General features: G+C 32.0%; 3 protein-coding genes and 1 long non-coding RNA gene across 4 annotated transcripts; 2 read left to right on the top strand and 2 right to left on the bottom strand.

The window, feature by feature from the left end:
* Nucleotides 1-3560: 3560 nt before the first annotated feature.
* LOC126845428 (radial spoke head protein 3 homolog B-like) lies at nt 3561-16879 on the bottom strand. The gene is made up of 9 exons (XM_050584082.1): nt 16758-16879; nt 14481-14562; nt 12530-12700; nt 8901-9029; nt 8400-8603; nt 7990-8164; nt 7845-7925; nt 3916-4137; nt 3561-3754 (listed from the first exon to the last, which is right to left on the bottom strand). The coding sequence occupies exons 1-9, from the start codon at nt 16877-16879 to the stop codon at nt 3561-3563; spliced, it is 1380 nt and encodes a 459-aa protein (XP_050440039.1).
* A 21402-nt stretch (nt 16880-38281) lies between these two features.
* On the top strand, nt 38282-65692 carry LOC126845429 (pyruvate kinase-like). Its single transcript, XM_050584083.1, has 10 exons — nt 38282-38384; nt 56415-56539; nt 57575-57710; nt 57783-58012; nt 62827-63021; nt 63105-63300; nt 63990-64174; nt 64242-64484; nt 64571-64793; nt 65505-65692. The coding sequence occupies exons 1-10, from the start codon at nt 38282-38284 to the stop codon at nt 65690-65692; spliced, it is 1824 nt and encodes a 607-aa protein (XP_050440040.1).
* LOC126845362 (uncharacterized) lies at nt 60822-62158 on the bottom strand. Its single transcript, XR_007686769.1, has 3 exons — nt 61830-62158; nt 61575-61763; nt 60822-61508 (listed from the first exon to the last, which is right to left on the bottom strand). It is a non-coding gene; the product is annotated as an uncharacterized LOC126845362 (long non-coding RNA).
* Nucleotides 65693-72699: 7007 nt separating the features above from the next.
* On the top strand, nt 72700-78215 carry LOC126845430 (cAMP-dependent protein kinase catalytic subunit alpha-like). Its single transcript, XM_050584084.1, has 4 exons — nt 72700-72912; nt 74291-74568; nt 75709-76098; nt 78044-78215. Exons 1-4 carry the CDS (start codon nt 72700-72702, stop codon nt 78213-78215), a joined length of 1053 nt encoding a protein of 350 aa, XP_050440041.1.
* Nucleotides 78216-144179: the final 65964 nt, after the last annotated feature.

A 144179-nucleotide genomic window follows, 5' to 3' on the forward strand; every position in this document is an offset into this window, starting at 1 on the left:
CAAAATGGCTACTCCGACAGAATGTAGCAGAAATTTGTTATTAAACAAAATTAAAGGGATTGACGCCAACCAAGACTACTCGTTTGATTCCAATAACGAAACAGAAAACATTGTTTTTGACTTTGAAGAAAATCCATTAGAAGAGACTTGCAGTAATTTAAAAGAGTATCTACAGGATATTAAAAATATTGCTGTCGTAAATTCAAAGGTGAAAGGTGACCGCGATTCTGCTTATTATTTACCTGAATTAAGTAAAACTATTTTACGTTTATGCAAACATTTTCCAATGTGGACTGGAGTTATGGTTCAACTATTTCAATCTCCATACACAATTGCTTCTTAATCTCCTGTGGAAAGTGACTTTGGTAATTTAAAACACGTATTCTGCGTTTTGAAACGAGACCAACGACTGCCGATCGGTTTGTGGCAAAATATTTAAAATCAATTGAAGGCAATGCCATACTATTTCGAAGTCAACAACTTAGACATGATTTTGATGATCATCTACCGTTTAGCGTTTCAGTCATTGATACAGACTGTGAAGACAAGGAAGAATCAATTCCAGGTACTTGTTCAAGCGTTGAAGACTGTAAAGACAAATCAGATAATACCATTAATGAAATTAACGAATTAGAACCTTTGTAGTGATACAAGTTCTACTTCATATAATTCATTAGATGCCTATGAAAATTGGCGGGGGCTAGGTAATCCAGAAATTCCTTCATTCCCTGGAAACAAAATTGGTAAAAAAAAACGTATAACCACTTACATGGACCCAGCTCCCGAAATCGATCGGTATTTGCAAAAGGCAAATACAAGGTCGAACCTAAATTCTCTTCTCCTTAATGGTAATATTGCAACACCCGTTAGTTATGCGAAAAAAACATTTTTATTGATGAACACGTGTCCATTTGATGCACTTGCATGCATTATCACAATGGCTTATACTGACATAGTATCATACAAATTGTTTATGGATAACAATAACAACCAAATGCTAAAGTTTTGTAAAAATCTGGCTCTTAACGGACCTTCTAAGACAACCTATATTGATAGATTAGAGGATTAGAGCTATTAAAACCTATATTTAAAGGTAGTGATAATATTGCAAAAACACATGTCATTGATAGCCGTTGCAATGTTGCATTTGTTATAACAAAATTGTTGCAAAGCGCACCTTCGGCCATACAAGAAATGCGTTGCTCGAATAAGATGTGTAAAAATTATAAAAAAGACCGTCGAAAGTCCTACTTTAATTATAAGATCAAAAACGAAAGGATTTACCGAATTGCAACAATCTATTGAAGATTATATTTAAGGAAAAACGTATGACTGCGGTATCTGTGAGAGTGAAATACGTTCATCGAGAAAATTAATGCCTCATCTGTTTATTGAAACGGACATATTTAAAGAAAACGGACATTTTCAATTAAATTAATTCCCCACGTAACTACGAATAAATGATGACACGTAAGTGTTATAATGAAAATGTTATAACTATTAACTAAGATAAAAACAAAATATTACGAAATATAAAATAAAATAAATAAAAAACACTAATACAGTAAATTAATAAGACAACTGTCATTTTTTTAAATCAAAAAATTAAAATTATTTATTTACAGATACATATTTTATGGTTTAGTCGCATACCATTCAGACCAATACGTTGCACACATTAAACGGTCCAAAAATGTATAGGAAATACATAACGACTTGGAAAAAAAAATTAAAAAAACAACCGCAACTTCAACTAAGATCCAACCTCATATTATTACATATATAAAAAATCAAATTATTTAGAACTGTATTATTTGAATGTTTCATTTATTACAATACACTTTTTTTTTAATTTGCAGCATAACTATGTATTATGTATTTAAATCATGTTTAATTTGTTTTTTGTTATACCTAGTTATTTTTTTGGTTAAGTTAGATTGCTTATGAATCATTTTATTTTTATTTACAGCATTGTTAGTTATTTTTATTGGATTTAATACTATTTTTCAAGTACAATGCCCTTATACAAGACCAAATTGTATAATTTCAATTTGAAAAAAGTAAAAATTAGTGATAATAATAATTATTTTTTATTTTTTATTTATTGAGATTTTTTTAAATAAAACATTATACCTCGATAATTACAACATTATAACAATTGTTTAGCTATAAAATATTAAAAATCCATAGTATATTTATATTACATACAAATTATTGTATGTTGTAACAAGTAATAATAAAAGAAAGCTACAGTTTATTATTTATAATAATAGGTGAGTAGTCATGGTGAGGACAAGGGACTTTGAACACGTAGGAGGCAAACCACAGAAATTTTCTCTGGATTTGCTCAATCATTGACTCAACAGTAGTGTGAGGGTCCTAAATAACAGATCCATATTCAAGTATAAGTCTGACGAGAGCACAATAAAGAGCTTTCAGCGAGCCAGATAGTTTAAAATCGCGTGCAATCCTCTGGATAAAACCGAGAAGTTAAAGTGCTTTACAGCAAATATCTTCAACGTGTAAACGAGTTCTCGATAAATGGAAGCCGAGATCACGAACCAAATTACCAGCATGCACGACAGAATAGCCCATGAATTTTATAATTAAGGTCAGTGAGTCATTTATACGTATAATATTATATAATGAGAACGAAGAAAAAATTACAGTCTACTAAAAGCCTAAAAGTATAAAACATGGAATAAGCTTTAGCCTGCTTGTTCATAAATAGTGATTTTTTGTGATTTATATTTTTTTGTGATTTATGATGATAGTATAGTCTTTATTATATGTTCTGGCCAAATAAACAATAATCTTGTTGCTTAGCTATTGCGCTACTTTAATGTTGTTTTCGGGCTGGGGAGGCCAAGGCTAAAGCATGTTCCATGCTAAAAAAAAGAAACTTCTTAGAAATCGAGTGATTTAAGGTTTTGTAGACTGGCATTTAGTACCTTTAAAGTATATGTTAGAATGGAACCTAATGAATTATTGATAAACGCTCTTAACTCGTCCAGAAACTCTGAGAGGGGACCAGAATAATGATAATATAATGGACATTACCAATTAGGCCAGACTCAGTATACATTTAATGATATTTACGTGATATTTAAAAAAACTAGATTGACTGGCCGGTACCACAAAGTACCGATATGACACAGTACAAAATATATCAGGCTTAATGTTACAAATTGTTTTATAATGTATGGGTTGTATACATTTTGTACAATATTAATTATATCATTAATAATTATATCTACTGTGTCTCTTATACAAAGAAATTATAGCACATGCATAAGTCGGTGAACCCCGTGTATCTTGTGTGGAACTAGGTCGCAAATGTTTTCAAGTCGGTTGCATTAGTTGCAAATAGGTTGCTAAATATTGTCGAAGATCCGGAGTTGATCGGACAAAGTGGGGGGGGGGGGGCAACTTCACGTACGTACTCTATTTTCATTTTCGACCACTAACAGTTTACCTTTTTAAAGAACATTACTATAATTTAGTTCTACACTAATCTCACCACAAGGTTTCACTATAGATCCATCATAAGTTCTTAATTTTTAATTTTTCTGTTCTAATTTGACATAAGGCAATGTCCTATCATACACATCTTTAGGTAAAATCGAAACACCAGCACCTGAATCTACCTTCATTTCAATCTCTTTTTCTTCAATTAGCACTTTCACCATAATTGGTTTACTATCATGCATCACTTTTTCCACTTTAAACATATTTATAACTTCTTCATTCTCTACTACACTTGTAAAATGATTTTTTTTTGTTACAAATTTTTGGCAAATGACCAACGGACTTACCTACACAACTTACAACGATAATTTTTGTACTTACAGTCTATAAACACGTGGTTAGATAATCCACATGCAAAACATTTTCTTGTTGACTTCCCTGTCCTACCATAACTTGTCGATACTTTACTGCTTCCTTCCTTGAATGACCATTGCTTGTTGAATCCTTTATTTCCTTTCTCTGTCGTCAGCTTGTTACCGTTGACTGCTTTTCCCATTCTATGTACTTCTGTACCGCCACTGAATGATGCTTTGACAGTTGACTCCCTTTTTACCGCCAACTCTACCAATGTGTTGAGTTCCACTTCCGGTTCTTCTTCACATAATCTATCTTTAATTAAAACGTCTCTAAGTCCATTAAAACGTCTCATAAGTATGCTCTGCTGGTTTTATCGGATCACACAAATCCTTTAAGATTTTATACATGTGTTCACCAATTCAAGTAATCAATAACGGAACCTTCCTTTCTTCTGGAATCATATTTGCTAAAAAATACTGCTCTATCCTTTCTTTGTATATAGTCCAATCGCCGTCTCTTCTGAATTCCGCCAACGTGCCCATAGCATCGTACACCTAAACTGCGGCCCCATTTTCATCTTCTTTCATCACTTTTTGGACAACCTTTGGTGGCATAATCGTTTTTTTGATAACACTTTTGTCTTCGTCGCCAATTTATTGTAATGTGGCCTTCACATTACAGGTATATTAATGAGCATAAGATTAATTAACTAAATATTTAAAACAATGCATACTCATGGACGCGACGCCTTGTCGACTCTGTATGTTTATACTTTATTAGTTTAGATACTGTAATCAAAAGTGTGTCTTACAAACAGTGTGACCACTGTACATAATATATCACAATAATTTTTGTTTAGATAATTTGTTTTTATAAAGTTTATTAGTTTGTTATAAAAATAATAAGTTAATTTTTTGTTTATACTGCTTGTACATACAGTGCCGGATCTAGGGGGGGGGGCAAGTGGGTACCCTTGACCCGGGCGCTGTTGGTATAAGGGCGCTCTTAAGTATATGAAAAATAAAAAAAAAGCCATAATAAATAAATAAAATATGTATAAATTATAAAATATTTCCAAACATCTATCAAGAAAAAGTAATATTATTACTATTCATACTATAATATTATTATTATTCGTATATATTTATCTTTTGTTTATATTTTTGTCCGGTGTTGACGTCTTTTATAGTTGTCCAGTCTTTATCAGTCTATTTGTTTTCGGAGAAAACCCAACCTGACGATCGACGATAAATGTTTATTGTATATTCTTTGTTAAAAAAAAGCCAACTGATGGCCATCTTCAAAGCCTCCTTAAAATATTAGAAAACTTTCGAGAGCAAGGTATAAATGAGGCTTTATCCGATTCAAAGAATAAAGCTAAAGCATTAGGCATAGAAACTGAATTTCCAAAAGTCAGATTACGAAAAAAGAAACTTTTACCCGGAGAAATTGCAGAAGATGATTTTTATAACATAAGTGAAGAAAAAAAATTTTTAATAATGATCAAAAATGTTATTGACAATATTTTAACAGGACTACGTCAAAGATTTAAATCAATGGAAAATATCGCTCAAGATTTTTCATTTTTAGATCCAACAATAAATTATTCATGGCCTATGAAAGACTTAAAAAGATCCGGAGTAGATTTATGCAATAAATATGAAAATGACCTTAACAAATTTGAATTCATTTCAGAATTAGAGAGCTTCAAAGAGCATGTTTACAACATAAGTGAAGTTTTAAAAAAAGCAACCTTTTTTGAAATGTTGAATTTTATTTATAAAAATAAACTTCAAGATGCATATCCCAATATATCCGTTGCTTACCAAATATATCTAACAATGCCAGTTACTTCAGCTTCGTGTGAACGAAGCTTTAGCAAATTAAAATTAATAAAAACATATTTACGATCCACTACAGAGCAAGCAAGACTAAATAACCTATCGATTATATCTATAGAAAATAAAATAGCAAGGCAAATTAATTATGAAGATATAATAAATGATTTCGCAGCAAAAAAAGCTAGAAAAGTTAATTTTTAAATTTTCACAAATACAATTATTTTACTTAATCAAAATAACCAATTAAAAATTAATTTTTGTTTATGTGTTTATATTTTTTAATCGTTTTTAAGTATAATATTGACTAGTATATGGTTTCAATAACATTTTTAATATAAAATTATACTTTATTATTTGTACCTATTTAAATATTCTATTTTGTGTTGACAACACCTGACACTCCGACCCCTGTAGCTCGTACTATATAAGGGCGCTAATTTTTTATTAGCCCCGGGCGTCAAATATCCTAGATCCGGCACTGTGTACATAATATGTTTTATAAATTATACTCAATTTTAATAACCTATGTATATTAATATACATGGTTTTTAATGCCTGGTCCACAGTAATGTCATTAATGTGTCACGCCAGTACTGCGCCATTATTATACCGGCATAAAATCTGTACCGATTATCAGTAATCATTTGGGAGTTACGCCAGTACAGGCGCAGTACAGAATGCCAGTACTGCGCCCTTGGTAAATTTCTGCTTGGGTGATTACCCTATGTCTATGTATCACGCTTCTTGTTTGACGCGGCTCCGTACCTCGCACACACAGATCGGGCACAGGGATTTTTTACACTAAAAATTGCCACTACGAACAACGCGATTTTATGATTTAATGAAATTTTAAACGCGCGTAGAAAATTCAATTTTGTCTTAGCGACTAGCGGACCCCACGTTCGGTGCCGAGCTGGATTTTCATCCAAGCTGGGGGGTGCTACAGAGCGTGGATGCGCTCTTCGGAAAAAAGATTTCTAACGCATTTGACACGTTCTGTATGCGCGGCCTAGCTCCGCGACCTACTAACAATTTCGCCGCCAGAAATTCCGCGGCCGACGGTTAAAATGTAATTTGACACCGCGGCGGTGAGTACCAGCTCAGAGCCAAGTTAAAAGCCCCGTAATAACAAAAGCTTTACCACTTACGGTTTACCGGCTTAACTTTTCGCATTCCCAGAGAGGGGCGTTGTACGTGGTTTTTTTGATCGTGGTTCTACGACCATCCAAAGCCGAGATATTGGCGTTTGAATATGGGCCCGTTATCGGTATATGTCGCACTACACTAAGACTAACGCAAATAATAATACACGGGTAATTTAAAATTGAATTTAAACTCCTTTAAAACGACCGCCGTGGGTTCATTTTTGGACTTGGCTACCTGCGAGACCCGTGTTCGAACCGTTTTAGGCCAAGACGATTTTTTTGGCACGCAAAACGAAAAATGGACAAAAAGTGTTCACAGGAACGCGCTTTGTCGCGGAGCGGCCAAGAGCATGTACTCACACAACGGCTGCTACTACGCGACTATGGTCAAACTAGTTAACCGCCGGCTTTTCCTCAAAAAAAATAATTGGCATACTACGTGTTGTATAATATACGGGTCTAATTTTTGTTTGTATGCTGATAAATTGTAGTAAGTGGGAAAAATCCCAAGTATACACAAATTTATATATATATATATATATTTTTTTTTTTCTCCGGCGAAGTTGACTGTGGTAATAAGTTTCAATTTTCTCCGCTAATCGTTGACCGCCTAACGGTTTAACGATCCAGCGCCAGTCGGTTTTTGACGACATGCCGAATCATATCTGTAAAAAGTTACACAAACGTTTAGCTCTAAATGCATCTTTAATATTCGACTATAATGGTACAAAAACAGAAAAAATGTATAGGTCATAATGTCTTCTGCCCAAATGTTGTTTTATGAGCTACGCTTTTGTTTAATAATAAATATTATATTATACTTATAATGTAACACGTGTGTTATTTTATGAACATGGTTAAGCATTAGTTTAGTCATCTTATTAGTGATATTGTGATTTTGAATGTAAATTTAAATAATCGGTTAACCAACTAAATTTGAGTTTATGATATATGGTTGGATAGGTTTTATCAAGAACATTACTATACATTGTTGCTCTAATTGCGTTGGTATTTACATAGATTTTGTTTTTACCTTTCAAAATATCGGCATTTTCGACGCGCTTTGTATGGTCCGCTTGTAGTTGTTCCATTAACCACGGTACGAATTCGGGTCCTAGTATGAAAATGTTAGTTTAAAATATAATACCAAGACAGTAATATAAATAAAACGGTCTCACTTTCTAATGTCGTAGCGGCTGCGTCGGCATCGAAGACAACCCCGTCCCTGTTGAGATCGTCTAGTACCTCGGGAAGTAGATTGGACACACTTTTGGATGACAACACGGACGACAAATCTTTTCGATCCGTCGCATCCTTTTTCACGCACTCGTCAAACCAACGAGTGTGGTCGGCCTAAAAAAAATCACCAACGCTTATTCAATAATAATTATAGACTTATGGAAAAACACGGCCTTTAGGGATATTCACAAGTAAAGCTTGAAATACAAAATAATTGTGAAATACGCAGGTTTTCAACGTTGACTTTTTAAAAACCTTTACAGCTGTGACATCTGAACTCAATAACCCAAACCTAGATTGTCACTGTACGTATTAGTAGGTTTGTGGGATGCAGCTACTGAAAACTTACAGTGATTTTGGTCAACCTTTCGTCTGCGCGATCCAGTCTTTGCGATTCAATTCGTTCAACGGTGTGCAATAGGTGTAACGCTCTCTGGTGCCGAGCCTGCGCGTCCAACTCGTCTTCGTACAACACTTCCTTCATAGCTTGCTTGTAGGTGCTTATTAAGAGCGACTCGGCTATAGGCTTTACCATAGTCTCGAAATCGTATAACTGTCGAACATATTATTATTATCAAATATCATCAAGTATATGGGTCATTCACCGACAATAGTATATTTGTGTCCGTCAGAGAATCATATGTTATTATCATTAATTTTGAATGTCTCAGAAACTGTCTATTTAAGGTGTGTTTATTTCAAAAAGCCAGAGAGGTAGCAAGGGAACTAAAAAAACCGTCACCGATACTGATTTTTAAGTAAATTGATATTAGCAATTCAACACAACACCCAAGAAGATGTAAATTGTTCTTTTAAGGAATAATTATTAAATAACACAACTAGTACGCACGTCGTTATCGTTCACTTGAGTGGATGCGTCCGTCCCCGTCGTAATACCTATAGCCGCATCGGTTGGTGGTTCGCAACCTATTTCATCAGTTTGAGCTCCGAAGGATTGCGATGTCGGATTCTCGTACAGCTGTAAAATTACAACGATAATAATTTGTAATAGATCGTCAATGAAAAAAGGAAAATAACTTAAAAGCACCTTAAGTAATACATATAACCGTGTCAAAAATCAAGAAATTTAGTCTCCAAAGAAACATAATACCAAGTAATTAGCACGAGCTACTGTAAAAGTATAAACGTAGTCTTAAAAAAAACCATATGTATAAATTCATATTCTTAGAAAATGTTATGTCTTTGTCTCTGTTATTATGTCTTAATTGAATATGTAGAAAAAGTATAGGTCATATCAATAAACGGTCCTCAATTTGATATTTGTTTAGTTAAATTGTGAATGGTTTCAGAGAATGTTCCAAATTCCGATTCATACGTTAAAATTGCACCCAATATAACCTACGCCCACGGAAGAAATGGAATTATCTATTCAAAAAGAATGTAATTTTCGAAGACCGGTATTAGATCGGGTTATCAATGTCACATTAACATTAGCTACATCCAAGTTGTCTTATAGAGGTCACCGAGAAGCAGAAGATAGTAAAAATAATGCCAATTATTTTCATCAATAATAACTCTTATTTCAAAATATGATCCTATATTAGAAAAACTATGAAGTATGCACAGAGAATTAATATTTATAACTCCGTTAATAAATTGGTAGAATATTATGATTTTGATTTATCTAAAGCTCTTGCTGGTCAAATTTTATCGTTCAAAACTTGTTTTAGAGAATAAATTGTAAAACAAACATCTATTAAAGCAATTACTGAATTATTTGTCATAGAGAACCCTTACATTGACAACATTTTCTGAAATATGTACAGCGTGTATGCTATTTTTGACACTCCTGTAACTTTGAACTTATGAGTCTATATTTATAATATTTAAAATTAAAAAAAAGAAGGGGCCCCTTTTTTACCTGGGGATGAACTGCCACTAAATAAAGACCAACAGTAAGCAGAGTGCCTGAATTATCAGTAGCAGAAATAAACAAATTTAAAAGTAATTTATGTTAAATAACTGATTAAGTAGAACAAGCCAAATATTTACTCTCTATGATAACTGCACTGATGCTAAAAAAATAGATCGGAATAAAATAAACAGGCCACATCGTATAGTTGCAAATTATGTTATGCCTATTATTAGGGGTAATATGTTAAACGTTTCTGTTGAAGCTTTTTGATCAATTACCTCTATTTCTAGAAGAAGATAGAATTTAATAAATAAAGAGTATATGTTAACCCATTCTAGTCCAGTGGAGAAAAGAGGTTGTATCGGCCAAATATGATTTAAGAGGAAATATCTCATTCAATAGAAGAACATATAAGAGACTTTAAATGTAGGAAGAGCCATCACATTCGCCGTGATTCTGAAAGAAATTATTTACATCCTGACTTGTCAATAAAATATGTTGACACACTGGCTAAAAAAAAAATATTGACAATAATAAACCAATTGCTAGCTTGACCAAGTATCAAATAATCTTTACTATAAATTACATTTATACTTCAGTCATCCTCGACAAGGTACTTGTAGTTTTTGCTCAGAGCAAAAGTTCAAAATTCAACTCGAGCCTAAGCAAGATTTAAAAAATTAACTCATATTACAATCAATTAAATGTCCAAAAAGAGCCAAAAGATTTTACGAACTATTAAAAGAATAAAGGTTTGATAGTATTAATTGCTCATTTGATATGATGTAGACCCAACCAATCCCCTAACTGTCGGTAACAGATGTATTTTACTGTCGTCCGGTTTAGAATTATAATTTAACCTTTGTAATATCTGACTTAAACCAAGGGCCAAATAATTGTACTTTGTACACTTGAAAAGAGACTGATAATAGGAAGGGACCAAATGAGGTTTGCTCTGTCCTAGTTTTTTTTAAACTAACTGTACTTTTCTGTTCTTCGATTCTTGTTCAGGTCAAAACAGAAATCAGTTTACGATGTATACTTTTATTCAACATAAGTAGTGTATTATTGTGTAAGGATCATCCTCTCTTATCAGTGATTCTCAAAGATGATCCTCCCTTATCAAAAAAAGGATTGCTATCAGTAATAAGAATTTTTTTTTGCATCAAAAAAATAGTTGATTGTGAGTATCCATGTGGTATGACAGATTGTTATCAGTAATAAGAAAAACGGCTTTAAAAAAATTGGGCTGTGAAGGTATCCACGGTGTATAATAATTAACGAATAAGAAAAGCGCGCTATTGTGTGTAGTTGAATAATAATAATTAGCAGCTGACAACAAAATATATATAAGAAACCGTTAAATGCAATTGGCCGGAACGAATTCAACACAAACTGCAATATCATTGGCCGTCGGGCAAACGCTTAGATGCATAAAAAGGGGCTTTTTAATGGGACCACCAGTAGTGCGTCGTGAAGAGTTCTGTTAGAACGGTTATCTAGTTGTGAAGTGATATCGCGTGTGTGTACTATGAGTGGCTACTGGAAAAAAGAAATAAGAATTTAGCCGAGAAGACATATCAACACGGTGGATACTTAGCTTATATCGGCTGCGGTGTTTACAGTTAACCTGAGCGAGAGAAAATGTATTCACATCAGATGCGAATGGTCAAAAATTAACAGTGAATACAAACAAGCACTATGGACAATCTTATTAAAATTATGTCTGACGATGTTTTTCTTATCACTGATAACAATCTTTCATACCACATGGATACTCACAATCATCCATTTTTTTCATGTCGTTTATCTTATCATTGATAACAATCCTTTTTTTGATAAGGAAGGATCATCCTCGAGGATCCCTGGCAAGAAAGGATGATTCTTACTCAACAATACACTACTAACATAAATTGTGAAGTAACCATTTTTACCAATATTAATCATTAATTTCCAGTTAGGAGGCATAGCTATATGCCTCCTAATCGTGTTTTTGGGCGTATAGAATAGGTTCTGCAGAAAAAAGAAAATATAGATTCGCCCCAACAGTTCATAGACATTTTTTAACAATTTAGTACTGTTAAAGAGTACAGGTCTGTCAGTCTATCGTTAACGCTTAAGATGACAACATTGTTGCCGAAATACGTCGTATACGAGGAGAGAATATAACTTTTATGATTAAGGGTTTTTATTATTATTTTGTTATATACAACCATAAGTCGCTTAAGTTTTTTCTAGAATGGAGGATAGTACGTTTTGAAATGTGACCTCTCAATTAACAATTCAATTCTATTCTCGTAACATTATGTTGATCAGATTATTGTATCCATAAGTTTTGCGATGCGGTGTAATATAAAAGGAAGGACAGAATCTAGCGTATAAATGTAGGACGTTGAGTGGAATAAGATCAAGGCGTGGGGAACAAGAAATAAAGCCATTAATGAGTTTGTAGACAAAAGAGATATCAGCAAATTTCCTACGAGTTGCAAGAGAACTTAGTAGGAGATAATTTTGGATATAGGTAACAGAAAAATTGGTAGTTACCCCAAAACCATTTTTTTATAAATTAATGTAAATGAAAAATCTAGGGGATTTTTTCTTACTTCTTCTAAATGACTTTCAGCGTGGTTGTCGACGTTCTGTCTATATTTTGACAACTTGGATCCTCCCAAATGCAAACGCATTGCACGGGTCTGGTTGTCCAAAGCTTTTTTCCTGGCCATTGCTCGTCGTCGGGCTTCGGCTTCGCGAATTGCGGAACATTCTTTGTTTAGCTGGGAATAATTAAAGAGAGCAATGGGATTTTTTCTTATTATTGTAATAACATTTTGGGAACAAATGCACTACGCAAGGCTCCTTTTTTTTTACCATATTTAAGTTTTTTTACGTTGATTACGAATCTGTAATCTCTTCAAAAAAACCTGTAGCTTAACAACTGCCACCGAAAAAAAGAGAATTTATTATCCTGGAAAACAGTGACCTTGGACGAAAGTATGATTTTTTGTTTTGGGTTTAAAGAATACATGGTATCCCACAAAGACCTGACAAATGAAATAATTTTTATTCTAGTAAATATTTTTAAAACTTTTTTTGTAAATTAATTTATACTCATTTGTGCTATAAACACCACTTTTTGTATTACATTTCACTGTTTTTAATTATTTTATTATTATTTAATAACCTAAAAATTAATTATCCAAATTTAGTTATCGACGAGTCAAAATTCTCAGCAAATTTTACTTAATAAAATGTCTTTTGAATTTTTTTAGAAAAAATTAAAACAGTTAAGATTAATATAAACTGTGTTGATTATAGCAAAAAATGAGTATAAATTAATTTTAAAAAAAAATCTTGAAAATATTTACTTGAACAAAAGTAATTTCATTTGTCAGGTCTTTGTAAAACAACCAATATGTCTGAAATTGATCGATAAGGCCATCTTCTGATCAACAATCACTGCGAAAGAAAGACCATAAGGTGGTACAAGAAGCTTTTCATCCATACTATTAAAATCTTTCTCTTGAATTTACCCAACAAACAAAACAATAACAATGTATGGTTTTAGATTGTCATTAGTAAACGGCCTGTTTCCAATAAAACCACCACCTGAAATTCAGCCAAGGAATATGAGGAATAAACATACAATCTACAAAATTACAGAAAATGTCTTATAAAGAAAACACTGAAGGACTAAAAAGAAAGATGTGTCGATTTTGCAGTCAAAATGGATTAGGCAGAAAACAAACCACCTACGAATGAAAATCTTGTTCAATTAAACCGGAATTGTGCGTTTCTCATATAAAATTATTATTGCTCTTGTCACTTATCGAAGCCGCTTGCTCTCGATATGAATTTCTCTTGTTAGTGCAGGTGGATCATATCGGAGCCACTTATTTTTGTACACGGTTTTAAACATTCAATACAACTCTCCATTTCCGTTTAAAAGCACTTATTTTCAACATTCGTGTTGTTTACACCAAAAATGACCAAACTAACCGAAAAGCTCACCTAAAGGAAATAAATAAAGCTAACCAGTTACTTCTCTGGAAGCGGTCAGCGACCTAGTGAGACCAAACCTAGCGTTTCTGCCAACCCTAATCATTTGTTAATAACGTATTTGAAAACAACTACCGTGTTTTTTAATCGTGATTCGCGTAGTCCACTGCTGCAACTGGACGACACCTCACGGCGGGCGACTCGCCCAACTTTATTCTCCAAGTTCAAGTCGCTGTAACGTTTAAAAAATTCCGCCAATTTCCTATTTGAGATTCGTAATCGTCGTAAAAAAAATACTATAATTAAAAAAAAAAAAGGGTGCCAACAAGAGCTACTCGCACACACACACACACATAATCGGCACCGTTGAGTTGTAAACAATAGGTTGATGCCGAGATGATCAACGCCGTCTTGTAAGGTGCTGCGAGTGCTTGCGGTCCTCCAGCGACGGCAATTCACCGTACGGACGCAAAGGCGCGCCATGGTAAATAATCTCAACCAAACAGTTGACTAAGTTTAACATTCATTAAAACTGCATGATATAAAGACGGGAATTACGTATGGTTTTTTGACAAAATTGCTGCCTCTGATCACTCGCTTATCGTGCATGATGTTCAGGAAAGGCAACTGCTTGCACATGCTATAAACAAAACACAATTATTATTATCGATTAATTCAATAGACAATAATCAACGGTATTCTTGGAAAACCTTTTTATAGTTGGACATCAAACCCTCATTAACTATGGAACAAACGAGTTAGTTATTCCTAATGCATCTAGTTTACAATAATCAACGGTATTCTTGGAAAAGCTTTAAAAGTTGGACATCAAACCCTCATTAACTATGGTACAAACGAGTTAATTATTCCTAATGCATCTAGTATTATTTTATCCCTTCGATCAGAAACTCTTGTTATCATACCTGCTTCAAACGTCTCAGAAGGAACTATGTCGTAAGTCAACTTCATGGTAACCGAGTGTTGCTTTTTATTCTAAATTCTACAGAAACTCCTGAGCATCTTCGAATACCTAGTCTCGACAATCTCATGTATAATGAATATCTAGAGTTTTCCATCAATGTCAATCATATCCAAGTTATGGAAACTTAGGTTAGGTTGTAATTCAAGTTACGACCTATGCAGTGCAAATTTCTAAAAAAAAAAAAGAAACCCAATACTTATGTCATGTGTTCAGGGACCAAGGCGTGAAGCCTAACCCACGCAAGATCAAATGAGATCAGAACTTTCCCATACCTAGAAATGTTAAAGAAATCAAATTTTTTCTATACAGAACACAGATAACACAGTTTGTAAAATTACTCTAAGCTCTTTATTATCGATGCCCGTAATTTTCTAGGAAATCTAAATTACGGAAAAAGCATCTTGCTGTTTTTCCTACGTTGATATATCCAAAAAACTGATTTTATTGACATAAAGCGCTCTAGTGGAGCTAGTCGGCATACAATCTTAAGGGACTTTTAGTATGTTACTAATGTTGTATTATAGCACTAGGAATCGGGTTGAATATTCTTTTATTTGTTTTATTGTATATGCATTATTTTTTTTACGCGTTGTTGCGTGAGAACGGACGTGTAGACGCTGTGTCAGCCCTTTGGGTCTGCCACTTCGCCTGCATGCCCGGCAGCTCTGGGCTAAGCCATAGGCTATGGCGACATAGCAGTCAGTCATTGTTTGATAGAACCTCTTAGAAGGTTCTCGTACAGGAACCTCGTCAGACCCTCGACACAGTACCTCAATTTTGCTATATTTATGTAAATCTCTAATTTTCTTAATTCGCATTGCAAAAGTGGTTAAAAAGTATTAAAAAGCTTAAGAAAAATCGTAACTGTGTTTACGATGTTGGTAAGAAAGTTAAAAAACACCCTTGTGTTAATTCAAAATGTCTTAACAAGTGACGAGTTCACCGAAGAAGATAGGAAAATTATTTTATTTTTGGGCACTGGAAAGTTATAAAACAACCTGATTGTTTAATATCTCTCACCACAGTTGTAGAAATTAGTCGTCATAATAAAACAAAAGAATTTGTGAATAGTGCAATAGTGAACCAAAAAGGGTCTCTCAACAGTTTTTATTAAAAACTTTAGCCATGACATTCAAATCTATAATGCATAAACTTTCAAAGCAATCTCCTACAAGAACTGTGAAAAAACAACGTGGTACAGGACGTTAAAAAATTCAAAAATCTGATGAAATGATTTCTATATTGATAACTTTATACAACAGCTATCGGCAGTACCGGCATACATCGCAGAGCTTCTACGACTAAGAAGTATTTACCATAAGAATTAGGCAATCGTTTTAGATTATATATCAACTAGGTATACATTGATTTTTGTATACAAATACAACTGTTATGTATGTGGCAGCTCTGCTGCATATCATTGTATGATTCATGATAGTCTTTTTTATAATGCTTTTGTTGTAATAAAAATACATGCCTGCTGTCTTAGTTAAATACTAAAAATGTCTATCCGTTTTGTATTCTAACGCATCCACAAATATATAGCAACAACTTGAAATATAAAGGTGTGGATTTAATTGTCAAATTTTGTTGTGGATTTAGGAATATGCGAGTGTGACAAAGCGACACACTCGTTCCACAGGTAATATAATATCGTTACTATGTTTGTATCTATGTATGTATGCATACATCTATACTGTGTTAGTATAATTGTCATTATGATTAGTTTTTCTATATAGTTCTAACAATATTATTACTTTAAGTGTTTATATTATTTCTTTCGTGTTCCCTTCCAACTATTTCAACAAAAATTAAAGAGACCGGCATAACTCCTGTAATATTATTACACCCACTTTTCTCGATCGAGTTGAGTCCTTATCGACAATGTTTGAGGTTTGCTTCCAAACGGCTTCCTAATGTTGGCGCCACGTAAATTTGAGAAGTAGCTGTCTCCTCGTTCTCCTCTGGAACTCATCTTTCGTGACGAGTTGATTGTCTGGGTATAAGCAAACGAAGAGGAACTAGCGATTTCGCCTAGTAATATTTATTTGAACATTATTACAATTAGAAATGATCCTTAAATGGTGACGTACATATTATTTTTGTCATAAAAATTAGTTATTATTGAACGGTAAACAGTTTCAACAGTCGCCCATGACGACATTGCGGACAAACCTGAAATTTGAGTTGTAATATAAAACTAAAATCAAGCCGAATAGCCAGTTCTTCATAATATAAATTCGTTTCTTTTTATCTACTCGGAGCCATATCACATATAACGGGTTCATCAGCGGTCGTTTTACATTTCTATTTCGATGTTGAGCCAGCAATTTCTCAGCGACATATAAATATACATTTTTTAAAGCAGATGTAATATACCACAAACATACTGCGTTTTCCATTATCACTTGTTATTGTGTACTTATAAATAAATAAACATGTGATATTGACAAATGACAATATTGTGTCTATCATATTTTTTCAGTAGGGGAAACTAGGGTAAGATGAAGTATTGAGGTAAGATGGGACATTCTCATAATTCCGAACCCGTTGACTTTTTTTTTCCAACGCAAAAATAGTTGTTGCTGGTCACACTGGTATTGTGTTGTTTATCATCAATGATATAATTCTGTGATAGTAAAAGAAAAAAAACGACTTTACGGTTTTCGGCCATGTGAATGTAAAATATCAAGAAACCGTTCCGTCTGTAATGTAAGTAAACAATTTCTTATTTTTTATTATTTTATGTTATTATTGCTGCAAAATAAGTATAAATTACGTCCGTATTGTTTATTTTGACTTTTTTGCTAACTATACAAGTGTAGACCGCTTTTTTTAAGTCGTATTGATTGAGTCAAGATGGGATATTCACTTTGGGGTGAGACAAAGTGTCCCATCTTACCCCATATTATATTGTTTTTGAATCAATACTTTATTTTAACTGTTTTAGTTAATATATTTTTTAATTAAATTAATTATTTCTTCATGTTAAAGTATATTTAAATTTACAAGCTATTCCTATCTATATATTTTTAGATTTTGAGAATATTAAATTTAGATTCAGCTATATATTTTATAAATAGTTATAAAATCATATTTTAACTTAATATTCTAAATTAGGTAGGTACCTATTAAAAATAACATACAGTTGTATAATTATGTTATTATTGCATAGTGCAGAAATATGCCAAGAACCAGAAAAAGGACGACTACTCGGCAAAGTTGGATTTCCGATAATATGAGAAATGCTGTCGATGCTGTAATTAATCTAAAGAAAACTGTACGCGAAACCAGTGTGCTCTTTAGCGTATCAAAAAGTACACTTGAAAGAAAAGTATGATAAACATAGTTATAATTTTTAACATATTAATTGATTAAATATAATTTTATTCTAATATATAGATAATGAAAAAAAGAAATGATCCTACCTACGATGCAGGCAATAAGGAAATACTAGGACCAATTCATTCAGTTTTCAATGAAGAAGAAGAAAATGAATTACTTGCATACATTCAACTAATGGAAGGTCGCTTGTTTGGATTGGGCGTAGGAGACTTAAAGAAAATGGCTTTACAACTGGCAGAACAAAATAACATAAAACATACATTTTCTTGTATTAAAAAAGAAGCCGGTCATGATTGGTACCAAGGGTTCATGAAGAGACACCCTGAACTCTCTCTAAGAAATCCTGAAGCCACTTCTGCGGCTCGAGCCATGGGATTAAACAAAATAGTGATTACAGATTTTTTTCAACTTTTAGAAGGATTAATGGATAAATATAAATTTAGACCGGATAGAGTTTACAACTGCGATGAAACTGGAATATCTTCTGTACCCAAGTCAAAATCAAAAATAATTGCATCAAAAGGCCGGAAGCAAGTTGCTGAACGTGGTGAAACTATTACTGTAGAGATTTGTATGAACGCTGCTGGCACATTCATGCCACCTTTTTTTATTTTTCCAAGGAAAAGATATAACTCTGAGTTTATGAGAAATGCTCCACCTGGTTCTACAGCAGAATTCCACGAATTTGGGTGGGTGCAAAAAGAAATTTTTGAAAAATGGATGAAACTTTTTATTCAATTTTCTCGTGCTACAAAAGAAAATCCAGTTTTATTGCTTCTAGATGGTCATTGTACTCACACAAAAAGTCTTGAACTGATTCAATTAGCTCGTGATGGTGGCGTCATACTTCTTTGTTTCCCTCCACACTGTACGCATAGATTACAGCCTCTTGATGTTGCATTCATGAAACCTCTTAGTACTTATTACGATAAAGAGACAACTAATTGGCCGAGAACACATGGTGGTGAAGTAGTAACTCTTTTTAAAAATAAAATAATGGAAAGATGTTACTGCAGTCGAGGTCAATATGTTAAAAAATGCAATAGACTCTGAATTTCTTATATCGGTGCAAATTATAAAGGTACCTAATTCAATAATATATTGAATCGTGTAGTTTAATAAAAATTTTTTTTTTTTTGTAATAGGTTTTATTTTCATATGGTCTACCATTGTGTAAACCACTTCAAAGTAAAGATATTGATTTTAAAAATAAAAAGTTCCCTTTATTTCGCTCTTCAATGTGATGAAAGTACTGACATTGCGCAATGTTGCCAGTTATTAGTTTTTGTGCGGTTTTTAGACATTGAGGATAAGACCATAAAAGAAGAGTTATTGCTGTCAAGTGTACTTGAGACAACATCGAAAGGGATTGATGTAATGCAAATCATTAGCAATTATTTTGAACATCATGATCTCAAGTGGGAGAAACTAGTTGGCTTTTGTACGGACGGAGCTCCAGCTATGCTAGGATCTCGTTCAGTCTTGCAACATTAGTAAAAGAAAAAAATCCGCGAACTTTAACGACACACTGTGTTATTCATCGGCAAGCGTTAGCTACAAAAACATTACCAGAAGAATTAGCTAATGTTTTGAAACTAGCAATAAAGTTAGTGAATTTTGTGAAAAGCAAAGCACTCAACACACGTATTTTCAAAAAACTTGAAACTTGAAAAAACTTGTTGAATTGGACTCCGAATACGACACATTACTTTTTCATACAGAGGTTCGCTGGCTTTCAAAAGGGAATATGCTAAAACGGTTGTATGCACTAAAAGAGGAAATTAAAATATTTTTAAACGAGAAGGATTCAGAGTTACTTGAAATTTTTTGTGATTTGAAATTTGAATTACAACTTGCTTATTTAGTAGATATTTTTGAACACTTAAATAACCTTAATTTGCAACTTCAAGGTTCGGGAAACAAAACCTTGGAATTTAGAGCAAATATTTTTATTTTTGAAGATAAAATTCGCGCATTTGTATGCAAAATTAATCTATGGATGAATAAAATCGAGAATAATAATTATTCGACATTTCAGACTTTCCAAACTCTTATCAACGACGATCAATATGCTGATATTAGAATCGAAATTCAACATAACATAAAAAAACATCTGGAAAAATTAAAATCTGAATTTACTCGCTACTTTCCGGAATGGAACGAAGTTAACAGTGTTCAAAAAATAATTCAAACCCTTTTTGTGCAAAAGTTGAAGAAGCCCCAGAATATCTTCAAGAAGCTGTCATCGAACTGCAAAATGACTCTGACTGCAAAAATATGTTTGATTCTGGTATAAACCTTGAGGAATTTTGGTGCAGAAGGGCAACATTACATATACAACTCCGGGAAATCGCCTTAAGTTATTTACTAGTATTTTCAACTACATATTTGTGTGAACAAGGATTTTCTAGTTTACTTGTAATCAAAAATAAACAGAGGAATCGCTTGGACGTAAGTGACGACATGCGTTTAGATATGAGCAACATTCATCCAAGAACTGAAAAACTGGTCGAAGAAATGCAGTCACAAAAATCACACTAAGTAAATTATTTAGTATAGTAAAGTATAATTATATATTAGTGAATTATAGTAATAAAATGTAAAGTAAAATAATAAAAATTAACATTTTTCGATAAATTATGTGTATTCTTGTTAATGAGCAAAAAAAAGGTCTTCCTAGTTTTCTTAAAATTGAGGTGGTCCGCGACCTATAAAATATTGTCGAAGTGGTCCGTGGTGGTAAAAAGGTTGGGAAACACTGGTCTCTAGCAGAAGATAACGTGAATGCTCTTAAACAACTAAGAACTAATACTGAAACTGAATTAAAAAAATATTTAATGAGGCTCAAGTAACTAACATTAATGATAAACATATAGTTTGCTTCTTATATTTATAAGTGTTATTTATAAATAATATTCAAATTGTTGCTTTTATTTTAGAAAATGGCTGAAGTTCTAGATTTTCAAATTTTAGTAAAAAGATTAAACAAAAGGCAAACGTACCGTGCTAATCCATCATTATTATCAGAAGAACCAGAAGATTATTTTAGAGTTACTATTTGTATTCCCTATATTGAGTCATTCATAAACCAACTAGAGATCAGATTCTTAGAGCACCATAATATTTTTAAAGGTTTGTTCCTAATAATTAATATAATATAAATATATAATAATATACTAATTACTACATATAATTAAAACCTACGTTATTTAGGTTTTCATTGTTTATTTGACAACAATGAAGATTCTAATGAAGCTGATTTTGAATCTCTCGTTTCATTCTATTTATCTTTTAATGATTTGTCTACCGCTCTCGGTGAACTTAAAATATGGAAACTAAAACTTGCTCGTCTGAATGATAAACCATCAAATGGAATCGATGCATTAAAACATTGTAATCCAGTGATCTTCCCAAGGATTCACATGTCATTAAAAGTCCTATGTACACTGCCGGTTTCAACGGCTACTCCTGAAAGAATGTTTTCAAATTTAAAAATAGTAAAAAGTTATTTGAGAATTACTATGAAAGAGGTAAACTATTTTTTGTCATATATATTTTTAATCGGTATTTATGTATCTATTACATTTTATACTGAAAAATAATTGTTTACATAGGGCAGATTAAATGGATTGACTATGTTGTCGGTATACCGTTCTATTTCTCTAACTCCCGAAGAGGTCATTGACGAGTTAGGACGAAAACCTAGGAAACTAGATATTGTTCTATGATAAAAGTCAATATTTGTTAAACAATATAATATCTTTATGTATATAAACATGTAATTTTTAATGTAACCCCCTCCCCTCTCATCTATAATCTGTGTACACCACTGAACCCCTCCAATTAAATATACCTGTGTACGCCACTGTCAAACTTAATTACCGATTAACATTTGTTTTCTTCCTCTGCTCTTTTGTCTGTGTCTCGTGCAATAAACGGGCCCCGCCCTCTTTATTTTGGACACCAACATCGTTTATTTATTTTTTTTTTGTTATAATCACCACCCTCTCGTGGAACGCCGACCACCCCAAGTGTCGCGTCAATATGTACGTGCGTATTTGTGAAAATGTCTGTAACTATTTTTTCACTTAGTTTAAAATAAAGTATACACTACAATAACCATAAAAAATGTAAAAAAAAAAAACTTTTTTTGTACTGAATTATTATTATTAACCATCTAGTTATTTATTAGAACATACACCGAATGTCTCACCTAGTTTTGACAAACGCAATATCTTTTGTAGAAAACAAATGTTTTTTTAGAATAAAGACTAAAGACTTTTTTCATATACATATGTATAAAAACAAAAACAAATATTATTTTTGAACAACTTAAATAAAAAAATATTTAATGGCCATTTTGAACTTTTATAAAATTTCAAAAAAAATCACCTTAAATTTACTACAATTTTATACACACACTAAACATTTTATTATACCCAACTATTTTTGTTTATATAACAAATAATAACTTAAAATTAGGTAAAAAAATATAGTTGTATTTTTATTTATAAATAGGTTCCACTTCATTATTTCCCACAATAAATATGACGTCTCATTTATCTACAAGTCCTACTTCACCAATATTGAGCCCTTCTACTTCTAAATTTTTAACAAAATCACTAGAAATGCCAAAAATGTTAAAAAGAAAAATTTGTTTTACTTCACCTGAAAGTCCTTAAAAAAACTGTTCAAACGTACAATACTTCACCAAAGAACATTGCTTAAAAATTGTCGATCTTCAATATCTAGATTGAGAAAAAGTATTATGAACTCTAAAGATGAATAATTTTACTGAATAATTTTAATTACAACTCAGAATATTCAAAAACCTTAGTAGGAATGCAAATTGTACATAAGGCAAATAAACAGTGAACACCACCAGAGCTTAAATTAGCGTTACAACTTTTTTACAAAAGTCCAAAAATTCAATAAACTTATTCATTTTTAAGAAATGAAATGAGAATAGTGTTGCCTAACTAACTGTTAAAAAATGGATTAAAACATCAAAATGTTTGCCGGCTTCAAGAAAGGTCACTTTAAGCAAATAAAATTAAAATGCGATGCAACGAGTGAAGAAGAAAAATATTGTACAATTGTTTTTGATGAATTTCGATATAAAGTTTTCTTGAGTATAACAAATGTCTTGATCAGGTTGAAGGTTTTGAAGTATTAGGAAGGAAAAATCTTATAGGGAAACAAGTAATGGAGTTTGTTGCTCGTGGTATTTACTTTTCTTGGAAATTACCCTTAGCATACTTTGTTAGTCATTCGTTAATGCCGGGTCGAACATTACAGGATATAATCAAATTATGTATTTTTTTAATTTCATATTTGTAAAAATTATTGTTATTTTTAACACGTTGGGTAACCGCGGTCGACAAATATTAGATGTATCTTTACGGGCTTATTGCTCTCTCGGTTATCAAGTTAACGCTACGTTTATTATGTGCAGTTATTCGTTAGAATCTCTACTTTTCAATGGTGTATTTGGATTCTTGTTTAGACTATTTTAGCAGGTAGAAATAACCGATCTTTCCAGGAAACGATTACGGTGACGCGTCGTTGTCGTCGACCCTAATAATGACCATTATTTTTGTATATATACATATGTATATATATATATTTTATTTCGTTATTCTGGGTACAAATCCAAAAATAAATTACAGCTTAAATACACTATAAATTCTATATGTATATAATATATATTATTATTTTATTATCGACAAGACTCGTGCTTTTATTCGTATACAGAGTGTAACACCGTGTTATGACATTAAATTGTACTCAAATCTATTAAAACATTCAATATATGAGTTTATACGTTATTATTTTTGAATAGACTGCCGTGCTTTTATTGAATATATTATAATATATTTGGTATTAAGACCATATAATATAACGCTTTTTCCTATTTTTTTGTAAGTATACATGGCATAATAAGATCTTCTACATTCTTCATTACATTTTTATGGTTTTGTGAGTAGCTAATATTTGTACTACGATACTATGGACTTGCCACCCGGGCCGTCGAAATTATCACCTGTAGGAAAAAAAAACGACTTACCAATGATGACATTTCCAATTTATTTAGTGAACCCTTTTCTTCTGATGAAGAATTTGACATTAGTTCAAACACTGATTTGGGTGAAGGAGACTCTGCGGATGACGATGTGGATGATGACGTTATTGGAGACGTTAGTCCATTAGTATTACCCATCCCCGAAAAATCTCTACCACCCAATCCTCCCCTAACAACCCGGTCTAGGGTTATCAGACCGCCCATTATAAATAGGCAAACTAATAATTATTCTTGGCTAAACGATTCTCCTAATTTGGACCCCATTGCTTTTGTCAAGGATGTTGGTTTAAAAATAACCCCTGACGGAGATCAGCCAATTGATTTCTTCAATTTGTTAGTTACTGATGATTTTTATGATTTTGTTGTTGAAGAAACAAATCATTATGCTGCTGATTTATTCATGACTAGATCTAGTGATAAATCACGCATTACAAAATGGTATGAAATAGATAAAAATGAGTTAAAATTGTTTTTTGGGTTAGTGTTCCACACTCAGTGCCGTGCTAAGGGGGCAAGTGTCCTAGGGCGCCAAAGGGGTCACACATTTAAGAGGCGCCAAAAAAATATGAATACAATTTTTTTTGTATAAGTTATATTTTGTTTAAAAACATTTTTTTACCGGTCGACGTTATTGCTTATGTAAATACAATATATTATATACCTACACTTTAAATAGATTCCGACGTCAATGTAATTGTTATTGCTATTATACGATAGTCGATAAGATATTACTTATAACGACTCCGCTCAGTGTCCAAGATTGGCGGGCCGGGGGGGGGGGGCGAGCGACAGACATTGTGACAGAACCGGGGCTAAAAATAAATTAGGAAACCAATATTTTGTTTACTTTACTGATATTTATATATTCGGGTATCCTCCATAAAATAATTATTATATGATATTGATATAGTCGTCGATGACCAGTCGTGCTGTACTGTTTTATGCGTGGCGTGTTTTTAGTTGACTTGTTTACATTTTAAAATGGGCAAAAACAATTATTAAAAAAATAGCGGTGCTCAGAATAGGAAAAACGCCGCAAATAAAATTGCAAAAGAAGAAAAATTAAAAAAAAAGAACATGAAGATTAGTTTATTTTTTTCTTCAAAAACTGACATAGTAAGTATACTTAACATTTCATCTGTTTACTGAAAATATTAATTGTAGTTTATAATTATCTAATAAACGTATATCGGCAATGAGACAATGTCTACCCACTTAAAATACAGACAAATAATTTAGTTTTATTTTTTTTTTTTCGAAACCCTTTTTTTATGTTGTGACCGGCGGATTAATCCAGTCAACATTTCGTACAGTATAAAAATATATGAGATGATTTCGAGTATTTTATCTTATTCTGCCGAATGTGTGAGGTGTGCAGGGAGAATTGGAAAACGGGCGAGGGTTATCGTTGCGCTATGAGACAATGCGTTTCGCCGTTACAGTTTTCGTTTTATTTTATTTTAAGTAATCGTTCTTATCAATTATCGATGTCGTATCATCACAGAATAAATGATATCAGACTGGAAACATTGATAATTTAACATAGGAAAGATAGGACGCATTATCTATGACCATCGGCCATTTTCTGAGCGGTTGTTCTTTTATTATTATACCAGTAACGTTTTATTTTTATAAGGACTAGAGCTTCGCTCTAGCTGGGGGCTCCGTCCCCAGGCCCACGAGTCGGGCGGGTAGGTCATAGTTTCCCGGGACTGTACCCGGCTACGCCGAGAGCACGCTCACATCCGCTCGCTGCAAATGAATGTCAATTGTCATATCCGGTGTTGATAATAAAGTTATAATTATTTTAAGCATTGTACACTAATAATTACTTAATTTTACATAAAATTAAGGTTTCAAATCAAGATGAAATCAATGAAATTCCAAAACAAAGTCTTGATAAAATGGATGACGTGGTGAATATGGACATCAACAATTCTGAAACTGTAATTGTCCTATCCGATTTTGAAAATAAAGTTATAATTATTTTAAGCATTGTACATTAATAATTTATTAATTTTGCCTAAAATTAAGGTTTTAAATCAAGATGAAGCCAATCAAATTCCAAACCAAAGTCTTGACAAAATGCATGACGTGAATATCAACATCAATAATTCTGAAACGGTAATTTAAAACCAATAATAGAATGAAGTTTAGTAATTATCAATATATATTAGGGTGGACCAAAAAGTTTTTTTAAATTATTCTTAGAGATCTTGCAAACCATCAGTTTTCTAAAAAAAATATTTTTTTGTTTTTAATTTTTTTTAGGTATAAATATCAATTTTAAACAAAATGTTGCTTGTATATCATTTAATCATCATTAAAAAAAGAGGAATAAACCAGTATTTTTGTTTTTACAAAATACACTACTATCCAACTAATTTAGGCCTTAGAATGTAAAATTTGCGAAAACATTGAAATATATACCCTTTATAGTACCCTAAAATATTTTTAACTTATTCTTCATTTAGTTGCGAAGAATTCCGATATACTTACATAACATATTATTCTAACAATAGATCAGAAAAAAAATGAATTAAAAAAAAAACCAAAAACAAGTTTTGAATATATATAGTTTGTTTTTATTATTATTACCCTCGGCAGCCGAGGCCATTATATTATATATATATAATATTGATATAATAAAATTATATATAATAGCTGACCGCTGTGCAATCATAATGCCAAAAGAATGTATTATGAAATCTTGTTTTTTTGTTTTAATTTTTTTTAAAAATTTTTTCTGATCTATTGTTAGAATGATGTGTTATGTTTTTGTAAATACAATTTATGTATTTCTATATAAAGATTTTTTTTTATTTTATAAAATAATATTGTTTTTTTGTTAATTATTTGTAAAAACTATGAACTAAAAACAAATATACTTGTTAAGTAACAATATTCAAAACTTTTTTTCTGATCTATTGTTAGAATAATGTGTTATGTAAGTATATGGGAATTCTTCGCAACTAAATGAAGAATAAGTTAAAAATATTTTACACCCCTAAAAAAATATTTTAGGGCACTATAAAGGGTATATATTTCAATGTTTTCCCAAATTTTACATTCTACGGCCTAAATTAGTTGGATAGTAGTGTATTTTGTAAAAACAAAAATACTGGTTTATTCCTCTTTTTTTAATGATAATTTTATATACAAGCAACATTTTGTTTAAAATTGATATTTATACCTAAAAAAAATTAAATACTAAAAAAAAAAATTTTTTTTTGGAAAACTGATGCTTGCAGCCTCTAAAAATAATTTTAAAAATCTGAAAAAATAGGGAAATATTATTTTACCCCAAGGAACATAATATCAAGAGAAGAAAAAAAAACGTTTTTGGTCCACCCTAATACTCGTATATGTGTACATAATTATCTATTTCATTTTTCTTAATGTCATTTTATATTTTAGGTTAAATTCAATGAAAATATAAAAGAGTCGAGAGTGCAGGAAGATTGTTGGTTTAGTAATGATCCAGCAAAATGGGTTTTGAATGAATCTGCAATCGAATATTTTTCAAAGAATCAAGTAAAAACAAATTTGGTAGATTTACAATTTAAAAAAACTTTCCGAAAAATTGGTAAATATAATAGGAAACTACCACGTGGTGCATTTTTTCGAAAGTTACTCAATGGTGAATTCAAACATCGTGATTAGCTGTTATACTCTCATTCTCAAAATTCATTATTTTGTTTTCACTGTCTACTTTTTGCCCAAGATAAAACTAAATTTAGTCATCCTAGGTTCGGATATGTTGGAAAAATTGTTTATTTGATGTAAAGAACCACGAAAAGTGTATTAAGCATTCTGATTCAGTTCATAAATGGCATTCTAGGCAGCTTGATTACATATATTATATTGACAATTCTCTTAAAATTGAAATTAAAAAAGAAGAAGAATATTGGACAAAATTACTTCATAGAATAGTTGAAACTATATCATTTTTAGCTATTAGAGTTTTGGCATTTAGAGGAGATGATCAAACAATTGGTTCCAAACATAATGGCAACTATCTAGGCTGTCTTGAACTTCTATCAAAGTTTGATCCATTTCTTGCTAATCATATTGAGAAGTACGCTAACAAAGGTCGTGGAAATGTGTCATATTTATCAAGTAGAATATGTGATGAGTTTATTGACTTGATGAGTAAAACAGTTTTGGAATGCATTGTTAAAGAAATAAAAATTCCTAAGTACTTTTCAATAATTGTAGATTCAACACCAGATGTTACGAAAGTAGACCAATTAACCGTCGCAATACGATATATTCGCAATGATAATATGCCCGTCGAAAGATTCATTGGATTTCTACCTTCAGTTGGCCACAAAGCACAAGAAATGGTATTGGAACTACTTAAAATGTTTAAAAAATTAGACATTGACATTATAAATTGTAGAGGCCAAGCATTTTATAATGCCAACAATATGTCTGGTATCTATAATGGCTTACAAGCTAGAATAAAACAGAAATCAAGCAGAGCAGAGTTTGTCCCTTGTTCTACACACTCTTTAAATTTAGTTGGAACATTTGCTGCTGAACTAACCAGTTTGGGAAATAATTTTTTTTAACTGCTCAAAATCTTTACGTTTTTTTCTCGGCATCTACTTCAAGATGGGATATTTTATCAAAAGAGTTGGATAAAATTCGTAATGCAACACTTTTGAAAAACTTATGTCCAACTCGTTGGTTATCACGACATTCAGTTTGCAAATCAATTAATATTGGGTATGTTGGAGTTCTTGCAGCTTTGGAGTTCTTATCTACTGATTCCAGTCAAATGAATGCTATTACACACGAAGCGAAAAATCTATTTACAATAAAATAAAATCATTAGAATTTGTTTTTCTTCTAAATGTTTGGACGGTCATCTTAGAAATATTTAATAAAACTTCAAAAAGCCTACAACTAATCGATATTGACTTATCTTGCGTAGTATCACTATATGACTCATTAGTATATTATATTAAAGATCTGAGAAGCAGTTTTGAAATATTTTTAAAAAAAGCACAAGAAATGAGTGGTATAAATAATTTTTCTTGGGAGGAAACAATAGCAAAACGCAGACCAATTTTGTTTGATGAAGAACGTAGTGGTGAATTTTTTTTTACTAAGAAAGATAAAATAAAGAATGAAACCTTTCTTCCTATAATGGATGCTTAATAACTCAACTTAATAAAAGAAAATTAGCATATACAGAGTTATGCGACAAATTTGGTTTTTTTTAAAACATTGAAAATATGAAATCAGTTGACCTACGTAAGAAAGCCTTAAACCTAGTGAATATTTATAAAGAGGATTTAGAAGTTAAATTAGTTGAGGAAATCATTCAATTTAAAAAGTATTTTTCAAATTTTCCAAATGAAATGAAAAATATGCAGGGAATGTTAAAGTACCTCAATAATCCTTCATTAAACACTATCTTTCCTAATGTTGAAATTGCCTTAAAAATATTTTTATGTATGCCATGCTCTAATGCAAGCGGAGAAAGGTCTTTTTCTGTTTTAAAGCGAGTCAAAAACTATTTACGGTCATCATTAGCCAACGAAAAATTATCAGCTCTATCAATATTATGCATTGAAGATGAATTGGTTAAGAATATGAATTGGACAAGTCTGGTTAACAAGTTTTCAAAAATGAAAGCAAGAAAAACAAATATTTGTGTATAAAGTATTATTAATATAATTACTATTTTTTTTATATCATTTGTAATAAGTAATGATACATTACTTAAGTAGGTCACTTAACTAAAATTGTTTATTATTATTTGCCTTGCGTTATGTATTTGTAAAATTAATGTATAAGAATATTAATAGTTTATTGGTAATACTATAAAGTAGGGGCGCCAAATATGTTTGCCCTAGGGCGTCATTGACAGTTAGCACGGCACTGTCCACACTGGAACTATAAAAATGCCTAGAATGTCCGGTTATTGGAAAACTGATAAATTATTTAATTTAAATTGCTTCAGAAACAGTATGAGTAGAAATAGATATATGTTGATAATGCGTGCTTTACATTTTTGTCGGAATCCGTCATCTAGTGAAGTACCTAGTCGGATTTATAAAGTTGAAAAAGTTTTGGACTATTTCAATAATCGTATGCAACAATTATATCAACCATCTAAAAATGTATCGTTAGATGAGTCCATGGTTCTTTGGCATAGTCGCCAAGTGTTCAGGCAATATATAAAAAATAAGCGCCATAAATATGGCGTTAAACTTTATATGTTGACAGAACCTAATGGACTTGTGCAAAAAATGCTTATTTATTCGGGTCAAGGAACTAATTCTTCTCCTGACTCCAGTCATACCGAATATATTGTCGAAAAACTAATGGAAAGTCATTTAAATAAAGGGCATTTATTATATATGGATAATTATTACCATAGTGTAAAATTAGCTCACAGTCTATTAGAACGCAAAACATATTGCATCGGGACACTCCGTAACAATAGGAAAAATAATCCTAAAGTGACTTCTTTAAAAAACTGAAGACTGGAGAATCAGTCAGTAAATACACAAAAGATGGAGTATGTGTATTAAAATGGAAAGACAGGCGTGAAGTTCTGTGTATATCTTCGGAGTTCAAAAATGAAATGGTCGAAGTAAGTAATCAACATGGCCAACGAAAAATAAAACCCTCGCCAATTGCAGTGTATAATAAGTTTATGTCCGGAATAGATAGACAAGACCAAATAATGTCATATTACCCATGCGAGCGAAAAACTCTACGTTGGTACAAAAAAATTGCAATACATTTCCTGCAAATATGTATGCTAAATTCATATTTACTATATTGTAAAACTGTAAAAAAAATTACGTATTATGATACCGATTATCAGTAATCAAAAGTTATAACAAATCACTGTGGCACTCAACGTGTTAATAAAACAATTAATATACTAAATTATACAATAATATAATATATTATTGCGAGTTATTTTTTAATAATTATTTCTTTTATAATTAAATTATTTGTTTGGAATTCGTGTTTTAAACGTTTCAATAATAATTTATTTTGTATTTTTCTTAAGTTGTGTAATCTTTTTATTTTTCATTGTCGTTTGTTATTTTATATTAAAAGTTAAAACCAATTTCGTAATGTATAATACGATTTTAATTTTATTTTAATTCTGCAACACAGAAATTTAAATTTCACACTCAGGTTATAATAACAATTTTATACGATAAAAAAAAAACGTGTACAAATACCAAGGTTATTAGCAGTCCTAATATCATTCTCAATCGCATCCAACCCACTTTTTTCAGTCTCCCTATTCCCTTCTATATTTATTTTCATTATCATTCTTACTGCTTCCGATTCCTCTCTTCTCATAACCAGTGCCACAAAAACCGCAGAGGCGGCCGGGAAACGGTAAAGGGGCCTCAAGGGGCCTCCGTGTGGGTCATTGCATTATGTTTGTAGTGTAATATATTTCATAATAGTTTGGAATGCTTTATGTAGCATTATATTAGTATAAATATTAATTTGCATTGTAAGTGTCATCGTGGTTATGTCGAAACCTTTGGTGTCGGGTGTCCTGGACCCGTCGGTGGACAACAGCAAATCGCCTAGTTAGTCAGTCGGGATTCAGTAGTAGATTATAGCAAAACCTCATATAGTAACAGAAACTCTTTAAAGTTAAGTTTTATTTTAAAAGTGTAATCCGTAGTTATTGGATAAGTTTAATAATAAAAATCTACAGTTTATTTTAGTTCACTATACATATTGGTTATTCTTTCTTTTTCAAAACACCTTCTTTTTGCCCGGCCTATCCATTTACATGTTTTTATGTTCAAATCAAATAAATATTATACAAAAAATATTTAATATATTCAATTTTATAATTATACTATTTCATAATTGAAGACCTTGGGGCAACAACCAGATATGTCCATTTTTTGGGAAAAATCACTTTTTCAAATAATCGAATGGAAAAAAAAGTTCTGCATCGATTGGTGCAACAATTATACATGTCCTACTATTATACACGGAATTATAACACAAATGGACATGTCTTGTTTTTTTTTTATGCAACAACAAGATAAGTTCGGACACGTCTGGTTGTTGCTCCAAATTTGTTTTTAGTTTATGTAATTTTTTTCATTGTTATTTGTTATATTAATGTGTAAGTTATTTATTAACTAATTAGTAAGTGAATTTATATTGAGTAAAATAAATACTGTTCATGATGAGTATTTCAAGTGTAAGTGGTTCCAGTATAGACGATATTTTTAATGATCCCGACTACGGAAATCCAAATTCGCCCATTGAGGTTTCGGATTTCGAGAATATTTTAGAGTACGAAAATTCCAGTATCAATATACAATCAACATCTACGGATAATATTTTAGTATATGATAGCGACTTTAATGAAAACGTCGGGAGTGAAAATGGTGACAGTGTTCAAGTAATTGATGACTCTACAGAAGAAGAAGAAGTTCCCAAAGGTAAAAAAAAACGAATGCTAATAGAAACTTGAAAACGTAATAGATCAAAAAATGCTAGGGCTCTATGTCTTGAACATACTATATACGTGGTATACGTGTTATGTTTACCAAAGTAAATATTTCAGAAAGAAATATGATTTTAGACAATTTTAATAAAATTGGCCATAAAGAAAAACAAGATAATTATATAGCTGGGTTGATAAAACTTCAAGCAACTAATAGGCAAAGACCCAGAAAAAATAGCAAACCAAAAACAATATCTTGTTTTTATAAATTTCGTTTGGGTAATGTGGAAAAAATTGTATGGAGAAAAGCATTTTGTTAAATACTTGGAGTTGGAAAAAGTAGAGTCGAACGAATAGTAAAATTAATTCAAAATAATGTTCCTGCCCCTGTTGATAAGCGTGGAAAACATAATATAAGAGGCAATAAAAAATCAGAATAAATAATATTTCAAATACGAGGTGTGTAAATAAAGTAATGAGACTGATATCGTAGCTTATATGGTAACACTAATGACTGTATGTTAGAAAAGTTTTGTAGATAAACATTTAATGTACCTTCAGTACGTGTTTAAACTCCGTAGTGTCACGTGTTGGTGTGTGACAATTATTTTCGTAAACCGGTTTTTTTTAGTACGTTCTGAAAATGAGTGACAACAATTTCGAGCAACGGTGTGCTATCCGATTTTGTTTCAAACTTGGACACAGTGCGACAGAAAGTTTTCAAAAGCTCCAACAAGCATATGGAGAAAGTGTACTTTCAAGGGCTCAGGTTTTTAGGTGGTTTAAGGCATTTTCTGAAGGCAGAGAGGCGATTGAAAATGAACCTCGCAGTGGAAGACCTTCAACTGCAAAAAATGATGAAAACGTCATCAGAGTTCGAGATCTTGTTCGATCCGATCGTCGGTTGTCGGTCAGAATGATCGGAGAACAGTTAGGATTAACTCACACCACCGTTCATCAAATTTTGACCAATGATTTGGAGATGAGAAAAAATTTGTGCGAAAATGGTTCCGAAAATCCTGTCGCAAGACCAAAAGGACAACAGGAGGGACAGATGTCTCGATTTTTTGGAACAGATTGAAAATGACCCTTCTTTCTTAGAACGTGTCATTACTGGTGACGAGTCTTGGATTTTCGAGTATGACCCGGAAACAAAGCGTCAGAGCCAAGAATGGCACACATCAGCTTCACCAAGGCAAAAAAAAGGAAGGATGAGCAAGTCAATAATCAAAAGCATGCTGATTTGTTTCTTTGATAGCCAGGGAATAGTCTACAAGGAGTTTGTTCCTCAAGGCCAAACAGTCAACCAACAATTTTATAAAGAAGTTCTTGAAAAACTTCGAAAAAGGGTTATTCGTGTGAGACCAAACATCAAAAACACCTGGGTGCTGCATCATGACAATGCACCTTGTCACACAGCCATTTCAATCAACCAGTTTTTGGCAACCAAAAATATTTCTGTGGCCCCTCAACCCCCTTATTCACCCGACTTCAGCCCTTGTGACTTTTTTCTCTTTCCACGAATAAATATTCACCTTAAAGGACGACATTTTGGGACACTAGAAAATATTCAAACATCTGTGACCGACGAACTGAAAGCCAAGGTTCTAATGAAATCGTGAATGTTTTTAATTTGGAAGTTTTTGTGTACATTTTTGTTGCGTTCGAACCAGGGAGCTATTATTCTTAATACCTTATTTTGGAAGGTTTGAATTTTTTCCAAGTGTGTAGGTGCACAACTACCCCAAATAGGGCAAGCGTAGGTGAGTAGTGAACGTAAGATTTCAACGTGATTTTTCAAAAAGAAAAATTATAAAATTGCATTTTTTTAAAAGAGAAAATTAGTGGTTTGTCCATAATGAATCACCTTATATATGATATTTGTATGTAAAGGCACTTGTCGCCGACTCGGCACTCATACACGATTAGGTAATACACAACTATAAGTATGTCCTACACTTTGTTTAATTAAAAATTATATTGTTTATTTTTTATTTTGTGTCATAGACCTTACTAAAGTTTTTTTTTTTAGGAAATACCTGTACTAATGCAATATGGATTAGTAATATCCAGTTTTGGGTGCGGCTATGATTTCATGAATTTGATATCCCGCTTGTTCGAGTAAGTTCAATAAGTTTAGTTTATCCTACGTTGAATATATTTGTAGTTACAACTATATTTTAAATACCGTTTGTGTTATTTATAGTTCAGAGACTTTATACTCGTATTGGACCAGTTGTCTTGAGTTCATAGCATTATTGATCGAGTTATACTGGTTATACTTTGTGTACCATGGGATATACAGTTATATGGTTATATGGTTATGGTCATAAGTTAGGTTAGATTTTAAGCGAAAAACTAAAGTGGATTGGAAACATGTTGTATGAAATCGTATCGACTATACACGATGTTGTTTTTCTTAATTAAAAATAAATTATAGGTTAATCATTATTTCTAAAAAGCAATATTTGCTTATGCAACGTTACGTTAAGTTATTTAGTTATCAAGATGACAGAACGACAGATCTTTCTGCTCCTTTTACATTTCCACTAAAAATGTGGCGACATCCATTGTCGGTGTGGTCATTTTCGGTTGACGACAGAGAGTCTCTTAATAAATGGTTCTTTTGAAGAACTGATGTACTGGGTGTGTCGATACCTCGATCAGGAGCTTGCGTGACACGTTTTCCGACACTTTCCGCTATACACGGAAACAACCACAAAAAAAAAAAAATAGAAAACCAAGAATAAAGATAGAATAAGCACAGAACGAAACAAAAATAGAATAATCATACAATATTGATGGATCAACAACTCCTAATAAAATAGTAAACTACTTTGGAACAGAATCAAAATAGGTACAGAAAATGAAAAATAACAAATATTTAATGAGATCAATTTTCGATGTCGATTTTTTCGGCAGTGTTCTAAAGTAAAAACATATCTCTAAATCTCTCACCTATTATCTTATCAGATAAATCAGCTGTATTTTCGTTATGATAAATATTTTTCGTTGCTAACCAAAAAAATCACTTAGATAAGTGTTAATTAATTTTGTTGTGGCCAGAAAAATTAGTAAATTGGTTTTATAAAATTCGTTGTATTTGACGTTGTTTAGACTATTATTTTAGATAGTAAACTATAACACAAAACACTTAACACTAATTGGCGTTTAAAATGGAAAACGTGGTATCTCAAAAGTCGGGAAAGGATGAAAATCTAAGTTCAGACAATAAAAGTTTTATGGCTTCCATGGAAACGGACGCCGGCTCAAAAAAAACTATTGCTGAATCTACAGCGATTTCTGAAGTAATTTTAAATTCCTCATTGGAAGATAGATTGGAACCATTTCCATAGTCCAGGGTGATAGATCATTCGAAAAACAAAGAACATCATAACATCAGCTCGGTACCCAATACTACTAAGTACAATGCACCTGTAGGATCTCAAAATGACGGCACTAGTATTCACCAAACGTCAGAAAAACGAGAAACGCCATTCGTAGATGTGCAACAACTGCAAACTCAACCGACAGTCAAAATCAATAACGGTCAACAAGCGCGAGATTTAAACAACTTGCTGGGGGAAGCCACGCGCACGCTAGACTCAATGCGAGCCGCCATTAGTACTTACGTGGCCCGGCCACAACAGTCGTCGATTGCGGCCAACCGGTCGCCCGATGACGGGCCCGTTCAAAGTTTGGCTCAGGTAGGCCGCCCAGTAGATGATATCAGGTCGATTGACGTTGTGGCCATCGAAGACAATAGTTATAGTATGGCCAACGAAGATCAACTACCGTCGGCATCCGCGCCCGTCAAACACAAAATCGCCAAACCGATCGCCGATAAAGAACATACCAAACCGGCAGCCGCCGTCCTTGCTCGCACGCCGGCGACCAAGTCAAAAGTCAGACACTTGTCCATGTGCCCCTTGTACGAGCCCTCGCCTTTAGACGATCTAAAAGAGAATTATTACGACGCCCTCAGAGACTTTACTAAGTTGCGAGACGAGGCGCAGACCACGTCGGTCCGCGGCGACAGCTCGATCGACGGCAAGCTGAACACCGTGGCCCGTTTTATCGATGAGATCAACTTGATGCTGGACGACCCGAATTACGTGTGCGAGAGCGACGTCTGTCATTTGTTACAACGACAACGGCACGTAGGTAAGAACATGGCCAAAGCGAGCTTCGGTCAGAGGAAATTAAGCCGACAGACCGGAAACGTGAACGTTAAAAAGGGCCAAATGAAATACGCGGGTGCGGCCACGTCCCATAACTTAACGGATCCAAGGGCCATGACCGTGGGCCCCGCACGACCCTTGAACGCCACTGGACTCGGACTGCCCAATAATAATTTCGGCCCGTCGGCGGTGCGTCGAAAACGACGGTCCGATCCAAACATGAAACCGTTTCCGGCCGAAGAATTTCAGTTGCGTATCAAGTACGAAAAAGAAATGGAAAAACGACTCGAAGAGACTGAGGATGAGGCTGAGACGGCTGACTCTCCAGAATACACTGAAGATCAGCCTCTCTGTACTTGTGCGCTTATTGATGAATACTACAGACAACACGGCTGTTCCTACATCAACCATAACGGGCAAATAATCGTTATTGACTGTCCAAGTGACTCTGACGATGATTCTCAATGTTCTTCGGTCTACGATGCTTGAATAAAAATTAACTCGTTGAAACAAAAAAACTTAAGATACGAATAAGCCTGTTAAAAGTTAGAGCTGATTGGTCACAGCCGGAACTAAAACTGAAAATTTTTTTTAATGAAATTATTATGTAGAGTTTTTAACTTTGGGTTATTTAAACAAATTTTAACTAATTATACGTGGATAAAAGTTAAAACGACTTGATTATTTTTAACGATAATAATTAATAAGTGCTTATACAATAAAAGTATATGGTACCAAAATGCCATGTCATTTTCTCCGCTCCTCGGAAAAACATTGAATCATGGATATGTTTTAGCATTACGGGTTCGTATAACCATAACGATTTTATTTGTATTTAAGTACGATTAATATACATTGAAAATTGATAACAGAGGTTTGTGTTGCTATCACAGCCGATTCGGCGAAAATGCCACCAAGTGCAGACCGCCGTGCGCGCACGAACCGTCGGGAAACTGATTTGGGCGGCGGAGGGGAACAAGTCTACCGCTGCTTATCGCAGCCGTCGTGTTTTAGTCACGAACACGCGGTGCGGTAGAAGTTTCCTTATCGACTCGGGAGCCGATAAATCAGTTTTGCCGGCATCTCCTGGTCAACTACCGGTCTCAGGCATCGTGCTCAACGCCGCTAACGGCACACGGATCCGGACGAAAATCGCTCCACCTCGATTTGGGACTTACAAGGCCATTCACGTGGACCTTCGAGATAGCCGATGTCTCCAGGAGCATAATTGGAGCAGATTTTCTTCACTATTACGGCCTCTCCGTCGACGTCCGCCGTAGTCGCTTGGTCGACTCAAGCTCGGGGCTAATGTCGAAAATCGTGCCTCAAACCACTGTGCCGCAAACCATTTGCGCGGTTTCTCAACCACACACATGGATCGATCTGCTCGCGGATTTTCCAAAAATCACCCGTGAGTCGCCAGTGCCCGCCGTTTTTCTGCATAACGTCGAACATTGCTCGTCGGGAAAAAAGACGGCTCGTTTCGCCCATGCGGGGATTACCGCAGGCTGAACGCCGTCACCAAGCCGGACAGGTATCCCCTTCCACATATTCACGATTTCACGGGCAACCTATACGGCAAGACAATTTTTTCAAAACTAGATCTGATACGCGCGTATCATCAGATCCCCGTCGCACGCGATGACGTATCGAAAACCGCCGTGACAACTCTGTTTGGCTTGTTTGAATTTCCCGTCTTGTATTTTGGTTTAAAAAACGCCACCCAAACGTTTCAACGTTTTGTTAATGACGTCCTCCTTAGTTTCGATTTCGCTTTCGCATATATTGATGACGTTTTAATCGCGTCGCAAACCGAGTCGGAACACGAAACGCATCTACGCTCAGTCCTCGGACGTTTTCAAATGTACGGGATAGCAATCAACGTCAACAAGTGCGTTTTTGGCGTCCAGCAATTAAATTTTTTAGGCCATGTCGTTAACGGCGATGGTGTCAGCCCGTTGCCTGAACGGATTAACGACATACGAGAATGGCCCCGCCCGTCGACCAAGAAAGGACTCCAACGACTACTGGGCTTGATAAACTATTACCACAGATTTATACCAAACGCGGCTCAACTACAAGCGCCGTTGTTTGAACTTACCTCATCGGTAAAAGGGAAGGATGGCAAGTTGTTCTGGACACCGGAGGCTAACGAAGCATTCGACAAGTACCGCAACGCTCTCGCAGATACGTAGTGCTTATCACACCATAAACCAGATGCAAAACTTCGAGGACCCGGAACTTCATATTGATTTTATTAGTTAATTAATATTACTCTACTATTATTATTTTATTTTTTAACGATTAATCGCTTTCTTTTTTTTTATCTTATCCGTTCCTTTCTCATATCTTTTCCATTCATACGGTCACATTTTTACTTAACATATTTTTCGGACACACTTTCATAACTCACAATTTGAAACCGGTGGTTCAAACAACCATTATATATGCCAAATTTGGACAAGCGGCTAAAATTTGAAGTAAGCAATGACTATCTAGCTAACTTTATATGAAGAACGACATTATGTCGTCAACCAGTATTACCGACCACCCGGCGCCGACCAATATTAACAAAAAACGTAAAACAAACGAGATAACATTATTTCTATGGAACCATATTACATAATCTAATAAATGATAATATATTCAAATAATAGTACGATAACGAACTAGTGAGTCATTAATAATTGTTATACCTATTACCTAGTATCAACCTATAAGTTCTTCATTCATAAAATTGGGAATCGGTATAGCGTCTGCCGTTCGTTACAAGTGACGGATGGTTCAGGTCCGATTAGCCCGTTCCGGAACGGTCACATTACACATACAATATTCGTTATATTTTATAACTCTAAATCTATGAATTCTAAAATAAATGTCAACTATCAAGGCATTAAACTGAGCACTGGACAGTGGACAATAATTTTATACTTCTGGTTTTAGTGAAAATGCATCAATAACCTAAAACCAATATGTTATTTTGTATTGTTGTTAAAAAAATCGATTGGTTGCAAATACAATTTATTATTTTAAGAGGATGCCACACCACCACTTTATTATAAAATATAATAGGTATAAGCTATTAATTTAATCTAATGAATAATTGTAATATTGAATTTTAGTGAAGTAGTGAACACACCATACATTGTTTTTCATTGTGTCTGTAAATCTAAATAAAAACTAACAATATAAATATGTTTAAAAAGTAGGCCTCTAAATTTAAAATCATAATATTAGGTATATGCTAAGTGTACGTTATTGCTAAGTCTGTGGCCTTTGAAGACTTAAAACACAAAGGTTGAAGATGGTATATGGATGTTTTTAATTAAAAGAATACTTTCGATAGCAAGAATATGATTAGGTATGTATTTTCATGAGCATAAATTTAATACACAAACAATGTAATAAGAGTCTTGTTGCAGGTACGTGGAGCAATACACAGCCAAGGCACTTCTGCCTCTGTATGGCGAAACGGCTGGTATTTACGCAAAATTGCCATCCGGGTGGAATGGAAGGAGTCATTGGCATCCCCGCATTGGTGACCTTTTTCCAGTTGTGCAATTGCTAATCTTCGAGTCCGGGTCGTTGGTGAATTGGCAAGCTGTCCACTGTTATTCGCGGAACATTGTCGGATACATAATTTATACAATATTTAATGTGTTTATTTGCGCGTTTTCGCAATCTCTAGTTGTACAAAGTATACGGTTTCTTAGTATTTGTATAAATAAATTGAATTTATAATTTACATTTATAGTGTTGTTAACCTTTTGGTTACGTACAAAGTAGAGAAGGTTGTACATTAAATATTATTAATATTCAAGGAGAAATCGGCTATTTTGCAAATCTTGGCTAATTTTAGCAAGCCATTACATTATATTCATCGATATTTTATAACAAATTTTAACTTTTCCTATAGTTTAAATAATCTTTTCCCCAGAAACCTTTTTATTGCGAGGGACAAAATTATTAGAGCAGTATCTACAGTATATTTTCCAAAATTTTCATTTTTTATTTAAGAAATATTTTCATAATTCTTAAAAGAGAATTTTATCTGTGTTGTAGCGTTTATATTTTTTTGATACCAACACTTACTAACTTTAAATAAACAAATGAAAAAAATAATTGCTAGGTCTCGGATTTATAATATGTATCTATTAAAAAAAACCAGTAACAAAATATTAAAAATAGCTATCTTGTGCACGCCACATAAGCGGTAAAGACCTGGTGGGGTTTCAGGGATAAATGGATGTCCAAATAATCTAACCAAAACAATGCTATTGCGGGTTTGCCTGTTGGTCAAACGACAAACATACATAAGACAGTAGACACTCCACAGTCGACCCCTTTTATTTTTGCCAGTGCCCGTTATCGATATCGTAGTGTGTATTTTTCTGTATATTTAGACTTTAATTATAATTTTAAAAATGAGTAAGAAAACCAGTGATGTTTGGCATCATTTTAGTACACTGAATAGCGAAACGGCTAAGTGCAGCTATTGTTCCGTGACATATTCTTTCAAAGGCGGTTCGACTGCGAACCTTAGCAGACACTTAAAAAGAAAGCATATCATTCAGTTTGAAGCGAGAAAGAAGGTACGTACCACTGAAACAGACGTAAAGTTAGAACAAGATCTCGACAATCCGGGTGAGGTTATATCTCAGGCTATATCCCAACCATCGACTTCTAAAACAAATACAGCTTTAAAACCCACTCGAACTCAGACACTAAATGCTTTATATATTCCTCGACCTATGTCCATTGTAAAATCGCAACAAATCGACGAGCAATTAGGCGTGATGATTTCAAAAGAATTTCAGCCATTTAGTGTTGTGAAAAATATCGAATTTAAAAAGTTTGTGAAAATGCTCAATCCCAGTTATGTAATTCCTTCGAGAAAAACAGTTTCAAAATCCAGCAGTTATTCCGCAGTTAGTAGAGAAAACGAAAAATAAGATAAAAAATTATTTAGAAAATGCCCAATATATCGCGTTTACTACGGATAGTTGGACATCATTAAATAATGATAGTTTTACTGCCATAACTATACATTATATAGACAAGGTAGAATGCGTTTTGAAAACCCACTTATTAGGCTGTTATTATTTTGAAAAATCGCACACCGCAGTTCATTTATCCGAATTTATGAACGAGTGTTTTAACAAGTGGGACATATTAAATAAAATCAAAGTTGCCGTTAGTGATAACGCAGTTAATATTACGAGTGCTATAGGCTTAAACAAATCTTGGCGACATATTCCGTGTTTAGCACATAAAATTAATTTATTAGCGCAATGTGGACTGGATGAAATAAAAAATGTTCATAAAAAAATAAAGAGTATTGTAGAATTTTTTAAGCGGTCTACAAAATCGTATATAAAACTTAAAGAGGCACAAACTCAAATGGGTGTACCAGTTTTAAAATTAATTCAAGATGTTGCTACACGTTGGAACAGTACATACGATATGTTCCAACGATGTATTGACATTAAAGAGCCATTAATATCGACTACAGCAATTATTGGTAACGTCGAAAATTTAACGCTAGATGATTTTAACATAATGGAGCATTATTGTAATATTTTTAAACCTTTCAATGAAGTAACAATAGAACTTAGTTCTGAGAAAGGTATTTCCATTTCAAAGGTTATAATATTAACTAATGTCTTATTATCGCGTATTAAAAAAAAGAAATAAATTTAACACCTGCCATTTATTCGATGATTTTAAAAATGGAGAAAAAGGCTGAAAATAAGTTTGAAGGAATAGATAATCAGCCTGTTTTGACACAAGCAACTATCTTAGATCCACGGTTTAAAAAAAGAGGCTTCAGTGAACAAACATCTTTCAACCGTGCTTATCAGAACATTATCAAAAGTCTAGCTAAACTAACTAAGTCTAGTCGAAAAAAAAAATACATCAAAAGACCATGGAATCATTGATGCACAATCCTGTGAAGCTACAAATAAGACGGATCAGTATGAAATATGGAAAGATTTCGATTTCCAAGTATTATTATCATTATTTTTTTATAACTATTTTGTACTGTACCTATTTTATTTATTTAATAATTATTTTTAATTTTCCGCAGTCTTCGTCAACTCAGACTAGTGTGAGTACTCCAACATCACAAGCCATTATAGAGTTGGACAAATATTTAAACGAGCCCTTGTTGGAAAGAAAATCGGATCCTTTAGTGTGGTTGTTCTGAGATGAAAAGGATTTATCCAAATTTGTTTGATCTCATGTTGCTACGATTGTGCGTACCATCAACTTCAGTACCGTGTGAACGTACATTTTCCAAAGCTGGGTACACCATAACAGACCGTCGCAATAGATTGTCCACGAAAAATACAGAGGCCTTGATATTCTTAAACAGTAACTTATAAAAATATTATACAAATTTTATTTTGATTACTATTATAAAAATTGTTTTAAAATAATTTTTCATAGGATGTATACACGAGAATTGTTTATACTTTATACTTATTTTTTTAATTTAATAATGAAAATGTTATATTTTGCATTATTAAAATTAATAGTTAATATATAATATAGTATAATTAATTAATCATTTTATACTAAGCATAACTGACATTTATTTAACTTCTTAATTTTACAGGGAATTTTTTAAGTATACATATGTCTGTGTTGTCTGTCTAAATGGTCGAGATTAGTTGGACGCCCAGTAACGAATTGATAATTGTCCCACTGGGTATCTACCCAAATAATAATGGTCTAGGTGGAGGTTACAGCAGGCCCCGGACATTTCTGTGAGATCACGGAATCAACCCGCTATGTTTTCGGAGGACAATAAATACTATCATTGTATATATATATTATGAATATAAGAAAAAATACACTTAAATATATAAATATAAATACACTATTTTGTCCTCCGAGAATATGGCCGACTGATTTCGCGAGCGGCATAATATGCTGCCCGTGTATTTTGTTATTAGTGTCCATTCTGATTGTTGTATTCTGTAGTTACGGGTTTAAGTTTAGTTAAAAAGATCGGATTAGAAATTGGTCATTGGAAAAAGTGTACAATGAAAAAAATGGTTCAGGGTAACGTATGCAATTAAGGAAAACTGGTTTTATCCCTAAATTATTATAATAATATGGGTGCAACACGATTGCAAACGGTCGTTATCGGCACTGCCTTTTTCCATAACACGATTGCGAATTACTCAGTGATACAATTTGATAAAAAACCACAACTTTTAACTTATATTTGGAATGGTGTTTACGTCATAAATGCTAACGTTCAAATAATATTATTTGTTATCGTTAAACAACAATAGTGACTATTATCGGCGGACAATTTTTAAACTAAGAATAATATATGTGTGATTGTTATACGATTTGACAACGTCAGTAAAAATAAACTTTTAGGGCCTCGCCACACTATGCGGAACAAAATATGTTGGTTTCAATTATAGATGACACACTAGTGCGTATAACCGGTTCCGGTCGGCGACCGACCGCAGCATGTTGCGGTCCGGCGGGTGCGTAGTGTGGCGAGGCCCTTAAAATATCAATCTCGTGCCTCGTATTATGTCTGTTAAACCAATGAAGCGTTAATAAAGATAAGGTTATTTGGAAAACCACGACAATACAAGATAACATTTCATTTACTACTATATATAGGTATTTGGTTAGGTACAGGTTATACTCAGTACAAATAGTACCGTTTGTCGTTGAATGATAAAAAGTAACTATTAGAACGATGGAACGAATCATTTGGAATCGTTCCTTCTAAGGAACGATACCGATTAGAACGATTCCTAGAATGGAACGAAAATTCCCAACACTAATAAATTAGTTGTTGGGTCATGCCAGTGTAAATGGAATTTAAGGTCCATATAATGTTTATCAATGTAAATGTCCTATAAAATAGCGAAATCATAACATTAAGATTTTTTGATAAGTCATGTCGATGTAACTGGAATTCGAGGTAAATGTAATTCGAAGCAATAATTAAAAATGGAACTTCGATGTAACTATAAATCGTGGCATAAAAAATAATAATCGTCGAAGCTATTGTCATTCGTAACAAAAATGTCGGAGTAACATAACATCGTAGCACGCAACATTCGTGGTAACTGTGTTATCCCGTTGTCCTGTATCACGTCTTATCAGTATCAGAAACGGAAATTTATTAAACCGATAAGGCATAAGAACTTGACAATAATATTTGTTTTTTATAATTAATAATTTTTTTAAATTATTAAATTAAAAACTCGTTTAAATTCTAACGTTAAAGATGAGTTTGATGCAATTTTACCAGTTTGTTTATGTGGGGCTCAAATTTACTTTAAAACAGCCGTAAATCACCGCATTCGGTGAAATGCAGTCGATTTCTCTTTTTAGTTAATAGCGTTTCTACAGCACTAAATTTACATTCAGACAAATACGATAATGGGAATGCTATCAAAAATCGTTGAACAATCGACCATAATCGGTTACACCGCAAAACGTCGCCCGACAAAACGCCGCCCCTAAAAAAACCGCCTTCCAATAATGCCAACACTAACAATATGAGTAAACAATATACGATTATTAATGGTGTTAGTTGTAGCAAAAAAAAAAAAAAAATAGAAAACACTGATCAAATACTTGTACCTACTTTTAATGTTTATTACAAATCAAAGGTTATACAAATTTGTGACTTGGAAAATGAAACCAAAACTAATGCAATAAATAAACTTTTTTTTTTTTTTGGAGCCACACCACTTTTACAACGAACGAACCAATTTAGGTATACCAATATAAAAACAATCTGATGTATTTTTCATAGACAATCTTTAATTAAAATAAACTGAAGAACTAAATTAATCCGTACTCGCGACTTCCACCAGACTTTTTGTTTATTAAGAAAACAAATACTTAAGAGTATACAAAAAACGGCAGGTCTTATGTGAATAATAACAACTATTAAAGCATAAATTTGGGCTGGGCACAAATTCGAATTTCCGGTATGTCTCATCTGTTGTCTTCGCAGAACCACAAAGAATATGGACCGAAAGGTTAATAACAATTAAACGACGGCTATTATATTCCAATTCTCTATTGAAAAAAGAATACACGTTGAAATGCAGTGGCGCTGAAATCGTTTTAAGACAAAAACATCACATCTAAAGAGTCACGTGTGTTGTCCGAAACGTTAAAGGATGATCGAATTAACCCCTTAGATAATTCCCTTTAGGGATACTATAGTCCCCTAAAAAACAAAATATTTATAAAATTGAAAATGTATAGTAACAGCTAAAACATATTATGATTATATTCCAAATGTTTACTTATTAATACTTATTTTGACTTAATCTACCACAAACCAGACAAATTTTACTACACTCGATAAAAAATTGCAATCATTTAAATAATATCGCGTTTGATTTAATACAATCATCATTTGGTATTGGTCCTATACATTTTTTCATTACTATCAACGAGTTTTTATAAACTGACACATTATTTATACACTTGATAAAACATTTAACACGTTAATTAATATTACATACCTACAATTTATAGTAATTGGGAACTCACATTACTCACTCTAAACACTGACGACGCTATGAAATGTTTCCTTGATGCCATACACTCATCAATTCTGTCGTTTGTCCCTAAAGTTTACATTCGTCAATCTTCTTACCCACCTTGGTTCACTCGAGAGCTAAAACACCTCGTGCATCTAAAAATCCAAGCCCACGCTAACTATAAAAAGTCTCTCTCTCTTGCCAACTACCGTTCCTTTTCTTTTCTTCGTGCTCGCTTTAAATTCCTGTCTAAAATATCTTATAAAAATGTTATTGCCCGAACTGAATCTTCTCTTTTATCTAATCCTCGTTCCTTTTGGTCCTTTATTCGTAAATCTCGCTCCTCACCATCCATTCCCCCCAATGTCGTCTATGGAGATTCCACAAGCTCAAATCCCTCAGAAGCAGCCGCTCTATTCTCTAACTTCTTTTCATCTGTTTATAATCTTCCTACCAGTTCATCTTCAACACCACCTACTAATTTTTCAGTCCCCCAGTTTAATCTTCCTAGTCATATCTCCTTAACAGTTGATGATGTCAGTAATGCACTCAACTCTCTTCGTAATATTAAGTCCCTTGGTCCGGATGGCATTCAAGGTGACTTCTTTTTCAAACTCAAAGACGTAATTGCTTGGCCACTTTTCATTCTGTTAGCCAAATTCCTAGATTCCGGTATTTTTCCCTCTATCCTCAAAGTTGGATCTATAACTCCCATCCATAAGTCGGATGACACAAATAATGTCACCAACTACCGTCCCATAACCATCTTACCACATATTTCTAAAATTTTTGAAATTATCGTCTTAAAATACATTCGTCCATCCTTAAACCACATTCTTGTGGATGAGCAACACGGTTTCGCACCAGGTCGCTCATCCACAACGTGCAACTTAGTCCTCTCCTCTTATATATTCGACTCCTTCCGTGAGCATAGCCAGGTGGATGCGATATATACTGATTATTCAAAAGCGTTTGATCGAGTAGATCACTCTCTTCTGGTCAAAACTTTAGATCTTATTGGTATTGGCGATCCTTAACTATCTTGAATACACTCGTACTTAGTTGATCATTCTCTTTATGTCTCGGTTCTTGACTCACATTCTTCCTTGTTCACCCCTTCGTCAGGCGTCCCACAGGGCGCTGTTTTATCTCCACTCCTTTTCGCCTTATTTGTAAATTCTGCTTCTTCAGTTCTTTCCCACGCAAAACTCCTCATTTTCGCTGACGATATGACAAATCTTCCTTAAAATAAATTCCATCCGTGATTGCCACTTGCTCCAATATGATCTTGATAGATTGGGTGCTTGGGGTGAGTATATTGGTCTCTCTCTTAATATTCCCAAATGTTCCTTCATAACCTTTACTCGCCTCCGATCACCTATCCATTTCTCATACTGCATCCACAATATTCCTGTTATGTCTTCTGGTGACTCAATACGCGACTTAGGATTCACACTTACCCGTAACCTCTCCCCAAACAAACATATAGAAGAGATATGTTGTAAGGCGCTCAAAATTTTCGGGTTCATCCTTCGATCCTCTCAACTATACCATCTTGCCCTGCCTCTCAAAACCCTCTACTGTGCTCTGGTACGACCTATCATTGAGTACGGTAGTGGATTGTGGGACCCAGCTCCCGCATAGGCCAGTGCTATGCTTGAGAGAGTTCAGCGAAGGTTTCTCCGTGCTGTTGCGTTCAGACTTCATATTCCTTGTCCTCCCCATGATTACTCTCCTGTCCTACAAGCTCTGGGCCTTCCAAGCCTTGCGGATCGTAGACAGGTGAGTAATATTTCTTTCTTATCCAATCTACTTAACGGTAAGATTGATTCTCCTACTCTTCTATCTCTCGTCAGCTTTAAAGTTCCACCTCGATCCACTCGCTTCCATGCTCCATTCCACATACCTCTCTCATCTACAAATTTCCTTGAAAACTCCCCCATCACCCGTCTAATGCGGACCGCAAATAACGACCCCTCCTTTTTGTCTTAATCATTTAACAAATAATGTATTAATTTTAATTCATCTTATTAAGAATATTGTTTAACATTGTAAATACTATGTACATTTTGTATTTTGGGCTTGACCCGTAGCATTAATAATAAATAAATAAATAAATATACCTACTACTAATTTGTTTGCAAATCACTAATGCAATCATGTGAGATATTCCATACACCGAGTACAATTAAATAGTACCTAATTAGTTGTACTGTAAGTATAAATGGCACTACTATACAACATATAAATAAGCATAATATAGACTATAGTATGTATTACAACAGAAATAATGTTTTTAATATCTATATTTAAAACTAACTATAGTTAATCTAAGTAATTTAAGTACATTTAGATTTGATTACATAAATAATATGATGTGCATCTGTTAGATTTAAATCTCCTATTATTTTCGGAACGAAGTTCCTTATCGCGGGTTGGCGAAAGGACCTAGCCGAGAAAAATGTAACGCGTTATGAAAACTATATGTGGTGCGGTCGAGCGTGATAAGTTCCTAGGAGTGAGTGGTACCGGGTTCAAATCCGGCTCCCTCTCAACACTTTTTGCATTTTTTTACAACTTTTATGGTAATTTATATCGCAAGAAGTCTAAAAACTTATAAAATATTTATATTTTATTACTACAGAATACATTTTTACCCCTAAAAATACTAGATAACCTACATTGCATTCGGTGTTCGTCATTTATTATACTTCTCGTACTGATGATTGAATAACAATTTTTTTTTGTATAATTGCACTATTTTAGAAATCAACCTGTAAAGTTGTAGGATTAAAAAAATACTGAAATATAATGTAAATTAATTTTTCATGATACATATTATAATTTGGTTTGAGAAAATTATGAAAATTAATAATTATCATTGATATACGTCTTCAATATGTTACCTCATTACATTTCATTGTTATGTTAATAACCGTTTGTACCAAAGTAACTATGAGTAATATTGTACGATCTCCGGCGTTGACTCGACGGTCAACTGAATCAAAAATAGGCGATCAACTAATTTTGAGTCTTCTGTCTTGTTCGAATCAATGAATCGTTTTTAACCCTTAACTTGGCACTGTATCTTTTTGGATACTTATAAGGTAGCGCAACAACAAGATGATCAACTGTATTAAAATATCGATATTTTTATTTAGAATCGATATCATCTCATGCAGCCTGCACTAGGAATGGAGTACGTACAGTTCAATTTTTTGATTATTTAATATCGATACCATCATCCAGTTGCAATATAATTATAAACATTATATTTTATAGTTATCGATATTTAGATACATCGTTATAGTTTTATCAATACCAATAAAAATATATCAATATATCTGGGCAGTAGCATCATTTGGGGGGGGGGCATTTGCCCCACCCTCAATTTTTATGGGCTGGTCAAATTTTCGATACATAAGGCCGTAAATTATCTGTTTTTTATGCAACTACCTACATTTACTTACCCTATAATAAACCGTCTGAACTGACTACCAAGTATAATAGGTATGAAGGTTTATAATATTTGTATTATTACTGTGTTGTAACTAAATGTTTTGGAAAAAATATTTATATTTGTAAATTAACTGTTTACGCCGTGGCTACAACGGTGACGTGTTCATTCTCGATATTTTTAGCGACGGGAAAATCCCGTATTTGTTTACATTGGTGTTGTTGCCACGGCCGCACAACATTCTCGGTATATGGTATTTTTATCTACAGCAAACCCAACCTGTTTGTTTACATTGGTGTTGTTGCCACGACCGCTCAACATTCCTGCTACAGCCGGCCCTCCGACCAATAAGAGTACTCGAATCCGCCACACCCCTGACCAATCAACAGCACCTATGCTCCAACATTAGAATATATAAGGAGGTCCACACCAGCCTAACAGTCAGTCTTTCAGAGGGATCGAGGAAGTTAACACCTGTTACATTCAAGTCCAGATCCAGCCAAGTGCTCATTCAAGAGCCCATTCAAGTCCATCACTTCTGGTGTCCACTTTTTGGCGTCCACTTTTCGGTGTTCATTTCCCGGTGTCCATTCATTTCATTTATACGCAACATTCGCCATCGGCGAAAACATTAACAGTGGGCCGATAAAAATGTTGCCCCGCCCTAAGAAAAACTTTAATGTCGCCCTTGTATCTGGGTCATTATTATCATGTAGGTCATGCTTAATAAAAATGGAATAAATAAAAATATGAATTTCAATAATAATAGTGTTTATATAATGAAGCTATATCATTTGTCCTAAACTGAGATATTATATCCCTACCTACTAATTATTAGACAGCTTTAGTTGTAGATGAAACAACACATTGGATATAATGTATTCCAAATTTGTGAGTAGATATGTCACAGTGACACACCGAAAACGGCCAATTTTGCTGTGTGAAATTCTCAATAATATTATTAATCGTCAATATGCCATTATTTCTATATGTATTAAATTCGCAACGGTTATCGACTATTTTTGGAGATTTATTAGGTTTCTAGACAAAACAAACACATTCCTTCGCCACCCCATAACCCTTCTGTTGTCCATTCGATTGGACGCCTCAGTCAGCGGTGGCTTTAAATTTTTGTTTTGTTTATAAGAAGATAAGTTATACAGAATGTGCCAAACACCCAGTGACAACCGAATATTAAAAACTCATCACTACAAACAAATATTATTACACATACTCTTCCTTTGTTCTTAATTATTAGAATTCGCAAACATAATGCATACCTATTGTAAATGACTTTTGTTACACCTCATCTGAAACTAATGGCCATAGATAACAAATATTTTCGAGGGCATAATTTCTAAGCACTACATATTTATCTATTAAATAAAATAAAAATGCTGCGCTACCTTATAACAATATTAAACTTTTATTCAAATAAACACTAATAATTTTTGGGTACTTCTTTGTACGTTCTGTATACTATGTACAACATACATACCTACTTATTTATACCTATATATATATATTTATAGCTCTTTTTCCATCTTCTGTCCCTCCCTATACACATATATATTTTATATAAATATTAATAACAAAAAATGTTAGAATTATTTATAGATTTAAAAAAAAATAAGTACCAACTAACCAATCAAGTTCATACTTACATTGGGTTCATTCGGTTTTTATCGAGAGCTCAGACAACACATCTGTCCTATTTTTTTTTTTGTACTTTTCGTTTGTTAATAATGGAACACGAAGTTGTCGACGGGTTTTGTAAAAATAGTAAGCTGCATCATTTTAACGATGGCTTTTTTTATCGCGTAAAGAAAGTTAGACTATCGTCTACCTCACTAAGTTGTATAAAACCTAACTGCACTGCGAGAGGTATGATTTATTGCTATATATTATTTTAGCAAATTAATCTTTTTTTTCAATATGAATTATTTGTAACCCGATTGTAAATGGAATACTGAAGTAGTTAGTAGTTAGATGTAATCGTACTTATTTTACGAATACACAATAAAGCAGTGTACCATTTAAGTATAACTCAACAAAAGATTTTTTTTATTAGGTAATACTCCACTTAAATAGAAAAATATCTTTTAAAAGGCTTGAAATAAAAATCGTTTTATTTGATTTTTTTAGCAAATAACACTATTTTCCAAAGAAAAAGGCCAGCACCATGAGTTGCCCTAGTACAATTTATAGATATTAATATTATAATTTACAAAAATTGATCAATGGGTTAATTTTCATGAATATTTTGTGGCAATTAGTATTTATATTCATAATATTTTTTTATAATCTGATTTGGTATATAACATAACAATGATTAAAGGGATTGAAAGCGGACGGTTTTTAAGGGGTTTTATAAAAGGCAATATTTAAGAAAAAAGCAACTTTTCGATCATTTTATTTAGTTTCAGGTTACTTTGTAAAAATAACCTTACAATTTATTCTCCGAGTAAATGCCATTTTGTACCTACAAGAAATTAATTAGCATACTTAATATGATTGGATTTTAATTCTGTATAAATATTTGAGCTCATGAGCTTTTTCCCTAGGTTACCGTGGAAGTCGGATTAATAAAACAATATATAGGATACTAAAAACTTAAAAAATTAAAATAGGATTTAAACACAATTTTAATTGAAATAATAAATTGTTATTTACACAATAACTTTGAAAAGAGGCCGATAAACTTGACATTTTTTATATAAAACTCAAATCGGACATTCTACGTAGGCGTAATTTTGTCAGGATTTTAGGTCTAAGACTTCGAAAAAACCAGTCCGCTTTCAATTCTCTTAAAGGCTGAAAACAGTTTATAACATGAAACTCTTCTTGACACAATATTGTATTTCTTTTTATTATATAAAGGACTTATTAGGAATGATAGATGTGAAGTGATCGGACTTCATAATCATGATCCTGACATGGAATATTTGTCCGCTGTTCGTGTAAAAAGCCAAATTCTTCATCGATGTGCTACAAAATTGACGGCCCTAAAAGTCATTTATAATGAAGAAATAGCACAGTAATACCTACCTTTCTTAATAATTTAAAAATTAATATCAATGACGGCAATATATTTATTACATAATTTTAACTGAGCTGATTAATCGTATTTAAAACTTGATGTCTCACAAACACAGACGGAGGCAACTGTGGCAGCTGAGCTGCCTCACTTACGACCTATTTTATTGCATAGTGATCTGTGATCGTTTAATTTATCCATAAGTTATTTTCATAATATATTTGTAATTAAAAAACCTAGCAAGCGTAAAAAATTTTTGAACCTAAATAGGCGTAAATAATTGCGTAGTTAATTATAATTTAAGTATATTTTGAATCAGTAAATTGATAAAATAGATGTACGTCTTAGTACACTTTTGAAAACTAAGTCATGCTGTAAACTGTGTTCATTTTAAAATGTCTGTATTTTCCTCTTAATTTAATAGAAGTAGCTTAATATAAGCATGTTGTAAGAGTTTTAGACTATTATTATTAATTATTTACAAACTACTAAAAAGACAAGGTTTTTTTTTATTATGTTTCAAGGAAGTTATTGTTTCTATACAACAGAAGGAACGATGCGCTGGGGCGATGTCCCTACATTTAAAAATAACATTATATATTGCCTACCCTGTAATTGAAGTCCGCAAACGCTTGTGGTCATTAAAATGCATATTAAAAAGTTATTTTATACATCTAATTAGCATATTTCCATAGAACACTCAATGACTGTATACCTATAAAGGTATTTCGTAAACCTTTCTGTTCAATAATAATAAAACAAAATTTGTTTTATTATTATTGAACAGAAAGTATTTAATACTTAATGACAGTCCTATCGTTTTTAAATATAAGTACACTTAATATTAAAATTAAGTTTTCAAATCAATCAGCTCAGCATAAGCATAATTATTAAATAGTTTAAGACTTACATATTCTATACTTAGATTAAACCACGTTAACAATCAATTGGCGTACATAAGCTTCTTGAGAATAATGGAACGGGCCAGGGCCGAGGCTCAGCCATCGATACCCCAGACTCTCTTGGGATATGCGGGCAATTTGTCCGACCTAAGGTACCGCCATCTATTTGTAACGTTTAGCAACGAGGAGTTGTATAGGGGCTACATAGATGGAGGTGTAGAAGCTGGCGAAGCAGTGGTTTTCATTTCGCCTGCAATGACGAAGTAATAATTTAACTAACAATGAAAAAATATGTGTTACAAAGAAAACATTGCCTTTTGTCCCAAAAACATATTTCTTAATTATTTTTAAAAAATACAACTTATTTTAAAGAAAAACGATAAAAATTTGTATAAATTAATTTCTTTCAATTATCTATTATAAATTATCTCCAACAAAAACCCAACAGAGAAAATTGGCCAAGTTCCAAGGCTAAATATCAAAGTAGTGATATTTACATTTCAAAGGCTTATCTAAAGAGGAAACAGAGATATGTGGGTTAGAAAAACTGGGTGAATTGGTTCGTGTAAAGATAAACTGGCATTACTGAAACTTGGCCTAGCGCACTACTGTGCGCTCAGATAGCTGCTTGTAATATTTTGTGGACAAGAACAGCAGCATATTTAATTTTGGTCCAATAGCAAATAGTCTTATACCATTTTCACAAATTAGAATATATAATTGCTTACCTAGATGATTTTTTTTTTATAGACAATATTATAGCTTAAATGTAATTTTAGTTAATCAGGCAGTTCACATGAGTTACATGTAGATGGCACGTTCAAATCGAGCCCTATTCAGCCTCAAACTGAACAAGTTTTAATTATTATGGCTATTTACATGGATCAGGTAATAGAAAATATATAATAAATTAAAAAAACCATTTTTATGAGTTTACGATTAACATTTTTATTTATACGTGTACTAAGGCTTTTCCGGTTGCATTTGTGTTGATGACAAGGAAGACCGAGGTCGCGTACCGGTGCGTTCTTGGATACATAAGGGATTTTATTCCAGGCGGTATTCAAGCAACAAACGTCATTACTGACTATGAAATCGCATTAACCAATGCACCGAGGAATACTCTGCCAGCTGCCAACCTGCAGCGCTGTTGGTTCCACATGGTTCAAGTATGAAAAATGTTTTTAATAATTCTCTCATCATTTCCGGTGCTATAAAATTATAGCGTCGCGTGTTGCCATTTAAAAATGTTTATGGTAATTTATAGGCACTCGAGAAAAATGGTAAAGAGTTTGGCATGCGGCGACGTGAATATCGTAACGACTTGCCGTTGCATAACACGTTCCGCATGTCGAAGGCTCTGGCCCTTTTACCGGTCGAGCACATAGCTGAGGGTACATAATCTGATTAAAAAAGAGAGTAGTCACGCGGAAAACCAACAAATAGCTCGTCGATATATCAATTACTTCGAGAACCAGTGGATGAACCGTAAGTGTTTAGTACTGCAGCAAATCCTAGAAAACGGGTTTTTCAAATCACTTTGTATTATTATGGATATGATAATATTCATTAATTTTACCTAAATTAATAAAGATTCATAATTATTGTACAGAAGCCTCCCCCTGCCCCAGTTGTAATACTAACAAAAGAAAAAAACAATTTGATTTTGTTTTATTTTCTCTCAGTACTAACATAAAAGTGAAATGGGTACATCTATATGAAATAAAGATGCTTGATAATAATTAATAGTTAATTACTAAAAACAATACCTAATATATCCTCGAAAATGAGAAAATAGTTATTTAAAAAATAATTAATTTACATTTGTACATAGTGGAGAGGAAATGACAGAGTGGGTAAGGCATTAGTGTGTTTGGCACTCACTGTTGCCGGCCAAAAAATCGTCTGGTAAAAAGAAGCCGCCATCTCTCCGGCAATCACAGCTATAAACTTTTAAAACGCTCATAAATCCAAAAAATTAATTTATTATTATGTATATAAAATGCTTGGGGTTAAAAAAAAACTAATCAAAAAAATATTAATTTTTACAAAAAATTCTTTTGTTATCTCATTGTATAATACTTACTATAGGAACCGGTGCGCAGAATTTTAGCGTTTACGGACAGGCCAGGAGGATTGGTGATAATAAATTATGACACAACAAATCCTAATTTAACCAATATAAATCCTAATAATATTTCAACTGATAAAGCTTTTATAAGCCCTGAAGAACCCTAAGAGGATATCCAAAAGCAAAGGCACGAAAAACTAAGGTAAACAATCGCCGAAAAGGTAAAAGTACCATTTTAACTGATATCCCAGAAAAAAAGTGCAATCGAAGAAAAAAATTTAATTAAAAGTATTCATGGGAAAGAAGTAAAAAAAAATCTATTTTCAAAAGGAATTAAACAAAAAACTAAAGTAACTAGAGATGAAGAAAATCAGATAACAACAAAAAACAAACAATTGACTACAACTAACAATGACCTTGAATTATCTTCAGATGAAGAAGATATATGTGGAAAAATTACTCCAATTGTCCTTATATCCGAAGATGAGATAAATTATGAAGATCTCGCTACCTATGAGGAACTAGCCAAGGATCCAAAAGAAGAAGACTATTTTTTAGTTCAGTTTAAAACATCTAAAGAAAGCACTATTTTTTATATAGGAAAAATAATCAAAAGAAACTGATGTAGAAGTATCATTCTTAAGAAGTTACAGAAAAACATTTGAAAAGTTTCACATGCCCGATGTCCCTGATTTAGCATCTGTTTCTATAAGGATGTTTTAAGAATCCTCCCTTCACCAAAGGTTGTAGGGTCACACTAAAATACAGCAATCATATTTATTATTTGAAATTAACTTAAGCAATTTGAATTTAATGGTAAATTCATAAGTAACATAAAATATGATTGATGCATAATAGGTGATTTATTTGAGAGAAATAAATTACGTACTCTGAATTTGATATTTTTTTATAATTTTATAATTAGGTATTATTCATTTTTTATTTATAACTGTTGAATTTTGTATTTTATTATTATTTTTATTTTATGTTGATTATAAAACACAAGACTATGTGAGGGTTAAAGACTGTTGAAAGTTATGTATTTTAACAATAACTGTTTTCAAAAATGTGATAAATACGTACTACAATGTGTTTTTTGTAGATAGTTATCAAAGTAGAAGCTTATGATACCATTAATTTAATGTTTTCATTATTTCTTTGAGACCATTTTTTTGAGCGATATTATTGAAAGTCCGGCCACAATTTTTTTTTTTAATTTAATAATTTCAAATAATGAAATAACAACAGTTTTCTCTTAAAATTAGAAATTTGATATGATTTTTTTTAAAACAGTAGGTAATTATTACTCTTCGCTAGGATACGAAATTTGATAATTATTTTTATTGATACCAATCTATAGATTATTTTCAATTAATTTGTTTTAAAAATACTCGTTTAATATTAATCATAAATTGTAATATCCGTGTAAAATCTTAATCGTTTAATCAAAAACATTTATTTTAAAAATTATTGTTTTTGTGCAAAATGGAAAACGGAGAACCTCGTCCCGCGTTGTCTTTGGTGAGGATACACTATAAGTACACTGTACATACGAATCAAATACTTTAAATCAAATATTGGAATGCAATCAGGTTTCGTTTTGCAACAATGACAACAGCACGGAAACAAAGGCTACCTTTGAAAACAATTATCTGGATCACATGAGCAATTTGAAAACAAATTCGACACCTTCCCCACATACACTCACTACGATGGCCTGTGCTGTTTGTGCGTACGGTTGACTTAGAACCGTAATCAGTTGTTGTCACCTGTTTAATTTAATTACCCTGTTGCACACAGCGTCTAGTATAACTAAAGAAGTAGTAGCAAAGTTCTGCGAGAGAGGCGTGTCCATGATCGTCGTGTGGTTCAACGAACTATCCAACAAAGAGTGCCAGAAAATGATTTTCGAAATCCGCCAAGGCGTTTTCAACTACAGTTTGAAAATCAATCGTATACCCTACTCGTTGGCCATCGTACTGAATTTGGAAGGACAAAAAATATTCACAGGCAACATACTTAAAACTCAAGTACGCGTACAAGGTTATATATAGTTGCAATTTTGTATAATAATGTGTTAGTATTTTTATAGTAATTGCAATGCAATAGGAGCAATTAGACCAAACTGAAGGTAGCCTTTTATAACAATTAGGCGTGAATATTCTAAGTAGACTTCTTTACCCGATTTACCTCTAAGGCTGTAGTAACCCAACTATAATATCATGTTATCACAGTCTGAACATATTTGCTTTTTATTTCGCGTTCCCGAATCGTTTTAACTGTTTTAAACTAAATAAAATATATATATATACAGGGTGATCCAACTAACGTAAGACACTCATTTTCTCTGAAAGTATGAATATTTTGCGAATTTTTTTTTCCCTAAAATTTTAGGTACATATTTAGCTACATTTTTCAATATTTAGAAAAATTTTATCTTCAACCCTTATACGTTAAATAAGTACGAACCTCGTTTTTTCAAATGGGAACATATGTTTTAAATTCCATAAATATAAAGACAAAAAATCTAAAAAAATGTTAGCGTTTGAATTTTTAATTTTTATCCATTTAGTCGTTAGCTATGACTTTGTAAAGATATTACATTTTCTCTTAAATATTGTTATATTTCTTTGGTTTTCCAAAGACCGGGAGCCAATAAAATACTTATTTATGATCGCATTGTCCGATAGATGAGTACACAGATAACCAAACACAATAAAATGTTTTGTGATATTTTGTTTGACCAGCGTTTCATATTTATAGATTACCGACTTTTCTAACACACCGTCATGACAGGTAGGTTGACAGACCTATATTGACAGCAGCTAACGAATGGCTATTTAACCACAACAATCAAAAACCGTGGTACAAGTAGGTTGATAACTGCTGCTATGATGATAATACAAAATATTATTATCATTAGTTATCATATTTTTCTACTATCTATGTTCTACATTCAACAAGTAACAGCACAGTACAACAGATCATTGTTATGCTATTTGAAAATTATAATTTTTAGTTTTTATAGGTAGTAAACAATAGCTTTAAAATTTGGCTTACAATCTCATAAGTACATACATTGAATGGACACGCGTTGCGAAGCGTTACTATTATTTGTTTAGTTATGTTCAATTTATTCAAAATATGTTCTGTGCTCAAATAATTGTTTTAAACAATTTACACTAAATAAGGAATTTTGGATTTAATTTGCTTACTATTTTAATTCTACAGTAAATATTTAAAATGTTGCTTATTTTACATTTATAACTAACTTTTTTTTATTATAAAAACAACTTTATTAATAAAAAGTAATGCAATAAAGTGGACTGTGTTTAAATGATTAAGTTGTCTAAAGACTAGATGTTTGTAAACAGTGTTTTAGGAACCTACAACAAAATCACAGTTAAGTTTGAAATTGTATTAATTATCAACTTAATTTAAGCCGGTAGTTCCAAACTGTGATTCAAAATACTTTTACTTTTTTTTCTGTTTTCCCCATCTTGTTGGCAAAAAAGATTTGATTTTTCTGTAACGGTAAATTTTTCAACATCATTGATATTTCATTTTTTTTTAAGTCAAGTTATTTCTTATTTAGATCCCGTTAATAAAAATATGGATCAATAGTTTGTGACTCAATTACACAAAATCACACAGTGATACTCAAACTTCAGAAATAAAGTTAGGGTTTGTGTCACGCAAACATTAAATTATCAGAACTTGTCTCTTTTATTTTATTAATAACTATTAAATTAAATAGTTTATATGGTCTTATCTTTTTATTAGTACTTACTAATTATTATTATAACTTATAAGGTGTATAATGTTATAATAATAGTGATTCTTGAGCCTTTATAATAAAATATGTCTGTTTCAAAAATTTCAAATTGAAAAGTGAATTCTTTTACAGTTGAATCTGCTATTTTGATTTTCCGTATAATCAGTATTTTCTTATTTTTATTATTTTCTTCACTATTTAATATCTAGAAAATTAAAAGCTTAATAGATTTTAGTTGTTTAAAAAGAAAACCATTATTTGATATTTCCTTGTTTACTATACAAATTAAAGTATTGACATTATTAAACTATTATAACGGGTACGTTTTACTAAGATTATGTAAAAGTGGCAATATTAAATCAAAAATAGCCTTAGCTAAATTGTAGTATCTAAATTTAACAATTATTCTGTAATAAAACACATTTTTAAGGATTTAAATTTTATGGAATTTGTACGCGACAAGTTTGTCTGATTTTATACACATACATACATGTATACTATATTTATGTATGAATACAAATAATTATAAAATCAATTATACTAACTTATAATGCATAGTTGTTAAAAATAAAATTTGTTTACCTTTAATGATGCAAATAATGGTTAAAAGAATATTTGCTGTAATGCGTATGCGACAATTTTCCTACTTTAAAGAGTTAAAAATAATTTTTATTAATTTTTACTGTGTAGTTTACAAAATTTGAACATTGATAACACATAGTCAAACAATTGTGTTGATAAATTTCAACGACAAATATATAGTATAGTATAACATTTAAAGAACAATAATAATCTTTTGTCTGATAATATAAGTATTTAACTAATAAAATATTCATAAACTAATTATTAATACAACAATAAATTTAAAAATTACAAATGTTACTTTTTTGAAAATATTCAATCAAAAATATTAAACAAAAACAATATCTATACATTTGAAATTGTTCAACTTCTATAATACTGATTTAAATTTTTTTCTTTTAACAATCGTTGGTAATTAAACAAATCTAACAAAATCAAAATTCAATAAATAAAATTAACTATAAGAATTATCTTAGGCAAGTTCTAAAAAATAATTTACTTGATTTACTGAATTCATTAAATACAAATTAATAGAATTACTACTTTTTTAAAGAGAGAATTATTGTATATTAATAAATTTGATATAAAATTTAACTTTGATAGCCAAATACCTGTGTCAGTTATAGCTAAAACTTTATGATAAAATATCCGTAATGTATGTCAGACACACAATATATGGGTTATATCATTGTAAGAAATAACTAAACTGAAAGCAGACATTTGAACTACCTTAGATAAGTTTAATCAAATAAAAATAATATACTTACATATTATTATAAATATTGGTATAATCAAGAAGCGATTCCTTGTATGTAGTATTATGAAATTCATACATTAATTACTGATATTTTTAAAAATAAATGAAACGGGTATATGAGTATTATCAACCCACATACACAAATACATGCATAAATAATTATTTTAAGTTAACACAACACACTTTTCATTCAAATTGCTTAGTGTTGATATTATACATTCACATGAAAAAATGTCACATTAGAAATAAATGTTTTATACTTATAATTTACACCTTGATATATAATTGTAAGGTCTTGGGTCTGATTGGAAAGACATTTCCATAGCAATTGATATGTCATACTCAAAACCAATTTTACATGATAACATTGGTTTTTAAAAGATGAAATATTTTCAGTAAAAAAGCATTCAACCTAAATTAAAAAAGCTAATTGAAATCGTATTGAATTAAATTACCCATTAAACTCTAATAAACTTACCTATTAAATTAATGCTTTATATTTATAATTTACACCTTGATATAAAATTGTAAGGTCTTCAGTCTTGGGTCCAATTGAAAAGACATTTCCATAGTAATTGGTATAGCCTATTCTCAACGCCATAGATATTTCTGACATGATAACATTGATTTTTAAATGATAAAAGATTTTCGGAAAAAAGCATTCAACCTAAAATAAAAAAGCTAATTGAATTCGTATTGTATTAAATTATCTATTAAACTTTAATACACTTACCTATTAAATTAATGGTGTGTCCAAGAATGTAACGTCAAAATAAAGTCGAGAGCAAATATTATCAATTGATATATTTAAAAAATTATAAAATAACGAGTTATGACATAACTACAATAAGCATGCTATCATATTTACTATAAAGTAAAATGTAAATTTACTAACATTTTTTAATTAAGTTTGCAATTTCTCATTTCACTAATGGAAAACGTGTGAACTTCGAAGTCGAAATTTGTTGGCGATGAGGTTATGTACAAATAATAAATATAATGCGATTTTGTACAAATAATAAAATATATTATGGGTACTGGTCACTCGATTATTCCGTGGTAACTGATGCATAGTTTAGATACTAGATTTTTATCCGAGATAACCAGCTAATGACTAGCTCCAGCTAGATTAGGTTAAAGTGTAAAGTCCGTTATCCGTAACAGTCTACCTTTCGTCTAATAATGTATGGTTATTTATTATATCTGATTATGATACGGAATGCGTTAACATCAAATTATTATTATATTTGATGTGATGACCGTCGTAATAAAACTACTTGTCTTTGTCGAATCGAATGAAATTATTAAGAAATATAGACAAAAATTCAAATCTTTACAAAGTCATAAACAGCGAACAAATGGATGAAAATTAAAAATTCAAACGCTAACATTTTTTTAGATTTTTTGTCTTTATATTTATGGAGTTTAAAACATATGTTTCCATTTGAAAAAACGAGGTTCGTACTTATTTAACGTATAAGGGTTGAAGATAAAATTTTTCTAAATATTGAAAAATGTAGCTAAATATGTACCTAAAATTTTAGGAAAAAAAAAATTCGCAAAATATTCATACTTTCAGAGAAAATGAGTGTCTTACGTTAGTTGGATCACCCTGTATATATATATATATATTTTAAGCACTATGATAGGTACCTAAATGAATATAAAATATATGTAAAGTTTTCACGACCCCTCGTGTCCTATATTATTATTATGTCGTTAATGCTTAGCCAAATCAATCGACGATAAGATTATCGACCAACGAGTATGTGTACGTCACCAACGACGTCCAGTACAGGGAAATGTGCTCGCCGGATCGGATTTACGTTGGTGCTGAAAATATTATGCGATTGAAGCAAGGCGACCCTATATACCTGGACTACGGCAAGATCGAATTGGTCGTACAGAAAGTTGGTGAGGACCGAGTTGCTGTGTGGTGTTTGCCACCAATATTATACTAGTAACTTGTGCAATAATGCGACTTGTTGCGTGCGCAGAGAACGAAGAGTTGCACTGTCTGATCAAACGAGGCGAAGTCCTGGGATCCAAAAGAGTTGTGCACATACCGGGAATACCGATACCAGCTGTACTTACCGAGGACGACGAGGAACGCGTCCGCACGGCCATACAACACAAAATCGACGTAATACTCATCCCTGGCGTTAGGGACGCCGCCTTTGTCAACCGAATAAAAGATTTCGTCCGTGAGTACAATATAAGTTATACAATATAATGTTAAGTGGCATCGGGATAGACGTCAGAGATGGCCTTTTGTTTAGTCAATATATATTGTAAATCAAAGGAAGGAACCACGCCGATAGAGGATACCTATAGGGATAGACGTTAAGAAGTGAAAGTAATTCATTTATTAATAATGAAGAATTGCAGCTGGTGGAGTGGATTGCCAGACAGAGAAAATTTGGAAAGCAGAGAATTGTGTGAAATGAGATGAAGGAGAATAGCATAACGTGTCACACATAGAGACTTGGCAATGGGTAACTCAAAATGTGCTTTGCAAGGCCCTTTACACTGGTAGGGGTTTCGCTCTCGCAGCTCAAGACATCATAATGAAATGTTGATTTTATTATTAGAGTTCTGTAATTTCAAAATAATCATCATAAGCGCCTATGAGCAAGGTAAAACTGTAGTTATTGACTACATTTACGGTAGTAGGAAGGGGGTAAGGGTAGTTGAATGCCTTTTAACCCTTGACCCCTCTGGTGAAACTTCCAGACCCTTTTTTGACTAGAACTAAAACTATCTGTTTACATAGTCTGCCGACTCCTATTTGGTGGCAGGCTACTGTCGACTATTGTGCTCATTGAAAATTCTTGGCCTGAAAATTACCAGCTGTTGCTAGTTTAGCAAATTTAATTACGCTTTTTTGAGATAGGCCTCGAAAAAGGCTTGGACATTGATTTTTACGCCAAAATCGACAACAGTATTGGGCTGGAAAACATCGACGAAATTTTGCCAATCGTTGACGGAGTGTTCCTCGACTTACCTAGTCTATCTATGGAAATAGGCCACGACAAGATATTCATTGCTCAGAAGATTATTTTGTCTAAATGCAACATAGTATACGATCACGTCATCGGACCGTCCCTTTGGATATAACAAAACAAAAACTGTCTCCGCGTTACAGGTGGGCAAGCCGACCATCACTCACGGTTCGTTTTTGTCTTCGATGGAGAACATGTCGATCCCCTCGAGCTCCGAAGTCAACGACGTCATCAACACCGTACTCGACGTGACCGACGCCATTTACTTAGACGTCACAGTGCGCAGTAGCTTTCAAGTGCACTGTATTGAATATCTGTCTCACGTGTGCCGTCGAGCAGAATCCGCCATTTGGGAACAACAGCTGTTCAACGAGTTAAATCACAAGGTTTGCCTTCACGTTTGTCATTCGATCAGTCGATACTCGTTGACATAGTCCATCGGTTAAATTTACCTTTTTCGTGCACACCCCAGTCCAAACCGAAAGTCGACCCCGCTCACGCGTTCAGTATCGGCTGTGTCGAGGTGTCGCTGAAATGCTACGCAAAAGCAATTGTAGTCATCTCCACTTCCGGCCTGTCAGCTCGGACTATTGCCAGATACCGTCCGCGGTGTCCGATAATAGCGATCATCAAACAGGGAAAAGCCGCTAGAAAGTTATCAGTATGGCGCAATCTAATTACGGTTCACTTCTTGAGTGAGTTTCACAAACAAAATATATCGCATTTTTTAAACCGTGGTTTTCGTGAATATTTGTAGGTATACACATTTAGTAAAGGGTAAAAATTAAAAATACCTTATCCTCCACATCAAAGGTAAAATAAATTTCATAAGAAAAATAAAGTGTTCATGTTAAATTGATAATATACCTCATAGCTAAAGTGCAAAATGTATTTTTGTTAGAATACAACGATTTATTCATAGAATAAGACTTTTTGCTATCTGTGTATATTTTAAAATTTTAAAAGAGATATCGAAAAAAATTAATAAACAACATGTTGAAAACATAATTTCAATTTTACTCCTTTTAAACTGTATTAAAATCACTCAATCGAAGAGTTTGATTCTCATCGCTTCAATAAGATTGGTTCGGATTTTTTCCCATTTTTTCTGGGTTCTGGTTCCAACACTAATTGTTCGAAATTTAATTTTAACAGTTGTATTATTGCTGTATCTGTTGAAGTGTTGATGGCAAAAATAATTTTAAAAATATTTAAATTAGGTAAATAGTATATTAAATAGCCTGTGACGTTTAATTTTTAAATGCTTCTATTAATCAAAATATGGACTCTTCAATTAAAACAACAATAATATTGTATTTTTAAAATTGGTTATGTACTACTTGTTCAAAACTAATGCGTTAATACAATTTAATGTACTTAATCGTGTGTATTCATTCGTTTTTTAGCGGCACAGGAAATGGAATGGTCAAAAGATATCGAAGCCCGCACAAAGTTTGCAATGAGTTTGGGTAAAACCAAAGGAATATTGAAAAATGGTGATTTAGTAATACAAATGTGTGGAAATAAACAAGGTGTTGGTTTTACAAATACTATGAGGCTGTTGCATGTGAATTCAAATGATGTCTACGAATAGTAGAACAGTTTTGAAGTGTTTAACTAGGTATAATAAAATATAAAAAACGTATATTTTTAATATTATTATGTGAAACAAAATAAAGACTACTGACAGGTATAGTGTAGTGCTTTCTATCGGTTCATTATAAATAATCAACGGGGGATTCATAACAAGAACTAAAGCGCGCTGGTGTAATCACACAAAACGGGATCTTGTTAAAATATTATACAATCATAATTTATATTATCTACAAATACATATTATATTCTCTGACTGCCTACAGCAAAAGTATTATTTTTTATCAATTTAAAATTCTAACCCTCAATAATTAACTCAAGACGTAACAAAAACCTTTTTTTTTTAACTTGTATAATACTATTTTCAAATATTATATTCAGTGGCGGCTCGTCATAAGAGACTTTGAAACTGAGTTTCCCCTTAAAAATGTTTAGCAACTAATAAATAATAATTATATATTAATAATAATAAATAATATGGCCATTTTTCCGAACCACAAAATATATCCGATTTATTTTATTATGTTTTTTTATCATTATTGTAGTCCGCGCGGCACGCAATCTATAAATAGTTTTTTTGATGGGTTTGTTATGAAATTATTAGTCATTACGGCGGCCGCCGGTTCCCACTGAACCGGCAACAATCGACCGTAGACATGAGTCAATGTGATTAAAACACCTGTGTGATGTATGTATTTTTGGTTGCTAAATTAATTTCTACTATAATGACTATTAATTAATACAATCATTACAAAAAAAAGTTATATTTACTAAGTAAACAGAATATGTGTATATACTACATTCAACAAGCGAAACTCCCGGTGATATGACATCACAATTGATGTAAAAATAAACATCATAATTCATAATCATCAGGGGTCGAATGAAACAGTTAACTGTTATTAATATAAGTAAATGTTTAATTTGTATACTAAGTGTTGATGTATGAAACGTAATAAATGTATAGTTATTTCAAAACTGTTATTTTTAGAACTTTTCTTTTCTATCAAGGTTTATAAAACAATTTATTTAACAGTTATGATAAACCATTTGCATGAATATTGTTTGATGAAAAAAGTATTATGATTTTACTTTTTTATTGTAAACGTATATGCAAATTTAATCAATCATATACATAATAGAAAACTTAAGAATAACTTTACTATACTATGCATTTAATATAAAAATATTTTAAAATAGTTTGAAAATTTTAATTTCAATAAACAATTGAAAATAATATATCAATATAATATAAGTATAATCAATATAATTGTATTGTATAAGTGACAGTTACATTTTTTGAACACAATCATGTTTATGAAAAAGCAACCAAGTACCTATTTATAAAAATATTTAATTGAATCCTACTCATAATTGAATATTTTTATAATTATAATTTTTATTTTAGAGGGAAAATCTAATAGTTTAACAAAAACTTTTATGTGACATTTAAATAGATATTAAAAAAGTAAAAACTTTTGTAAGCTAGAACTTTTATTAAACAGTTTTAAAAAAGCTTTTTTGATTAAACTTTTATAACAGTTATAGTTGAACTCAAAATGAAACAAGCTTTTGATAAAAAAGGAACAAAATTTAGTTTCTTGCAATGTTAATGCATTTCGAAAAATAATAAAAAATTGAATTATCAGAATCGCCATTCGTAATCGCCATATCTCTCGTCATCCAATGATAATTGGGAAATGGATAGTGATGAATCAGGCATAGAGCATTGCAACAGTTGCAGTACTTCTGAATCAAATGTAATGGTTTTTGTTTTATGTAGGTCGCATAAAACTAGCTATTACTGGGTCCGATGATACCATAAGGATATTAATCAAATCTTGATTTGTTGATGCACGTGACTTTTTTTGCGTATAATGCATTTTGAGATTCCTTAAATGTTTATTTCTACTAGCTTCTTGGGACTCCTCAGTCAACATCCCGATGGGGAACCAAATGATATTTTACGATTTCCGAGCTGTGATACAGTAATTTATGCACTGTTACAGGCATCGGGTACCACGAGTAGAGGTTTAAATAGAGTTGTCTCGTTTCTGACACGTAATTCTCGAATTTGCCCAAGTTGATATCATACCCAGACGACACTGTCTGTAAAATTACACTAAACCTATTTATTAGCCTTTCATCAATACCCATGATTTTTGAGGAAATCTCTGAATTGCGGAAAAAGCATATTGCTGTATTTCCGTCGTTGGTGGACCCAAACCCTTGCTTTGGTTTGTCCACGTTGAGACCCAATTGAATCTTAAACTGATGTTGTATCTCTTTCTTTCTTCTTTTCATTATCTGTTGGTTACTTTAACACTCTCCCTCTCCTTTATTATCATCGCCAGGGTCATCACCAATGATGATATTTTCATTTATTTTATCTTTTCTAACCTGCCGTTTTTGAAAATCTAAACGGTAAGCAATATGAATTAAACATTCAAATGACCTAATAAGGGCGTGCAACGGAGACAAGTCATAACTATAGTTTTCTATTATATCCTCGGGAAAAGTTTGTGTTGTATTGTTCATGACTTTTGGGGTCGCGCCACAAATATAGCATTTTTGTGTGGATTTTGTTCCTGTTAGGGCATTGCATACCTTATTGCATACCTGTTTATGCAATTTTAAACTTGACCGTAGCACATAAATAATTTTTTTTTAAAGTTTTATAAAAAAGAGATAATTATTAGAACAAGGGCTCACCCAATTCGGCTTTGTTAACCGCAAATCGTCTGTTTCCAGAATTACCAAAAGGTTCTGTGTGTAAATATGTAGTTTTTCAGGAGTCACAATATAAAAAATGGATATATGAATAAATAACAACAAAATATTATTATCCCAGACGGAGTCTAGTAGCCCAGAGCTAGTAAAATATATAGTTATAATTGTGTTGTACTAATATTGAATATAGTGGCCAAAATGACGTGCAAAACAATGTTATGGAAATAAACGTATTGATAAAAATACGAAATCAGTATAGTACGTACGGAACCAATGATTGGCGATAAACCTTTAAAGTTGGACTAAATGTTTGGTTTTAACATATTTTTAAAACGAGTTTTTTTGTTCTTGTACACGGTTATGGGAGATTGGTATAATAATATTAGCGTACAGCCAGCCGGTACGAAAACCCGTATAGAAGAACTAGAACAATTTATTAAAACGCAAGAAATGCAAACGCAATTGAATTGTATGATGTCTAACCAACTGGTGTACGAGAAAAATAAGTCGCACGAATATTGCATGAGATATAAGCAGCTGCAATGGAAACTAATTACAAGCGAAAGTGACAAACAGAAAGCGGAAGAGAAAATCATGGAGCTCGAAGACCACATGGAAGATCTAAAGGAATCGTGTAAAGAGTACCAGCGACATCAATCGATACAGAACGTGAGTTTTAAAATTCTGACCGTAACAGGTTCTGACTTAATTTATTGTAGACAAAACGTTCAGAGATAAAAAAAAAATCATAATTGGAATTTGGAACTTTAGTTTAATTCCAATTATGATTTAGTTTTAATTTATCGACCCTACGACTATTTGCGAAGCCCGTTAAGATGACGCGTGGTGAATTTGTTTGTTCTTAGACACAATTGGAATATCTCAACAAAAAGCTCTCGCGTCAACTGGAAGACTACTTGAAATTGGATAGCGAATACAAGACAAAGCAGCTGTACATCGATCAGCAGGCCAGCACGATTAAAGATCTAGAATCGTCCGTAGAGATCAACAGGAACTCCAAAGACGAGTACATGAGACTCGTAGAAGACGTAGTGAGACAAAATAAAATGTTGGCACAACAACAAATGGCTCTTTCTTTGGGCGTGTGCGATCAATCGTCAAACACGGATGATGCGGTGACCGGTGCCGGTCTAAGTACGCCGACAGAAACGCTAACAACGGTCGACGGTTGTGTACAGACTTGTTTGCCGACAGCTGCTAGTCAGGGTCTTATGTGCCGTCAGCAAACGCAAACCGACGACGAATCCGCACCCAAGATCTCGCAGCATTGCCAATGTGATTTGAATGCCGAGAGCGATGCTTCAGAGTCAGTTAAGTTGACCAACGTGTTAGCCGACTGTTGGTCTTTGTGCGACAGTGTCGACGATTTAGCCCGGCGGTTGCCGGTTAACTATGAAGCTAAAATCGCATATTGCCGGCAAGCGGTACACGAATTGTTGGGCGCTCTGAGGATCAAAAACGAAGAAAACGAATTGCTGCGAAGAGCTTGTGCCGAATCGATGGCGGTCGCCGAAAACCTGTGCAAAGAACTGGAACGCGTCCGACAAGTTGCCGATCGTCTGCCAAAACCCGAAACGGACGTGGCCGATTTCACCGCAAAGTTGCTAGCTGAAACCAAACAAGTTTGTCTGGATATTTGTTCAGCACACGTTGCCGAAGAGATGGAGAAAACCGCTAGATCGTCCCAAGTCGTTCGCAAGTCCGGCGGTGAGCTATGCGCGGCCAACGACTCTGACACGGTCACGGCTAAAGATAAAGTCGAAAAGTGTCGTCCGGCTAAACGAGGCAAAAGACACGAGAAAGGCAAGTGCGAAAAACCTCCGCCGACCATCAGATACGAGAAAAAGATGTCAATCGACCAGGGCGCAAACGATCCGACGGCAGCTTTGGGCGATCTACTGACAAATGTAGTTCCTGACGTGCTGGCCAAGATCCATAACGGCAAAACCAATGTAGTGCGCCGCGCTAACGTTAAGGTGTTGCTGAGTAAAATAGCCGCCACCGGTTTCGGGTCGTTGACGTTCCAAGAACTGTCGTTCTTGCATCACAAAATCGTCGAAAACAGCGTAGAACACTTTCAAAAGTAGGCAATTATCAGAGTAAGAGACTTCATTCTGGTCTCGTGCGAACGTTTGTTTTGATTGCGCATTTCATTAAAATCATATATTGTTTTGTTTAGGTATAAAAGTTTAATAGACATCGCCACTAAAGATCTGCCGTCGTGGCAGCGAAGTGCGATGAGTAGTAAACAAGACATCGTTCACTTGTTCGCCATAATGGAAGGAGTATTGATAAAAAAAGATGAAGATTTTGTTAAGACAAGTAAAACACTCGATACTTACTACTGGGGAATATTGGAGCTGTCCCGTTAATATTTTAAAGTTACTGACTTCGCCACATCAAATTTAAGGTTCTGCAGTGGCAGCCGAATTGGCCGACATCAAGGATCTGTTAGTGTCTACCGTGAGGGAAAAACAAAACATTGAAAAACAACTTGCTACGACAAAGGCCGACAACGAACGATTATTAAAAAAATTAAAAAAATCACAATGGACCCACAGGTAGGTTTTGGAGTTCTACATAAAAAGTTAAAATCAACACTATTAAAAAAAAAATTGTAAAATTTCAGTGGATGCTTTCAAGAACGCGTTACATGTATGAAAGTAAGAATAAAAAATGAATGTATTATTAATTGTAAGTAGTACGAAAATTATTTTCAATATTTTTACCTTTTCAGAGCTGTATACATTCATATTTAACGAATATAGGCGAGAACGGAGACAGCAATACAAATGCCGAGTTTGAATGAAACCATCGCCAAAGAAACCAAATAAATGTCTTTTTATTTCATTAAATATTGCATTTTATTTTTTATTTATCAACATTGGTTTTTGTCATTTGATTATATCCGGTGTCGATGGCATTCCCTTTAGATAATTTAGATGCATAATTTAGGTTTGTTAAAGCCGAGGACTTGGACAGTACTCACATTTACTCAACTCCGTGATTTATTAGTATTTCATCAAATTTTCATAGATTATCAATTTTTCAAATACATTACAATAGCACAGTTAAGAAAGTTTTTAAGAGCTTTTTACAATGTTATACAAAATACTTAATTTCAACTCCTTACTACAATGCTGCGTTATACGCAAAGTACATATGTTTACATTCAACTAGTCCAACGAAACAACAAATATAGGGGACAAGGACCAAAAGGGTTTGAATAAAAAATAATAATGTATTCACCAAATAAAAGGGGAAACTAAAATATTTAATTAAATATGAAGAGTTTATAATTAAATGTTAATATATACTTTTAAAAAAAAACTTCTTATATCAAAATGCTAAAATTGTATTAGTACCCGAAATTGTGTAGACAACTTTAAAGTATTTGTTTTACAAACCAGATTCCTAAAATCTTTGTTTACTGTAAGTGTATTTTATTTTATCGATATTATAAAATATTATTATAGTATTGTATTATGTATAATGTTCATGTATACTTTTGGTAATTAAATTAAAACTTGTCTAACCAACAAAAAAAAAAAATTTATAAAAATCCGATTACTCTACAGATTATGTCACGCTATTTTTTATCATCTTAATTATACCCGAATTAATCAAAGAATTGTTTTTAGACAGTAATGTTTTAAATTTTGGAAATAACTGAAAATTACAACTATAAAACATAAATATCAATACAATATAATTACTTTAGTCCGTGTTATGTCAATAATCAACAAAAAACATTTTCATACTACTCGGAAGCATTGATTTTGTACTGGTTAATTTTAAATAGCGAATTTTAAGGTTGCGAAGAATGATTTTTAGATAGTCATAATTTCTTTCGACTTTACTAGTTTTCTTTATGATTGTGATTCTAATAGTAAAATATTCTAACTAGCCACAGATGATGATGCAATTTCGCGAAATTTGGTGGAAGAAACATTATTTTCAGCATACATATGGGCCGAATCTCTAGGAATGCGTAAAATATTTCTATTCGCATCTATCTCAATCTTTTCGCAGTACACATAATATAATTTGTTGTGATTTGGTATTTGCTGAATATGATTTCAAATAAATACTGGCCAAACAACCACAGGTAGTTTTACGTATCTAAAAAACAAACTATGTATCGACTCGAAAACAATAATATCGTCTTTTTTAATTATACATAAGGTTTTATGTTGTTTTTATTTTTTTTTATTTGCAATTTTTTATTGAGGTACTCAAAAAAAGAAGTTTTACATTATGACGGAATATGACGAAAAATGTTCACAAACAAGTGTTTCGGAGTATTTAGAGTGTGCAACGAAATTATTTAAAAACCGTCTAGAAAACGAAAAAATTATTGAGTCCAAGTTTGACGATTTTAACTTAATTAAAACCATCGGGAAGGGCGCTTTTGGTCGCGTGATACTAGTAAATCATAAATCAGACCCGAAGACGTTTTTGGCAATGAAAGTGAGTGATCAAGGTGAATATTCAGCTGACTTGACTTTCAGTCATAAACAGTCGTTAAAACATTCTTTTATATTGTTAGATAATATGTGTATACCAACAACACGAATTTATCCTGTTCAGATGCCTTTTTTTTTTTTATTACAAGTCCATAAGAACACAAGGGGAGTCACCTTAAAGTATTTCTTCCCCTGTGTTCCCGGCACCGCTTATTGATGACAAGACTACGTTACAATACAATATTATACAATTTAAATACAAAAAAGAGCGGACTCTATTCCACTAATGTTTGATATATGTTGAATTCGACATAAGACTGTTAGAAGAGTCTAATAAAAAAAACAGATATTATATTTACCTATCTTGGCGAAAAATTAATAAGTTTGGCGCCAAGACTACGGCCAGCTACAAATTTATCGAGTTTAAGACTTTAAATTATTCTAAAATGGAATTTGAACATTATTTCTTGAAACAGACTGGACATTAATGGAATAATAGTTTGGTTAAAACTGAAAAGGAGGACCCTGATGCTTAAAGTGAATCACCACTTAGGAATCAATTTCCCAGAAATTGGAAATACAAGTACAGCTCTTTTTTTGTAAAAAAATGGTTCCTTGTAGACATCACGCAATGCAATTTAGCTAGAAAATCACACAAGCTACTACATTAAATACTCTAAAATTAAACTATTAATTATTCATTGTGTGTAGGTACACATACTGTTGAATACAGTTCATATATATCATTCGTATATTCGTGTTATTGATTTGTCATACATTTTCCTAGTCTTTAAAGATTTCTGTTTTTTTTCTTTTTGTACTTCTCAAATAATAGCCTTAAAAATGATATATTTCGTAACCTTTATGGCAAAAATCCAAATTGATTTTTCCATATACAATCACTTTTTATTATTTTTATTTTGTTTAACTATTTTTCTCCAAAACGAATGTACACAGTTACAGATCATTAAAAATATGTACAAGATTCCCTTAAAGGATCAAAATTAATTTACACAGTATTGCAAAATCATGCAATTCCAATTACATAAATATTTCAATAGAAGCAATTTTTTTAGTCGATCATTTTTTTTTTAAAGTTACTTTGAATAAAACATAACTACAATGTAATTCATTTACAGACGATTTTGTTCATATTCAACCGTTTATTGTATGATTTTATTCTTGCTTAAAACTATAGCGATTTTATTGCATGGTTGTCATTTTATTTTTGCATGATAATTTTTAATTCTAGTTTGTATTTTTGTTATACTAACTATTAGGCTTTTTAGGCCGTTACAAAGCCCAATAAATAAATGATAAATAGGCTGCAGTGGGAGTCCGCTCAAACAATTCTCCTTTTATATTGTTGTCTTTATTCAAAGATCATGAAAAAGGAACAAGTTTTGCGCAAAAACAACGTCCAACATGTTTTGAACGAAAAACGTTATTTGGCAGCCATACGACATCCGTTTATTGTGCACATGGTGTATTTTGCCAAGGACAAATGCAACTTATATTTTGTCATGCCGTTCGCCATCGGCGGAGATTTGTTCAGTTTGCTAAAGCAGAAAGGGTCATTGGGCGAATTCAATTCCAAATTTTACTCCAGCCAGTTGGTCCTGGCGTTGGAGTACCTGCACTTGTTAGATATACTCTACAGGTAATACGTTTGTTAATAATTCCTATATTTTGTATTGTTATATATCTATGGTATAGTTTTAGTTAAATGATGTCCGCGGTTACATTTTCAACCTGTTGAACGCGGTAAATCGAGTAAAAAATAGTAGATAAGCTTTACATAAAATAAATGACAAATTGCAATCCGCCAATAGATACGCTAGAAAATGACTTCTACGAAAGTCATTTTTTATAAAACTCTTGCCATAACTCGAAGAAAAATAACTTAAAAGTATTATAATCTTAATATATTTTCACCTTAAAATTAGTCGGCATATTAAAAATGGCTACTAGATTAGTTCTTGTCAAATATTGCCTATCCTTTGACCCTTAATGAATAGTGCTTTCCGTTCTTTTTAAAAAAAATTGCAACTTTGTAGTTCGTTCGAGATTTTCCAACGTACAAAATTAAATGTGCAAACGAGATTTCATGTGATCTGATGGACAAGCTTTGTTGGGGTGTGCATTTCATATTTTTTAGTTTTTTTAAGCGTCACACAATACACATTTTTACATATCATAGCTCCCTGGTTTTGTACAGACAATCCTTCCCACTTCCAGTAGAGCTATTCACATCATTATACACACAGACTGATCGGTGTTTAACAGTTGGTGAATAGATTGATTAATGTGTTAAAATGATTGTTGAGCAAAGGGAATCCGTGATTCATTTTTGAATTTGCTGCTACACGTACGTTGGGTGACGCTACTATGCTGAACCTTAAAGTATATGTCCAATTTCAAGTGAGACTAAACCATTATACCTTTCTTCGAAAAAAAGCTGTGGCCACAGATATTTATAATAAACCAGATGGCCAACTAGTGATAAGAATTAAAGTCGACGTCAGCCATTTTTTGTGGGATTTATGTGTGTATAAAATTATATCTATGTATATATAAAAGAAGAAGTCCTGACTGATTAAATAATCAACGCACAGCCTATACTATAAGGTTCTAATTCCCACAAATATGGCGGAAAATGGTAACTTCAATAATTATTGACGGCATGTACACATAGGAATCTAATTTATTATACTCATATGTGCTTACCACTTATCTCTTGTTTTTTTATTTCTTATCACGTATCTCATATCTGTAATCTTATATCATTTATCTCTTTCAGGGATCTGAAACCGGAAAACGTACTGATCGACGGCAATGGCTACATAAAACTGACGGATCTCGGTTTTTGCAAGCGTGTAGTCAAGCGAACTTACACCATGTGCGGCACGCCACAATATTTGGCGCCAGAGATAATTCTTCTCAAGGGTTACGGCAAAGCGGTGGACTGGTGGGCGCTGGGAGTGATAACGTACGAAATGGTCATTGGTCGATTGCCGTTCGAATCAGACACCGATCGTCGGATGTACAAGAAAATCACTACCGGCCACTACAAGGTTCCCGCCAGTTTTTCGTCCGACCTCGTGGATTTGACAGAGAATTTGTTACAAGTAGATCTGACCAAGAGGTACGGAAACTTGAAAAACGGAACGGAGGATATCAAAAAACACCGGTAACTGCACAAATGCAAATTTCTTTCCAATTTTTGTTTCTGTTTTATCAAAAAAAAAAACGAAACATGATAGCCCTGATGTGGTTATAAAAATAATTTTTTTTCGTACAAAATTTTGTATAAATATCACTCCGTCATCGTTCAGTTATATTTGTAAATCCTCAATATCACATACCTTATGGCTTATGCCAACGCATCAGGCTAAGTCTTTTTAAAAACAAAATAATGGACATACTGGGGCAAAATATTAAACAAACATGCACGAACAGGCTCGTATAGTGTGTATGTGACACTCGCTTTTTGGAGCTAATAAGATTAACCAAATTTTTAAAAAAATTCCCAGATATATTGACATGCATAAGAGATATCGAGGGTTACAAAAAAATTGAATAAGTGGTGGCTAAAATGGAAATCAGGTGAGCACCGCGCTCACCACGAGACTTAAAACGACTAAGACTTATGTTAGTTGTGTTCTCCTTGTGCTGGGGAAAAAGTTAAAAATTGATAGATCGGAAAATAGGACAGGAAGATCAAAAGTTGAGTTAATGTTTTGTTGTAGGAGTAAATTAATTATAACGAGAATCTAGAAAAATAAAAAATTGACTATGAGGTTTATAGACTTGGACTATTTGTAGTATTATAAGTCTATTGTTTATAGATAATGTAGTTTTTGTGGACAAGAGTATCGAAAAGTTAGAAGTGATGATGGAAGACGGCGCTGGAGAAAAATTATTAGATAATACGTAGTAAGCCTAAAACAGAATAACATAATGTTCGAGTTAAGTAGTAATGAGGAGACTTTAAAAGTATCCAGAAGAACCGGGTATATTTGGAGAGCAAGCGGTAAATAGAATAAAACAATTTTAGTACTTAGTAACAGTCATAGTCACGCAAGAGAATAGTAGAGTTTAAGTAGACGTGACAGACGTGAAGACTACAAGAGTTAGGTATACATGCAATACGAGAGATCAAATGAAATGGGCGGCTGAAGTGATTACGTTAAACAAAATTAAGTATGAGAAGTTAATGTAGAAGAAGAAACAGAATATATTGTGTAACCAAAAAAAGTTAACCTGTTATTTGAATTTTGTTTCAGATAAAATGCAAATTGTACATAATTGTTGAGTGTCCGATGTTCTAAACTAAATATTTAGTATATAATATCACAATATATGATATAAATTATAATTGTATAGTTATAAAAATCATAGGATAATATGTCAATGTCCAGATTGATGTGCGTGGACTTAAATAGACAAACTAAATAGATAACTAAATTGGATATTTTTATATCAGTAGTTTGAGATAATAAATAGTGAAAATGATAATATGAAAAGAGAAGAATGAGATGGGTGTTTCATTACGCGATGAAAAAATGTAGTTTTTCTCTTGAAGAAATACATCAGTTCGTGAATATGTCTGATGGTACGGGTACCTCTAAGAAGGAACAATAAAATAACAGATAAACTGTATAGTAATTTTCCTCTCCTCCCTTTAACTGCAATATCTTTTTCTCCCCTCACTATATCTACAATCCTCTACCTACCAGCAAATTTTATCACAAATTCTTTATCATCTATTTCATATCAAGAGTCATTAAAGTTGTCTCTGATAAGCTATTTCTTATCACTATAAGGCTAGGTTAGGTTTGCATGACGAAGGTTTTCGATAAACCACCAAGCCATAAAACATTTAAGTCAGAAAGAAATTTAGAAAATATATCATCTTCGAAGAAGGATGTAATTCAAATGAGTGAGTCGAAGATTAAGTCGACGAAGACACGATAGAGGTTAATAACAGGCAGAATACTTAAAACTAGATTTATTAAATAAAAACTAAAGACGCCCCAATACAGAAACTTGTAGTAGATTGAGTTATAGAGGAGTAACCTTATTTTAAGTGTATTTTGTTTTATCTCCAAATAATCAATTCATATTTTTCACAGATGGTTTAGAACAATTGATTGGTTAGCGTTGTTTAACCGAACCATGGAATCGCCGTTTCGACCGAATTACAGTAGTCCTTCAGACACATGTAACTTTGAATCATTTTCTGAAGAAAAAATTGTAGGCGTCGGATGCAATGATAATGATCAAACTGACTTCTCAGACTTTTAAACAAAACATATTTTATATCATTACTTTATGTAACCAAAAAAAAACATACGTGACTAATTATCGAAAAAAGCATCTAGCCATGAGGTTTAACAATAACGAGTATTTTAATACCGTTTATGACTTGCATCTCAAACTAAACATAATACTTTTTATTATTACCTCCGGAAATCGTCGAAAATTATTTAATACTTTACTTCTCAGCCCCCGGCCACGATCCTTAGGTAAGCGATAAGTATAATACTGATGTCAAATTTGAAAACAGCAATCCTGAAAACATATAATTGAAGTACTCGTATTTTAAAGCCTGCTATTGGTTTTATAATGACGTCTTTATTAATGAAATGCAACAGTTATTCAAAAGTTGACTTCCACAATAACTTGGAAAAAAGGTCTATAAGCTCAAATAATTTTACAGAATTTAAATCCAAACATTTTTATTTTTTATTTTGTTTGATAAAACACAATTATCGTAGACCGTACAATCAATGTAAAACTAAGCATGACGATTTCCTCTCAGTATCGACTGAGAGAATCATAATCGGTATAAATTTTCATTTGCCTAAAGTAGCAAGAACCGTTGCTTTTGCTTATACCACATAAAACTAATTTGGGTCATTTGTACATATTGTGTAATTAGCGTTATTATTGTACAGGGCAAATTATTATACATTTTCAGTGAGTAATTTATTTTCTAATATTCTACTCCACACTAGAGTATTATACATAGTTCTTTAATTACGACGCATTCTTAACACAACAGCGTCATGAAGAGCTATTAAAGGTCAAAACTGAATCATAACAACATACACGTAAAAAATTAATTAATTCGGGGTTCACGGCGTAACGAACAAATTGATATAACATATGTAACCCATTTACAACGTACCCAAAATCAAGAGATAAAGGCTAAAGACATACGAATTACGTTCCCTGAATACTTTACAAATAACGGAAAAGCGTCGGGATAAGATGCTTATTGTTAGAAATATTTTAGTTTAATGTATATTTTTATTAATGTTTCTATAAAAGGTGATATTTATAGTTTTGCTGATGATGCGGTTATGCTTTTTAATAATAAAAGTATTGATGTTCTATTTGATGAGGTGAATATTTCATTAGATAGTATTCAGAGTTGGTATGATAATAATTTTTTAGAGTTAAACCTAAAAAAGTCTAATTATATACTATTTAATCTTAGATCAAATTCAACTACCTTACATAATCTTTTCATTTGTCCACATTCCTTAAACTGTACAAACAAAATTGTGTCCTGTAATTGTCAACATATTCATAGAGTAAATCATATTAAATATTTAGGGTTAATATTTGATGAAAAACTAAAATGGAATTATCATGTGGATAAATTGGTTAATACTGTCAGGAAATTATTTTATAACTTTAAAAGCTTAAAATATATTTTAGATATTAAACACTTGAGAATTATTTATATGTCATTAGTTCAATCTTAAGTTTACTATGGATTGCCCTTTTGGGGTGGTACCTATAAATATTATTTGACTCTTTTAAATACAACTATTAATAGTTTAATAAAAGTTATTATCTCGAAGCCGTAACTATATCCAACAAATCAGTTATACATTGACTTTAACGTACAACGTATATCCATGTTATATTATAAATCTTTGTTTTACTTGTACATAAATATAGACATTGTTTGAATACCACAGAGCATAATTATAATACTAGAAATAAATGTCTTTCTAATCTTAAATCTATTAAATACTATAAGACTGTAACCTCTCAGTGTCCTATTTACAAATGTACATTGTTGAGTCATAAATTAAATTTAAATCCTTTTAACTTCAATAATATTAACTCTTTAAATTTTTTTTTTTTTTTATTAATGGTTAAGACTTTAATTACATGATTATTAGCCTAGAAGTTAATGTACAATAAGTTTAGGAATTAGAATAACATGATATTTATAGTTTATGGCTTATATTTACATTGTGAAAAAATTTGATGATTTCAGTGGTGTTTTCTTCTTTGAATGCTTGGTGAAGTGTGAGAGGATTGTTGGGTTTTTTTCGTGCTTCTCTATACTTGGGGCAGTTGATGATTATGTGTTCTATCGATAATATTTGCTTGCAAGTGTCGCATACTGGTGCTGGTTCCTTGTTGATAAGGTGTGCATGGGTTAGGTGAGAGTGGCCTATTTTAGCTCGGGTGATGTTTGTTTCATCTCTTCTTTTAATGTTAGGGGGGTACTTCAATTTTTTAGCGTTTAGTTTTACATTCCTTTAAAATTATATATTAAGCTTAACCAGTTTGATTATGTTACACTTAATTATGATTTATAAGTTTTTCCTTTTCTTTTTTTTTCTTCTCTCTTTAATAAGACTATATTGTTGTTTATTAAATTTTAAGTCATTTCGTTTATATATTTTAATGTTATAAGAAACTCTCACTTCTTAGCACAAGCTTTTAGCTTTTTAGAAGTTAGTCAATATAATTTATTCTTATTTTGTACTATATTACTTTTTGTTGTACCGAAAATTTTATATTGGCAAAATAAACTTATTATTATTATTATTAAATAAATGTATTACTCGTACACACTTTAGTTTGTAATTTCATTATTTGTTTTATTAACGAACATAAACTCACTCCCATATGAATTCGAAAATGTTAAAATATGCAATAAAGGCATATAGTTATTATATGCTTTTATTAAAAAGTATTAAAAAACAGAATAAAATTATAAAAAAACAAAAATCTATATTAAGTATAAAAAAAAATACTATTGAAAATAACATTTGTTTACAAACAGTTTAGATGAAAAAATTAAGTAATAATAAGGTTGGCGATTCACCGAAACGTATCGCTTTATGAATGCTTATTTGTGTCTAACGGTGAGAAATATTTGAAATTGGCTTAAGCAATGGATTTATCAGCTAAGAGATTTTAAGAATAAAAAAATACCCTAACGAAGGGCGTAAGTTATTGCTGCAATCACACAAGCTACTACATTAAATACTCTAAAATTAAACTATTAATTATTCATTGTATAATGTATTGTGTGTACACAATGATATATTCAACAGTAGAATATATCATTCGTATATTCGTGTTGTTGATTAATATCTAGTCACTCTGTCATACATTTTCCTAGTCTTTAAAGATTTATTTATTTTTTTCTTTTTGTACTTCTCAAATAGCCTTAAAAATGATATATTTCGTAACCTTTATGGCAAAAATCCAAATTGATTTTTCCATATACATTTACTTTTTATTATTTTTATTTTATTTAACTATTTTTTTTCCAAAACGAATGTACACAGTTAACAGATCATTAAAAAATTCAAGATTCCCTTGAAGGATCAAAATTAATTCACACAGTATTGCAAAATCATGCAATTCCAATTACATAAACATTATTTAGTTGCATTTTGTTTTGTACATTGTCAATCTAGTAAAATAGAAGTATAATAGAGCTTTGAAACAATATAATCTACGAAGTATAAATAGTTAGTGTGAGATTGCTCTAATGGAAGTATATAATACATAAATATTAATTTTATTGAGAATAAGCGACTATAATTTAAACTATGGAGTACTAACGATTAAAACATATATCGTCGACCATTCCAACTAAATTTAACAAGACATTGTTTATGTCTTATTTGGTCCACTGTTTTTGCAAAAAAAAACCAGTACAGTGGAGTCGGGGCATAGTGGTGAGGAGGAGGTCACAGGTTTACAGGAATTTTTAAATCTGAAAGTGATAAAATCACTTTCAAAAAAACGCTTTGATGCAAATCGGTAGTTAGTATTTTCAAGCCAGTATAAACCAGCAAAGTTAGAAAGTATTAAATTGAGGTAATGTATTTAGAAATTAGCATCAAAGCGTTTATTTGAAAGTGATTTTATTCAATTTTATCACTTTTATTTATAATAATTTCTGTAGACCTGTGACCTCATCGTCTCTTCGTTTCTTTGATTCCATTACGCCTGTACTCTACTGTACTAGTCCTCTCGGATAAAATATATCTCACTTCGGTATACAGCAAAAACATTTTATAGGTTATGATAGTGTAATATGGTAACCCGTGTTATCGCAGTGATGGGGTCTCACATTACTCCATGATACCAAGTGCGTATGAATTTTTTTGTGATTATAAAAGTTTGATTTTCAAATTAAATTTGAAATAATTTTAAAATGGCTAATTTAAATGACGTCGATATAGTATCACTTTTAGATATTGATTCTGATGGTGATTCAAGAGATAATTTGGTATAAGTGCAGTTTAGTTCCCACACGCTTTTTTCAATTTTTTTTTTTTTGGAATATATGTACTTTTTTACGATAAAAATTATGGTGAAGTCAGATTTTGGGGGTCGGACTTACTTTTGAAGTTATAAGCAAAAACTTCATTTTCTTTTTTTAAAAACCCTATAACTTTTTTAAAAATCAACATTTTTAAATATTTTTTATCTTCATTATATTCGTTTTTTAATTTTGAAGTTTTTGGTAAAATCAGAATTGCTCTAGCTTAATTAACTATTGAGTTATTCGTAAAAAACTTAAGGCGATTTTCACGTGTGCACATCACTATATTATAACGGTAACGGCCGACGCGAGGACGTCTCTCGCCCGTCTTGGTCCTTTTTTTTTTTTGCCGTAATATCTTGTAGATATTAATACCAAGATTTACTTAAATTTAAACCTGTGACCTCCTCCTAGACTGAAGCCTGCAAACCTAGGATATTTTTAGTTTAGCGGAGCGAAGCGACGGCACCGAGCGAGCGAAGCGATCGAGTGCCTAATACCTGGCGACCTGCCGTTTTGTGTCTCCATTACCTACCATTTGGTATACGATCACCTGGATAACTAGGCACATCGTTTTTTTACCTCCTTAGTACCTACTCAAAAAATTATTTATAGTTGAATGACTTACATATTTTTAAAACTGTAAGCATAATCACAGTATTATGATAGTGTCGTATCGGAGACGATAGTCGATAAGAGTGTACTTGCTTTAAGTCATTTGTGTATGTTTATACATAGTAGTTAATTACCCGAACTAATATGTTAGGATATAAAGTTCTACATTATTAACGGGTTGGTTAGTATTGAACTGGTTTTTTGTTTAATAATGTTGATAAACGTTAAATGCACAAAAATATATTTTAAAGTAGTAAGTGGTGCATTACGAGTTTCCGTACAATTGCGACTAAACGTGTCTTACATTCTTTAAACTTTACTGTAATAATACTATAATGTCGTGCATAAATATCATCGAGATATATGATCTTTTTGATCACAAAACCAGTGGTATTGTGTCATTAAACGTTATTAATGTACTCCAGTCTTGGAATTTGCTACCTCGAGAAGGTTTATTAAAGTGTGATCGTGGTCATTTTTTAAAACTCTGTTCGGATGTTCGATCTCCTGACGGGTTTGCGTGGAGATGCAGAGAATCATATAACGATGGGAAAAAAGGTAAAAAGAAATGTGATGTTTACCGGTCCATCCGAAAGGACACATTTTTTAACTCCTCACATTTATCGCTGTACCAAATTGTAACATTTTCTTACCTGTGGGTGGAAAATGTAACATTGACATTTTTAATATAACAAGTCAAAATTTTGACTGCCGTCGATTGGGCATCATTCCACAGGGAAGTGGTTTTTGATGACATGATAAATCAACACAATAAAATAGGTACTTATATTACTTATACATATATTTTTTAAATAAAAAAATGTAGTTATAGATGAAAATATTTAAAAATAGGCGGTATCGACCAGATCGTCGAAATTGACGAGAGTAAATTTGGCCGTAGGAAGCACCATCGTGGCCATCGTGTGGAGGGCCATTGGGTTTTTGGTGGCGTTCAAAGGTTAACGGGTTCATGCTTTTTAATTCCAGTCGACAAAAGGGATAAAGAGACCCTATTAAAAGTTATTCGAGACAGGCAAACCTGTTTGCCCTAAAAAATTCGGATCATTCGCCCGAGAAACCGCTGAAATTTATATTAAGCACTACGGGAGGTATTACATGCCACCAACTGTACATAAAGTGTTGATCCACGGGGAGAAAATAATTGAAAGTTTCATTATTCCAATTGGAAAATTTTCGGAAGAGGCTCAAGAAGCTCTTAATAAAGTTGTTCGCCACTCCCGAGAGTTCAGATCCAGAAAAATGTTGCGGAAATGGACAAATGAGGATATCCTAAATAATCTTCTTGTCAGCTCTGATCCGAGGATTTCAACACTGAGACCTCACAGTTAATTTCAAAATTCAATGGCCTCGAAGGAGATGATCCTGAAACAGATGTATTGGACTGTATGAGGATCCTGATTTCATAAAAGAAACAGAAAATATGATAGTGGACTAAAGACGGGTAATTTGTACCAACTGATTGTTTTGCTTACAATTTTTCGCATTAAGGTAAACAATTTATTCTTGTAAAACCAAATTTAACCAAAGATTATTCTAACTTCTTTTATAATCCTCTTATCACTAAACGGACTTCACTATTCGATTTAACAAAAAAATGTACATATATTTTTATCTGAATCATCAGCTGATGACGAAGATGACAATGAAATCTTATAAAAGTATATAATAAATTCAGAATGCATAATCCCATTAGTACAAGTCAATTGCTTTTTCGTGATAACAAAATAGTAATTAAATATGTCATTGGTAGAGATCGATAACCTTGCTGTAAATTTTACAGAACTAAAATCAGACCTATAACTTGTCGATTCGATAAATTCATTTTTGTTAAAAATTATTCGTTTTACAGAACTGATAACCGATTATCGGTTCCGTATATTTTCATGCAACCCGGCATTAGTCTGTAAAATAACCAATTGTACTTTTTCTTTCTTTTTTTTGATATTGTTTGTACTACGATATCAAGTCTATTTATTTGTAAATAATATTATGTACATAGGATAAGATCCCTATGATTATAGAAGTATCATTTTGTATACACAACTAAAATGGTAACTCTTACTCCATCACAAGCTTATGCTTGCAGGAGTAATATATTTATATCTTCATGTGTATTATTTTGTAACATTGCATATATATTTGTAATAAAATTTAAAAAAATAGTAAAAGATAATTGTTGTTCATCTTTTCAGTAATTAAAATCCATAGCAACTTAAATATCGCATAAACCTGAAATATTTCACTATATATTTATTTGTAAGCTAAAAAAAATGAATTATTGATGGCTGAACACATTTGTTTTACTCCCTCAATAACCGGTATAGACTTTGGAGAAGTAACCGTGGGTGCAAAACAAGTAGCACGATTTGGATTAATTAAAGGAACCGCTACATCGGGTACATTTAACGTTATTGTACACTCCGATAATAACAAAAACGAGATACGCTGTATTGTTCGGCCAAAACGCGTTGTGTTCACCAACAAAGATGACCGTTCATCGAAACCCGTCAAGGTGCAGGTCACTTGGTTCAAAACAGGCACTCATCGATTTAGTTTGCGGTAATAGTCGACTAGAACATTTTTCCTACTAAACATATTGCATTATATAAAATGTGTTTTTTTTTTTATAAACCTGTTGCGATTTTTCCTACATCAGAATCGTGTCTAAAGCCTGTGCGTTCAATATTCCGGTGTGCTCGAATGTCGTTTATCCTTCTATCGGAATGCACGTGGCCGGCACCGAAGTCAACAGCAACATTGGGTACGTGTACTTTGGCGGTTCTTTGGTGGCCATCAACCGAGAACAGGCGGTACTTATCAAAAACAACAGCGCACAAGAGGTGGCTTTTGCCGTCATGGTCGAGACTGAACACACAACAAAACTAATGGTCCGTAACTAGGGGGAGAACAATGTTATATTGTTCAACAGTCGAGGGTGGTCAAAAAAACCCAAAACTCAAAATAACCTAAGTGGGGGATTTTTTTGTTTTTAGAAAACAACAAATATTTAGAATTTATTCGGAAAAAAATATTTATTTTATATAGGGTTTAATTGGGTTATTTTTTAGTTTTTGTTTAAATACTTGAATTCATAATTTAACGTTTTTTCTTCTAAATATTTCTTTAACAACAAATACGTATATTACGGTATTTAAAAAAAAAAATTTAGCCGACCCCATTTGTATACGATAAGGCGAAGAAGTAACGATGGTTTGAGAATCTATCCTTCTCTAGAAGGTAGTAAATATTAAATTTAAATATATTATTAAAAAGTTTTAGAAAATCACCACTTTTCTAACAGATTTGACAATTTTATTGCACGTTGTTAAAGTATGTCTATATAATTTTAATTTTTATAGGGAAACGTGAATAAAATATTACTGACAAAAATGTATTCATGATGATTTCTGTCACTTGTTCTATACAATTAGAAAATAATAACATTTTCGAAGAACTATCCTACGGTCTGATAGAAAATGTTATAAATATATTTGTTTTTTTAGGAATTAGTTCATGTTCACTAAAATTACATTCAGGACATTTATTATACTATTGAAACATTTGAATAATTAGTATATTTTGATTTGCCGCCATAACAGGCGTACATAATATATTTTGACAGTTGTAACAAGTACTTGTATACTTCTATCTAATTCTAAACTGAAGGTTAAAAATATCCAAAACTAGTAATTACCAATTGTTATATTTTAACACTTAATATTAAAAAAAAAATGTTTTATTGTTATTCAATAAAAATTATTCAATGTTTGAGGTGTATGTATATATATATAACTATTATGTGCACTTGTATAATGTAAGCTATGTAGGTATCTAATACTGCTTATTAATTTTGAGTCATCACTTAAGAATAATCATTTTTTTAATTGTTAAACATAGACAGAGAAAGAACTTGTGTTACTAAAATATAGAGCTACTAATTAAATGTTATAATTTGTTAGTACCTGCTTAAAATGTGTATTTTATTAATTAGGCTTTGCGAACGTTCCAACAAGAAAATTATTTTTTCAAACGTTACGATGTTCATCCGACGGAATTCCAACTGAAACCCTACGAAACCCAATCAATTGTCATCAGGTAAGTTGAAAATAAATTAATTTTATATAGCGGCAAATTGACCTTAGTAATTAATTTGAAAGGAATTTTGTGTCTACTGATTTTTTGATGTACTTGTAAAGACATGTTGTTACTTGATTAAACTAAATAACTAATTAAAATTAAGATAATTGTTAAAATTCATTTTTATGGAAGAATTAGTAAAACAAAACTCCTTACAGCATAGGTACAGTACGAACAAAAAATGGAATTTGAAATACAATCAACTGTGTAGGTAGGTATTGCAATGTTCTATGGGCTTATATTAACGTTTTAATTTGCTGTTTGATAAAATGTAATACATGAACAAGTATTAGTTTTAAATAGTGGCATGTGTTTTCAAAGTGAACATAATTTGCCAACAACGAAATTAGTTAACATTTAATTAGTAATAATAGTTTTTTTGTGGTACAAAAAATGTTGATGGACAAAACTGTCAAAATGTTTAGTCTTTGAATTAAATAATCCTTTGTAATTTTTCATACATTTTTTTTCATCACTAATCGAGACGCTATTTTTTTATGTCCATACAGGTACTGTCCATTAGATGCGATCGCCGGTGAAGAAAACGCACCTTTGTGTCTGAAAGTGATCAGTACAGCAGACAACCCTTTGGAACACTTGCGTGAGATTTAAAATTCCTTTACCTTAATGTTTTACGTTATGTTGCACCGACATAGAAAAAAAGTCACAATTTGACAATAAAAAAATATACGTGGAATATGTAACACTATAAAACAAACTAAAAAACAAAACTAATAAAAAAACAATTAAGACCTTTTAACATTTACAATCTTAGTCAAGACCCATCGACCACTGAATTGATTCGGGACAATATTCGTTCTATTAGAGCACTCTCCAACTATATGTCTTAAAAAGAGTCATAGAGTGGTAGTCATTTTGGTCTCTTCATCCTCCATATCTTTATTTCCCTCAGAAACCGTCCCTTTCTTTAGAGCTCTGTCCATCCAGGTTAGGCTGTTCAAATGATGACGGCTTACCCTGTGTGTATAGCGCTCTTCTCCTGGTTAATGGGGTAAGCGTATAATGTACCTTAACCGAGCGCAAGCTGACTACTTGAGCGAGGGGTGCATTCTACAATCTATATTGATAAATAACTTTAACTTATAAAATCACAAACCTACTCGAAGCTCTTGCTAACATTAATTATATCAGACCGTTGCAAGCATCATCCATTGGTTCCGGAGTAAATGTTTTTCGGGGGTCTGTAAAAAAATACAATAAAAAACGTTTTGTTGCATTTTCAGTCTCCCGAGAACTGATGGGCAATTTGCAGGAACGTATCGCGTGCGTTTTGACTTCCTCTGAAGCACCCCGCGGGTCTACGATTTTGGTTCAGGGCGAAGTGTGTCGGGGCAACGCGGTAAAAATGACGGCCGACACCAATGTCAGACCGGTGATAACGTCGGGCAAACGGGAAACGTATGAGTTTAACGTGGAATTTCAGCACTTAGGAACTGCCACGCTACCTGTCGTCATTAGGCTGCAAAAAGGACACATGGCATCGACACTGCCGGCCGAGATCAAGTTGAATCCATACGGAAAGCAAACGCTTGCGGTACGTTTGAATCCCGACAGTAGACTCCAAAAAGGTAATAAGCATTTGTCTCTTAGCTGCATTACCGATTGCCTAATCACAAGAAAACTAATAGACTGTAATAAAAAAAAAATGTTTTCCCTTTGAGGAAAACATTAGGTCATGAATGTGTCTTATGGCATTATCCAATTCCTGATTCGATTATCAATAATCTCTCATCAATTATCCAATGATTATCATTTTTCTCCTTAATACCACAGATTAGATAAATTAGTTTTATTCAATCTGTGTTAATACCATCATATACCTTTTATGCATCGTTAATAGGAGTCTGATAATTACCGTTATACAATAAACTAATTATAATATTTGCTAATAATTAAATGAATATATAAGAAAGAAATAAAAGTGTCCAACACACCCTCGGAATGCTTTTCTTCAGTGTAGTTAATATAATTGAATGCTATATGATCACTATACTCAAGAACATGCAATGTGAGGAATGAAAGTCAGACTATACTCGCATATATTAGACCATGGTTACATAGAGCCACGAACACCGTTAAAATATACTTTGACTCGGATAAATGACGTTTTTAATAGGAATAAAAATAATAAACAATTAGGATAAAATATTACTTACGAAGTCATCCGACCAGGAATTATGCAAAGATAGGATATTGTTTAGTACTGATTGATAAGAATGATCAATAAAATTCTAAGGATCGAGTAGTACGGTTAAATACCGAAGTATCTGACACCGTTATAATACAAACAATCTTATTTTATGAGATCAAAATATGTTTTTAATGGCTGACTCCCCGGGTAATTATGCAACATTTCTTCAATGCCCGAGAAACCATCCCAAGAAGTGGCCCAATTCCGGTTTTAATATATGCACGACAATCTACATTTAATTTCACAACTGTTTATATTAATCTTTAGGTGATAGTTCAAAACTCCCATATTGTATAAACAATTATTTAATAATTACCCTCGATAAATTTATATTTTAAAACTGGAATTCAGGTTTGCTACTATGAGTACGCCATCTAGTAGTCACATTTCCCTTAATCATCTCTGGTCGATGATTCGGCGGTTTGGCGCGGAATCAGCTGACGGTTGACGAATGGCGCGTAATAGACACTTGGACGTGAAATGTTTCAACTTCCACTAAGCTTCAATAAAAAACGTGGAATATTTTTCTAAATTAATAAATGTGTACAAAACTGCCAAAGTTAAATAAATAAATTCAATGGAATAACAAAGCTTATATGAATAATTGTTTAACCTAATCAATAGTAATAGTATTTTAATGTGAAACTTTTTCTAGTCATATCTTTTGAACTGCTGAGCTACTCGACAAAGAATAACAAAACAGATACAGTGGTCTTTGACACAAAATCCTTAAAGCTGACCGCTACAGGTATAGTAAATAAAAAATATCTTGATATTTATTGTTAAATATTAATTTAGATAACTTTTAGGTATTTCAGAAATTATCAACTCGAACATGACCACGAGGGTTGATAAAGTGTAAGTCATTCACTTTACTAAAACCGCATGACATTAAGTTAATAATTTCTAATTTTATTTAAATTTACTATCATCCCATGGAATTCAATACTATTTATTTGTTCAGCATTTATTGTTTTTTTAAATCATATCAACTGCTTAGTCACGATTGAATTTTTAATTTATAGTTCATAGTTTAATTACTAATGTTTAAATATTGATTTTCACTGGTAGTAAATTTTTATTTTATTATTAATTTGACATCACAGTTAATTACTGCATTCACTTTACATTTTCAGTAGGTTAAAATCCACGAAGAGAACTTATTTTCTACGTTTTTATTAATTAGTTGTATGAATTATGCATACTAAAACTAAATATCTAATAAATAGTAATGCTTAACTCCAAAATATGCCAAAATTTTACTTTTAAACAAAAATGTGTAGGCACTATATTATAACTTAACATTTTAGTGTATTCAAATCATCACTGTATATTATATGAATAATTAATTTGATTAGTTGTATACAATTTACAGACAAGATATTGGCCCGACAACTAAGCCCGACTGTCGTCTAACCAGTGTGTTTAGCTATTTCAACGTAAATTTCGACAAGACTTTGGTTAACTTTGGAAAAGTAACAATACTTATTATTATTAATTAAGTTTAGATGTCACGTTCTTTCAACTAGACATGTATTTTAAATATAAAACGATACAATTGTAGTGTTATTATAATAATAGTGGACTGTTATTTCAAATCAACTTGGCATCGTTAATTTATTTTTATCTTTTATTTTTCAGTGAACGTATTATTGTATAATGTTTTTTTCTAATTTGGTCAGGTGGCCCAAAAATCAATGAAAAAACTCAAAAAGCGCCAGAAACACAGAACTACAATTTCGGTGATAAATGATAACGCAGAACAAGTGGACGTTAAATGGCGGTGTAACTACCCTTGGATAAATATATCGCCCATTTTTGCGAAAATCGCTGCTAACAACACACATGAATTTAATGTTTTCCTCGACGAAAACACGGTCGGCGATTATGTCGGGTAGTTAAATAACTTTCATATTTAAAAAATCTCATCACCCTACAGGTGTTCTTCGAAAATATTCAGCAATGAAAAGACATCGTTTTTTACGAACTAAATTAAAATAGACAACAAACATATTTAACATACAACGACGGGAGAAAAAATATAATGATTATTCATTTTACTTAAAAATTCTACATGCCAGTTTAACGTATGATACAGTTAGATTATTCGAAGAGAAACCAAATAATTGAAAATCAAACGCAGTCAAAAAAAAAAATTATTATTTGAGACAATTTTGTAGCGTACCCTCCTTATTTTATATTACGCATAGAACGCAACGTTCGTCTTCATTTTTATTGGTTTTTTTAAAAATATTTTCTCGAAAATAAAAATTACAAAAATGAATAAATTATTTTGTAACATCAATTTTATTTGGTATTGAAAAAAATTATATATTTCCGCCATCTTAATGGGAATTAAAAACTTATGACATAAAAATATGTAAAAATAAGTTAAGTGGATAACACAGAATCACAAATATATATATTATATTATATTAGAGTGGTCCTTAAAAAGTCGATTTTCGAATTTTAACCTCGACGCATCCTAAAAAGTTTCTAAATACAATAAAAACGAGATCAAAAAAACAATTTCCAATATATTAATTTTAGCCCAAGGGTTGAAGTTTAAATGAGATTTCGACACTCGTGCAAACATTAACGCATAACTTTTTCCCTACTCCTTAGTTTGAGCTGAAATTTTGATGGTTTTATAATTTGGAGTCTGCTGAACACGTTCACAAATAAAGTGTCGAAATCCTATGTTAAATTTCATTTAAACTTCAATCATCGTGGGACACGGGTTGAAATTAATATTTTTCAACTTTTTTTTTATCGCATGTAGAAACTTTTTAGGGGTGTCGAGATTAAAATTCGAAAATCTACTTAAGTACTATTATAATATATATTTATATTATTTTATACACACTTAATCCCACAACAATGGCGGACGTCGACTTCACTAGTTGGCAATATAGTTTATTGTGTATATCTGTGGTGATATAGACAACATATCCACGATTCAGTGTACTTCCGCGGAGCGGTGAAAATAACTAGGGTTTTTTTTTATTATTAAGTTTGTTGGAATGTACGATTGCTGAACATTGCGTCAGGAGAATAACAGTGGCAGCCACTATCGTCCGAGAAGCGTTGACGGTCGACACGGATGTGGTTCGATTTTCTTGCACCTCCGCGGACGGCGGACCCACGGCGTTCAGCTGGCGTCCCATACGCGTGACAAACGATACCAATGCAGCAGTGGATTTCGCGTGGAGTACTGTAGTAAAATCAAACGCTCACGGTTTCTTCGGGTATCCCGCTCGCGGTTCAGTGCCGGCCAACACGACCCTCAGGTGCTGGATAGGATTCGACTGTGCCGAGTCTCACAACGGGCGGCGTTCGGAGGCCACGTTGAATTTGTTGTACTATTGCAACAGAGCAATAGTGTCGTGCGTTTACGAACCCAACGAAACGGTACGGTTGGACCCTTGCGAAGTCGGTTTGAACCGCCTGATCACATTGCCAGATACCGGAGTCGGGTGGTTTGGATCCGGACGATTCGCATTGGTCAACAAAACGGCCGACGACGTTTGGGTGGACGTGGTCTCTCCCGTTCTCAGTCGCGTCGTTCAAGTGTTCCCGAAAACCTTCTCGGTCCGGGCCATGTCGTCCTCTCCCGTGGATGTGGTGTGTACGGCCACCAAGAAAGGCGCCTTACCGTTTGCAGTGGAATTCAAATTGAACGGTGGCAACCAGATACATTCGATACCGATGTTTGTCAACGGCATCGTTCCCAAAGTAAGCCGATGTTTTGCAAAGCGCTGAAAGGCTGATAAATAGCTCAAGAGAAAAATAATGTTTAAGAAAACCAGCACAGTGGGGACTGAGCCATTTGGGATCGGGGAAGTCCCAGGCTTTCACTCACGTATTCCAACAACCTGGAGATATGGTAGTGTGAATTTTCCCCTTTTTTTCAGTTATGTGGGTTATCCTGGGCTGGTGAATATACCTAGAGATTTTGTAACGACTTTAATTGCATAAAAATACATTTTATTCTTTTGATATCTTTTTGTTTTAGAATTTATTCACTTTTCGTGATTCTTTTTCTTTATCTGTTAGTATGGCAATTCTTGATTGATTGAATAAAGGATAGTTGTTGCTTTTATGCCAATGCTTAAGAGGTTTCAGTATACACTTCAACTATCCTAAATTAGCATTTTTCTTTTAATTCGAAATTTACCTACCATTGGCTATTATACACTTATTATTATAGAATAAAATACTTCTTATAACAGTGTTTATAAATTATTCATAAAAATATTTTGAATGGTTAAGGTGTATTTGGCACCCCAGCAAGTCGAGTTACAGTGGCGTTTAAATGCACGTCATATGATCAAATTTACGTTGACTAATAATACGCTTGCTGAAGTGACGGTTACTTTTGAACCTAACCAGGAACCGATAAGTCAGCAATTTGAAGCTGTCGTGTATTTCGATAAAGAGTGCCAATGGAAGGAGTCTCATGAAGTGAGCAATTTGGTCTTACGACCAAAATCCACCAAAAGATTGTGTTTAGCTATCAGAATTTTTGGTCCAGAAATAGAGAAATTTGAAGTGAACTTTCCGTTGAAACTAAACGCGTTGTTCTCTACTAATGCGTTATTAACGGCGGCTGACAAATCATCAATTGCAACGTATGAAAATAATCACAATACTAAACCTATGTTATGTTTTGTGTATTAGGAATAGTATCATTAGATTAATATGATAGCGCCAGTACTCAGTTATTAATAATAGATCATTTTTACGAAGGAAAACTTTGAATTTGAAAATATGTTCTTTGTCGATGGACCAAGCTATGTTGGTGATCAAACCCAGTAAAATCATATTCGATAGCTTGGGATTACAGTCATCTTCTAGTCAAGGCGAAGAGGATCGCATAGTGATCATTTTTAACGTGAGTAAATCGTCAGTTCGTTTCAATCTGGTGAAAGACCCTCCGGATGCACCTTTCCATCTGATCGACCTATCCCGGGACGTCAACACCGTCGGACCAAATGCCGTCACGTTTTACCGTATTCAGTTCGCCCCAATCTCGTACGGGACTTACGATTGCGCCTTGTTCATAAGGCCCATAAACCAAACCTTTGAGTATGTGGTCGAACTCCACGCTGACACAAACAAATGGCCAAAATTACTCACAAATATAACCCACGTAAGTAATTAACAGTATCCTTTATGATATGAACAAATAAGATAGGTCGAATAAGAGGATCATCTGTATAATACAACTTTTAGACCGAAATAAAAAAAATCGAACATAGTAATTTTTTTATATACTATTAATTAAATAATAAAATTATGTACAACATATTTAAGAAATAATACATTACAGTAAGACCAATGGTGTACTGTGTAATCGTTAAGTGAAAAGTTGTCTTGGTACGAACCAAACAATCAGAAAAACCAAAAAAAAATTGGGTTAAACCAAGTGTTTCACTATATTCTGGCATTCTACATTTAACTCCTCAAATAATATAACGTCATGTTAGCTCTTATGTCTGTTATTAGGTTCATTTTTCCGCCGTGCCCGTGGGCGTTCAAAATATCCGCCGGATCCAAGTACAGTGTTTTAGTCCGATACTTAAGCAGGCTCATATTTGGATACAGGGAAACGTTTCCGGGGTAGTTTCCGCATCGTTTGTCGACAACAAGTCAGAGTTTATCGGCAACAATGCGATTTCATACGTGGATATATCATTTCGGAGCGACAACGGGCCTTGTTCGTTCAGAGGATCGGTTGTCATATCGTCGGTAAGATGTAAAAGCGCTACAATCAACGTGACGGCCACTTGTACCTCGTACAGCACTTTAATGCTTGCCGGTTTGTACATGAGAACGACGGCTTACCAGATACAGCAACCACAACAGTCGGTGAGTGTTGAACAAAAGTTTAACCAAGTAAGAAAATTGAGTTATATACATAGTTAAAATTTCCAAAAATTAATACGTTTGTCATTGGAAGTGCTCTAAGTTACCTGTTGTGATATTTTAACGTTGTTTATTTCAACTTTATTTCTAACTATTTTTTCATGATACTCGTATCCAATTATATTTTTTTATCATTAGCAATATTTTCATAGATTCAACTTGTCTTTAGATACCGCGCTACGAACTGTACTTGAAAACGAGTGTTATGAATTTGTCTTTTGTGTACAACTACCCGAAACAAGATAACGCGGTGATCGACATGTCTCACTATCTGTACGCCGATGATTTTTCGCAAAACGGTAAAAAAAAATGGGCAACGACTTTGAATTTCGTCGAGAAGTTCTTGTTCGGTCGAGTTTTTAAAAGTCTACTACAGCCGATCCTTGGCAAATCTATCATGGGACTTGAACAAGCGATTGGACACCACAACGTGGTTCAACTGAAACACAGGGTCCAACAAAAATTCAACGCTAAGACAAATTTTTCTATTACTAAACATCTTAAATCGTTAAAAATAAACTGCACTCAACTTCACGAGATAGGGTAAGTTTTTTGGAGAATTAGAGCACGGCTTGGAGCTTAGGTGTCTTTAATCAATATGTGATTTGCAGTGAATCGTTAATAGCGTCGTGGAGTCATAAAAAAGATATAGAATTCGTAACGCGTCTACTGGAGTTCTATAGATTATTAATTGATTACCTGAAGAAGAATGAAGCTCAAGTCGATCATCTTCCCGTTATGATACTACTGACCTTCGAAGAGTTTATTACATTTGTCAAGCACAAATCCGAATTAGTGGTCTGTATAGTTTGAAAATACCACGAAAACGTTAGTTTTATCACTCATTTACTCATTTTGAAGAGTTAATTTCAAGGACAATGAATCATACGAATTAAAGCCTCTCGTCAACATAATCAGCAAAGAAGACTACGATCTAATGTCGCAGAGAGCGTGGCTGGAGATGTACTTGATTATTTTGGATACGGTATACCTAAAAACAATAGTCGGCGAAAACGACGATATCGGATTAAAACTTACAAATATTGATCAATCTAAGTAAGGATTAACAAAACCTCTTATTCCTAATTATTACTTAAGCTAAGGCCCCACTGAAAGCGATTTGCGTGTGAGCGATTCCGCGATTTTACACGCCATATGTCCACCAGCGATTTTGGTGGGCACACTTTAGCGGTTTTTTATGTCACGCGTATTCATTTCTACATTCATTCGGTTGTTGACCTCGCCAAGATGACATCCCGAAAAATGTTGCTGGCTAAAAGTGCTGCTTTAAATGAAATGAAATTGAATTTGGTTAAGAACCGTTTGTGGGTACATGAAATTAACCAAAATAGGCCGTCTGAAGGAGAATTTCATACACTGTTTAATAAACTGAGAAAACATCCAGTTAAGTTTTTTGAGTATTGTCGTACGAGTGAACTCACTTTTTTTATAATTTTGGAAGCTATAAGGAGCAAAATTGAAAAAGCAGACACCAACTTCCGAAAAGCAATACCTGTAGAAGAAATGCTGTTTCTTACATTGAGGTAAGATTTATAAAGAAATGTAATTAAGTGAATAATATATTATACTCATGGAAAATAAGTTTATATACATTACAATAAATATGGGTTCAGCAGCAGTAATTTGTTCTGACAGAACCGACGACGATGCCATTTCAACAGCGATTAATCGCCGAAAATCAAATAATTTTGTTTTTTCAACGATTCTCGCGCGTGTAGCTAAAATCGTAAAAGGCTACACGCGGTCAGTGGAAACACTACATATTTATTTTTATACTGTTGATAAAATCGTTAAATCGCCAACACGCTATCGCAAAAACGCAAATCGCTCTCAGTGGGGCCTTAGCTTTATTCCTGTTTTCTTATAGTTTTTGTATTTTTAAATGCAATGTTTTCGTAGTTTAAAGAAAAAGCCAAACGTTGCAGTGTTTAACTGTAACGGCAATCTCAAGTTCTACAACAAGGTCGACGTGCACCTGATCAATTGGCTGAATTCAACGTTAAGCGAATATGTCGAAAGTTTGAAATCGACGAACGTGACACTGTACGAAGCTTGTCGAGACAAGAGAGTCGTTGACATGCTATCGGACTTAAGAGACTGTACTATATTGTCGTTGATCACTTTGCATTACCAACCGTACACTAGCCATCAAGGCCTCAGTGATATCGTTTATGATCCTCAAACTGAAACGGAGGTGTGTCTACTTTGGTGTGTCTAACCAAAAAATTGTGTGTATTTGTTGTACAGATTTTGTTTTTCTTGTGATATTCCTAGAGATACAAATGTATATTTTCTCGGCTTCATGGTAAAAAAATTGAATCATGGATATTTCTAGCATAACTCCCCCTCCTCTCTCCATTCCCAACAAATCACTTCCCCTCGTTCATTGGGGTTCAAATACAATGTGTTGGGCATTTCCAACGTTTTTTTGCGCACGATTCCCAACCGCCATGCACAGCAGAATACCGATGCACTTATGTTATACATCCAGGTAATATTCAACAACTCATTATAGACCGAGGTTAATTATGCCAGAGCAAAATAATGAACACCAGCACATTTTATGTATCTGTATAATATATTAATATATACAAAACACAATGAATTATAATTAAACATACAAATTATAAGCAATCTATTTTTTTAATTTTTTTTTTTTAATAGAAAAAAAATTGAGTGATACTAATTAATAAATTTCAATTATCCAAAATTCGCCTCTTATGATGGTGATGATAATCATCTCCAAATATTTTAAAGTAACAATACAATTTTTTTACAGATATTCCATAACGCTGCAACGCTGTCTTTAGCATTGAACACTATTGGTCTGAGTTTCCCGGTTGTTCCGATAAATCTGCTCATACGCAACTCAGCGGTAATCAAGTTAATCGTATCTGAACTATATCTGACGTTGCCCAAAGAAAAAATTGCGAAAACCATTACCTTAAGCACAGATTTCTCGGCGAGTTTCACCAAATCGCTCTCTTACCGCGATTTGTTAGAATTCTTACGACCGACCAAGTACTTCGTGAAAATCGAACACAAAACCAAACACGTGTTCACTGTCAACCCAAATGAGATTGACTTGACCGAATGTTCGTGCAAAGACCGCAAACTTAGCGTGACTTACGACGCGACATTTGCACAGGACGTTGAAGGTACAATCACCAAAATTCCACTTTACTAAGCAGAAGTGTATAAAATAATATGTTCCAATTTAGCTATGATGACGTTCATCAAAGTCGGTACGATCAATAAAAAAGTTAAGAAAGTGGTGTTGTTACGAGGAAAGCCGAACGCGCTGAGCAAGTCTTTCGCCACCTTACAGTTCTCTTCCCAACTTTACAGATCCACTCATCAGAATTTCCAAATTACGCCACCTTACCACAAGACAAACGTATCATACCGTGTTGGTATCCTACGACAAAGGCCTAAACGTAAGAAAGCGTTGTTATCGATCGGCGTTCCACATCATATACGGCTAACCTAAATAGTTTTAAAAAAGTACTCATGAATATTACGGATCGCACTCGCTCGTGGCGTTTCACCTCCACAATATCCTTCACACAAAGTATAAAAAGTAAAAACGAAGGGTTAATAAGTAGTATTTTTTTAAAGCTTAATATAGGCCATGTAGGTTCTTAGCCGCAACTACCACGTCTTCCCAACGTTCTCTGTCTTTTGACATAACTACTGGATTCTCTACTCTTATCAAATGCAGGTCCTGATGTACACGGCCACACCATTGCTGTCTTGGTCGTCCCAAGGATATCTTTTAATCTGGTATCCATGAAGTTATTTTATGTAACATTCTCCCTTCTGCGCGCCAGACATGTCCTGTTCATCCGATCCTTTTGCTTTTCATTACTGCTATTATATCCAGTTGAGTGTATAACCTATTTAGATTGCCATAGGTTCTACGCTCATATTCGTTAGTTTTCATATTCTTTTTGTGGCCAAACATTTGTCTTAATATTAATAAGTAGGTATACACTTAACCACAAATTTTGTCATTTCTTATAACACTTTTCGGATTTCTTTATGTACATAGTATTACCTAATGTAACGTGCTTGTAAATTTTGTTTGAATAATAATATGTAATTGTTGAGCCATCGTATTATACAATAAAGGCTATTATAAAAAAAAATATATATTTTAATAAGTAGTATAATTTCCCATTTTTCGGTTTGATGCGTTTATAGTAAACAAATGTCACGTGACGTCCGATATAAAAACAGATTCCGAAAAGAACAGTATGAAATTCTTCTACGTTAGCGAGGACCGAGTAATAATGGTCAACCATCAAAAATCGATGGGTATCACACTAAATCATACAAGTTTTACAACGAAACCAATTATTCATTGGGTTTGGTTTTACAACGAAGAAGTCGGTGAATTTTTCATCAAAGTAACACAAGAATCATCAAAAATTGTCCACTTTGACTACATTTTCTGACTAATTTTAACCGCTTAATATAGGTGAACATAGAAAGTATTGTAGATACTACGGTGTCAACTGATCTCAAACAGATCGGATACCACGAATCTTACTTTTATAATTTAGAAAACGTACACAAATTTTGGGGAACTTATCCTAGGGATACAAATCTTCATAAGCAGCGTAAAAATTCCATAGTGTGGAAAACAGTTCTCAGAGTGTTAAAAACGAACTTGAGCAAAACAGAGTTCGCCACGTGTGAGTTTGCTATTACTAACAGTAAGTATACAACACATTTAGTTTATTTCTTAGATCTAATAGTGCGTCAGAAATATTTTTCTTTATATTAATTGCATTACAGATAATAATGGGATTTATTACTTGATAAAAAAATTCACCGACAAGTTCTACGACGACGATGAAAAAATGTATTTTCTTTGTTTTATTGCGAACGTTGCTTAGCCGCCTATGCACTGATGAACTACAAAAACATCCGGACTTTGTATTTATTTTTTATTGATTACAATGCTGGAAAAATATTTTTATTTATTAACGGTTAGGAAAAATAACACTAACAAATATTATTTGATTTATAGATTATAATAATTGTTTGTCAAAAACATCATAATTAACCCTTTCACTACCACTGTCAATTGCAATGGACATGACTTTATTTTCTCTTTTGTGATTTACTGTGTACACAAAAAGTTCCAGATATGAACACGGAAAATTTTTTTTTTCGAAAAAAAAAATTCAGTTAATACTTTGGGTGGGGGTGGGGGGGGGGGGGGGTAAAAGTTGATAAAATTTACTTCTTACCAGTAAAAATTTGAAAGAACAACAAAAAAACCATACGAGTTTTTAAGTTAAGCAGTAACTTACTTTGTAAGTTAGAACTATTACTGGCTACAATTTCAAGAAAAAAAGTCGGGTCGAGTTGAAATTTATAAGGAATATTTATTTTGTATGCACGCACACGTCGTCAGTTGTATCGAATTTATATTATACCCATTTCCCACCCCCTTTGGGAGGGTACAAGCATTTTTGATTTTTGGGTGACACGGTCCCGTGGCGATGTCACGACCGATCTCATCGCCCACCCTCCGCTTTCTCATTCGACAACCGGTGGACGGCTTTGCCCCGCTAGGCCGCTAGCCAATAAAAAAATAGGTTCCTCTAAAACATTATAATTTTAATTGGAAAAAATGCTCTTGTGAAAGATTCAGTTTTGATATTCCAATAAACCAAGAATATCCAACCAACAGTCATGTAAAAACTCTTTTAGAATACGTTTTTTCAATATTTTCTCATGAAGTATTTGATCTTATTGTAAATGAGTCAAATGTTTATTGTTACCAAAAGTTTAACAAAATATTTTGAACTTATACTAAAGAAATTCAAGATTTAATTGGTGTTCTATTATTAATGGAAATAGTAAACTGCTTGCATATACAGAATACTGGGCACCACAAACAAAATATGAGGCAGTTTCAATTGTCAATCTTCTGGTTTTACCCTGTCAATGGCATATATATAAATTTTTAATAATGAAATATGTTAACTTTGTAGAGCTGTTAACATTGGAATAATATTATTAGTTTAAAAGTAGACTGTAGACATTATTTGCTTGTCATGCGATTTATTTTAGTATGAAATTAGAAATAAATTATTACAAACAGCTTGAATATGATCATATTAAGTTAGTGTGAGTAGCGAGTATATATACATTGACAATAACTAACTTGTAGCGACATAATTAAATTGAATTTTGAATAGAAAGAGTATGGACTATTGTTTAGAAAATCTTATTTTTTTTCAAACATCTTTCTTTTAAATAAAATTGTATGTATCCTAAAGGAACTCTGTTATATCTCCAATGAATAAACTTCTACTAACACTCCGCTTATATGCTACTGGAAGCTTTCTTATTACTGCTGGAGACTTCCTTAATGTGAGCAAGTCTACAGCTTGCAGAGTTGTTAGAGATGTAAGCTATTCGATCGCTCCGCTTCGTTCTCAATTTATTTGTATGCCTTCAACAGAAGAAGCTCTGAACATGCTGCAAAGAGACTTCTATAGAATCGCTAGATTTCCTAGAACTATTGGTGCTATTGATTGTACGCTTTGTATTAAAATTCAAAGTCCAGGTTATTATTTTTTTTTTATAATTACTGTAGATACACTTATTAAATTGTTACTTCTTAGCTTATAGCTTGTCCAGTTAATTTTAACCCTTGACCTAGATTCGCCGATATGTGTCGAGTGAGAAAAAAATAAATTTATGTAGATGTTGAATATGGAAAATGAAGAGAGAAATCTTTAAAAAAAGTCTAATTTGGAAATATCTAACTTTTTTATTCTTAATTTTTAATAAATATTTGTATTTAAAATTATTTACTTTTTATTATTAATATAAACACTACCTAAATGTCAGAAAGGTCAATATGGACAAGACAGGGTATAAAACCATGTTAATTTTATTCAAATTAAAAAAATCAAACCACTTGAATTGATTTGTTTTAGGAGGCCCCGATGCTGAGTATTTTAGGAACCGTAAAGGCTACTTTTCTTTAAATGTTCAAACGGTTGTTTCTCCAAACCTAAGAATTATGGATATTGTAGCCCGTTGGCCTGGTTCTTGTCATGACCAGACAATATTTAGCAGTTCTAAAATTTACAGGGGAAATAGCTTAATCGTAGCTGATAGCGGCTACAAAAATACTCGATTTGTTGTAACACCTTTTTTAAACCCTCAAAATAATGTTGAAGAATTATATAACGAATCCATAATTAGAACCCGAAATCCTGTCGAAAGGTGTTATGGAGTTCTTAAAAGACGATTTCCCATTTTATCACTTGGATTGCGTTTAAAATTGGAAACTGCCCAAGCCGTTACCGTTATAGTAGCATGCTCTGTGTTACACGACATTGCTTGTGAAAATAACGATGTAGAAGCCCCTGATTTAATAAATATAATATTGCCACAAAATGAGCAAAATGTTGATAATATTTTACATGATCCAACAGAAGTAGGATGCGCAAGGGCACAATTAGTTAATGAGTATTTTTCGCAATTATGATTTGTTTAGTTCTTGTGACCTAAATACAAAATAATTAAATAATAAACGAATTTTAATAAAATAACACATCTTTTATTATTTATAAAAGATTAAGAAGTAAGTTTAATTTAGGTTCAATAATTTTTTTTTACCTTCAACTTCTAATTTGAACAACTTAATTTTTAAAGCATGCTCTTCGGCCATAAATTTCATTTTGGTGTCATGTTCAAGTGATGATTGTAACATTTGTATTAAAAATTGTCGCTGCAATGACACCACGTCCATTTTGTTGTCTGCTAGTCTTCAAATTTTAATCCAGCTGATGTCATGCAACGTTTCTTATTCAAAGCTTAAAATGTATAATAAAAAACAAAGCATAAACAAACAACTGTTAAGTGTGTCACAATAATTATTCTTTCGGAACATAGGATATTTTATTTAAATTGATGTTACAATAACAATTCTGAGTTATCCTAATGGCTGTTGCCTATTGTAGAATCTAATTATAAGTTTGTATGGTAGTTTTTTAAAAAAACTTTTTTTCTAACAATGTGCCTTTTATTCTTTGTAGAAAATTGCATATGACATAATTAATAACAATGAATAAAATAAAATAAAAATGTATCTTATAACAACTTGGTTAGTATTAATTTTTTATACATATATATTATTTTATGTTCGTGTGTGTTATTTTTTTTACACATACAATAAGACCGTTGCCTACACAATTTTATACTTAAAATAATATAATCTATAATAATAATAATATATAAAATAATAATAAATATATAAAATAATAATAATATAATGTATGGAACAATATAAATTTACAAATATGCAACGATCCAATGATATATAACATATATGCAAATAAATTTTCAAAAAATTTAAACATGCACAACAAGTTAGCTGATTTGAAATCTAGACTTCGTGATTGAATTTATATGGTACTTGGGTATAATTTTGATTACGCTAAAAAAGAAAATATGCATTTTCAGAAAAATCGGGACTTTGTGATAAATAACAAATTGTACCTTTAATAATATTATTAATAATGTATTAATTATGTAAAATTATGTTATATTAAAAATAATGTATTAAACATGATTTAATAATGTATCATTACTAATGATACTATGTAATAATACTATAGTTATATATGAGTTCTATCATGATAAAGACTCAAAGTTGTACCCTAGCATGTTTACTTTATGTAGCAATGCGCAAGCGCAAGCGTTCAGAACGCTTCGGAATTCGTGAAAATATAGGAGCGACCTTTAGGCCGGGCGCTCATTTAGACGCAGGCGACGTAGCGCAGCATAGGACAGCGCAGCGCAGGGAAAACTACGTCACCCATATGAGCGCATATTAACACGCAGTTTTGTGTCACTGTTCGTAGCGTGAACATAGTCATGAGTGATATGATTGCTGAAAATTTAATAAATTTAAGTTCTGAATCAGATTCTGATGATGAATTTAATGAGCTTATTTTGTTATATTCGTTAACCAAACGTAAAAAATTGTGGAAAAGTAAATGTTTAATGAAAAGAAAAAGCCACGGTGAATTTAATTTGTCATCGGAATTTCCTGACAAACAATTTACGAATTACTTTCGCTTAAACCGAAATCAATTTTTTAATGAAGTTCGTGATATTTTACGAGATTCTATTTATTCATATGGGTGTAATGCTCAAAAACCAATTGAGCCAGAAGACAAATTGTTTTAATTTAAGTTCATCAGCAATCTTTTTCCACAAATCTGTTTTTAGCTTGGCCTTCATATAGTCTACATGACTAGTATCAAACAACAAAACACTATGTTGTCGAACGGCTTCAACTAAATGTTCTTCCATCGCAGATTTTTCAAATAAAAAATGTTAGTTTTATTAAAAAATTGAAATAAGACTCAAATTGTCTAATTAAAGTTCACGTCACGCCGCACGTGTGCAGTAAACTGTGTCGCGAACACTACGTGACGCAGGCTGACATAGGTACAGTACTGCTCTGTCCTGCCCTGCCTCTCAATATGCGCTCGTAGATTTTAACTACTGGATTACAGAAAACTACGCTGCGCTGCCCTATGCTGCGCTACGTCACCTGCGTCTCAATGTGCGCCCGGCCTTATAGTGGTTATAATAAAATATAGTAATTTTATCGATCGGAAAACTGGATTATAAAAGAAATGTTACCCTATTATTGTTTCCATAGTAACATAAATAAAGATGAATAGTAATGGAATATTTGTTAAAAATTTCTCATCAATAATACATTTCCGGGTAGGTACGGTAAGCATTTCATATGGGATCCAATGTCTCCCGGCCTGACATTCGCCATTTGACGGATGCCGAAAAAGATAAAATTTTAAACCAAAATTATACAAAGTTGATGGAGTTCGTTGAACCGCACTTACGTCCTAGTTTTCAAGAGTTCAGCTGGAATCCGGACAGCCAGTATTGGCAGCAAAGAGTGACAAAATTGTTGGACGAACAAAAAAAAATCAACTACGAGGCAGATATCGTACGTAAGCGTATGCACGAACAAACATCGATTAGCTTGCCGATTATAACAAAAGCAACGGATAAAGAAATTGCTACTGAAAAGGAATTGATCAAATGTTTAACGGAAAACAAGAAAAAACCGTTACTTTGCGAGGCCCAAACTCAACAAATGGCTTATGATTTTTGGAAGAGCGTATCCATTCCGTGCTAATTTCATAAAAACGCAAACAAAATTTTAAATAAATTCAAAATTTATGATTTTATTTGTTGTACTCACTGCTCCTCACGTGAGTTTTGAAATAATATCAAAACAAATTTCAGAAAATTTAACAAATGTATTTTAACGGTGCAAGTGTAATGAATAAAAAATACGTTTTAATAGCTAGGTATAATTGTGAAGATAGTACCACAAAAGTCAGCACCATACTATGAATTGATAAGGCCGTTACCGGTAAAATGTCAATGAGTGCCTATCCAGTAAAAAATAAGGAAAACCACTGTGCTGAAAAGAAAAAATTGAATTAAATCTTAAATATTTTAAGTTAATTATTATTAAAAAACAAATGTTATGTACTTAATAAATAAATAACATAATATGTTTCATTTATTTATAATCGCTAAGCTTTAATACAAGCTTGTCTAGGTATTTTTAAGAGCATATAAACATGTATGTATAAACATGATCAAAACCTTTTGAAAAACTTGGCCTTTATGAGCAATTTAAATGATAAAATACAATGCATAGAAAAAAATCCTCATTTCAGCTGTAACGCTATTATAACGCATACGGTCCGATAACATGCCGCTATGTAAATTATCATATTTTTTCACACAAGTCAATGTTAGGTTCACTTGCCCAAATTGTCTGTAAACGAGAGTTATACCATTCAAAAGCTCTTAAAATTCTCTACAATGGCGTATAAACTTTTACTTTATACTTAAGCATATATAATGTATCTAATGTAGAGCACGAGTAATAGTCAAATTTGTTAAGTCAAGGTTCTCCAAACAGCTAGTGAGAGACTCAAAAACACTAATACAGCTAATATTCGACCATCAACATGCGGTCAATCAATTGTTTGCATTGTGAACTATACAATAATGCCCGAACCACGGTTATTCCTATGACTGCAGTAGCCAAATAACACTGCACGCATTGTCGATGAATAATCGGAATATTTGTACAACTAACTACAACCGCTAGTCTCTTTCCTACTGTGACACACGACAGACGTTTGGGATGTTTTTATTATTTTACCTAACCTTTCGTCGAATAAACAATTAAGTTAACCGACAATATAGCAAAAATTATTACTCATAAAAAATGTGTATACAATTTACAACTACCGCTTATTTAATATTACAGTGGCAAGTAGTACATTCTACAGGTTTTTTTACATTCTACATTCTACATAAACTTTACATTTAAACTATTTTTAAGGAGCCTCTACATTAGCATTTATTAAGGCGCATTGTATGGGCAATTTTTCGCTAAAACTTTTAAACATACATATCACCATAGGAAAGAAATGTTTTATTTTGATAAATAATTTCTTTTTTAAACTTTTATAACATGTACTGAGTGTTTCTTTTAGCGCCCTATACTACTTTTCTCAAAAACTACTTAGATTTTTAAAAAAAACAAATGGAGGTAGACTCCACCATGGTTGATTTGGATGTTCTCAGGGCAGAGAACATGCTGTGGGCTGCCTACCAGCGGGGACTCAGAGCGGGTAGAAGGGAAATGGCCCCAGTCGCAGATCGCGTAAACCCCCCACCCCCTCGACGACAACCAACGTCAAGAGGAGCGCGTCCTGAAACCGGGAGATCATACCCCAGAGCCCATCCAACCCCACCAATCCGCTACCAGACAACAAACTCCACAAGCACCCCGAGCCGCAACCAACAAACCGCGACAGCCCCACACCGCAGCCCAGCTAATACCACAACACGGCACCCACCACCGCCGGACCTCTCATGGAGGTCTTGGTACCCAGACCGGCAGTACCGACCACCGGCGCGGACGGAGGAGCGGCTGGGACGTCCGGACAATCGGGCACACCCCAAAAACGGAAACGTCCTTCACAGCTAAAAAAGGACAAACTGAAATGGAAGGCCTTCTCGAAGAGGAAGAAGGAGGCGGAGGCGAGGACCAGTCAGCAGTGGAGGCGTCACCGATGGATGTGGATGAGGAGGTGTTGACGACACCACCGACAAGCCTCCCCGAGGTGGACGACGATATGTTCCACACTGCGCCATCCTCACCCAACCCCCGACATCTCAAACACCCGAAACCCCCGCACCTAGGCCCGCAGAGACGCCCAACCCTCCAAGAAACCAGCCCCCTTCAAGGAAGATGGGACCGAGTAGGCTTGCCTATCTCCCTATCATCCCTCATTCCCACTCACTCATCACTAGCGAACAACCCCGCAGGGACAGGTAGTCGCCTGAACATCTCAGCGGAGAGAAGAGAAGGCTATAAGTAAGCGGCTTGACCACGGCTTAGTCGCACAGGGTGTGTCGACGGCTTGGCGGGGGAGTATGACGCGGCCCCCTCAACCTTTCACACAGGTTGGGCCCGCGCTGTACCTCTTTTGTCACCCGTCGACACTCGGTTGTGAACTTACTCTCCCACCGTCCAGTTGGAGAGTGCAAAGTCCACACCGGGGAAAACGGCAGCGGCCGGCCGCTACTAAGCTTCCCAGTCGTTCGCTCTCTCCGCTCCCCGTCGTCAACGCGAACGCAGCCAGCTGCCACCGCCCATCTTGTACGACCCGAGCGTCACCACGTTACTGTTTAATACCTAACTTGTTTTTTTTTTTGCTTAGTGTCTAAATAAATGGGCCCTGCCCCCTTATTTTGAACACACCGAATTGTTTGTTATTATTATTTTTTTTTTCACCCATCGTCTTTCACCTTCTCGCGGAACGCCGACCGTCATCTCGTCACGCTCATTTCGCCCATTAGCGAGACGCCGACCCTCCCCAGTGTCGCGTCACTATGCGCTCTAACGGATCATTTAGTTGCATTAATAGGCTAAGGAAAAAAATGTAACTAATGACAATAATAGTGTAATAATTTTGGCTTATCTTCATATCAATCCAATATATGTCTAAAAGCAGTTGCAGGTTAAAAAAAAATGATTATTCATAAAACATTTATTTTTTACAGTAAACTTCTGTATGAGCCTAAAAAATTGCGTAACAATTTGTTTTATATTTCTAATTCATTTTAGGTTTTTTATGGTTTTTATTTAAGGCTAATTATTTTTTAATATGTGTCATAATAAAAAGTCATGTTTTTAATAATAAAATTCACAGTAATATTAAATTATCTATACTATTTGTTGTTTAGAATACTTTTCTATTCTTCTAGTATCATATTTATCGGCACAAAGGACTGCAAAAATGTTTTACGCGTACAAAAAAAGTCGAGTACAACTTTTAATACCGAACATAATTTTTAAACTACCATTAACTATAAATTTGTTATATCATTGTATTTGTTGTAAATGAATTGTGTAAAGGGTTAAAATAATTTGTTTGTACCGTAGTGTTTGATCCACGTAGTTATTATAAATTATCAAGTAGTATCTTATCAATTGGTTTTATGCGTTTAACAATAGCTCTAATGTCTATGTATTCTAATATGCACATGTCAAGGACTGCCCAAGTTACATTTTCAATAAATCGAAACCGACAACAGTTAAATTTCGAAAATTTTCATACCCGTTGAACAGCTGTTTTTTTTTTTACTACTAACACCAGCAATAAATAAACAATTACATTAAATTAAAAAAAAATTACCGCATCTGTCCATTGAAAATGGGAGTACTATTTTCAAAATCAAAAAAAGCATGTTCATGGTGTACAGGAAATGCAGTACGTGTTTTAGATTAAGTATCATAAATTAGGTAAAGTCATGTAGCTCAAGAAGCCTACGCCATCGTGCGGTACTCGTAATAGTTCCACTTATATTAATTAATAATTAAATAAGTGAATTTTTATTATAATTAAACTTTTTTTTTATGTAAAGCCTATAGACCAAATAGTTAGTAAAGACATCATCAATCATATCATATACTTACACATTCATAATATAATTTTCGTCAACAATAATTGAAATTCACTTTGAAACCCATGAAATTTTTATTATTAAACCGGTTCAAAAGTGAATTTAAAATGTTATTATTATTATTGACCTAAAGCACTAGGTAACGTTAATGTTTTAGACGAATGGTTCGAAATTCGGCACCAAGAATAAATGTCCTTGCGGCTCGTCAAAAGTACAACAAGACCGTCGCGTGCGGAGAACAGAAAGTCAGGCTATATCATCAGAATGTCTACAACAAATCGACGGTATCAAACAATCGTTGTGGAGTATTACCAATATTCTGTCGGAGAGATTGAAAGAACAACAAAATTCCGGCGATGCGGTAATGAAAAAAACGTTTACATAGCTTTGTAGAAAAACCGTTTGTTGACTATTGATGTGTACTTAATCACCGTTCACAGCAGGAGGATGAATGTTTAAACAAGATTTTGGAATATTTTATTAAGGAGACCAACGCTTTGTTATGCACGATGCGCGAAAGAAAAGCGCGTCGAGAATTCATGAAACAACCAGGTCAGTAGTGATTTATATCAATTATAATAATATATACTTCATTTTTATATTTATTTAATAATAAATATAAAATTACAAAGAGAAAATCAAGTACCCAAATATCATTCAGTATACCTACGGAGTACAACTCTGAGTAGATTATTTCTATGGGCATAACTTGTTCTTAAAGCTCAACAGTTAAAAAACAATTTGCTAACAAAAACTATTTTAACGGCTCATACGACTAAAATTTTAAACGTTCACTTTCAGCTCCCAATGTTCGTCCTGTAAGTATAGTTTGTTTAACGTTGTCTGTGCAAACGAGCAGAACACAACAGTAACGAAAGTCAACAAAATTGAGCTTATATAAAACACGGTGTTCTGTAAACCAATCCAGGGTATCCAGACGATTAAGTACAGCGCTGACTGTACGGCGCCGGCGAACACGCACAGCGTGCTGACGTTAAAAGAAAATATCGACGTTCTGAGACACAAATGCCGACTGAAAGATCACATGATTCTGTTGTTGGCCGACGAACTGCGTTTGGCTTACAGTAAATGCAAATGGAACGGGGTGTTGCATTTTAAAAACAACAAACCACAAGACATTTACGATTTCAACCGGTACACGCTGGCTCGGTACTTGAAAGGCGAACCAATACCCACCTTGTTCTCGGTTCAGGTAATATACATATTTCATATCGAAACACATATTAGTACTGTGTAGCTGCGATAAAAATCTTTTTTAAATTTTTTATACGAATTCACAGCCGGAAAATCCTGAATATCCGATGTTATACTGCCCTGACGGCCGAATACAAGTCAGGAAAATCGGACGCAAGGCTGCGGTGTTGTCGCGAGATCCCAAGGCCGCCGGAGACCTTAAGGTGTGTTCATTTTTTTTTTTAAATCCAAATAATTATATGATTGTCCAATCCAAGTTTTCGCAAATTGTTTGTTGACTACCAATACTCGTTTCGACCTATCACTTAATTGAACAATACTTTGTTAGTTACGGTATTTAATGTACCGTTATAATGTAAGGTATTGTAAGGAAAAAATATACTATTCCTATGTATATAGGGACAATGATATACAACGAATAAGTTCTAAAACATCATACACAATTTTTTTTCTGTAGATATTTGTGGATGGATGCCATAAGGACACACTGAACAAATGTAGAAAAAACAAGACTATTTTATATCCAATCGACCTAATGAAGAACACGAAAATATCTGTGGTCATGCCTTGTGAAAGTTGATACCAAAATAAATTGATAAAATTTAATACCAGAATAAAATTGTCAAATAATTAATTCAGAATAATGATGACTACTCAGTTTTGTAGAATATGCTTAACTTTATCAAAATGATATCTTAAAAAAAAAAAATTGTTTGTGTAGGCCAAACACTAGTTTCAATAAGAAGGCGTGGCCGAGTGGGCAAGGCGGCACTGACTACTAGCTTGTCAGATATCCATTTAGGGAAAGGCCTGTATCTTAAACCATAAAAGACTGGGAAAGGTTTGTTTCTAACACCATACAAGTCAAAAAACTAATTGCGAAACTCCCAACACGTGCCCTTTACGATCATGAAATAATAAAATACGCTAAACTTTTAAAAATCCCCTATTTTAGAGGTTGACAAGTTTGACAGGTTGCCTGTTTCTCCCAAGCTAAATGAGTCTGCTGTATTAACCTAAGTAAAAACAGCTAGAAGGGTACGCATTGAACATGTTTCAAATAATCGGAAGAACGGTTCACTATTTCAATAGTTTTGGAGATTTCCCCCCCCCCCCCCCCCACTAGAACTTCAATACGGCAGTTACAGAGAGAGAAAGACCAGAATGATCCAGAGGTCGATGTTATGATTGTGGACGTGTACGTGATAAAACTACTAGAAGATGGTGTTATAAGTGTAATAAGTGGATGTGCGGTGATCTTTGGAACATGAAAGACATTTGTAAAAATTGCGTATAAAAAAAAAACCTGTATAAAATATATTTTATATCATTCTAGTTACACATTTTATAACAAATAAATTAATATTGTATATACATTGAGGTTTAATAATAAATAAATAATGTATCTATTGACTTTAAATAATTAAAAAAGTGAAAAATGATGAATATTTTTACATTTAATCAATAATTTAGTGATGGTTGACAATTGTCCCCCACACGCCCAACCACATTACAAATACCGGCGCGCCTAACGTAGGGTTATTATTTAAGATATTCATAGGTTCTTCTAGTCGCTAAGAATTTAAAGGTCGCTATCAACCTTTCATGAGGTGATATAGCATCCCTCTTTACAGTTAGGTTGCTAGCGGATCTCACGGTATCCCTGGGGATGATTGCGTGTAACAACGGTAATAAGCCGACCTTCGTACGAGTTCATAGAAATGAAGTATGAGAATCCCATATCGACATAACATTCGTCACCGAGGCGAATCGGGCTGGGGTGTGGGACTGGAAAGTTCTTGAAGAGTACTCGATGAGCTACCACCAATAAATTCTGCTCGACAGCATCACTACCCCCGACCACAGTGTACGATAATCCCAGTTCATGGGAAAAGTGATCCAACACTATGGTGTGAAGCCTGCCAAATGAAAAAAAAATGTACGCGGTATCCATCAGAAAAATCTCCATCTTTTATTAAGAGACCATCTCCTGAATTTGCTAAGCTTGATGAAATTCAAAAGCTGATGAACGAAATGAACCAACCGGATGATGAAACCGAAAAGTACTCTATTATTTAGATAGACGGGCGAGAGTAAAACAAATGTTTCTAAAAAATACTAAAATCAAAAGTTAAATACTGGTAAAATCCGTTTATAAATCGTCCCCTTATCATATGAACAGTGTTCTGTTATGATTAATTCAATTGTTTTGCAGCTAGCAAAATGCAAACAAAACGTTATAAACGCAATATATAATAATAAAATATTATTAGGCAAAACGGATCACGCTTTATTTATTAAAATCATGTCACAATTTATATATTTTGTTCAAGGCAGTTGCAATTTGCAAAATACAAAATGCACATGCCGATGGTGCCGAAGGCGAGTTGCCTGTTGTGCAAACCCCAATGTACACATTTATACAACCAGCTTTCGCGGCACTCGAAGAGAAATTTCGGTTGTTCTGACTGGTTCTTTTTATAAAAAAGTATGTGTTTTCTAAATTTTCGCTAGGCTTAAACAATTACCGCAATATCGTCTTACTAACATTAAAATACTGGTTATCTGAACCTACAGAGAATGGGTTTGGGTCTGTAATAAATGACATATACTATGACTAGTTACAGCGTTGTTAGTACATATATGTCACACAATAGAAGTGCCCTAAAACAAGTCGGGATTTTACCGATGATAAATAGTACACATTCAAAGAGTAGTGTCGATGATTTTATAAAACTACTAAATTGGATACAGGACGTAGTCGAATCGGAATAATATACGTAAAAATTTGTGATCGATCGTGATAGTAAATTAAGTAAACTATTAAGAAACTAAATATATAATTGATCGATTCTGGAACCGTTAAAAAATTACCACACCTATATAACCTGAAATTTAAGTTATACTAGTTAAAATATCGTTGAAATTGAATTTAGTTTTTAAAAACTGCTCTCGGAATCGTTTGAATAACTTTATATTTAAATGTGAAGTCATTAAATAATTTATAAAATAACGGTTGGTAAACATTTTTCTCTACTTTGTGTTTAATAACTAATTTCGTAAATCAAAAAAAAATTATAGTCAATGGCCGAAGTTGGGAGGTCTTTCCGAATAATTCCTTGGAGGAAAAATGTGTACACATTTTGAATACTATTTGTTTTGTATGAGAAAATTAAACAACAGTTTTCTGGGTTTTTTTTTTTAAAACAGTAAATGTTTTCTAAATTTTCGCTAGGCTTAAACAGTTACCGCAATATCGTCTTACTAACATTAAAATACTGGTTATCTGAACCTACAGAGAATGGGTTTGGGTCTGTAATAAATGACATATACTATGACTAGTTACAGCGTTGTTAGTACATATATGTCACACAATAGAAGTGCCCTAAAACAAGTCGGGATTTTACCGATGATAAATAGTAGACATTCAAAGAGTAGTGTCGATGATTTTATAAAACTACTAAATTGGATACAGGACGTAGTCGAATCGGACTAATATACGTAAAAATTTATGATCGATCGTGATTATAAATTAAGTAAACTATTAAGAAACTAAATATATAATTGGTCGATTCTGGAACCGTTAAAAAATTACCACACCTATATAACCCGAAATTTAAGTTATACTAGTTAAAATATCGTTGAAATTGAATTTAGTTTTTAAAAACTGCTCTCGGAATCGATTGAATAACTTTATATTTAAATGTGAAGTCATTAAATAATTTATAAAATAACGGAAAATAAACATTTTTCTCTACTTTGTGTTTAATAACTAATTTCGTAAATCCAAAATAAATTATAGTCAATGGCCGAAGTTGGGAGGTCTTTCCGAATAATTCCTTGGAGGAAAAATGTGTACACATTTTGAATACTATTTGTTTTGTATGAGAAAATTAAACAACAGTTTTCTGGGTTTTTTTTTTTAAAACAGTAAATGTTTTCTAAATTTTCGCTAGGCTTAAACAGTTACCGCAATATCGTCTTACTAACATTAAAATACTGGTTATCTGAATCTTAAGAGAATGGGTTTGGGTCTGTAATAAATGACATATACTATGACTAGTTACAGCGATGTTAGTACATATATGTCGCACAATAGGAGTGCCCTAAAACAAGTCGGGATTTTACCGATGATAAATAGTACACATTCAAAGAGTAGTGTCGATGATTTTATAAAACTACTAAATTGGATACAGGACGTAGTCGGATCGGAATAATATCCGTAAAAATTTGTGATCGATCGTGATTATAAATTAAGTAAACTATTAAGAAACTAAATATATAATTGGTCGATTCTGGAACCGTTAAAAAATTACCACACCTATATAACCTGAAATTTAAGTTATACTAGTTAAAATATCGTTGAAATTGAATTTAGTTTTTAAAAACTGCTCTCGGAATCGTTTGAATAACTTTATATTTAAATGTGAAGTCATTAAATAATTTATAAAATAACGGTAAGTAAACATTTTTCTCTACTTTGTGTTTAATAACTAATTTCGTAAATCAAAAATAAATTATAGTCAATGGCCGAAGTTGGGAGGTCTTTCCGAATAATTCCTTGGAGGAAAAATGTGTACACATTTTGAATACTATTTGTTTTGTATGAGAAAATTAAACAACAGTTTTCTGGGTTTTTTTTTTTAAAACAGTAAATGTTTTCTAAATTTTCGCTAGGCTTAAACAGTTACCGCAATATCGTCTTACTAACATTAAAATACTGGTTATCTGAATCTTAAGAGAATGGGTTTGGGTCTGTAATAAATGACATATACTATGACTAGTTACAGCGATGTTAGTACATATATGTCGCACAATAGGAGTGCCCTAAAACAAGTCGGGATTTTACCGATGATAAATAGTACACATTCAAGGAGTAGTGTCGATGATTTTATAAAACTACTAAATTGGATACAGGACGTAGTCGGATCGGAATAATATCCGTAAAAATTTGTGATCGATCGTGATTATAAATTAAGTAAACTATTAAGAAACTAAATATATAATTGGTCGATTCTGGAACCGTTAAAAAATTACCACACCTATATAACCTGAAATTTAAGTTATACTAGTTAAAATATCGTTGAAATTGAATTTAGTTTTTAAAAACTGCTCTCGGAATCGATTGAATAACTTTATATTTAAATGTGAAGTCATTAAATAATTTATAAAATAACGGTTGGTAAACATTTTTCTCTACTTTGTGTTTAATAACTAATTTCGTAAATCAAAAATAAATTATAGTCAATGGCTGAAGTTGGGAGGTCTTTCCGAATAATTCCTTGGAGGAAAAATGTGTACACATTTTGAATACTATTTGTTTTGTATGAGAAAATTAAACAACAGTTTTCTGGGTTTTTTTTTTTAAAACAGTAAATGTTTTCTAAATTTTCGCTAGGCTTAAACAGTTACCGCAATATCGTCTTACTAACATTAAAATACTGGTTATCTGAATCTTAAGAGAATGGGTTTGGGTCTGTAATAAATGACATATACTATGACTAGTTACAGCGATGTTAGTACATATATGTCGCACAATAGGAGTGCCCTAAAACAAGTCGGGATTTTACCGATGATAAATAGTACACATTCAAAGAGTAGTGTCGATGATTTTATAAAACTACTAAATTGGATACAGGATGTAGTCGGATCGGAATAATATCCGTAAAAATTTGTGATCGATCGTGATAGTAATAGTAACTTGAAACAGATGTCGGACGAATAATATCTAAATTTGTATCGATCGTGATAGTAAATTAAGAACTATTAAGAAACTAAATATATAATTGATCGATTCTGGAACCGTTAAAAAATTACCACACCTATATAACCTGAAATTTAAGTTATACTAGTTAAAATATCGTTGAAATTGAATTTAGTTTTTAAAAACTGCTCTCGGAATCGTTTGAATAACTTTATATTTAAATGTGAAGTCATTAAATAATTTATAAAATAACGGTAAATAAACATTTTTCTCTACTTTGTGTTTAATAACTAATTTCGTAAATCAAAAATAAATTATAGTCAATGGCCGAAGTTGGGAGGTCTTTCCGAATAATTCCTTGGAGGAAAAATGTGTACACATTTTGAAAACTATTTGTTTTGTATGAGAAAATTGAACAACAGTTTTCTGTGTTTTTTTTTTATAAAACAGTAAATGTTTTCTAAATTTTCGCTAGGCTTAAACAGTTACCGCAATATCGTCTTACTAACATTAAAATACTGGTTATCTGAATCTTAAGAGAATGGGTTTGGGTCTGTAATAAATGACATATACTATGACTAGTTACAGCGATGTTAGTACATATATGTCGCACAATAGGAGTGCCCTAAGACAAGTCGGGATTTTACCGATGATAAATAGTACACATTCAAGGAGTAGTGTCGATGATTTTATAAAACTACTAAATTGGATACAGGATGTAGTCGGATCGGAATAATATCCGTAAAAATTTGTGATCGATCGTGATAGTAAATTAAGTAAACTATTAAGAAACTAAATATATAATTGATCGATTCTGGAACCGTTAAAAAATTACCACACCTATATAACCTGAAATTTAAGTTATACTAGTTAAAATATCGTTGAAATTGAATTTAGTTTTTAAAAACTGCTCTCGGAATCGTTTGAATAACTTTATATTTAAATGTGAAGTCATTAAATAATTTATAAAATAACGGTAAATAAACATTTTTCTATACTTTGTGTTTAATAACTAATTTCGTAAATCAAAAATAAATTATAGTCAATGGCCGAAGTTGGGAGGTCTTTCCGAATAATTCCTTGGAGGAAAAATGTGTACACATTTTGAAAACTATTTGTTTTGTATGAGAAAATTGAACAACAGTTTTCTGTGTTTTTTTTTTATAAAACAGTAAATGTTTTCTAAATTTTCGCTAGGCTTAAACAGTTACCGCAATATCGTCTTACTAACATTAAAATACTGGTTATCTGAATCTTAAGAGAATGGGTTTGGGTCTGTAATAAATGACATATACTATGACTAGTTACAGCGATGTTAGTACATATATGTCGCACAATAGGAGTGCCCTAAGACAAGTCGGGATTTTACCGATGATAAATAGTACACATTCAAGGAGTAGTGTCGATGATTTTATAAAACTACTAAATTGGATACAGGATGTAGTCGGATCGGAATAATATCCGTAAAAATTTGTGATCGATCGTGATAGTAAATTAAGTAAACTATTAAGAAACTAAATATATAATTGATCGATTCTGGAACCGTTAAAAAATTACCACACCTATATAACCTGAAATTTAAGTTATACTAGTTAAAATATCGTTGAAATTGAATTTAGTTTTTAAAAACTGCTCTCGGAATCGTTTGAATAACTTTATATTTAAATGTGAAGTCATTAAATAATTTATAAAATAACGGTAAATAAACATTTTTCTCTACTTTGTGTTTAATAACTAATTTCGTAAATCAAAAATAAATTATAGTCAATGGCCGAAGTTGGGAGGTCTTTCCGAATAATTCCTTGGAGGAAAAATGTGTACACATTTTGAATACTATTTGTTTTGTATGAGAAAATTGAACAACAGTTTTCTGTGTTTTTTTTTTTAAAACAGTAAATGTTTTCTAAATTTTCGCTAGGCTTAAACAGTTACCGCAATATCGTCTTACTAACATTAAAATACTGGTTATCTGAATCTTAAGAGAATGGGTTTGGGTCTGTAATAAATGACATATACTATGACTAGTTACAGCGATGTTAGTACATATATGTCGCACAATAGGAGTGCCCTAAAACAAGTCGGGATTTTACCGATGATAAATAGTACACATTCAAAGAGTAGTGTCGATGATTTTATAAAACTACTAAATTGGATACAGGACGTAGTCGGATCGGAATAATATCCGTAAAAATTTGTGATCGATCGTGATAGTAAATTAAGTAAACTATTAAGAAACTAAATATATAATTGATCGATTCTGGAACCGTTAAAAAATTACCACACCTATATAACCTGAAATTTAAGTTATACTAGTTAAAATATCGTTGAAATTGAATTTAGTTTTTAAAAACTGCTCTCGGAATCGTTTGAATAACTTTATATTTAAATGTGAAGTCATTAAATAATTTATAAAATAACGGTAAATAAACATTTTTCTCTACTTTGTGTTTAATAACTAATTTCGTAAATCAAAAATAAATTATAGTCAATGGCCGAAGTTGGGAGGTCTTTCCGAATAATTCCTTGGAGGAAAAATGTGTACACATTTTGAATACTATTTGTTTTGTATGAGAAAATTGAACAACAGTTTTCTGGGTTTTTTTTTTTAAAACAGTAAATGTTTTCTAAATTTTCGCTAGGCTTAAACAGTTACCGCAATATCGTCTTACTAACATTAAAATACTGGTTATCTGAATCTTAAGAGAATGGGTTGGGTCTGTAATAAATGACATATACTATGACTAGTTACAGCGATGTTAGTACATATATGTCGCACAATAGGAGTGCCCTAAAACAAGTCGGGATTTTACCAATGATAAATAGTACACATTCAAGGAGTAGTGTCGATGATTTTATAAAACTACTAAATTGGATACAGGACGTAGTCGGATCGGAATAATATCCGTAAAAATTTGTGATCGATCGTGATATAAATTAAGTAAACTATTAAGAAACTAAATATATAATTGGTCGATTCTGGAACCGTTAAAAAATTACCACACCTATATAACCTGAAATTTAAGTTATACTAGTTAAAATATCGTTGAAATTGAATTTAGTTTTTAAAAACTGCTCTCGGAATCGATTGAATAACTTTATATTTAAATGTGAAGTCATTAAATAATTTATAAAATAACGGTAAATAAACATTTTTCTCTACTTTGTGTTTAATAACTAATTTCGTAAATCAAAAATAAATTATAGTCAATGGCCGAAGTTGGGAGGTCTTTCCGAATAATTCCTTGGAGGAAAAATGTGTACACATTTTGAATACTATTTGTTTTGTATGAGAAAATTGAACAACAGTTTTCTGGGTTTTTTTTTTTAAAACAGTAAATGTTTTCTAAATTTTCGCTAGGCTTAAACAATTACCGCAATATCGTCTTACTAACATTAAAATACTGGTTATCTGAATCTTAAGAGAATGGGTTTGGGTCTGTAATAAATGACATATACTATGACTAGTTACAGCGATGTTAGTACATATATGTCGCACAATAGGAGTGCCCTAAAACAAGTCGGGATTTTACCGATGATAAATAGTACACATTCAAAGAGTAGTGTCGATGATTTTATAAAACTACTAAATTGGATACAGGACGTAGTCGGATCGGAATAATATCCGTAAAAATTTGTGATCGATCGTGATAGTAAATTAAGTAAACTATTAAGAAACTAAATATATAATTGATCGATTCTGGAACCGTTAAAAAATTACCACACCTATATAACCTGAAATTTAAGTTATACTAGTTAAAATATCGTTGAAATTGAATTTAGTTTTTAAAAACTGCTCTCGGAATCGTTTGAATAACTTTATATTTAAATGTGAAGTCATTAAATAATTTATAAAATAACGGTAAATAAACATTTTTCTCTACTTTGTGTTTAATAACTAATTTCGTAAATCAAAAATAAATTATAGTCAATGGCCGAAGTTGGGAGGTCTTTCCGAATAATTCCTTGGAGGAAAAATGTGTACACATTTTGAATACTATTTGTTTTGTATGAGAAAATTGAACAACAGTTTTCTGTGTTTTTTTTTTTAAAACAGTAAATGTTTTCTAAATTTTCGCTAGGCTTAAACAATTACCGCAATATCGTCTTACTAACATTAAAATACTGGTTATCTGAATCTTAAGAGAATGGGTTTGGGTCTGTAATAAATGACATATACTATGACTAGTTACAGCGATGTTAGTACATATATGTCGCACAATAGGAGTGCCCTAAGACAAGTCGGGATTTTACCGATGATAAATAGTACACATTCAAGGAGTAGTGTCGATGATTTTATAAAACTACTAAATTGGATACAGGATGTAGTCGGATCGGAATAATATCCGTAAAAATTTGTGATCGATCGTGATTAGTAAATTAAGTAAACTATTAAGAAACTAAATATATAATTGATCGATTCTGGAACCGTTAAAAAATTACCACACCTATATAACCTGAAATTTAAGTTATACTAGTTAAAATATCGTTGAAATTGAATTTAGTTTTTAAAAACTGCTCTCGGAATCGTTTGAATAACTTTATATTTAAATGTGAAGTCATTAAATAATTTATAAAATAACGGTAAATAAACATTTTTCTCTACTTTGTGTTTAATAACTAATTTCGTAAATCAAAAATAAATTATAGTCAATGGCCGAAGTTGGGAGGTCTTTCCGAATAATTCCTTGGAGGAAAAATGTGTACACATTTTGAAAACTATTTGTTTTGTATGAGAAAATTGAACAACAGTTTTCTGTGTTTTTTTTTTAAAACAGTAAATGTTTTCTAAATTTTCGCTAGGCTTAAACAGTTACCGCAATATCGTCTTACTAACATTAAAATACTGGTTATCTGAATCTTAAGAGAATGGGTTTGGGTCTGTAATAAATGACATATACTATGACTAGTTACAGCGATGTTAGTACATATATGTCGCACAATAGGAGTGCCCTAAAACAAGTCGGGATTTTACCGATGATAAATAGTACACATTCAAAGAGTAGTGTCGATGATTTTATAAAACTACTAAATTGGATACAGGACGTAGTCGGATCGGAATAATATCCGTAAAAATTTGTGATCGATCGTGATAGTAAATTAAGTAAACTATTAAGAAACTAAATATATAATTGATCGATTCTGGAACCGTTAAAAAATTACCACACCTATATAACCTGAAATTTAAGTTATACTAGTTAAAATATCGTTGAAATTGAATTTAGTTTTTAAAAACTGCTCTCGGAATCGATTGAATAACTTTATATTTAAATGTGAAGTCATTAAATAATTTATAAAATAACGGTAAATAAACATTTTTCTCTACTTTGTGTTTAATAACTAATTTCGTAAATCAAAAATAAATTATAGTCAATGGCCGAAGTTGGGAGGTCTTTCCGAATAATTCCTTGGAGGAAAAATGTGTACACATTTTGAATACTATTTGTTTTGTATGAGAAAATTGAACAACAGTTTTCTGTGTTTTTTTTTTAAAAACAGTAAATGTTTTCTAAATTTTCGCTAGGCTTAAACAGTTACCGCAATATCGTCTTACTAACATTAAAATACTGGTTATCTGAATCTTAAGAGAATGGGTTTGGGTCTGTAATAAATGACATATACTATGACTAGTTACAGCGATGTTAGTACATATATGTCGCACAATAGGAGTGCCCTAAAACAAGTCGGGATTTTACCGATGATAAATAGTACACATTCAAAGAGTAGTGTCGATGATTTTATAAAACTACTAAATTGGATACAGGATGTAGTCGGATCGGAATAATATCCGTAAAAATTTGTGATCGATCGTGATAGTAAATTAAGTAAACTATTAAGAAACTAAATATATAATTGATCGATTCTGGAACCGTTAAAAAATTACCACACCTATATAACCTGAAATTTAAGTTATACTAGTTAAAATATCGTTGAAATTGAATTTAGTTTTTAAAAACTGCTCTCGGAATCGTTTGAATAACTTTATATTTAAATGTGAAGTCATTAAATAATTTATAAAATAACGGTAAATAAACATTTTTCTCTACTTTGTGTTTAATAACTAATTTCGTAAATCAAAAATAAATTATAGTCAATGGCCGAAGTTGGGAGGTCTTTCCGAATAATTCCTTGGAGGAAAAATGTGTACACATTTTGAATACTATTTGTTTTGTATGAGAAAATTGAACAACAGTTTTCTGTGTTTTTTTTTTTAAAACAGTAAATGTTTTCTAAATTTTCGCTAGGCTTAAACAGTTACCGCAATATCGTCTTACTAACATTAAAATACTGGTTATCTGAATCTTAAGAGAATGGGTTTGGGTCTGTAATAAATGACATATACTATGACTAGTTACAGCGATGTTAGTACATATATGTCGCACAATAGGAGTGCCCTAAAACAAGTCGGGATTTTACCGATGATAAATAGTACACATTCAAGGAGTAGTGTCGATGATTTTATAAAACTACTAAATTGGATACAGGATGTAGTCGGATCGGAATAATATCCGTAAAAATTTGTGATCGATCGTGATAGTAAATTAAGTAAACTATTAAGAAACTAAATATATAATTGATCGATTCTGGAACCGTTAAAAAATTACCACACCTATATAACCTGAAATTTAAGTTATACTAGTTAAAATATCGTTGAAATTGAATTTAGTTTTTAAAAACTGCTCTCGGAATCGTTTGAATAACTTTATATTTAAATGTGAAGTCATTAAATAATTTATAAAATAACGGTAAATAAACATTTTTCTCTACTTTGTGTTTAATAACTAATTTCGTAAATCAAAAATAAATTATAGTCAATGGCCGAAGTTGGGAGGTCTTTCCGAATAATTCCTTGGAGGAAAAATGTGTACACATTTTGAATACTATTTGTTTTGTATGAGAAAATTGAACAACAGTTTTCTGGGTTTTTTTTTTTAAAACAGTAAATGTTTTCTAAATTTTCGCTAGGCTTAAACAATTACCGCAATATCGTCTTACTAACATTAAAATACTGGTTATCTGAATCTTAAGAGAATGGGTTTGGGTCTGTAATAAATGACATATACTATGACTAGTTACAGCGATGTTAGTACATATATGTCGCACAATAGGAGTGCCCTAAAACAAGTCGGGATTTTACCGATGATAAATAGTACACATTCAAAGAGTAGTGTCGATGATTTTATAAAACTACTAAATTGGATACAGGATGTAGTCGGATCGGAATAATATCCGTAAAAATTTGTGATCGATCGTGATAGTAAATTAAGTAAACTATTAAGAAACTAAATATATAATTGATCGATTCTGGAACCGTTAAAAAATTACCACACCTATATAACCTGAAATTTAAGTTATACTAGTTAAAATATCGTTGAAATTGAATTTAGTTTTTAAAAACTGCTCTCGGAATCGTTTGAATAACTTTATATTTAAATGTGAAGTCATTAAATAATTTATAAAATAACGGTAAATAAACATTTTTCTCTACTTTGTGTTTAATAACTAATTTCGTAAATCAAAAATAAATTATAGTCAATGGCCGAAGTTGGGAGGTCTTTCCGAATAATTCCTTGGAGGAAAAATGTGTACACATTTTGAATACTATTTGTTTTGTATGAGAAAATTGAACAACAGTTTTCTGTGTTTTTTTTTTTAAAACAGTAAATGTTTTCTAAATTTTCGCTAGGCTTAAACAATTACCGCAATATCGTCTTACTAACATTAAAATACTGGTTATCTGAATCTTAAGAGAATGGGTTTGGGTCTGTAATAAATGACATATACTATGACTAGTTACAGCGATGTTAGTACATATATGTCGCACAATAGGAGTGCCCTAAGACAAGTCGGGATTTTACCGATGATAAATAGTACACATTCAAGGAGTAGTGTCGATGATTTTATAAAACTACTAAATTGGATACAGGATGTAGTCGGATCGGAATAATATCCGTAAAAATTTGTGATCGATCGTGATAGTAAATTAAGTAAACTATTAAGAAACTAAATATATAATTGATCGATTCTGGAACCGTTAAAAAATTACCACACCTATATAACCTGAAATTTAAGTTATACTAGTTAAAATATCGTTGAAATTGAATTTAGTTTTTAAAAACTGCTCTCGGAATCGTTTGAATAACTTTATATTTAAATGTGAAGTCATTAAATAATTTATAAAATAACGGTAAATAAACATTTTTCTCTACTTTGTGTTTAATAACTAATTTCGTAAATCAAAAATAAATTATAGTCAATGGCCGAAGTTGGGAGGTCTTTCCGAATAATTCCTTGGAGGAAAAATGTGTACACATTTTGAAAACTATTTGTTTTGTATGAGAAAATTGAACAACAGTTTTCTGTGTTTTTTTTTTTAAAACAGTAAATGTTTTCTAAATTTTCGCTAGGCTTAAACAGTTACCGCAATATCGTCTTACTAACATTAAAATACTGGTTATCTGAATCTTAAGAGAATGGGTTTGGGTCTGTAATAAATGACATATACTATGACTAGTTACAGCGATGTTAGTACATATATGTCGCACAATAGGAGTGCCCTAAGACAAGTCGGGATTTTACCGATGATAAATAGTACACATTCAAGGAGTAGTGTCGATGATTTTATAAAACTACTAAATTGGATACAGGATGTAGTCGGATCGGAATAATATCCGTAAAAATTTGTGATCGATCGTGATAGTAAATTAAGTAAACTATTAAGAAACTAAATATATAATTGATCGATTCTGGAACCGTTAAAAAATTACCACACCTATATAACCTGAAATTTAAGTTATACTAGTTAAAATATCGTTGAAATTGAATTTAGTTTTTAAAAACTGCTCTCGGAATCGTTTGAATAACTTTATATTTAAATGTGAAGTCATTAAATAATTTATAAAATAACGGTAAATAAACATTTTTCTCTACTTTGTGTTTAATAACTAATTTCGTAAATCAAAAATAAATTATAGTCAATGGCCGAAGTTGGGAGGTCTTTCCGAATAATTCCTTGGAGGAAAAATGTGTACACATTTTGAATACTATTTGTTTTGTATGAGAAAATTGAACAACAGTTTTCTGTGTTTTTTTTTTAAAAACAGTAAATGTTTTCTAAATTTTCGCTAGGCTTAAACAGTTACCGCAATATCGTCTTACTAACATTAAAATACTGGTTATCTGAATCTTAAGAGAATGGGTTTGGGTCTGTAATAAATGACATATACTATGACTAGTTACAGCGATGTTAGTACATATATGTCGCACAATAGGAGTGCCCTAAGACAAGTCGGGATTTTACCGATGATAAATAGTACACATTCAAGGAGTAGTGTCGATGATTTTATAAAACTACTAAATTGGATACAGGATGTAGTCGGATCGGAATAATATCCGTAAAAATTTGTGATCGATCGTGATAGTAAATTAAGTAAACTATTAAGAAACTAAATATATAATTGATCGATTCTGGAACCGTTAAAAAATTACCACACCTATATAACCTGAAATTTAAGTTATACTAGTTAAAATATCGTTGAAATTGAATTTAGTTTTTAAAAACTGCTCTCGGAATCGTTTGAATAACTTTATATTTAAATGTGAAGTCATTAAATAATTTATAAAATAACGGTAAATAAACATTTTTCTCTACTTTGTGTTTAATAACTAATTTCGTAAATCAAAAATAAATTATAGTCAATGGCCGAAGTTGGGAGGTCTTTCCGAATAATTCCTTGGAGGAAAAATGTGTACACATTTTGAAAACTATTTGTTTTGTATGAGAAAATTGAACAACAGTTTTCTGTGTTTTTTTTTTTAAAACAGTAAATGTTTTCTAAATTTTCGCTAGGCTTAAACAGTTACCGCAATATCGTCTTACTAACATTAAAATACTGGTTATCTGAATCTTAAGAGAATGGGTTTGGGTCTGTAATAAATGACATATACTATGACTAGTTACAGCGATGTTAGTACATATATGTCGCACAATAGGAGTGCCCTAAAACAAGTCGGGATTTTACCGATGATAAATAGTACACATTCAAAGAGTAGTGTCGATGATTTTATAAAACTACTAAATTGGATACAGGATGTAGTCGGATCGGAATAATATCCGTAAAAATTTGTGATCGATCGTGATAGTAAATTAAGTAAACTATTAAGAAACTAAATATATAATTGATCGATTCTGGAACCGTTAAAAAATTACCACACCTATATAACCTGAAATTTAAGTTATACTAGTTAAAATATCGTTGAAATTGAATTTAGTTTTTAAAAACTGCTCTCGGAATCGTTTGAATAACTTTATATTTAAATGTGAAGTCATTAAATAATTTATAAAATAACGGTAAATAAACATTTTTCTCTACTTTGTGTTTAATAACTAATTTCGTAAATCAAAAATAAATTATAGTCAATGGCCGAAGTTGGGAGGTCTTTCCGAATAATTCCTTGGAGGAAAAATGTGTACACATTTTGAATACTATTTGTTTTGTATGAGAAAATTGAACAACAGTTTTCTGTGTTTTTTTTTTAAAAACAGTAAATGTTTTCTAAATTTTCGCTAGGCTTAAACAGTTACCGCAATATCGTCTTACTAACATTAAAATACTGGTTATCTGAATCTTAAGAGAATGGGTTTGGGTCTGTAATAAATGACATATACTATGACTAGTTACAGCGATGTTAGTACATATATGTCGCACAATAGGAGTGCCCTAAAACAAGTCGGGATTTTACCGATGATAAATAGTACACATTCAAGGAGTAGTGTCGATGATTTTATAAAACTACTAAATTGGATACAGGATGTAGTCGGATCGGAATAATATCCGTAAAAATTTGTGATCGATCGTGATAGTAAATTAAGTAAACTATTAAGAAACTAAATATATAATTGATCGATTCTGGAACCGTTAAAAAATTACCACACCTATATAACCTGAAATTTAAGTTATACTAGTTAAAATATCGTTGAAATTGAATTTAGTTTTTAAAAACTGCTCTCGGAATCGTTTGAATAACTTTATATTTAAATGTGAAGTCATTAAATAATTTATAAAATAACGGTAAATAAACATTTTTCTCTACTTTGTGTTTAATAACTAATTTCGTAAATCAAAAATAAATTATAGTCAATGGCCGAAGTTGGGAGGTCTTTCCGAATAATTCCTTGGAGGAAAAATGTGTACACATTTTGAATACTATTTGTTTTGTATGAGAAAATTGAACAACAGTTTTCTGTGTTTTTTTTTTTAAAACAGTAAATGTTTTCTAAATTTTCGCTAGGCTTAAACAGTTACCGCAATATCGTCTTACTAACATTAAAATACTGGTTATCTGAATCTTAAGAGAATGGGTTTGGGTCTGTAATAAATGACATATACTATGACTAGTTACAGCGATGTTAGTACATATATGTCGCACAATAGGAGTGCCCTAAGACAAGTCGGGATTTTACCGATGATAAATAGTACACATTCAAGGAGTAGTGTCGATGATTTTATAAAACTACTAAATTGGATACAGGATGTAGTCGGATCGGAATAATATCCGTAAAAATTTGTGATCGATCGTGATAGTAAATTAAGTAAACTATTAAGAAACTAAATATATAATTGATCGATTCTGGAACCGTTAAAAAATTACCACACCTATATAACCTGAAATTTAAGTTATACTAGTTAAAATATCGTTGAAATTGAATTTAGTTTTTAAAAACTGCTCTCGGAATCGTTTGAATAACTTTATATTTAAATGTGAAGTCATTAAATAATTTATAAAATAACGGTAAATAAACATTTTTCTCTACTTTGTGTTTAATAACTAATTTCGTAAATCAAAAATAAATTATAGTCAATGGCCGAAGTTGGGAGGTCTTTCCGAATAATTCCTTGGAGGAAAAATGTGTACACATTTTGAATACTATTTGTTTTGTATGAGAAAATTGAACAACAGTTTTCTGTGTTTTTTTTTTAAAACAGTAAATGTTTTCTAAATTTTCGCTAGGCTTAAACAGTTACCGCAATATCGTCTTACTAACATTAAAATACTGGTTATCTGAATCTTAAGAGAATGGGTTTGGGTCTGTAATAAATGACATATACTATGACTAGTTACAGCGATGTTAGTACATATATGTCGCACAATAGGAGTGCCCTAAGACAAGTCGGGATTTTACCGATGATAAATAGTACACATTCAAGGAGTAGTGTCGATGATTTTATAAAACTACTAAATTGGATACAGGATGTAGTCGGATCGGAATAATATCCGTAAAAATTTGTGATCGATCGTGATAGTAAATTAAGTAAACTATTAAGAAACTAAATATATAATTGATCGATTCTGGAACCGTTAAAAAATTACCACACCTATATAACCTGAAATTTAAGTTATACTAGTTAAAATATCGTTGAAATTGAATTTAGTTTTTAAAAACTGCTCTCGGAATCGTTTGAATAACTTTATATTTAAATGTGAAGTCATTAAATAATTTATAAAATAACGGTAAATAAACATTTTTCTATACTTTGTGTTTAATAACTAATTTCGTAAATCAAAAATAAATTATAGTCAATGGCCGAAGTTGGGAGGTCTTTCCGAATAATTCCTTGGAGGAAAAATGTGTACACATTTTGAATACTATTTGTTTTGTATGAGAAAATTGAACAACAGTTTTCTGTGTTTTTTTTTATAAAACAGTAAATGTTTTCTAAATTTTCGCTAGGCTTAAACAGTTACCGCAATATCGTCTTACTAACATTAAAATACTGGTTATCTGAATCTTAAGAGAATGGGTTTGGGTCTGTAATAAATGACATATACTATGACTAGTTACAGCGATGTTAGTACATATATGTCGCACAATAGGAGTGCCCTAAGACAAGTCGGGATTTTACCGATGATAAATAGTACACATTCAAGGAGTAGTGTCGATGATTTTATAAAACTACTAAATTGGATACAGGATGTAGTCGGATCGGAATAATATCCGTAAAAATTTGTGATCGATCGTGATAGTAAATTAAGTAAACTATTAAGAAACTAAATATATAATTGATCGATTCTGGAACCGTTAAAAAATTACCACACCTATATAACCTGAAATTTAAGTTATACTAGTTAAAATATCGTTGAAATTGAATTTAGTTTTTAAAAACTGCTCTCGGAATCGTTTGAATAACTTTATATTTAAATGTGAAGTCATTAAATAATTTATAAAATAACGGTAAATAAACATTTTTCTATACTTTGTGTTTAATAACTAATTTCGTAAATCAAAAATAAATTATAGTCAATGGCCGAAGTTGGGAGGTCTTTCCGAATAATTCCTTGGAGGAAAAATGTGTACACATTTTGAAAACTATTTGTTTTGTATGAGAAAATTGAACAACAGTTTTCTGTGTTTTTTTTTATAAAACAGTAAATGTTTTCTAAATTTTCGCTAGGCTTAAACAGTTACCGCAATATCGTCTTACTAACATTAAAATACTGGTTATCTGAATCTTAAGAGAATGGGTTTGGGTCTGTAATAAATGACATATACTATGACTAGTTACAGCGATGTTAGTACATATATGTCGCACAATAGGAGTGCCCTAAAACAAGTCGGGATTTTACCGATGATAAATAGTACACATTCAAGGAGTAGTGTCGATGATTTTATAAAACTACTAAATTGGATACAGGATGTAGTCGGATCGGAATAATATCCGTAAAAATTTGTGATCGATCGTGATAGTAAATTAAGTAAACTATTAAGAAACTAAATATATAATTGATCGATTCTGGAACCGTTAAAAAATTACCACACCTATATAACCTGAAATTTAAGTTATACTAGTTAAAATATCGTTGAAATTGAATTTAGTTTTTAAAAACTGCTCTCGGAATCGTTTGAATAACTTTATATTTAAATGTGAAGTCATTAAATAATTTATAAAATAACGGTAAATAAACATTTTTCTCTACTTTGTGTTTAATAACTAATTTCGTAAATCAAAAATAAATTATAGTCAATGGCCGAAGTTGGGAGGTCTTTCCGAATAATTCCTTGGAGGAAAAATGTGTACACATTTTGAAAACTATTTGTTTTGTATGAGAAAATTGAACAACAGTTTTCTGTGTTTTTTTTTTTAAAACAGTAAATGTTTTCTAAATTTTCGCTAGGCTTAAACAATTACCGCAATATCGTCTTACTAACATTAAAATACTGGTTATCTGAATCTTAAGAGAATGGGTTTGGGTCTGTAATAAATGACATATACTATGACTAGTTACAGCGATGTTAGTACATATATGTCGCACAATAGGAGTGCCCTAAGACAAGTCGGGATTTTACCGATGATAAATAGTACACATTCAAGGAGTAGTGTCGATGATTTTATAAAACTACTAAATTGGATACAGGATGTAGTCGGATCGGAATAATATCCGTAAAAATTTGTGATCGATCGTGATAGTAAATTAAGTAAACTATTAAGAAACTAAATATATAATTGATCGATTCTGGAACCGTTAAAAAATTACCACACCTATATAACCTGAAATTTAAGTTATACTAGTTAAAATATCGTTGAAATTGAATTTAGTTTTTAAAAACTGCTCTCGGAATCGTTTGAATAACTTTATATTTAAATGTGAAGTCATTAAATAATTTATAAAATAACGGTAAATAAACATTTTTCTCTACTTTGTGTTTAATAACTAATTTCGTAAATCAAAAATAAATTATAGTCAATGGCCGAAGTTGGGAGGTCTTTCCGAATAATTCCTTGGAGGAAAAATGTGTACACATTTTGAAAACTATTTGTTTTGTATGAGAAAATTGAACAACAGTTTTCTGTGTTTTTTTTTTTAAAACAGTAAATGTTTTCTAAATTTTCGCTAGGCTTAAACAATTACCGCAATATCGTCTTACTAACATTAAAATACTGGTTATCTGAATCTTAAGAGAATGGGTTTGGGTCTGTAATAAATGACATATACTATGACTAGTTACAGCGATGTTAGTACATATATGTCGCACAATAGGAGTGCCCTAAGACAAGTCGGGATTTTACCGATGATAAATAGTACACATTCAAGGAGTAGTGTCGATGATTTTATAAAACTACTAAATTGGATACAGGATGTAGTCGGATCGGAATAATATCCGTAAAAATTTGTGATCGATCGTGATAGTAAATTAAGTAAACTATTAAGAAACTAAATATATAATTGATCGATTCTGGAACCGTTAAAAAATTACCACACCTATATAACCTGAAATTTAAGTTATACTAGTTAAAATATCGTTGAAATTGAATTTAGTTTTTAAAAACTGCTCTCGGAATCGTTTGAATAACTTTATATTTAAATGTGAAGTCATTAAATAATTTATAAAATAACGGTAAATAAACATTTTTCTATACTTTGTGTTTAATAACTAATTTCGTAAATCAAAAATAAATTATAGTCAATGGCCGAAGTTGGGAGGTCTTTCCGAATAATTCCTTGGAGGAAAAATGTGTACACATTTTGAATACTATTTGTTTTGTATGAGAAAATTGAACAACAGTTTTCTGTGTTTTTTTTTTAAAACAGTAAATGTTTTCTAAATTTTCGCTAGGCTTAAACAGTTACCGCAATATCGTCTTACTAACATTAAAATACTGGTTATCTGAATCTTAAGAGAATGGGTTTGGGTCTGTAATAAATGACATATACTATGACTAGTTACAGCGATGTTAGTACATATATGTCGCACAATAGGAGTGCCCTAAGACAAGTCGGGATTTTACCGATGATAAATAGTACACATTCAAGGAGTAGTGTCGATGATTTTATAAAACTACTAAATTGGATACAGGATGTAGTCGGATCGGAATAATATCCGTAAAAATTTGTGATCGATCGTGATAGTAAATTAAGTAAACTATTAAGAAACTAAATATATAATTGATCGATTCTGGAACCGTTAAAAAATTACCACACCTATATAACCTGAAATTTAAGTTATACTAGTTAAAATATCGTTGAAATTGAATTTAGTTTTTAAAAACTGCTCTCGGAATCGTTTGAATAACTTTATATTTAAATGTGAAGTCATTAAATAATTTATAAAATAACGGTAAATAAACATTTTTCTATACTTTGTGTTTAATAACTAATTTCGTAAATCAAAAATAAATTATAGTCAATGGCCGAAGTTGGGAGGTCTTTCCGAATAATTCCTTGGAGGAAAAATGTGTACACATTTTGAAAACTATTTGTTTTGTATGAGAAAATTGAACAACAGTTTTCTGTGTTTTTTTTTATAAAACAGTAAATGTTTTCTAAATTTTCGCTAGGCTTAAACAGTTACCGCAATATCGTCTTACTAACATTAAAATACTGGTTATCTGAATCTTAAGAGAATGGGTTTGGGTCTGTAATAAATGACATATACTATGACTAGTTACAGCGATGTTAGTACATATATGTCGCACAATAGGAGTGCCCTAAGACAAGTCGGGATTTTACCGATGATAAATAGTACACATTCAAGGAGTAGTGTCGATGATTTTATAAAACTACTAAATTGGATACAGGATGTAGTCGGATCGGAATAATATCCGTAAAAATTTGTGATCGATCGTGATAGTAAATTAAGTAAACTATTAAGAAACTAAATATATAATTGATCGATTCTGGAACCGTTAAAAAATTACCACACCTATATAACCTGAAATTTAAGTTATACTAGTTAAAATATCGTTGAAATTGAATTTAGTTTTTAAAAACTGCTCTCGGAATCGTTTGAATAACTTTATATTTAAATGTGAAGTCATTAAATAATTTATAAAATAACGGTAAATAAACATTTTTCTATACTTTGTGTTTAATAACTAATTTCGTAAATCAAAAATAAATTATAGTCAATGGCCGAAGTTGGGAGGTCTTTCCGAATAATTCCTTGGAGGAAAAATGTGTACACATTTTGAAAACTATTTGTTTTGTATGAGAAAATTGAACAACAGTTTTCTGTGTTTTTTTTTTAAAACAGTAAATGTTTTCTAAATTTTCGCTAGGCTTAAACAGTTACCGCAATATCGTCTTACTAACATTAAAATACTGGTTATCTGAATCTTAAGAGAATGGGTTTGGGTCTGTAATAAATGACATATACTATGACTAGTTACAGCGATGTTAGTACATATATGTCGCACAATAGGAGTGCCCTAAGACAAGTCGGGATTTTACCGATGATAAATAGTACACATTCAAGGAGTAGTGTCGATGATTTTATAAAACTACTAAATTGGATACAGGATGTAGTCGGATCGGAATAATATCCGTAAAAATTTGTGATCGATCGTGATAGTAAATTAAGTAAACTATTAAGAAACTAAATATATAATTGATCGATTCTGGAACCGTTAAAAAATTACCACACCTATATAACCTGAAATTTAAGTTATACTAGTTAAAATATCGTTGAAATTGAATTTAGTTTTTAAAAACTGCTCTCGGAATCGTTTGAATAACTTTATATTTAAATGTGAAGTCATTAAATAATTTATAAAATAACGGTAAATAAACATTTTTCTCTACTTTGTGTTTAATAACTAATTTCGTAAATCAAAAATAAATTATAGTCAATGGCCGAAGTTGGGAGGTCTTTCCGAATAATTCCTTGGAGGAAAAATGTGTACACATTTTGAATACTATTTGTTTTGTATGAGAAAATTGAACAACAGTTTTCTGTGTTTTTTTTTTAAAACAGTAAATGTTTTCTAAATTTTCGCTAGGCTTAAACAATTACCGCAATATCGTCTTACTAACATTAAAATACTGGTTATCTGAATCTTAAGAGAATGGGTTTGGGTCTGTAATAAATGACATATACTATGACTAGTTACAGCGATGTTAGTACATATATGTCGCACAATAGGAGTGCCCTAAGACAAGTCGGGATTTTACCGATGATAAATAGTACACATTCAAGGAGTAGTGTCGATGATTTTATAAAACTACTAAATTGGATACAGGATGTAGTCGGATCGGAATAATATCCGTAAAAATTTGTGATCGATCGTGATAGTAAATTAAGTAAACTATTAAGAAACTAAATATATAATTGATCGATTCTGGAACCGTTAAAAAATTACCACACCTATATAACCTGAAATTTAAGTTATACTAGTTAAAATATCGTTGAAATTGAATTTAGTTTTTAAAAACTGCTCTCGGAATCGTTTGAATAACTTTATATTTAAATGTGAAGTCATTAAATAATTTATAAAATAACGGTAAATAAACATTTTTCTATACTTTGTGTTTAATAACTAATTTCGTAAATCAAAAATAAATTATAGTCAATGGCCGAAGTTGGGAGGTCTTTCCGAATAATTCCTTGGAGGAAAAATGTGTACACATTTTGAATACTATTTGTTTTGTATGAGAAAATTGAACAACAGTTTTCTGTGTTTTTTTTTTTAAAACAGTAAATGTTTTCTAAATTTTCGCTAGGCTTAAACAGTTACCGCAATATCGTCTTACTAACATTAAAATACTGGTTATCTGAATCTTAAGAGAATGGGTTTGGGTCTGTAATAAATGACATATACTATGACTAGTTACAGCGATGTTAGTACATATATGTCGCACAATAGGAGTGCCCTAAAACAAGTCGGGATTTTACCGATGATAAATAGTACACATTCAAGGAGTAGTGTCGATGATTTTATAAAACTACTAAATTGGATACAGGATGTAGTCGGATCGGAATAATATCCGTAAAAATTTGTGATCGATCGTGATAGTAAATTAAGTAAACTATTAAGAAACTAAATATATAATTGATCGATTCTGGAACCGTTAAAAAATTACCACACCTATATAACCTGAAATTTAAGTTATACTAGTTAAAATATCGTTGAAATTGAATTTAGTTTTTAAAAACTGCTCTCGGAATCGTTTGAATAACTTTATATTTAAATGTGAAGTCATTAAATAATTTATAAAATAACGGTAAATAAACATTTTTCTATACTTTGTGTTTAATAACTAATTTCGTAAATCAAAAATAAATTATAGTCAATGGCCGAAGTTGGGAGGTCTTTCCGAATAATTCCTTGGAGGAAAAATGTGTACACATTTTGAAAACTATTTGTTTTGTATGAGAAAATTGAACAACAGTTTTCTGTGTTTTTTTTTATAAAACAGTAAATGTTTTCTAAATTTTCGCTAGGCTTAAACAGTTACCGCAATATCGTCTTACTAACATTAAAATACTGGTTATCTGAATCTTAAGAGAATGGGTTTGGGTCTGTAATAAATGACATATACTATGACTAGTTACAGCGATGTTAGTACATATATGTCGCACAATAGGAGTGCCCTAAGACAAGTCGGGATTTTACCGATGATAAATAGTACACATTCAAGGAGTAGTGTCGATGATTTTATAAAACTACTAAATTGGATACAGGATGTAGTCGGATCGGAATAATATCCGTAAAAATTTGTGATCGATCGTGATAGTAAATTAAGTAAACTATTAAGAAACTAAATATATAATTGATCGATTCTGGAACCGTTAAAAAATTACCACACCTATATAACCTGAAATTTAAGTTATACTAGTTAAAATATCGTTGAAATTGAATTTAGTTTTTAAAAACTGCTCTCGGAATCGATTGAATAACTTTATATTTAAATGTGAAGTCATTAAATAATTTATAAAATAACGGTAAATAAACATTTTTCTATACTTTGTGTTTAATAACTAATTTCGTAAATCAAAAATAAATTATAGTCAATGGCCGAAGTTGGGAGGTCTTTCCGAATAATTCCTTGGAGGAAAAATGTGTACACATTTTGAAAACTATTTGTTTTGTATGAGAAAATTGAACAACAGTTTTCTGTGTTTTTTTTTATAAAACAGTAAATGTTTTCTAAATTTTCGCTAGGCTTAAACAGTTACCGCAATATCGTCTTACTAACATTAAAATACTGGTTATCTGAATCTTAAGAGAATGGGTTTGGGTCTGTAATAAATGACATATACTATGACTAGTTACAGCGATGTTAGTACATATATGTCGCACAATAGGAGTGCCCTAAGACAAGTCGGGATTTTACCGATGATAAATAGTACACATTCAAGGAGTAGTGTCGATGATTTTATAAAACTACTAAATTGGATACAGGATGTAGTCGGATCGGAATAATATCCGTAAAAATTTGTGATCGATCGTGATAGTAAATTAAGTAAACTATTAAGAAACTAAATATATAATTGATCGATTCTGGAACCGTTAAAAAATTACCACACCTATATAACCTGAAATTTAAGTTATACTAGTTAAAATATCGTTGAAATTGAATTTAGTTTTTAAAAACTGCTCTCGGAATCGTTTGAATAACTTTATATTTAAATGTGAAGTCATTAAATAATTTATAAAATAACGGTAAATAAACATTTTTCTCTACTTTGTGTTTAATAACTAATTTCGTAAATCAAAAATAAATTATAGTCAATGGCCGAAGTTGGGAGGTCTTTCCGAATAATTCCTTGGAGGAAAAATGTGTACACATTTTGAATACTATTTGTTTTGTATGAGAAAATTGAACAACAGTTTTCTGTGTTTTTTTTTTAAAACAGTAAATGTTTTCTAAATTTTCGCTAGGCTTAAACAATTACCGCAATATCGTCTTACTAACATTAAAATACTGGTTATCTGAATCTTAAGAGAATGGGTTTGGGTCTGTAATAAATGACATATACTATGACTAGTTACAGCGATGTTAGTACATATATGTCGCACAATAGGAGTGCCCTAAGACAAGTCGGGATTTTACCGATGATAAATAGTACACATTCAAAGAGTAGTGTCGATGATTTTATAAAACTACTAAATTGGATACAGGATGTAGTCGGATCGGAATAATATCCGTAAAAATTTGTGATCGATCGTGATAGTAAATTAAGTAAACTATTAAGAAACTAAATATATAATTGATCGATTCTGGAACCGTTAAAAAATTACCACACCTATATAACCTGAAATTTAAGTTATACTAGTTAAAATATCGTTGAAATTGAATTTAGTTTTTAAAAACTGCTCTCGGAATCGTTTGAATAACTTTATATTTAAATGTGAAGTCATTAAATAATTTATAAAATAACGGTAAATAAACATTTTTCTATACTTTGTGTTTAATAACTAATTTCGTAAATCAAAAATAAATTATAGTCAATGGCCGAAGTTGGGAGGTCTTTCCGAATAATTCCTTGGAGGAAAAATGTGTACACATTTTGAAAACTATTTGTTTTGTATGAGAAAATTGAACAACAGTTTTCTGTGTTTTTTTTTTTAAAACAGTAAATGTTTTCTAAATTTTCGCTAGGCTTAAACAATTACCGCAATATCGTCTTACTAACATTAAAATACTGGTTATCTGAATCTTAAGAGAATGGGTTTGGGTCTGTAATAAATGACATATACTATGACTAGTTACAGCGATGTTAGTACATATATGTCGCACAATAGGAGTGCCCTAAGACAAGTCGGGATTTTACCGATGATAAATAGTACACATTCAAGGAGTAGTGTCGATGATTTTATAAAACTACTAAATTGGATACAGGATGTAGTCGGATCGGAATAATATCCGTAAAAATTTGTGATCGATCGTGATAGTAAATTAAGTAAACTATTAAGAAACTAAATATATAATTGATCGATTCTGGAACCGTTAAAAAATTACCACACCTATATAACCTGAAATTTAAGTTATACTAGTTAAAATATCGTTGAAATTGAATTTAGTTTTTAAAAACTGCTCTCGGAATCGTTTGAATAACTTTATATTTAAATGTGAAGTCATTAAATAATTTATAAAATAACGGTAAATAAACATTTTTCTCTACTTTGTGTTTAATAACTAATTTCGTAAATCAAAAATAAATTATAGTCAATGGCCGAAGTTGGGAGGTCTTTCCGAATAATTCCTTGGAGGAAAAATGTGTACACATTTTGAAAACTATTTGTTTTGTATGAGAAAATTGAACAACAGTTTTCTGTGTTTTTTTTTATAAAACAGTAAATGTTTTCTAAATTTTCGCTAGGCTTAAACAGTTACCGCAATATCGTCTTACTAACATTAAAATACTGGTTATCTGAATCTTAAGAGAATGGGTTTGGGTCTGTAATAAATGACATATACTATGACTAGTTACAGCGATGTTAGTACATATATGTCGCACAATAGGAGTGCCCTAAGACAAGTCGGGATTTTACCGATGATAAATAGTACACATTCAAGGAGTAGTGTCGATGATTTTATAAAACTACTAAATTGGATACAGGATGTAGTCGGATCGGAATAATATCCGTAAAAATTTGTGATCGATCGTGATAGTAAATTAAGTAAACTATTAAGAAACTAAATATATAATTGATCGATTCTGGAACCGTTAAAAAATTACCACACCTATATAACCTGAAATTTAAGTTATACTAGTTAAAATATCGTTGAAATTGAATTTAGTTTTTAAAAACTGCTCTCGGAATCGTTTGAATAACTTTATATTTAAATGTGAAGTCATTAAATAATTTATAAAATAACGGTAAATAAACATTTTTCTCTACTTTGTGTTTAATAACTAATTTCGTAAATCAAAAATAAATTATAGTCAATGGCCGAAGTTGGGAGGTCTTTCCGAATAATTCCTTGGAGGAAAAATGTGTACACATTTTGAAAACTATTTGTTTTGTATGAGAAAATTGAACAACAGTTTTCTGTGTTTTTTTTTTATAAAACAGTAAATGTTTTCTAAATTTTCGCTAGGCTTAAACAGTTACCGCAATATCGTCTTACTAACATTAAAATACTGGTTATCTGAATCTTAAGAGAATGGGTTTGGGTCTGTAATAAATGACATATACTATGACTAGTTACAGCGATGTTAGTACATATATGTCGCACAATAGGAGTGCCCTAAGACAAGTCGGGATTTTACCGATGATAAATAGTACACATTCAAGGAGTAGTGTCGATGATTTTATAAAACTACTAAATTGGATACAGGATGTAGTCGGATCGGAATAATATCCGTAAAAATTTGTGATCGATCGTGATAGTAAATTAAGTAAACTATTAAGAAACTAAATATATAATTGATCGATTCTGGAACCGTTAAAAAATTACCACACCTATATAACCTGAAATTTAAGTTATACTAGTTAAAATATCGTTGAAATTGAATTTAGTTTTTAAAAACTGCTCTCGGAATCGTTTGAATAACTTTATATTTAAATGTGAAGTCATTAAATAATTTATAAAATAACGGTAAATAAACATTTTTCTCTACTTTGTGTTTAATAACTAATTTCGTAAATCAAAAATAAATTATAGTCAATGGCCGAAGTTGGGAGGTCTTTCCGAATAATTCCTTGGAGGAAAAATGTGTACACATTTTGAAAACTATTTGTTTTGTATGAGAAAATTGAACAACAGTTTTCTGTGTTTTTTTTTATAAAACAGTAAATGTTTTCTAAATTTTCGCTAGGCTTAAACAATTACCGCAATATCGTCTTACTAACATTAAAATACTGGTTATCTGAATCTTAAGAGAATGGGTTTGGGTCTGTAATAAATGACATATACTATGACTAGTTACAGCGATGTTAGTACATATATGTCGCACAATAGGAGTGCCCTAAGACAAGTCGGGATTTTACCGATGATAAATAGTACACATTCAAGGAGTAGTGTCGATGATTTTATAAAACTACTAAATTGGATACAGGATGTAGTCGGATCGGAATAATATCCGTAAAAATTTGTGATCGATCGTGATAGTAAATTAAGTAAACTATTAAGAAACTAAATATATAATTGATCGATTCTGGAACCGTTAAAAAATTACCACACCTATATAACCTGAAATTTAAGTTATACTAGTTAAAATATCGTTGAAATTGAATTTAGTTTTTAAAAACTGCTCTCGGAATCGTTTGAATAACTTTATATTTAAATGTGAAGTCATTAAATAATTTATAAAATAACGGTAAATAAACATTTTTCTATACTTTGTGTTTAATAACTAATTTCGTAAATCAAAAATAAATTATAGTCAATGGCCGAAGTTGGGAGGTCTTTCCGAATAATTCCTTGGAGGAAAAATGTGTACACATTTTGAAAACTATTTGTTTTGTATGAGAAAATTGAACAACAGTTTTCTGTGTTTTTTTTTATAAAACAGTAAATGTTTTCTAAATTTTCGCTAGGCTTAAACAATTACCGCAATATCGTCTTACTAACATTAAAATACTGGTTATCTGAATCTTAAGAGAATGGGTTTGGGTCTGTAATAAATGACATATACTATGACTAGTTACAGCGATGTTAGTACATATATGTCGCACAATAGGAGTGCCCTAAGACAAGTCGGGATTTTACCGATGATAAATAGTACACATTCAAAGAGTAGTGTCGATGATTTTATAAAACTACTAAATTGGATACAGGATGTAGTCGGATCGGAATAATATCCGTAAAAATTTGTGATCGATCGTGATAGTAAATTAAGTAAACTATTAAGAAACTAAATATATAATTGATCGATTCTGGAACCGTTAAAAAATTACCACACCTATATAACCTGAAATTTAAGTTATACTAGTTAAAATATCGTTGAAATTGAATTTAGTTTTTAAAAACTGCTCTCGGAATCGTTTGAATAACTTTATATTTAAATGTGAAGTCATTAAATAATTTATAAAATAACGGTAAATAAACATTTTTCTCTACTTTGTGTTTAATAACTAATTTCGTAAATCAAAAATAAATTATAGTCAATGGCCGAAGTTGGGAGGTCTTTCCGAATAATTCCTTGGAGGAAAAATGTGTACACATTTTGAAAACTATTTGTTTTGTATGAGAAAATTGAACAACAGTTTTCTGTGTTTTTTTTTTAAAACAGTAAATGTTTTCTAAATTTTCGCTAGGCTTAAACAATTACCGCAATATCGTCTTACTAACATTAAAATACTGGTTATCTGAATCTTAAGAGAATGGGTTTGGGTCTGTAATAAATGACATATACTATGACTAGTTACAGCGATGTTAGTACATATATGTCGCACAATAGGAGTGCCCTAAGACAAGTCGGGATTTTACCGATGATAAATAGTACACATTCAAGGAGTAGTGTCGATGATTTTATAAAACTACTAAATTGGATACAGGATGTAGTCGGATCGGAATAATATCCGTAAAAATTTGTGATCGATCGTGATAGTAAATTAAGTAAACTATTAAGAAACTAAATATATAATTGATCGATTCTGGAACCGTTAAAAAATTACCACACCTATATAACCTGAAATTTAAGTTATACTAGTTAAAATATCGTTGAAATTGAATTTAGTTTTTAAAAACTGCTCTCGGAATCGTTTGAATAACTTTATATTTAAATGTGAAGTCATTAAATAATTTATAAAATAACGGTAAATAAACATTTTTCTCTACTTTGTGTTTAATAACTAATTTCGTAAATCAAAAATAAATTATAGTCAATGGCCGAAGTTGGGAGGTCTTTCCGAATAATTCCTTGGAGGAAAAATGTGTACACATTTTGAAAACTATTTGTTTTGTATGAGAAAATTGAACAACAGTTTTCTGTGTTTTTTTTTATAAAACAGTAAATGTTTTCTAAATTTTCGCTAGGCTTAAACAATTACCGCAATATCGTCTTACTAACATTAAAATACTGGTTATCTGAATCTTAAGAGAATGGGTTTGGGTCTGTAATAAATGACATATACTATGACTAGTTACAGCGATGTTAGTACATATATGTCGCACAATAGGAGTGCCCTAAGACAAGTCGGGATTTTACCGATGATAAATAGTACACATTCAAGGAGTAGTGTCGATGATTTTATAAAACTACTAAATTGGATACAGGATGTAGTCGGATCGGAATAATATCCGTAAAAATTTGTGATCGATCGTGATAGTAAATTAAGTAAACTATTAAGAAACTAAATATATAATTGATCGATTCTGGAACCGTTAAAAAATTACCACACCTATATAACCTGAAATTTAAGTTATACTAGTTAAAATATCGTTGAAATTGAATTTAGTTTTTAAAAACTGCTCTCGGAATCGTTTGAATAACTTTATATTTAAATGTGAAGTCATTAAATAATTTATAAAATAACGGTAAATAAACATTTTTCTATACTTTGTGTTTAATAACTAATTTCGTAAATCAAAAATAAATTATAGTCAATGGCCGAAGTTGGGAGGTCTTTCCGAATAATTCCTTGGAGGAAAAATGTGTACACATTTTGAAAACTATTTGTTTTGTATGAGAAAATTGAACAACAGTTTTCTGTGTTTTTTTTTATAAAACAGTAAATGTTTTCTAAATTTTCGCTAGGCTTAAACAGTTACCGCAATATCGTCTTACTAACATTAAAATACTGGTTATCTGAATCTTAAGAGAATGGGTTTGGGTCTGTAATAAATGACATATACTATGACTAGTTACAGCGATGTTAGTACATATATGTCGCACAATAGGAGTGCCCTAAGACAAGTCGGGATTTTACCGATGATAAATAGTACACATTCAAGGAGTAGTGTCGATGATTTTATAAAACTACTAAATTGGATACAGGATGTAGTCGGATCGGAATAATATCCGTAAAAATTTGTGATCGATCGTGATAGTAAATTAAGTAAACTATTAAGAAACTAAATATATAATTGATCGATTCTGGAACCGTTAAAAAATTACCACACCTATATAACCTGAAATTTAAGTTATACTAGTTAAAATATCGTTGAAATTGAATTTAGTTTTTAAAAACTGCTCTCGGAATCGTTTGAATAACTTTATATTTAAATGTGAAGTCATTAAATAATTTATAAAATAACGGTAAATAAACATTTTTCTATACTTTGTGTTTAATAACTAATTTCGTAAATCAAAAATAAATTATAGTCAATGGCCGAAGTTGGGAGGTCTTTCCGAATAATTCCTTGGAGGAAAAATGTGTACACATTTTGAAAACTATTTGTTTTGTATGAGAAAATTGAACAACAGTTTTCTGTGTTTTTTTTTATAAAACAGTAAATGTTTTCTAAATTTTCGCTAGGCTTAAACAGTTACCGCAATATCGTCTTACTAACATTAAAATACTGGTTATCTGAATCTTAAGAGAATGGGTTTGGGTCTGTAATAAATGACATATACTATGACTAGTTACAGCGATGTTAGTACATATATGTCGCACAATAGGAGTGCCCTAAGACAAGTCGGGATTTTACCGATGATAAATAGTACACATTCAAGGAGTAGTGTCGATGATTTTATAAAACTACTAAATTGGATACAGGATGTAGTCGGATCGGAATAATATCCGTAAAAATTTGTGATCGATCGTGATAGTAAATTAAGTAAACTATTAAGAAACTAAATATATAATTGATCGATTCTGGAACCGTTAAAAAATTACCACACCTATATAACCTGAAATTTAAGTTATACTAGTTAAAATATCGTTGAAATTGAATTTAGTTTTTAAAAACTGCTCTCGGAATCGTTTGAATAACTTTATATTTAAATGTGAAGTCATTAAATAATTTATAAAATAACGGTAAATAAACATTTTTCTATACTTTGTGTTTAATAACTAATTTCGTAAATCAAAAATAAATTATAGTCAATGGCCGAAGTTGGGAGGTCTTTCCGAATAATTC

Source organism: Adelges cooleyi, unplaced genomic scaffold (assembly GCF_023614345.1).
Source record: "Adelges cooleyi isolate 19-005CV unplaced genomic scaffold, UGA_ACOO_1.1 ACOO_flye_CR_arks_rails_tigmint_CR_PRNA_784, whole genome shotgun sequence".
Lineage (NCBI taxonomy): Eukaryota > Metazoa > Arthropoda > Insecta > Hemiptera > Adelgidae > Adelges > Adelges cooleyi.

What these genes read in the sequence shown, in the direction of transcription:
- LOC126845428 (XM_050584082.1), bottom strand. Translation starts at nt 16,879, where the DNA reads ATGAGTTCCAGAGGAGAACGAGGAGACAGCTACTTCTCAAATTTACGT. An exon ending in CTCAAGTGAACGATAACGAC is followed by an intron (nt 8,604 to 8,900) that starts GTGCGTACTAGT and finishes TATGTTCGACAG; the next exon opens with TTATACGATTTCGAGACTAT. An exon ending in AAATGCCGATATTTTGAAAG is followed by an intron (nt 4,138 to 7,844) that starts GTAAAAACAAAA and finishes TTTTAATTAAAG; the next exon opens with ATAGATTATGTGAAGAAGAA.
- LOC126845429 (XM_050584083.1), top strand. Translation starts at nt 38,282, where the DNA reads ATGTCGAAAATCGTGCCTCAAACCACTGTGCCGCAAACCATTTGCGCG. An exon ending in AAGAAGAAGACTATTTTTTA is followed by an intron (nt 56,540 to 57,574) that starts GTTCAGTTTAAA and finishes GAATGCAATCAG; the next exon opens with GTTTCGTTTTGCAACAATGA. An exon ending in GCAACATACTTAAAACTCAA is followed by an intron (nt 58,013 to 62,826) that starts GTACGCGTACAA and finishes GTTAATGCTTAG; the next exon opens with CCAAATCAATCGACGATAAG.
- LOC126845430 (XM_050584084.1), top strand. Translation starts at nt 72,700, where the DNA reads ATGACGGAATATGACGAAAAATGTTCACAAACAAGTGTTTCGGAGTAT. An exon ending in AGACGTTTTTGGCAATGAAA is followed by an intron (nt 72,913 to 74,290) that starts GTGAGTGATCAA and finishes CTTTATTCAAAG; the next exon opens with ATCATGAAAAAGGAACAAGT. An exon ending in GAGGATATCAAAAAACACCG is followed by an intron (nt 76,099 to 78,043) that starts GTAACTGCACAA and finishes TATTTTTCACAG; the next exon opens with ATGGTTTAGAACAATTGATT.